This window comes from Copadichromis virginalis, linkage group LG19 (genome assembly GCF_057382275.1).
Source record: "Copadichromis virginalis isolate Kocher_CV1m ecotype Utaka linkage group LG19, C_Virginalis_male_GT1.1, whole genome shotgun sequence".
In the NCBI taxonomy this organism is placed as follows: domain Eukaryota; kingdom Metazoa; phylum Chordata; class Actinopteri; order Cichliformes; family Cichlidae; genus Copadichromis; species Copadichromis virginalis.
This window is the reverse complement of record NC_140636.1, coordinates 1,967,860-2,089,755: the sequence shown is the minus strand read 5'-3', so window position 1 is coordinate 2,089,755 and position 121,896 is coordinate 1,967,860. Positions and strand designations below refer to the sequence as shown.

The 121,896-nt window shown below is 42.2% G+C and overlaps 4 protein-coding genes and 1 non-coding gene across 8 annotated transcripts in view; 1 reads left to right on the top strand and 4 right to left on the bottom strand.

Annotated features, from left to right (window-relative positions):
* Nucleotides 1-281: 281 nt before the first annotated feature.
* Nucleotides 282-38,274, bottom strand: arid4a (AT-rich interactive domain 4A). Of its 3 annotated transcripts, XM_085440615.1 has the most exons (26): nucleotides 38,070-38,274; nucleotides 37,066-37,118; nucleotides 35,887-35,997; nucleotides 32,231-32,296; nucleotides 27,626-27,716; nucleotides 26,929-27,008; nucleotides 26,739-26,836; nucleotides 26,511-26,643; nucleotides 23,249-23,328; nucleotides 22,382-22,452; nucleotides 20,737-20,915; nucleotides 20,567-20,639; nucleotides 18,662-18,756; nucleotides 18,359-18,456; nucleotides 16,111-16,348; nucleotides 15,755-15,981; nucleotides 12,989-13,150; nucleotides 12,058-12,139; nucleotides 11,545-11,743; nucleotides 9,636-9,698; nucleotides 8,053-9,561; nucleotides 6,096-6,200; nucleotides 4,073-4,225; nucleotides 3,672-3,818; nucleotides 2,419-2,463; nucleotides 282-2,309 (listed from the first exon to the last, which is right to left on the bottom strand). In XM_085440615.1, the coding sequence occupies exons 2-26, from the start codon at nucleotides 37,069-37,071 to the stop codon at nucleotides 2,287-2,289; spliced, it is 4,134 nt and encodes a 1,377-aa protein (XP_085296741.1). In that variant the 5' UTR covers nucleotides 37,072-37,118; nucleotides 38,070-38,274; the 3' UTR covers nucleotides 282-2,286. The 3 variants fall into 3 exon arrangements, with proteins under 3 accessions (XP_085296741.1, XP_085296739.1, XP_085296740.1); XM_085440613.1 differs by having other exon boundaries at nucleotides 282-2,463; XM_085440614.1 differs by lacking the exon at nucleotides 38,070-38,274 and adding an exon at nucleotides 37,369-37,607 and having other exon boundaries at nucleotides 282-2,463.
* A 2,094-nt stretch (nucleotides 38,275-40,368) lies between these two features.
* Nucleotides 40,369-51,698, bottom strand: psma3 (proteasome 20S subunit alpha 3). Its single transcript, XM_085441196.1, has 11 exons — nucleotides 51,593-51,698; nucleotides 50,634-50,716; nucleotides 50,307-50,430; nucleotides 49,162-49,263; nucleotides 46,933-47,006; nucleotides 42,730-42,802; nucleotides 42,578-42,643; nucleotides 41,638-41,684; nucleotides 41,340-41,407; nucleotides 40,935-40,999; nucleotides 40,369-40,539 (listed from the first exon to the last, which is right to left on the bottom strand). The coding sequence occupies exons 1-11, from the start codon at nucleotides 51,611-51,613 to the stop codon at nucleotides 40,495-40,497; spliced, it is 768 nt and encodes a 255-aa protein (XP_085297322.1). The 5' UTR covers nucleotides 51,614-51,698; the 3' UTR covers nucleotides 40,369-40,494.
* Nucleotides 41,154-41,233, bottom strand: LOC146685337 (small nucleolar RNA SNORD53/SNORD92). The gene has a single exon (XR_014916984.1). It is a non-coding gene; the product is annotated as a small nucleolar RNA SNORD53/SNORD92 (small nucleolar RNA).
* A 1,837-nt stretch (nucleotides 51,699-53,535) lies between the features above and the next one.
* snx6 (sorting nexin 6) lies at nucleotides 53,536-60,992 on the bottom strand. The gene is made up of 14 exons (XM_085441392.1): nucleotides 60,913-60,992; nucleotides 60,718-60,768; nucleotides 58,640-58,744; nucleotides 58,429-58,539; nucleotides 57,094-57,215; nucleotides 56,879-57,002; nucleotides 56,592-56,687; nucleotides 56,398-56,503; nucleotides 56,142-56,217; nucleotides 55,950-55,989; nucleotides 55,772-55,858; nucleotides 55,529-55,688; nucleotides 55,351-55,436; nucleotides 53,536-55,139 (listed from the first exon to the last, which is right to left on the bottom strand). Exons 1-14 carry the CDS (start codon nucleotides 60,916-60,918, stop codon nucleotides 55,086-55,088), a joined length of 1,224 nt encoding a protein of 407 aa, XP_085297518.1. The 5' UTR covers nucleotides 60,919-60,992; the 3' UTR covers nucleotides 53,536-55,085.
* A 4,488-nt stretch (nucleotides 60,993-65,480) lies between these two features.
* The window catches only part of adck1 (aarF domain containing kinase 1), a 92,238-nt gene continuing 35,822 nt past the window's right edge, over nucleotides 65,481-121,896 (top strand). Inside the window, exons 1-5 of one of the 2 annotated variants that reach the window (XM_085441106.1) lie at nucleotides 65,481-65,634; nucleotides 65,807-65,924; nucleotides 66,885-67,022; nucleotides 75,595-75,678; nucleotides 110,403-110,606. In XM_085441106.1, the coding sequence (XP_085297232.1) occupies nucleotides 66,891-67,022; nucleotides 75,595-75,678; nucleotides 110,403-110,606 (420 nt within the window). In that variant the 5' untranslated portion in view covers nucleotides 65,481-65,634; nucleotides 65,807-65,924; nucleotides 66,885-66,890. Of the gene's footprint in view, nucleotides 65,925-66,268; nucleotides 66,333-66,884; nucleotides 67,023-75,594; nucleotides 75,679-110,402; nucleotides 110,607-121,896 lie in introns of both variants that reach the window. The other variant, XM_085441107.1, reaches the window with a different exon arrangement.

Genomic DNA, 121,896 nt, shown 5'->3' with positions numbered 1-121,896 from the left:
AGCATGCTGCCTACTGTAACCCATAATTTCCTTCGGGATTAATAAAGTGGCTACATTCACCTTTAGTGTTAAACAAGCAGAAGTCCAGTCTTCTCCCAGGTTCCCTCGAGAACGCTCTTCACAGCCACCTCACACAGGACACAATGTAGACATGTGTTACACGTTTTAAACAGCGATTTTGGAATCAACTTGTTTTTATGCTCCCATTTCTTCTGCTCAAGAGATTATTTTAGTATGGAGATAATTTCGGTTGGGGACTGAAATGACTGGGCCAGAGCAGAAACCTTTAAAAACTTTATTAGAAACAGAGAGCACTCATTGTGCACACAGTTCCAGCATGGCTTCTGTTCTTGGGAGGAAATGTGTTTTCGCCCCTCCCCCCAATCATTTACAGTCACTGCTCTCTTTAAAAGCCACTGGAAAACAGTTAAAAAACAAAAGAAAAAAAAGCTTCATAATATAACAGTACAAACAGTCTTCTCTTAAAAATATTAGAAATTATTCTTTACAGGCATGTAAAATGTAGTTCTGAAATACAGGGTGCGACTTTATTTTTCTTTACTCAGAGCTTTTTATGTACACGTGCACACGCTCACACACACGCACACACACACACACACACACACACACACACACACACACACACACACACGCGCACACACACACACGAAAGAGTCAAGGACTTGAAATCAGCCTGTCTGAGCTGAATGCAGACAGCAACTCAGAGAAGGAAGAGACCAGAGATGAAGTGCAACAGAACCCTCCAGAACAATGCCACCATCGAGCTTAGAGACCCAACACATGGAAGAACAAAAATTATAACCTAAAATTAATAATTTAATGAAGTAGTGAGGAGTAATCAGGGCTCAACCCCCCCCCCCAAAAAACCAAAATCATGTTCACCAGCATCATGTTTAGAATTTGCCCGGATACTTCACCATCAGATCATAAACATATTTTAAGACAACTGAAGTCAAAATTCTGAATCCATAAAATTGTCTGTAGGAAAACTTTGTGACAATAGTTTCAAAGGTAAGTACTTACATTTAAATCCCATTTAAACTTGTGTGCAAAAACATGACCAATAAGTCTTGATGCCAGCAGAATGATGGAGTCACCCTTTGGTGCAAACGTGTGACTAAGTAACTTGAGTGAATGTTTAAATTGGACAATTTTATTAAAGAATTCTGAGATCAGCTGGTTGAAGCTCAGATTTCAGAAGTCAACGTCACAACTACCCATAACGCCCACGTTCACTGCGCAAAGAAAGAAAATGTTCACTGAAATTAACTCCAACTTTTTACTGGTTGATGGAAAACGATTCAGCTGAATTTCAGACTTTTTTTTTTAAAGACTCTAAAGATGGATCACATTTAATGTTATTATTCAAATCAAAGCTACAATACTGAATCACAAATATGGCAGCAAAACAAAAGATCCAAATGTTAAAACAAAAAAACTGGTCTTTTAACATAAAAGGGAATTTATAACTTACAAGAATCTCAGCTGTGAGAAATCAAACCCAAAACTTTACATCATAATTTCACTTTAAATAAAAAGAACTGAACAATGTTTGTGAGTGGCATTTTCACTCATTTAAACAAAAATTAAATATTTTGAAAGAAACAAAGTGAAAATGTTTGAGATCTGCTGGCAAATATTTGGACTCCCTTCATCTATTTTCTTGGCAGTAATGATCTTCCATACAAATTCCAAACTGACCTGCTAAACTTCAAACTCAAAAATAACTGAAGGAGCTGAAGAGTTGAAGTATTTTACACACAAAAAAGCTTCTTCAACAAATATCTTTTTTTTCTTCTGCTGTAAAAATCAAACATTTTTCTGTGCTTAACCAAAATAAAAGCTCTAATTCCATTTAAAAGAGACCAAAAACACTCAGGGCAGAAAGTGAGGACAGTTTGTTTTCTAGAGAACATATGCAGTAGAGATGTGTGCATCAACAGCTTCACGAATCTGTTCCACCTTAAATAATTCCTACAAGCCCGTGACCTCTGACCCCTGCAACCAGACCAAACAGGGGAGGGGGGGAAAAGCACAAGAGCAAAGTGGAGGGAGGGAAATAAAATAAAAACAAACCAAAGAAGGAGCTCTGTGGTGGCTAACAGAAAGTTCCTCATGTTTCCTTAGACGGGAATCGAGTCCGTAGGTGTGGGGACGGCGCCCGTGGGCCATAACTGATGGAGCGATGAGATTCCAACAGTACGAGTCGACACTCACAGGAACAAAGTGGATGGAGTTTTGTAAAGTTTTTGTCTTATCGTGCCCTCAGAGCAGACACTGGGTGGAATCTGTGGTGAGAGGGAACAAGCTGGATGAGTAGGCCTGGGTGGGCGTGTCATCACCTGCACTCCACAACCACAGTGTTCTGAGTGGGCGAGGCCGATGACGGACTCATACCAGTGTCTGAGGAACCTGATGAGGTGGATGCCATTGTGTTGGACACTGAGACAGAAGGACAGAGACGGACAGAAAGACACCTTTTAGTAATATAACCCTGATAAGCACATCACAGCAAATGGATTCATCGATGAGAAGCAAAATTATTCAAGGATGGAAACTGAAATGCTTTTCTAAGAAACAACAGATTTGGGCTAAAAACAAAGTTCATCTTTGAACAGCTGTACGGGAAAATACTGGAGTGTCCAACACTAACCCTCAGCCTCCTAGTAAATCCAACACGTTACTGATTTCAAAATACGATGTCGCCTTGTTCTCAAGTTTATTGCATTCACCAGAGTTTCTGAAAACTTGACTTTAACTCAATTGAAAAGCTTCACCACAGGGATACGAACTCATCCGAGATCTTTAGTAGATGCACGTTTAGTATAAATGTGACAAAGGTGACTTTGTTTTTGAGTTACAGCATTTACAAGATCTGTACAACACGTGGCTGAGGTCAAACTCAGACTCGAACCATCCACCATTTTCAGCAGCTGAACCTACGGTTTCAATTTCAAACTACTACATCGCTTGGTTCTCAAGATATCTACTTCACAAACATGTGTGTCTGGCCTCCAGTGGGATGACAATACCCCACGAACACGGAGTAAAAATCTATCCAATCTCTTCCACTTATCCGTTTCAGGGTCGCTGGAGCCCATCCCAGCTAGCATAGGGCGGGAGGCAGGGTACATCCAGGTTGCCAGTCTGTCGCAAGCACGGGGAGGAAAACAAGATTACATTAGCCATATCGCTCCACTGAGTCACATTCAGTGATGACTCTATCAAGCGCACCCTGCTGTGCCCACCACTGAATTTCTGACTTCCGTAAAGGAGTCACTGGAAATGGAATGGTTCTCCTGGACTGGTCTAACAGACCTTTTCCACTTGGGTCGGCTCTATTTGGTGGAAGTACCTGGTACCAGGTTCTCTTTCTGGACCTACTCAGCTGGGATTCCAAGTGATCTGAGGTGATTCAAAAATGATGTCATGCCACCGATTGGCTAGTCGGTGGCATCACTCGATAAGTCACGAGAGCATCTCCTTCACAAAAACCAAAACTGCCATTTTTAAAGATCTGGCAATGAGAGAAATGGCTACAGATAAGAAGCAACACTGAGACCAAGTCAAGCAAAGTCGGTACTGGTGTAAAAGAGCTCTACGAAGAAAGCAAGCAGATGATGTCAGCGTTTGCCTGCAGGCCCTCCTACCTTCTCTTTCCTTCTTTTTTAGTCTTTTCCTGCGTCTGTCAATAGACGCAACCTCAGACTTCAGGGTCATGTAGTACTTTCTGATCTCTTGCAGCTTTTCCTGGAGGAACGAGATCCTTTCTGTGCTTGACATGCTGTCCAGCTCATCTGAGGAAAAGTGAAAGTGGACACAGATCAGATTAAATCTCAATTTTAAAAAGAAAGAGGTCCAACAATTTACAATTGTTTAAAATCTCTCAGAGCATCCTTCAGCATCAACATGAGGTTAAAGTTCAGGTGGAAGCACTTTGTTGTGTTTATGTTGTGCCGTGAAACACAAGTTTGCCCACAGTGGCCTATAGCTGTGTCATTTGACATGTTTGAATTGTCAGTTCAGTGTCAAACACTGTGTGTGTTCGTACCAAGTTGGAAGGTCCACTTGTAGGTGCGTTGAGGGGTGGAGAAGCTCTGTTTGTCTTGTTTGTGAGAAGACGGAGATGAAAAGCTGGGACGAGACTTCTGAGACTTTGACAGAGACGAGAGCCGAGACTGGTCCTCGCTGTCACTACTGTGACCTGGAAACAGTTTACAACACTTTGTAATGCAGTGGTTCTAATAATCTGCTGTGCATCTTCTCATAGGAGTCGTCTCTGCATTCACAGTGCTCTGTTAATCGGCTGGGTCACATTAACTCAGCAATGAAATGGCTCCAAAACAACGGCGTGCTCAGAGGGCAGGTATACCGCCGACTCACCTTTATTGCAGCGTTCGTGTTGCATGTAATTACGTCGCACTCGGACATGTTGCTATGACAGCGACCACGCACATCAGGAGGTACTAAATTGTAATGGAAAACCAGTCGATCTGAGCGGGCACTCATGGATCGAGGCCCACGTTTGAGTGGTTCACCGTGGATCTGATTGATTATGTATGGAGCTCCGAAAATTAGACTAGTGGAAGAGAAAGTCTGTTTTTTGTAACTTAAGGTAAAAGGTCAAATTTCATACACTATATTAAATATACAGCAAGTAAAATCTTTTTTATTTTCATGATGATTTAGAAGCTCATGAAAATCAGAAATCACAAAGTATTAAAACATTTCTTTGGTTAATCAAAAAGGATTAACCGTACGTAGTACTTGGTTGGAGCTTACTAATGAAGGACCACATAAATATGACGTGGAAACGTTCTGTGGTTTTAGTCAGCTGATGGCACTGCTGAGGTGTTCCTGCAGCACGGGTAGCACCAACACTACAACGGCCAACAGGCTCACTGCAGATAAACTTTGACAGTTGTACTTTTACAATAATAAATATGTGCATCTTACATTTTTGTGTCCAGCTCAAGTCAATTTAAGAAAAATAAAACTGGAAATTAGCAGTTTCACACCGAGTGTGAAGCACAGCTGGAGCCTAAAATGAGCCAAAATTCATTTCTACCTTTTCATAATGTTCCTCCTCTGTAATATTTCATTTATGCTATTTGTTACGTCATTTGTTATGCCCTTCATTAGTTTAATGTCTATTTTAACTTCATGACCTGTAAATGATTAGTGTTACATACTTGTTCACAAAATCTGACCTCTGACCTTAATATGAACATCAGTTCGATTTGATTTCAGTTCAGTCACAGATCTGAACTTGTCTGAGACTGTTGGTAGATGCACTGATGTATCATTTTGAAGGTGACATTTTTCTGAAGTTCTTGCGTTCACAGAGGCAGCGTGGGTGTCCACTGTGCCCCATCAGCCTTTCTTATAGTCTCCAAGCTTCACTTCATTGACAGACTGATTATCAACCAAAAGTCCAGAAAAGCTCATTAAAGTTATAAATTGATCGGCATGCAAGTGAGTGAAATAAGTATTTGATTACCAACAAAAACATGTCTGCAGACTGCCTGTGGTACTCCATGACCTTAATGTGCTTCTTTAGTTGTATTGGGATACTGATGCTGGAACTGAAACCATCCATGACCCATCTTCAGTGCTGTGGCTGAGGGAAAGAGGTTCTTGTATACGATCCACAGTTGTCCTGTTCCCTTAGCCAAAGCACACGTCCATGCCCAGTTTGCCCAGTGAAGAAGTGGATTCTGTGGACAGTCTTATACATATTACTAGCTCAGTATCAAATTGACTGATTGTGATCTGTGTGCCCATGTTCTGCAATTTGACTAGGTTGTAGTGGATTCAAATACTTATTTCACTCAACGACATGCTACTCAGGTTATAAATTATGTGACATGTTTTCTATTCTCTCTCTGCATTGAAATAAAACACACTGTTCACTTCTTTGGAAGTGAGCAAACTTACAAATTAAGCAGAGGATGAAACGATCATAATGCAACTTGAAGAGTTCAGAATAACAGCAAGATTGGACCCAAACGTCATCTGGTTCAACCTGCAGAACAAGTCTTCATCTGATATTTACAGTACAAGCTGCCACTGACCTGCTCCGTTCTTCTCCACCCTCCCAGGCGTTTGTGGTCGTTTCTGGTTCCGTTTCTGTTTCTTGGCTGACGGGCTGGAGTTACAGTCAGTCAGCCTCTTCTGACCTGAAGGGTCAAAGGTCATATCTTACTTGTGATACAATCCAACTCAGGGCTCGCAAAATCGCTAGCCCGACGTCCCGGGGCTAGTGATTTTTTCAGTCGGGCTACCAAAATCTATCTCTTCCCTGCCCGTCGGGCTATTGTAGGAAAAATATATGTCAATGCTTTTGCATTCTTTCAGAAATGTAGCTGGGTAATTATGTCATTGGCATCGGTGAGCCACTGTCAATATGTGACATATTGAAGTCGCGTTTGAATTTGCGCTTGTTTTTTTGCTTTCACTTTGCAATCGTGCGAACTGTGTGTAGAGAGCGACAGCACTGATCTGTGAGTGATGATAATTTGTGCACCAATTCCTCTGACATCGTCTTATTAATCGTTAGCTTACTATGCAAACATGACAAGTGAAATCTCCCGCAGCTTAAACATGTGAGAGGTTGATCGCGCAGAGAATCGCTGAGCATTATGTGAGTGCGTGTGTAAAAGCATTTCAGTTCTGCTGAGCCAAATAAGACAGGTCAGGGTGAAGAAGTGACAGCCAAAGAAAAGCTTACCACAAAACGGAGAAGTTATGACAAATCAGACTATAAGGCAAAAAGAAAGTGCAGCTTTATGGTTTCATGGACAAAAGAATTTCTGTGGCTGCAATATGACGAGCTAAATAACCAGGGCTGCACATAAGTGGTCCGCAGGTGCGCATTCGCTGTCAAAATAAAAAACAATATAAGAAGTTGCAACGCGTGCTTGCATACATAAGATTTTCTGGAGGAGGACAGACATTTGTTTAGAACTCTTAAAGATGTCGAAGAAGCTCCTTTAAGCAATTACTTTGGTTTTCCTCCACCTCCAAACAAATGTCAGAAGGAGTCCCAACCACAAAAGAAGCGCGTATTCTCGGAAAAGTGGTTGCAGGAGGTGGCTTCAAACAAATGATGAACGCACAGAGATGTGGTGCAGAATGTGCCGTGAAAATCCCAATGTAGTGGACAAAAACAGCCTTTTATATGGACGCAAACGCGCGTTGCAACTTCTTATCTGGTGCGCGTCTTTTATTTTGACAGGGAATGCGCACATGCGGACCACTTATGTGCACCCGTGTAAATAACATAATGTTCTGCCGGGTGTGTTGTTGGTTTTCTCTCGATTTCTGAGTCGACAAGCGCCTTTGTTACTGGGACCAGTCATTTTAAGAAAGGCCCCATTAGAACCCATGAGAAATGCAAGAAATGCATTATTGCTCAGTCTGCAATATCTTTCCCAGAACAAACACCAATTGCAAATAACATACTAAAAATAAACCTGAAAAATCTGTTTAGAACAGCTACTATGTTGCAAAGAGTGAACTACCACTGGCACAATGTAGCAGTCTTTGCAAACTTCAAAAAGCAAACGGCCTCGATCTTGGTTCCACTTGTCTCTTACCCGTGACTTCAGTGGAAATTTCAAATTCAGGATCTGACACAGACGGATTCATGTCCTACACAGTTCTTACAAGTTCATAGAAATTTCTGTTCAATTAGAACCAAGTATTTGAGTTGATGATTGTCATTTTTATACAATGTTGTAATTTGTTTTTCAACAATTTTTTGATTAATGTTTTGTTTCCTTTACAATATTATACTTTAATGTATAATATTGTAAAGGAAACAAAACAGGAAACAAAACATCAATCAAAAAATTGCTCTCTTTCTTTTTTTTTTTTTTTTTTTTTTATTTATTCGGGCTACTTATATTTATTTTGGGCTACCAAAAACTGAAGAGTCCCTGCCCGAAGGGCTACCAGGGACTTTGAAATTTTGCGAGCCCTGCAACTGATAAGGTCACATTTCTGTCTGTTGTACCATTGTGCTCTTACCTCTGTCTTTATTTTCCTGCAACGAGAGAGAGGTGGAGGACGAGGAAGCACTGCCGTCGAAACCAGGGCTCGAGTCTCTCTCCTGCTCGCCCTTCACCACACCCCCCTCCTCAGTGTCACACTTGCGTAGTTGGTGCGCCTCGATGGGAGTGACTTCTGGCAGAAAGGGCCTGGCCTGAGGCTGAGGGAAATGAGGCGTATGAGGGGAGGGGAGGGAGGAATGGATGAGGTGGGGGAGTGGAGGGGGGGCTTGTTGCGACTCATTGACTATAGGGAAGTGATGCTCCAAGGAGGGGATGGGCTTCTCCTTCTCATCTGTATCATCCAGGTCCACCTCATGGCAGACCAGTGATTCTGGATCCATCTGTGGTTCCAGCTCCTCTGTATACGCCGGCTCCTGGGTTTCCAGAACAAGCGAAGCTGTCCCAGAAGGCATGACCGGTACCTTTGTGGCTGCACCTGTAAGATGCTCCTTTGACACCTCTTTCTGTGGCTCTTCTGCTGGGTGGGGCTGTTCCTCTGCCATCACCACTGCCTCACTGCTCTTCTCTGAGTGGAGTGGTAAGGGGGAAGCTCCTGCAACCATTTTGGTGGTCTCCTCCTGCCTTCTGTCAGGACGGGGTTTCTTTTCTGCTGTCTTTTGGTCTCCTGCCTTACGCTTGAGTGCCACGCTGCTTCTTTCCTCTGTCTCCTCCTCTGCCTCCTCCTCCATCTCCTCCGCTTCCTCCTCTTCAGTGGCAGAGTCAGTGTCCGAGTCAGCAGGAGACGCCTCAGGCAGGAGGTGTGGGGTGGGGAGACAGTGGAGCACTACCATGGGCTCGTCTTGCCTCTTAAAGACGCTATGAGGAGAAGGTGATAACGCTGGTGCCTGAGAGCGGCTGGCAGTGGATGCAGGGCTGGGGTTGGAGAGGGGGACTCTAGGGGGTGTTTCAGAGCCTGCCTCCCTGATGTTGCTCCTACGACCTTTCACTCTTGGCGAGGATGCAGGAGTAGTACAGTTGTCCTCATCGGTGGAGGAAGGCAGAGAGGAGGGCACCTGCTGCTCCCTTTCAGGAGGAAGAGGAGGTGGGGTCCTACTCAGACACATCTCTGGAAGTAATTCTTGCCTTAGAGACGTTTTGTTTTCGTCTTGGACAGACGCCGTCTTTGTGACTGGTGACATTTGGTTGTCTTTGTCCAGATCAGCTGGCAGCACTGCAGCTTCCTTTGCAGGATTCTCCCCCTGCTCTGCCTCCTTCCTCTCTGATTGGTGTAATTCTTCATGAGTGTTCTCCTCAGGCATACTGGGACACAAGGCTAAGGCAGCATCCGGCAGCTGAACTGCTGCTGCACAAGTTGCTGTATTGCTGTGAGGAGATGCCATGACATTAGCTAACCCACTTGCTTGCTGCTCCTCTTCTGCTTCCTCTGCCTTGGAAGGTGAGACTTCAGCTCTGCCTTGCCATGGCGATATTTTTTTGTCAGAAGGGTCTTCTGATTCACTTTCATCTGAGGAGTTCCCAGAATCCTCTGCAGGATGGACATTGGTTGGTTAGTTAGTAATTACTGAATGGCTCAATTACTACAAACAGAGCTGTTCTCACCGTTGGACGCTCTGTCCGAGTCGTACATGCCGGAAGTCCTTCTGGTTCTTCTCCGGGGAGTGTCTGCAGAGAGAACGACACATTACTCACAGAGACACACCTCACTGTGATGGTCAATTCAAACTGGACAAATACAGCTTTTCCTGACAGGCATCTTGTGACGTGAACATACACTATTGCCAAATGTATTCACTCATCCACTGTACCACTATAGGCCTGTCTGTAAAGGCTCTCAGTCATTTTCTTTCAAAGCTCCTTAGACCACTATAACCCTACAAACCTGATGAGGCCTTCAGATTACTCAGAGACACTCCATGAATAGGTTTCTCCATATCACCAGGTGCAGTGGTGTATCTGATGCCACTGCATGATGAACTGGGCCTTCAGTTCCAGTCAAAGGAATTCTTGATACTTCGGCATACCAAGTCATTTTAGATCGGTTCATGCTCCCAGCTTTGTAAGAGCAGTTTGGGGATAGACAAAGCATGCTCATGAGGACATGCACGAGCAGGTTTGGTGTGGAAGAGCGTCACTGGCTGCAGAGTCCTGACCTCAACCTGCCAGAAGACCACTGGGATGAATTAAAGCGGAGACAGCGTGGCGAGCCTTCTTGTCCAACATCATTGCTCTACCTCAAATGTACACGACTGGTCAAAAGTTTTAGAACATGTTGTTGAAGTCAGATGAATATCTTCAAATGCTACAAAGGTAAGTGGTGAACTGCCACAGTTTAAGAAAAAAGGAAGTTTAAGTAACCCAAAACGGAAAAATAGTGTAATTTTCATAATTATACAAAAAGAACACAACGTGATTTAACAGTTTAAAGCTGTTCTGCAGCAAAGGAGGCTGATCAGCCTTGGAAGCTGGTGCTACTAATTCCTACAGGTGTTCCAACCTTTCTGGATTACTTACAGCCCCGTCTGTCTGCATAAAGCAGTGTTGGACACACTGTGGTACCCTCGTCAGCATCAGCTGAACAGTACTGTGCTGCAGAAAGCAGTGTGTTGGTACAAACAGGGTGAGAAAAAGGCAATTAACAATGGAAGAGAGACGGACCATCATAACTCTTATAAATGTAGGTCTGTCCTACAGAGAGACTGCAAAGAAAGTCAAGGTGTCAGTGAGTCCAGTTTCCTTCTGCACTATGAAACAAACTGTGACAGGAAGAGTCTGACAGACCCAGAGACACGACTGAATCAGGTCATGTGATGGCGGCTCACAGGACAACAGCTTCAAGCAGCTTAACAGTGCTCGTAGTAAGAAAGTCTGTTTCAGCTGTGAAGAGAAGACTTCAAGCTGCAGGTTTGACAGGATGAGTTGCAGCGAGAAAGCCAGGCAAGACAAAGAGGCTTGTCTGTGCCATGAAACACCAACACTGGACTGCTGAAGACTGGAAGAAGGTATTATGGACCGATGGATCAAATGTGAAATCTTCAGTTCATCACACAGGATCTTTGTCGTCGAGTAGGTGAAAGGATGGTTCCACAGTGTGTGTCATCACCTGTCAAACATGGAGGAGGAAGTGTGATGATCTGGGGCTGTTTGCTGGATCCAGGGTCGGCGACTTGTAGAGTGGGAGGCACCATGAACCAAAACAGCTACCACAGCATTCATGCAGCACCATGCAATGAGACTTTTCTTTTTCTAAGACTTTTGCCTGGTAATGTCCTTCTGGGAGGACGGTCAAAAACTCCCATAAACACATTCCTAAATACTGTAGAAAGCATTCCCAGAAGACTTGAAGCTGTTATAGCCGAGCATGGGCCAACATCACATTAGACCCTATGGGCCAAGAATTGGATGTCACTCAAGTTCATATGCTGGTGAAACCAGATGAGGGAACATTTTTGGCAATAAAGTGCACTACTGAGTGGATTTCTTTGGTATCGGCATGCTCTGTACAGCTTACTGTCTCCGTTGGCCATACTGGAAGTGTCAGTCCTGCTGCTTCTGCAATTGGATAGCCCTTCGCTACTTGAAGTTTTGCTACGCCCAGTGGAGCTGTTGGGTGTGGTCCTGATCTGAGGACGACCACGTTTCCCTACAGTTGGCCTGACAGCCGCCATCAGTGCTGGCTTCTCTTCGTCCTTATCGAGCTCGTCTTTGGTCTGTTGAGTGGAAAGAAAACAGTGAGATGACAATAAAAAGGATGTTTGACCTTAGGATGTCCGTTCATCTCAGAGTGAAGCTCAGCAGGTTTTGGTCAGACAGCCAAGGTAATTCGACATCACAGGACACCTGTCCACCAAACAACCTCTCCGCTTTAACACTAAGCAGTCACACAGAAACATTCCCAGTTACTCAACTTTTATTCATCACATGAACCAATGGTTACTTTTCACCTGTATTTAATGAAGAAAGCTTTTGATCACATTGAAACTCCATAATTATCCATCCTTCAATTTGTGACGTGGCATCTCACCTTCACCTTCTTCTTCTGCTTCCTCTTTGTTGCTTTTTCTGTAGGCCATATAATTCGGTCAGCCTTCACCCACTCATCATACCTGTGCATCAGATACACAAACACCACCAGGTCACACCATCACCTAACATCCCTAAGCACCTGTGACACCAACTTTAGTTTTTATTTTTTTCAGAGTTTAACTGTGGAGCATCTCTGCAAACATAAAATATTTTAAAAGTCTAAACAACAAAAAAATAAGAAGCAATTTCATGGCCACCACAAGATCATTCAGCAACTCCATGTAAACCACCCAAAAAAAACTATGTCAGCACGTGGCATTTGGTTGCTTGGGAAAAGGAGGAGAACGGAGCGACTGCAGCTGTGAGAGCAGCATCAGTGTGATGGGAGAGACTAGTGACATGGACACTGTGGTCAGTGTGCTTTCCTACTCTTCTTTCTATCACGTGTTAAAACAATGAGGTGACTGCTGAATGTCACAGGTACTGGCCAAAGAGGCAGAAAAGGCTCAACTGCAATGTCAACACTGTCTCCACGGAGACAACAGGAGGAGCGATACACCACCTGTTCCAGGTAAATATTTGTTAAAGTTGTACAAAAAACATCTGAAGCATTTCCTGGAATCTTAGGTAAATACTTTTATACGATTTTGTTTTTTGCAGCATTTTTACACAACTTTTTGAAATTTGCATTTCAAGTTATGAAAATGATTCATTAAACATGTTTGTGGTTTTCACTGTGAACAAAAAGCTTTTCCTACTCTGATTTTTGTTTGTGAGGGTGTGCTTAAAAAACAAAGAAACAAAACCATACGTGGCAAAGTAAAGAGCTTTTAAAGGTGAAACAAAGTCAAAAACCACTGTCCTGTATTCATATGCAGTACATATGTAGTATTCACTGTACACAGGCAGTGTGTGTCTGACAGACTGACCTGACATTCCAGCCGTAATAGTGAACCAGGTAGAACTGTTCACCATTGTCAATGTCAGTCTTCTTGATGTGGGCCTCATAAATCTTCTGAGTCTTTCCTCTTCCGTACTTCACCCTGACCTTCGTTCCAGTTACAGTGTCTCCGTCTTCTTCAGTCTCACTCCTGAGACACACACACACACACACACACACACACACACACACACACACACACACACACTCTATCAGCAGCCAACATCAGTACATGCCTGTATTGTATGATTAAGACTACTTTTAGCCCTTTTCCACCAGCACCTACTTGGCTTAGCTTGACTCAGTTTTTAGGGTTTTCCATTAGGTGGTGTTGCCTGATACTGGGTATTGTTTTAGTGTCTGTTAGGTCGGGGTTCCAAGTGAGGTGAGTCAATCCAAGAATGCTTTCCAACAGACTACATGTCACTGATTGGCCAGTCAATAGCATCACTTGATGAGTCGACGGCATCAGAAAAATCAAAACATTTTTGAAACCCAGAAACGAGGGAAAAAATAAATAACGCTGTGATCCCAGAGTCTGACAAAAACATACAAATGATGTCCGGGGCCGTGGTGCTGTAATGAGCCCACGCACACTGAGCTGACAGAGTCAGGTCGGCAGTGCAAAAGAGGCTTTTGTTACTGTGTAACATTATAATAAAAGAAAACTTAGTGTATGAGCTTGTACAGTGGTTGCAAAAGTATTCGGCCCCTTGAACTTTTCCACATTTTGTCACATTACAGCCACAAACATGAATCAATGTTATTGGACGTCCACGTGAAAGACCAACACAAAGTGGTGCACACGAGAGAAGTGGAAGGAAAATCATACATGATTCCAAACATTTTTTACAAATAAATAACTGCAAAGTGGTGTGTGTGTGTGTGTGTGTGTGTGTGTGTGTGTGTGTGTGTGTGTGTGTGTGTGTGTAATTATTCAGCCCCCTGAGTCAATACTTTGTAGAACCACCTTTTGCTGCAGTTCCAGCTGCCAGTCTTTCAGGGTCTGTCTCTACCAGCTTTGCACATCTACAGACTGAATCTTTGCTCATTCTTCTTTGAAACAGCTCCAGCTCAGTCAGATTAGATGGACAGCGTTTGTGAACAGCAGTTTTCAGATCTTGCCACAGATTCTCGATTGGATTTAGATCTGGACTTTGACTGGGCCGTTCTAACACATGGATATGTTTTGTTTTAAACCATCCCATTGTTTCCTGGCTTTATGTTTAGGGTCGTTGTCCTGCTGGAAGCTGAACCTCCGCCCCAGTCTCAAGTCTTTTGCAGACTCCAAGAGGTTTTCTTCCAAGACTGCCCTGTATTTGGTTCCATCCATTTTCCCATCAACTCTGACCAGCTTCCCTGTCCCTGCTGAAGAGAAGCCCCCCCAGAGCATGATGCTGCCACCACCATATCTGACAGTGGGGATGGTGTGTTCAGAGTGATGTGCAGTGTTAGTTTTCCTCCACACATAGCGTTTTGCATTTTGGTCTCATCTGACCAGAGCAGCTTCTTCCACATGTTTGCTGTGTCCCCCACATGGCTTGTGGCAAACTGCAAACTGGACTTCTTATGGTTTTCTGTTAACAATGGCTTTCTTCTTGCCACTCTTCCATAAAGGCCAACTTTGTGCAGTGCACGACTAATAGCTGTCCTATGGACAGATTCCCCCACCTGAGCTGTAGACCTCTGCAGCTCGTCCAGAGTCACCATGGGCCTCTTGGCTGCATTTCTGATCAGCGCTCTCCTTGTTCGGCCTGTGAGTTTAGGTGGACGGCCTTGTCTTGGTAGGTTTACAGTTGTGCCATACTCCTTCCATTTCTGAATGATGGCTTGAACAGTGCTCCGTGGGATGTTCAAGGCTTGGGAAATCTTTTTGTAGCCTAAGCCTGCTTTAAATTTCTCAGTAACTTTATCCCTGACCTGTCTGGTGTCTAAATCCAGTCGAGAATCTGTGGCAAGATCTGAAAACTGCTGTTCACAAACGCTGCCCATCTAATCTGACTGAGCTGGAGCTGTTTCAAAGAAGAATGAGCAAAGATTTCAGTCTGTAGATGTGCAAAGCTGGTAGAGACAGACCCTGAAAGACTGGCAGCTGGAACTGCAGCAAAAGCTGGTTCTACAAAGTGTTGACTCAGGGGGCTGAATAATTACACACACACCACTTTGCAGTTATTTATTTGTAAAAAAGGTTTGGAATCATGTATGATTTTCGTTCCACTTCTCACGTGTGCACCACTTTGTGTTGGTCTTTCACGTGGACGTCCAATAACATTGATTCATGTTTGTGGCTGTAATGTGACAAAATGTGGGAAAGTTCAAGGGGCCGAATACTTTTGCAACCACTGTATGCACATATCTTGAATACAGGAATAGAAACAATATAAGAATACTGTGATACCATAACGTACAACAGAAGTTTAGCTTCTGCTAATATAAAGACAGTCTGAACATGATCGCATATTTAAATCCTTTCACATTGATTTTTTTAAACCGAATAAAGAAAATAATATAACTTACTAAGAACAGTAATAATAAGCCATAGATGTAAACGTCCACCTCTGTAGTTTTCGGATTAAGCTTCTTGCTCATTTTGCATGTTTTTAACTTCACATTTCTGCATCAGTACAAACGATATTTTTCTTTACTTCAAGTGTAACTTTGTAATTATGTTTTTACACCGACTTCATTTTCACCTTCTCTTATTTACTCACACCCATGTTTTGGTTCCTATTATTCATTATTGTTTTGTGTTTACCTGTCTGCTCTCCTCCTCTCCCCCTCCTCCTCTTCTTCATCGTCCTCATCCTCCTCGTCATCGTCAGAGCCTCTCTCAGAGTCATCATTTCTTCTGTTGCTGCGTCTCCTCACCTCCCTCTGCTGCTCCTCGTGGTTCTCTCCTTCTCCTGGTCCTCCTCTCTTATCCAACTTGGAGGAGGTCTCTCTCTCTGCTTTCACCCGACTCCCCACGCACCTCCTCCTCCCCTGAGAAGAGACGGGGGCAGAAAACATTTCATGTGCTGAAATACTGCTTCGTTGGCTCAGTGTGAGCTTATGCAGCACACACTGGTTTGGGGTGTCAGCATTTCTGTTGGTGTCGAAGAAATCTCTCACTCTTGGGGATGACTGTCTCTCCTTCACGTCTTCCTTCTCACTTTCGCTCTCTGACTCCACCTCCTCCTGTTTGTCAACAACTGTCTCCACCGTCACCGTTGGTGTGGAGGACTCTGTTAACGCTGCTCCCGCTGCCTTTTGACTGGCTGGTGTGGCAGGAGGGCGGGGGTTGTTGTGATGGATGGTTCTGAAAGTAATGGCTGCAGAGCGGCAGTACTCCTCAAACCCATAAAGGTACCTGACGACACAAATAAAGGGTCAGTGGTCTGTGTGGCACGAGTTATTAAACAGCCTTCCTCTGTGATAAGACTTTGCTACGACCACCCACACAATAGAGCGTTAGCTGTCATACTTTTACTAGTGACAGAGCGAAAACCTCGTATCTGTGTGCTTATTGCTGTAAGAAAAACCACATTACCGATACAACGCCGTGTCGTACAGCAGCGAGGAGCTCAGTGTTTATCGCACAGCACAACTTCTGACCGACTTGCATTTGTGCTGATAAGAGAAGAAGACGCCGTCTTTCAGAATGCATGAACCTAGTTGGTTCATTCTCTGTCCAGTTGCCTGTAAAATTATCTTAAATCCAGCAGCAACACAGTAATGTGTCTCATACTGCATAAGGGGTCATCGACCCATTACTGGTTTTCACTAAAAGAAGCACTTTTCCACTTTTGGTCTTGTCCGCCCAAAGAACATCCACTCCAGCAAACCTTCTGGCTTTGTGTTTTGGTCCAGACCAGCAAACTGCTTTTATGGAGGTGATTAATCAAGTGCGTTTAATTAGCAGCACCTGGTTCATACTTACTCTTTTAACCTCTATGGAAGAGGTAACTTGGTTTTTCACAGGACTGCATCTCAACATGTCTGAAGGTTCTCAGACTGATGAGTTGGATGACTAAGGAAAGAGAAGCGTCTGGACTTCTTTAAGGCTACGTCCACACTAATGCGTTTTCAAACAAGACGGCGTTTTGGCTCAAGGAAAACGCAGCGTTTTGAAAACGCTCTCGGAAACGAAGAAGGTGCTTATGTGTCGCAGTGTGGACAGCGAAAACAGACTTTTTGAAAACGATGACGCGTGTTAGTCATATGATGCGCACCTTAGCTCGTGATTAGGTAGAGGATCAATAGGAGGTCCACGACCCTTCTAGGGACACTCTCATAGGGCTTAAAATCTGGGACTCTGAGAACGAGCTCCTTAGAGCAGCACTCGGGCTAATATCACTTCGATAAATCAGCCCATGGATTCCTAATCTTTTCAAGTTGTTTTGAAATGGCCTTATACCCCCTCCCTGATTCATGAGCAGCATCAATCAATCCTCTAGACCAGGGGCGTCGAACTCCAGGCCTTGAGGGCCGGTGTCCTGCAGGTTTTAGATATCACCGTGAGTCCACACACCTGAATCAAATGATTAGTTCATTACCAGGCCTCTGGAGAACTTCAAGACATGTTGAGGAGGTCATTTAGCCATTTAAATCAGCTGTGATGGATCAAGGACACATCTAGAACCTGCAGGATACCGGCCCTCGAGGCCTGGAGTTCGACACCTGTGCTCTAGACACTGATGCTTTTACCTCCTTGGCATTATATTAAAACATACCTGAAGGCTGCAGAGCAGCAAACTGCTGGTTTTACACATGGGTCACACTTACAGGGGATCAATTAACACGTTAGCAGCACTGCTACTTACCCTCTTAATTCTTAACACACTGTATATGTTGAACACCTTCTGCATATGATGATGTCATTTGTCACATGCTATTCATGTGGCCATATTCACCTAACTTTATGATCTGCTAAGGACCAGCTAATTGTTTCCATCATGTTCTGATATGATACTGTCAGCAAAGAGGTTATCACCTCAATAAATCAGCCCATGGATTCCTAATCTGATCCATCTTTACATGGTCAGATACAGAGTCAGCACAGCAGTACAATTTACAGAGAGGAAATATTAGAAAAACATCAAGAGGTTAAACACACAACACTGCCTGAAAGGCACACAGCTGCTGCAGGCATGTAAAAACCTTGATGTGAGAAAAAGGATTTTAAAGTCTTAAATAATCAGGCCCCATCTCTCACAGCACCGCATCACCTCGAGCCCTGGGTCAAACCTGAAGTTACCTTGTTAAGCGCCCAGTTCAGTGTAATGCTGATCAGTGCATCACATGCAGACCTCGACCCAGATCCAAACAGAATCAGAACCAAAAAGAGAAAATTGCTTTCTGAGCAACTTATTGTTCTTACTTTTTGTAGGCAGTCTTGACATTGTAGGACGCAGCAGAGTTGAGGACAGGGATGCCCAGATCTATGTAAACCTGCTTCCACACTGTACCAGACTCAATCTGAAACACACGAGGCAGAGTCACGTCACAGCTAGGCACGCACTCCTTCATGTTCATCAGCTGCACACACAGTGGAACCAATCAGGCACTAAGTCAGACAGCCAAGAGGACCATCAGGAGCTCAGTCCACTACTGGAACAGCACTCACATGACCCCACATTCACATCAGTCGTACGATCTGGTAGTACGTGTGTCACCTTCTCACCTTGTGGCAGCCTCCCAGGTGATAGACCAACCTGTAGAGCTTGAAGAGGTTAAGGTCTTTGTAACCCAACACCGGAGGCTTGTTGATGGGAGTCCCTGAAAGAACCAGAGACTGTTAGAGCCAAACATCACAGTTTTAGTATTTACAAGACTTCTTCCTCCTAGCGTTTTTCCCGCTCGGTTGCAGGGTCCGCTTTTCTGCAAAGTCGTCTCCACTTGGGTCGGTCAAGGGCGTCGGTCAGATCGGCTTCGATCTTCTTCACGTCGTCCTTGATTCGGTCCATCCATCTCCGCTTTGGTCTGCCTCTAGGTCGACGTCCTTGGGGGCTGAGCCGCAGTGCTGTTCTCACCACTGAGTTCTCATCGCTCCGTACCACATGTCCGTACCACTGCAGCCTCGCTTCTTGCATCTTATCTGTGATTGGCGCGATTCCCATCCTCTTTCTAAGGTCGGTGTTCATGACGTGGTCCCATCGTGTCAGGCCTAGGCACCATCGCAGCATCTGCATTTCCATCGTGTGAAGGGCTTGTTCGTGCTTTGCGGTGGCTGGCCAGCACTCGGATCCATAGAGGGCGACGGGGCGCACTACACTCTTGTAGATCTTTGACTTGAGGCGATTGGGCATTCTTCGGTCACACAGGATGCCGGTGACTTGGCGCCATTTCATCCACGCTGCGTTGATCCTGGCTCGTACATCTAGTAGGATATCGCCGTCATTGCTGATCATCGATCCGAGGTATTTGAAATGAGGTACTTTCACCAGATCTTCTCCATCGACGCTGATCGTGCCGTCGGTCTGGGGGCCAGCCTCTAAGTATTCGGTCTTGTTGGTGTTGAGCCTCAGGCCGAAGTCAGCTAGGCGAGTCTTCCACTGCTGCGTTTGGTATTGCAGTTCTATTCGCGATTCATCGGCCAGGAAGACATCGTCGGCGTAGAGAAGTGTCCAGGGATGGGGTGACTTGTTAGTATTTACAAGACTAAAGAGTCTTAAACCAAAACTGACAAAATGTTTAACAATTGAGCCAAAAAAACCCAAAAAATTATTTGAATTATTAGTTTGTTTTTTTAAAAGGAACCTTAAGATCACACCTGAGTAAGTGCAAAAGAAAGCACAAGGTTTGTTTTCAGATAAACAACGTTATTTAACAAAAATGAAGCCAAAATGGTGAAACAGTGCGTTTTAGTCAGTGAACAGGAGTCAGTAGGTCAGTGCCCTCACTGCTGGGTCAACCAAAGGCATTTCAGGGAGGTTTCAGGATGACGTGACAATAATCAGGCCTAGACAGAATAAATGCACCAACTAGTTTTTAAAGCATCATCTTGAGACAGGATGTTTCCAACTTTTAAGACATTTCTGCTTTAAGTGACAGCTTTTTAAGTAATGGTTTAATTACTGCCACCTTAAAGGCCTGTGGGATATGGCCCAATAGCAGGAAGACACTGCTCATATTTAACATTAATGGTTGGATTTCTTTGGGCAGTCGTGTAGGAACTGGCTCTAACAGACATGCTGGAAGTTTGGAAGAAGCAACCACTGAAGGCAAGTATATGGACTGGCTCTTACATAGTGCTGAGCACTCAAAGCACTTTATATTCATACAAGTGCTGTCTGTGTACATGTCACACTCCAGTGAATGTATCAGGACGTATCGAGGTTCAGCATCTCGTCCAAGGATATGCAGGCATGCAGACTGAGCAGTCAGGGATTGAACCACCAACTTTCCAATTAGCAGATTGCGAAGTTGTCTCCCGTTCAGACAGTTCATCTCTTGAGTTTGGTCCATGTTTTTATGCTTGACAGATTCATAGGTCAGTGTTAAGCAGCTCAACAAAATAAATGGGTACATGAATAGGCCAGCCAATAATAAAACAGTACTTTCAATATTGCTTCTTTCACTGTCTCACCTCTGTCCTCCATGAACTTGTAGAGCTGCTGCAGGAAGTGGTCTCTCTCTTCTGGATCTGGCTCCTCCTCTGGCTGGATGGACAGATGTAGACAGACATGCAGACTCAATAACAGCACATTAAGGTTTTGAATGAAACTACCCTCATCTGTGTGACAGCATCAAACTCACCTCTTCTTTTATACGTTTCCTTTTCTTCTCCTCTTCATCATCATGCTCCTCTTCACTTTCCTTCTCCTCTTCATTATCCTCATCTTCACTGGAGGACGAGTCCAGGATCTGGCTCATATCCATTTTCCACAAATCTGGAATCTCCTTGCTGCTCAGGAACATCTGGGCTCCTTCTACACCTGCAGAGAGGGAACAGGGGAAGACAAAGAAGAGGATGAGGAAAGGACAAGAGGAAGAGTACAAACAGCAAAAAAAAAAAAACAACAGAAGAAGATGACAAAAGGAAATTAATGTGGAAGAAATGTGGTTAAAGAGGTAGACGGGTGGGAAAAAGGGAGACAGAAAGAAGAGAGGAGGTGGAAATATATTACAAACTGTCAGAATGAATAATATTAATTATTATTAATTACAAAATTAAAAATGCTTGCAGCTGTCATTGCCACCTGTCAGCCTCCCAGTCCAAACACCTATGGTATCAATTTAAAAAATACTGTTGTCTCTTTCTCAAGAAGAGAATTCACAAACTTGTCAGAAACTTGACCTCTGACCTTGAGGTCAAGGTCACCAAGGCTCAACCTTAGCTGTGTCCAAATTCATGGGCTGCATCCTCCTGAGGCCGCATTTGTAGACCGATTACGTCACGCGACGCGCCGAAGGCTGTCCAAATTCGTAGACTCCTCCGAATGCAGCCGACAAATGCGTCCTCCTTTTCCCCGAATTTGAAGGATGGGTCGGGTCTGTCCTTCGTGGCCCACCATATCCCAGAATGCATAGCGCGGCCCAGCCAAACTCCAGTTTCCAACAATGGCGGTAGCTACTAAGTTTTAAAATTACTCTTACTAATCTTTCTGGGTCACAAAATAAACTTTTAACATATTTTCAGGTGAGAAAGTAGCTGTGTAAACATCAAATATCTGCTCGGTTTATCAAGATATCGCATATTTGCAAAAGTGCTCCGATGTTTTCGGAGACGTCTGCTACCCACCAGCTCGATAGCTAGCCGGGAGCTCGAGGGTTACTGGAGCCGCCGAGAACGGCACAACTCCCGGCGCATCATTTTCAGATCACCGCGGACTTTCCCTACTCAGGTTAAACGTAATATATACGTTTAGACAACCTACAAATGTTATTGTTGGGCTTTTTTCAGTGTTTTATTTGTACGTGAGTAAATCAGTTTGGCTGAGATTAAAGTTATTAGATTAGATAAAATAAAACTTTATTAATCCCCCGGGTGGTTTTCACACAGCTGAATAAACATCAAACAGAAAACTGATTAAACAGAAGTGTGAGACGGTCGAGAGTTTACACCAGTGTCCTGTTATATTTTAGATAGCAAGAAGCAGACGGCCGAGTTTGTTAAACTCCACCGAGACAGTGGAAGGTGAGACCGTCCCATTTCACAGCCGTTTACTTCCGGCCTACCCGACCTCCTGAGGACCCGGCCCACGTAGACTGCAAAGGCTGGGTCCTCAGGAGGATGCAGCCCATGAATTTGGACACAACTCTTGTCTGTTATCTATTTGAAGCTCCTATGTCACCTCGTTTGGACAACAGTACCCCACTGGCCTTTTACAGCTGAGGGGTGAAAAGCAGACGGAGATAAGGATGCAGATGAATCTGGTAGCTTCAAGCTGTAACTACTCACCTCTTCTGTGGGAGAACTCAGAGATGCTGATGGCACTAACGAGGTGGACGTGTCTCCTGGCCACAGTGTAACTTAAAGAATCAAAAAGAAGGGACAAGAAGAGACGAGTTGAGACAAAGTTCATGGTGAAAGAGTTTGAGTTCATGATTTCAAACACATTTTTAAAGATGTATTTGTGTGTATAAAATTATATGTGAATGGAGCTCAGGGCAGATTCATATTGGTTGCTAAGTATATAAAATAGGTCTAGACATGTCACATGCCTACTGATGTTACATCAGCAGAAATGTGAATGAAATTTTGTTATTCGGACCGAGTAGGCAATCTGAATAACAACATTTTCCCCTTCCTTGACTTTCCCTGCTCATTCGGACTGAGAAGGCAGGGCACCACTGAGGTGCTCTGGTTGGCACGCTTTCTTCACGAGGCCATCTGTGTGCTGTTTGCATGTTCTTCCTGTGTCTGCGTGGGTTCTCTCCACATACTCCAACTTTCTCTGACAGTCCAGACACATGCAGTTAGTGGGGTTAGGGTAACTGGTGAGTATAAGTCGCCCATAGATGTGAGTGTGAGTGCAAATGGTTTAGTTGTCTGGTTGTTGGCCCTGCAAGAGACTGGCAACCTACCCTGCCTCTTGCACTATGACAGCTGGGATAGGCTCCAGCCCCACACGACCCTAAAAATCGGATAAGTGGAAGAGGATGGATGGATGGATAGAAGGAAGAAGTCGTGGAAATGGAGTAACCAGACACAGCTTATATGGGATGCAGAACCAGATTTGTGTTCGGGAAGAATTACATGACCTCACAGACTTCATGTGAACCTTGACTTGTGACCATGACTCAATAAATATCAAAGTGGACTCACAACTTGCCGTTGCAGAATGACCTGACCAGACACTGATCCTTCTTCACCACCAGCTCATCATTACAGCTGGGAGACACCACCTGCAGGACAGACACACCTGATTGATGGCTTTGCATACAGATTCTACAGAAAGTTCATTTGTGTCGGTCCAAGTCCACACAGGAAGCAGCGAGGGATTCTGGGTCGTCTGTAACAAGAGTTTATTGTTGCTCATCAAACTGATTGTCCTATATTCTGTGTGTGTGATTACAGCCAGTAGAAAACTGCTGTGAGATTTGAAAATCTACATGGCAGCAACATGACTCTCACACACGCACACAAAAGTGACAGCCTCTGACAGACACACACATCCTTTCATGCAATCCGATTTGTTCCTCCCTTCACCTCCTCAGACCCGAACTCTTCCACAGCAGCATTTTTAATTTCTCTTTGATATTTGGTCACATTGGGGCCTGATGAATGTAAAAACAAAGAATTACCAGATTTTTTTTTTCCACCTGATTTTTGTTTATAGAAAAATAAGAGCCACATATGAGGATATTTGTTTTAAACAGTAGCAGTATAATGACCTCGCAAGTGGACATCAGGCCCTTGTAGAGCAAAATTTAGTATTTTGGTCTAAATAACCCAAAATGTGATGTCCACATATGCGGACGCAGGTCCTAGGAGGTTAAAGTGCAAATGAAACACTAAATGCATAAAAGGTAATAACCAAACAACAAAGGACCACTGACTGTGTAAGTGACACTAGATCCTTGATTTTAACATTAAACTCATTGCTGCAGCATAAAAGCAATCCCCTTAAACCGACTTCATTTCGGTCTCCTTATATTCCCCTGAGTCTCTGTTACTAGTCGGCTAACATAAACTAGTGTAAATCTACAGGGTCGGCCATTTATATGGATACACTGTAATAACATGGGAATGGTTGGTGATATTAAAGTCCTGTTTGTGGCACATTAGTATATGTGAGGGGCAAACTCCTCAAGATGGGTGGTGACCATGGTGGCCATTTAGAAGTCGGCCATCTTGGATACAACTTTTGTTTTTTCAATAGGAAGAGAGCCATGTGACACATTTAACTTATTGGTAATGTCACAAGAACAACAATGGTGTGCTTGGTTTCAACGTAACTTTATTCTTTCATGAGTTATTTACAAGTTTCTCTTTGCTCACAGCCATTGACATGTCGAAGAGGTTAACACGTGAGGAGCGGATCGAAACTGCTTGCTAAGTTTCGTGAAACTGGTTCAGTGTTGGATTTGCCAAAATGTGGACGCAAGAAAAGTGTCACTAATGAAGAAACATCAGTGGCTGTCCTAGCTTCATTCAGCAAGAGCCCACAGCGTAGCACTCGCCGCATGTCACTGGAGAGCGGCATTAGTCGAACATCCCTTCAGCGGATATTAGCTACTCACAAATGGCACCCTTACAAACTCCAGCTACTGCAGCATCTCAACGAGGATGACCCAGATCGGCGCACAGAATTTGCAGAATGGGCAAAACAAATTGGAACAGGACCCTCAGTTCACGCAGCAGATTTTGTTCAGTGATGAGGCAAACTTTTATGTGAACGGTGACGTTAACAAACAAAACCACCGCTATTGGTCTGACACTAACCCACATTGGATGGATCCCTCCAAGACTGTTGGAACAACAAAAGTGATGGTTTGGTGTGGTATATGGGGTACAACGATAGTGGGTCCATTCTTCATCAATGGAAACCTCAAGGCCACTGGATATTTGAAATGCTACATGATGATGTGTTTCCCTCTTTATGCACTGAAGCTGGCACGTTCCCTGAGTTTTTCCAGCAAGATGGTGCACCACCACATTATGGGTGCAGGTCCGAGCATTCCTAGATGAACAGTTTCCTGGAAAGTGGATTGGTCATCGTGGGCCAGTTGAATGGCCCCCAAGGTCTCCCGATCTGACCCCCTTAGACTTTTATCTTTGGGGTCATCTGAAGGCAATTGTCTATGGTGTGAAGATACGAGATGTGCAGCACCTGAAACTACGGATACTGGATGCCTGTGCTGGCATTTCTCCTGCAGTGTTGCTATCAGTGTGTGAAGAGTGGGAGAAGAGGGTTGCATTGACAGTCCAACACAATGGGCAGCACAAACACATTTTATAAGTGGTCAGAAACTTGTAAATAACTCATGAAAGAATAAAGTTACGTTGAAACCAAGCACACCATTGTTTTTCTTGTGGGTTACCAATAAGTTTGATGTGCCACATGGTCCTCTTCCTATTGGAAAAAAACCAAAGTTGTATCCAAGATGGCCGACTTCTAAATGGCCACCATGGTCACCACCCATCTTGAGGAGTTTGCCCCTCACATATACTAATGTGCCACAAACAGGACTTTATTACGGTGTATCCATATAAATGGCCCACCCTGTATAGACGGCAACCAACCAACCAATCCAGTGATGTCACGTTTCGTACTGACAGAAGATGGTGCTAAACATGTTTTAAAACTTTAAGCACTTCTTTCTTAAATCCAGCCACAGAGAAAGTGTTACAGCGCAGAGCTCCGTGGTTTAAGTTAGCCTTCACACAGTAAGTGTTTCACATCCACTTTAAAACAGGTTTGCCAGTATTTTCCAAGAACTGATATTTGTTTTATGTGAAAGACATGCAAAAGATTTAACAACAATCTATATTTCACATGTGGTGATGCTAATGTGTTGCAGTTTATTACACTTTAGACATAATAAACTTAAGAAATTATTTAGCCGATTGTGATTTGCTTTTTTCTTGTTTCTTGATTCTTTGTTCTGTTTATTATTAAGAGCACACTGATTTGTGGCTTTATATACGACTGTAATACATTTAACAATATTCCTAATATTTTGTCAGGGTTGGAAAAAAAGCATGACATTTCCAATAAAAATGAAGATGTGCTGAGAGGGCAAAAAAGCTCACTTTGTGGCCAAAGAGGAAGAAATAAGATTAAACGAGAACAATGAACATTTTAAATAACGGACAAAGTAATAAAACCTTCAGTCTAACTTACTGTGTGGACAGTCTAAATCTTCACAGTCCATCATGTAATCTACTCTATTCTTGTGCTGTTCGATAATCCTGTCTTTAAACACTTAATCACATCTCAGCTGACCTTCTGACAGCAACTAAACAGTCCTTTTCCCCACTTCAACAAGGTAACGTGGATGTTTCACCTGCAGTGGTTAGTCATCACATACATGAGGTAGTTATAGCACCACCCCCACTTTATACAGTAACTGTGTCAGTTTACCAGAGCCAAGAACCAGGTGCTCGACTCTTCTTCGTTTTCAATGCTGCAGACTTGTCCCAGCAGCTCGTCATTTAGCCGCCTCCTGTCCTCATCGTCATCTTCACTAGATGAAGACTCATTGTCTTCATCGGCCCTGAGACACAAACGCAAAAATCAGAACTTGCTCTGCAGCTGGTTTCATAAAAACCATTTAACATGTCCAGAGGGAGAAGGCACATCAACACTCACACAGCCTGAGAAGAACGCCGTCCACCGCGGTTTGACTTCTTGCCGATGACTGGAGTGCCAAAATGTTCTGGGTTCGTCAACGGCAGCTGATCCAGAGTCTGCGAGACAGTGTTGAGAGCATCAAATACATTCAGGTGTTTTTAGGGTTATCAAGACCTTGGCAAAGTGATCCTATCCTGGGAGGACTCACCTCACTCTCTGCAAAATGCCTCTCTCCCTTCAGACAGAGAGACGTTCGACGGAGAGTCTTCTCATCGCCGTCGTCAAACACTGAAAGAAACGCACACACACAGTTTGTAAACCTACTCGACACCACCACTTTCAATGTTCACACTAAGCTGATCCAGCCTCATTTCAACTTGGAATCCAGCGCTCGTTAACATCCACCCAGTCTGACAGAGGACAGGCAACAGGCATGTTTGACATGTAACGTCAAATGTCTACAGTTTGCATTCGATTCACAAGCAGCTGGGAGACTACAGATACCTGAGTGTTCAGCTCAACAGTACAACTGGTAAAGCTGCTGACAGAGCTTACTCTGTAGCTTTGTTGCTGTAATACTGCAGATACTAAGAATTATTATATGATGAATAAAGACAGATGTTCTCCTGTGCTCAGACTGGCAGTGAACTCACTCTGTTTATAAAAACCCTGTAACACTAGAAAACTTAAGTCACCATGGCAGCAGCACTTTGAAGTAACATAGCTGCTTATAAAGATTATAATCCCTGTGGATAAGATTAGAACTAGTTCTGAAATATAATCCAGACCTTAGATCACTGTGTGTCTGCACTGCTTTGATAACGTAACAGATTCATGTTGTGGCAACCTATGAACCCTTTGTTAAATGTTGATGTGTGAGAAACATGAGGAAGCACCAGACTCACCCACAGTGTAGAGGCTGGCATCGGTCAGCTTACTGATGACAGCTTCACTGCATATACCTTCACTGGTCTTCACCTCCACTGTGGAGCCCACCTGAAGCACAGAAAAACCAAATTCAGCCCTTAGACTACAACAACAACAACAACAGCTCCTTTATCAGCAGTTTGACTGTGTTTATTTCAAGTCATCAGGGCTCACAAGGACACTTTCTACACATGGCGGGATATTTTCATTTATTACGATGGTTGTTTCAGACAAACTGCGACAGGGCAGGCTATACATTTCTCCACAGGAAAAGAGGCACTCAGCTAGATTCCCCCAAAAATTTAATCAATGGCAACTGAAGACAAGATGATTTTCTTTAAAAACAAACAAACGTATTATTCATAAAGCACTCCAGAGCCACAGTCAGTTTAATGAAATCAGCATCCTCCACCTTCTGGACCAGTATACTGTCAGGATGCTTGAACACGACTGAACTAACACTTCAGGTCTACTGCTTCTTATAAACCAAGAAAATACACAAGAACTATAAAAACCTGTCACAGGCATGAATATCATAGTAATTTGGGGCTTTTCATGATTTCTTAAACTGGTTTCCAGGTTGGAATGACGGTACCATATACATCTTTATTTCAATTTAAATAGATCCAAATCACAACAGCAGTTGCCTCAAGACACTTTATTCTATAAGGTGGAGACTGCACAATAATACAGAGAAAACTCCAACAATCAAACGACTCCCTTTGAGTCAGCGATTGGCAACAGTGGGAAGGAAAACCTCTTAACAGGAAGAACCTTTTGTCAGAACTAGGTTCAGGTGAAGTGCAGCCATGTTGGAGGTGATAGGAGAGCCAGGACAAAACACTGTGGAACAGTATCGTGCACATCACCTTATTAAGATTTTTGGGACAAGTCAGGTTTGTCTGAATGTGGAAGCAGGAATTTAGAGATTATCTACATCTTTGTGTCCTTAACACATGAAAAAGACTCCCTATTCATGTGAACAAACTGAGTCTGAAATATTTGTTATTTTAGAAAAAACAAGAACTGGGTGCTCGAGTTTTATTTCAGTGAGCTGGATCTCCACCAGATGCTTTTGGTAGCCATGAAACCTCTGGGATAGTCTGGCTAATACTTGACCGCTGGCAGAAAGAGTTCGTTTCAGTTGGATATTTCCTGTAATGGACTCTGTGAGGAAACCAACTGGGTTTATTGTGTAGTTCGGAAATAGGGCTGATGTTGGGGCATGGAGAGGCCATTCCAGAAGCTCTGATGTGTATCTGAGACGGCTGCAGCTGCACATGTCGTGGCAGACTGGTTCTCAGTCAGTGGTGATGAAAAAGTCTCTCTGCTGTTCCAGCAGATTATAGTTCATGGCAGGCTTGAGATTTGCTTGTTCTTAAAAATCCTACCAATTTCCTATCGTCGTGGGTTTTCTTCGGGACCTTGTGAAAGTGGTGAAAAACGTGTACGTATGTGCAGCTGTTTGAGCGGATCATCTTGGAATCTGCAGTTGTTGAGAAATGGCTCCAAGACATCTTTCCAACTGGTGTTAATCACAATTCTCCTTAGAGCTGCACTGTGCTCCTTGGACATTTACCAGTTGGTAAATGGACTCATGCTTTTCTATTCTGAAAAGAGTACACAACCTGCCTCATTCACACCACTTTTTTCTGTGCCTTCTACGCAACATTTGCAAACATTCATACTCCGAAGTATGGGTATCTCGCCCAAGGATATACGGCATGCAGACTGCAGCAGACGGGTCGAACCACCAGCCTATCGATTGGTAGGCGACCTGCTCTACTACCCGAACTACTGCCACTCCTAGTAGTCATATTATTCATTTAACCCAAAAAGTTGATTCTGTTTCAACTTTGACGTTTTCACTGGGATACACGTCTCGTCACTCATCCGAGTGATGACTTCAGTCAGACTGAAATTTTAGCAAAAGGGGGAAGTTTTGGGAGTGACGGCGGCAAGAGAGCGCAAGCAAGCGAGAGAAAGAGTTTTGATGCGAGAGATTTGTGATGTTTATGGTGCTTGAACTGTATAGTTAGTGTGTAGTGTGGTTGTTTTGTGTGTCAGAAACAATGAGGACTCTGCCAAAGGCAGACTGCAGTGTAAACACAGCCTCCAGGTGGAAAACAGGAGCGACACACCTTCACGCCTGCAGGTATCAGGCTGTGATGTGCTCCTCTGTCTTATAGTGGACAGACATTTTTTGGAGCAGCACAAATCATTTGTGTGGTCTCCTATTTGATGCAGAACACCTGATTGTTCTGTAAATTGTATTAAATGGTTATTTAAAAAAAAAATGTGCACAGTTTTTTAAAACTAAATGCAAATAGAAAATGTAAAAGTTATGAAAGTGATTGGTTAACCATGTCTGTGGTTTTTACAGTGAAAGAAAATTACAACTTTTCACTCTTAGGTTTTTTTTCTGGTTTTAGATCAAGTGTGTTAATAATGTCAGAATGAAACAACTAAATTCAGACACGTGAGGCTGAAGAGTGATACCAAACAAGGCGAGGTAAACAGTTTTAACAGTCAAATAAAGAAGTAAAATCCAAAGTAGCCAAAAACAGCAGTTATACCCTGACGCCCAGAGGGTTAAGAGTTCAAGTGAATAAGTATCAGAATAAGTTAACAGTTCATCTGCATAATTTAATACTATTTCTGGAGGCTTACTACTGATTCTTTCGCTGTGTAATAAAAGGCTGGTGGATGGAGCAGGTTTCTTTCCTCTGCATGTCAGAGTTTGTTGATTAGGTGCTTTGATGAAGGACTGCCACTTTTGCCCAGATTTTAATAGTGATCACAGGAACAGTGCTGCTCTTTTGGACACTAGAGACATGTTTCCTTTCACTCAGCACCACAGTAACTGCACCTTTGCTCTTTACAGTGTGTGAAAACAACTCCGGCTCCATGTTAAACTTACGAGCGTAACCATCCCTGCTGCTGTGTGCTGTCAGTCTTCTTGTTGAAAAGCTGTTGTGAAACCTTTTACTCGCTGCTCCTAAATGCATTTCTATAGCAGATCTGTTTTTAGTTGCAAATGTGAGTGAAACCACTTCCATCGTTTAATATATCTGTGCGCTACAGGGCCGTGTGTTAAACCAAGCATCAAAGCAAAGAAGTTGCGTCGAGGACTTTTTATAATAGAATTACTCGATGAATCGTTGCAGCCCTAAATTAAACCATTACTTTACCAGGTTACCAATGTAGCTCTACACGGTTCCGTGCTAGGACCCTTTCTGTTTACATTATAGATGCTTCATGTAGACTGTATCATTTAAAGGCACAGGATGCACTTCATTGCTATGCATGACACCCAGCTTCAACTATCCATGGACCATCTATATCTATGATAGCCAGATCTCAGACTGGCACTTTGCTTTCAGACTGCAGGCTTGTTTGTGGTTCCTAGAGTATTTAAAAGTGGAAGGGTAGGCAGAGCCTTCGGGGCCCGCTTTGGTGGAACCACTTTGGATTTGACAGCCTTTTTACTTTTGAGATTAGGCTTAAAACTTTTTTTAATAAAGCATTTTTTGATTAAGGTGTCCTTGAATCCTCCCGTACACTGTAATCCACAGTTTTCATGAGAGCTATTGGGACACACCAACCTAGTGGGCAAAAACAGTACTGCAGTCCTTCTCGCTCCCGCCATCCTCTGACTGTGTTCGCGTTAGCCAAACTACCAGAAGGTTGCACTGCTATCTGATCCACTAAGCAATGTTTATTTACAGCTACAGGGCACAGAGTATGGCATTGACCTTTGAACCCTGCCTTACAGGCCAAACTGTACCAATCCCTGCTTCCTCACAGCAACTGCGGCTCTCAGTTACCACTCATTTAACCTGACATTAAAAAGATTTGGTCGACTTTATTGTTATGACCCATGAGCTTTTATGCTGAGGCAACAGTGCTAACCACTGCACCACCATTCAATCATGGGCTGAGATTTTCCACACACACACTAGTGTATTCTGTATTCTGACTTAGTCTTTGTTAAATATTGACACAGTATAAAATATCATGTTGTTAGTCATCTGAGGTTTCATTAGCATAATTTTAAGACCCATCAGGTCTAGATCAGGGGATTCAAACTTAAATGGCATGTGGGTCATCTCACCGGAGCATCACCTTAGTGCTCAAGTAGTACAAAAACAAACCAACAAGAAAACACCCACAAATATTTCTTAAAATGCAGTTTTAGGAAAAAGTCACTTCAAGAGCCAAAGTGCATTCGATTTCTCCACATCAATATACAGGCCGCAAGTGGCCCCCGGGCCGCGAGTTTGAGACCCCTGGTCTGATTGTTTTTCATTATGTCCTGACATCGAGGAATCTTTTTTTTCCCCTGGCTCACTGTTGATATCTGATCCATCTGATCCAGCTTTCTGGGTCAGTATTAGGCTAATATTGAATTAGATCATACTGCTGCCACCACACATTTTAGCCCATGGCCGTCTGCACGACAGTAATCAGGTAGCTTTACATTTAATCTGTGTGGTTTAATTGTGAACATTAAGTTAAAGAGGACTTAAGCAAATCTGAAAAGTCAAAATTACCAGTAGCAATAAAGATCATGATCATCTTACCCTCAGAGATCCTTTGACCTGGTCGTCTTGCACTACCTGGGAAGTACTTTCACCTTTAAGAGTCACCTGAAGACACAGAAAGACAAAGAATACTGATGATTTCTGAACAGAGATGAAGAAACAATGATGTCACAAGACTTTCCCCCTAAATGTTAAAAATAAATAAACCAGGATAAGATGAGCTGAAGCACCCTGTTCTTTATGTCCCTAACAAGAAATCTGAAACTGGAGCACGTGCACAGATGTTTGAATAACAGGAAGATTTAACAAATACACCAAAAACAAACAAACTGTCTATAGGCGTCACCACTCAGGCAATATCGTCAAGTCAGCATTGACATAGGAAGAGAACTGAAAACTTTGCTGAGTGTTTTTTAGCAAAGTTTTTTTCCACAGAGTCAAGTTTTCAAACTGGTGCAACTTCACATCTATACATCTTTTAACTTCTGTACTGGAACATCATTAAAGGGCAATAAAACTGACACGGTCACACACTCGTGTCCTCAACCGGGCTGTGGTGGTGGCGGTGCATGCACCAGGCTACAAAAGTCAAGAGGTGCACAACTAGCCAGCGGCTGCGACATGGTTTTTGGTGTGCAGTGAGTAAAAGTAAAGACTCCTTTATTGTTGCCGTCCTTGCATTTCAGCAGACCACAATGAATGCATTGTTACATGTTTTCACTCTACACAATAAACTAGCAAATATAATAATATCGCAAATGTAAGAAAATACAGAAAATAGTAAAGTAACAAATATAAAAATACAGTTCTGCTAAAAGGATAAAAGGATATTACATTTGTTGGTAGCCATGGACTGTGAGTGATACTGAATACTGAGCCACGATATGCTAGTGTTTTGCACTGTGATGTAATGTCACATACAGGAGCATTGTAAGGACATCATACTGGATGTCACACAGGGATTTTGCAGGTAGGGCCTGGTGAATGAAGCTCACCAGGTCCATTCACCTACGTTAGCCCTCAGTGTTCTGACGGCCTGGATGCACCTGATGCCAGAGGTCACGGCTTTGAACAGGTGCTGTCCAGGGTGAGACAGTCGGCAGCAACAGCGACTTTCTCAGCTCAAGGACGGGAACGGAGAACGGGTTCTTATAGGTGTACGTGGAACAAGTTCTTGTAGAGAACTCTGCTTCTAACTTTGCTACGATCAGCAGTTAGTACTTAGTTCATGTTAATAACTGACAAAGGTTTTTTGGGCAACATAACATTCTTGCCATTTCCCTAATATAGAGCATCACTTAATGATTTCTATTATTACATCAATGTGTTAACTGTTTAAGCTGGACATGTCCTCTGATGATAGGACACCCACAGCTGGCTGTCTTCTGCAAACTCAGATCTCTTAGGTGACAGTCACAGACGCATTATGGGATGTTTAACCTCCAGATGAAAGACTTGGCCTGCATGCAAAAAAGTGGGTCGATATAAGCCTAACGAGTAAAACATCTGCCACATTTGAATGAAATAGTTAAGCAGCGAGTTAATAAGACAACTTCCTAAATGAATGGCTGCAGCCTCGTTGTAAAGTAAATAAAAGCCCTGGTGTGCAGCCCCAACAGGCTGATGTTCAAGTAATACACTGCTAGAAATCCTGGTGTAATGTTAGAATAAACTCCAGGAGCTGCTGTCAATGATCATCCTGGCTCCAAAATAAAAACTAGCAGTTGCCATGTTACCTTTTAGGTTTAACAAATAAGCACATGTGAGTGAGTTGTGTGTGACATTCACAAACAGGGACGGGAATCGAGAACTGTTTTGTCAGTAATCACCCCTACACCGATCACAAAAACGAGGGGAAACGCCTCCAACAGTCAAACATTTGACCTCACAGCAGGCAGTTACTTTGCACAAATGAAAGGTTTATTTTTCAGACAACTTCTTACTTTCACTTCCTGCATTTTTAAACAAGTATCTGTACTTTCTACAGATATTTGTAGAACAGGCTCGTTACTTTAGGTTTAATGAATTTGCAGAGAGTTATTATTCACGTCACTGCATGCCATCAAGCTGATTTGAGCCTAAACAGTAACGCATGAAAGGCGGTCCCGTTCCCATACTAATCTCCAGGGGATGTCACATGAAACCTGATGATGTGTAACACAGTCAGGAAATCAAGTTGGCCGGTGTTTTTCTTTTTGGTTGGCAGAACCTGAGCAACTGCAGATGTCAGTGAGCACTTCAGCATCTCGCTATCGCTAAAGGTGCAGCTGCTGTACTTCACAGATATAGGTGTGTACATCCACAAAGAGCAGTAAACCCCAGAGCAGCAGTAGCCCAGATCAGCTGATCACAGCCTGCAGAACATCTACAGGAGATCTCAATAGAAATGACTGCGATTCCCACACTGAGCCACTACAGGCGAGTTTAGGGTTCCCCCACCTGCTGAATCCCACTTTAACAACTGACTGTGCTCATTTTCTTACACAGGAGCAAAGTCACCCTCTGCAATGTAGGACACAAAAATAAAAAAATATATCTATTTTTCTTCTTTTTCTTCTGATTGAAGCAGAGTAAAACCAGATTAAAAATGAGACTAACAGTTTGTATTCATCTTCTAATATTTTATCACTGCATTAAGGCACATAGCTCAGTTAGCTTTGCACAAAACGTCCTCCAGAGACCTACTCTTTACTTTCTTACCTTTCAGAGCCTGTACTTTTAATCAGTACTTCCACTTTTACTAGAATATTTTTTAACACTAGTATCTGTACTTCTACTCGAGTACAGAATGTCTGTACTTTTGCCACCTCGTCTATAAGCAATCAAAGCAATAACAGAATCTGAATTTCTTCTTATCAATCCCCATCCCTACCTACAAGACTTGTGGGTTTGTTGTGGCACAGTGTGCGAGAGACATACCAGCACACTGTTGCAGTATTTGCTATAGGGGAAGAGCAAAGTTACTTTAGTCAGCAGTAACTGTGCTGTATAAAAGACGTGGGCACAGCCACTGTGATGTCACCACAACTAAAGCGGATATAAATAAATTCTGCATTTGCTCCACTTTTATAAACTGCTGGTTATATCCACCGTCTACATTCAGTTTATGGCTTTAATGTGTTACATCTAAACAAACTTTACATCAGCAGGTGTCCAGGTATACTGAGACTCACACAGCTGGTGGCAACAGTCAGCCTGGTGACTGCTGTCAACCAGATGATGTTTAATACTGGAAGCTGTCGTACACTTCTTAAGCTCTGATTAATTACTTAAACGACACAATGACAGGGAAAAGGCCTTACAACAGAAACAAAACATTAAAAAGTTGTTTTGGTCGTTGGCCAAATCGGGGCATCCCCAATACTGAAAGGCTGCGATCTAATATCTTCACAGAGGTATGGGACACGTTGTTTACCATGAAGTAAGTAGTGGAACACATTCACAACACAGGACTAGATTCATATCCAGGTTTTGAAGGAACTGTGGTAAGTAGGCCACTGTTAAGCAGAATTGAAAGCTTAATTAATTAAAAACTATTCCTTTGAAAAATCAGTCCATCCCATTTGTGTCTGACATGTACTCAGGGTCAGAAATCACAGTGACCCAATGATATTAAGCGGGAAACACTGACAGACCAGACTGTGGTCCTCTGGAAATCCTGATGCTCATGAGGATGAAACTTCTGCTAATCTTACCTTGACTTTCACCATGCGCTTAACAGTCTTGATCTTGGCCTCACAGAAGGCTCCTCTGTACTTGGCACTGACATCAGTCCCCACTGTCAGGTAGGCAGGCTCGTCTGCTACCTGAAATGCCAATACAAACATACACATAAGCAGCAGCTCTCAAGACTGTTTTGAGTTGCATTTGTGAAGTTTGTGTGATGGTTTCACTTTGTCAGTCTGTCATTTGTCAAAAGCCTGGAGAGCACATCCACGAGTCCTTGGTCTAATTCCAGTTTTAGGGAAATGGATCCTTTAAAAACTGATTACTGACGTACCTGTTTACATGATCATCCTGTTTACTGACTATTTGTGTGAAGTGGTTTCTCATCTCGACCCTTACCAGCTTACCTTTTTCTAAACATCAGCTGCTGCCTACATGTTCATTTTGTCTCAGTTGTGTTGACACTCTTCATCTAACTCTTGATGTAATCAGTTTGGTTCAGAAATGTTTCTTCCAAGAACCCCAAACATCAGATAACTTTCCTACCAGATACATAATGTGAGTGAAAGTAATTAGCTTTTTATTAATGGCAATAACAGCTAATCAAGCTAATCAATCTAAAAACCAGAATAAGACATGTACTAATTAGGTGTTTCAGTCTGTCTAAACATGCAGCCGGTCACCAAACAGCTAATTATATAGTGCTACTTGTCATAGCTCCTGACCCTTTATCACGCAGTTTTACAGGAATAATAATGTTGTTGCATCTGATTTAAATCAATCATATGTTTAGGTTAAAAAAACCCCAAACAAATCCCCCACCAAAAAAAACTCAAAGGGATGAGTGGTCTTTGGAATATTAAAAAAGGGTCTTTAAATTATTTGCAAATCACTGTCTTCTGTTTTTATTTACATCTGACACACAGTCCTAACTTTAATTACAACACTGTCTCTAACAAATCAGTGGAAATGTGTTTACATTGTACAGCAATTGTCTGAAACCTGCTTAGGACTATAAACATTTGGCTCATCACTATAACAGCACAGATGTGCATGTAAAAACGATAAACCGACACATGAGTCGGAACTGGAAAAGCACAGTTTAAGTCATCTGTGTCTGGTTCCATCTGGGTCTCTGAGTAGGGTTCAGACATGGTGCTTAGACCGAGAACACCATCTTCAGTTTGTGTCGCAGGTCAAACACTCACCTTCATTTCTTCTCGGCTATTTGAGGGAGTCCAGCTCGAAAGATTTGGGATCGCTGAAAGATAATGAGCCGACAGATGAGGTTAAAGCTTGCGGTGGCACTGAGGACAAACAGGGCATAAAGAGTCAAACAGACCAGTCCAGTTTGAAAATCATGCTAAGCTAACCGACTAGCCACTCACTTGTGTTAGCTCAGGCATTCTTTTCTAGCTCGGTCAACCCACTCCCTCCCTCCCCTCAAATCTGCCTACTCGTATCAGTTCAAATATGTGGCCCAAACAGCTCGCAAAAATGTAGCTAGTAACCTTTACTTCCAGTGAACACCGGGTCCCCGGTTTGAAGAAGCGTCGGTGGTAGCTCGGTGATGGGCACGGTGCGTGAGCGGGGCCGGAGAGGGGCGCCTCTTCCCGCTCCGCTCCCAGCCCCTGTGAGTCACGTCGCCATCACAGCTTGCCATGTCAGCTAGCTGGGCTAACTGTATCACATCCACACCAAATCCGCTTGCTAGCGACCAGCTGCTACCACACAACCGAATGCCAAGGCGAACGAAGTCCAAACAGCGGGCGAACGGGACAAGCTGCTCTTCGCTTCGTAGCTACGTCTAGCTAGTTGGCTAACTAGCGACTCAACTAGCTAGTTACGGAGATTTAAACGGTCCGCTAGCAAATGAGCAGCATAGCTAGAGTCAACTCTAGGTCCCACTTGGTTACGAGGTCAAAGTAAGTTTTACTAAACAGTGTGAATCAGTGACACTAGACGTAACGAGAACTGCTGTAGATTTATTTATTTAATAAACGGTTGCTCCACAAAGGCGCCGGAGCTTCACATTTCTTCAGTGCAAAAACAACCCGACTGCCATTCAATTCAGACAGCTCCGACGAATAGCGAGCAAACGGACATCTCCCGGTCTCTCCGCTGACGTCCAGCTGCCCTCGGCCTACCGACAGTTTAAACTGTTCAAAGTTTTAGCTTTGTTCTAGGCAAAATATGAAGGTTTTATACTTACATTCACGGACACAGCAGCTTCCCCTCTCGCTCGGGCTGCAAAGCAATATACGAACAACAAGCTGTTGAGCCTCAAGCTCCGTTTCCTGAGAACACGATTGGCTGCGGTGACAGCAGTGGTCGCAACACAGAAATTTGATTGGTGGATCGATTTCTCATTTTCAATAGGACAGTCTTCACGCGGTATCGCTATGGGCTGATACAAACGCGGCGCCACTAGGGAAATGACGGCACCTGCTGGCCAGTGGTGTAATCAGAAGCGAGTTCAATAGAAAAAAATACGCACGGCGATCACAATTGGCCGTCCACGCTTTGCTCCTGGCTGTAGCGCGTCTCTATTGGCGGAGCGGTCTTCCTCGTCTGTAGCGATATAACAGGAAGCCTTCCCGTGCTGGATTTCTGAGCACCATATTCAATTCACAGTTCATACTACTTGTTTGTCGACTGGGCTGACCAGAAAAATAACACGCACGATTGTGTCAGATATAAAGTTTATACGGATTTTTACATAACCACAAGCAGCGGGCGCTGGTTTGTGACCGCTTTGTATTGCCGGTGACAGCGAATCGAAACAACCGGGAAAAGGCGCTTTATGACGTACTTACGTGCCCTGTTGTTATATGCAGTGTTTTCACATGTACGCGGAAATCAAAGAGGCCGTCTCCTGCCCCTTCCTAATTCGCTGGTAACTCATGACTTGAGAACATACAGTGCACACTTTATTAAATGTGATTTGGTTCGCTGTATGAACCACGCTCTACAGCTTTACCGGATAGATGAGCTGCAAAGACAAAACGGTAGGCGTTTGTTTGGCGTACCGACGCCACAGGAAGACAGCACGATCATGTCGTGGTGGTCACAGAGAAAGTGACGCTGTCATAGGTCCAACTACACCAAATCATAGGCCACCAAACAACAAACACGCATAAATACGAAACAGTTTGATATTATTTATTGTTAAAAACACCCCAAACACATTAAAACATCTCATTTGACCTGCTAATCGTATTTTGCATTAATTTTTCATTAGTTTAGAAAGTGAAATCTTTTTGTTCAAAATGACCTCACTTTGTGATGGAGGTCTGGTATAAACAGTAGCGGTTTTAGATACGTGCGACACGGGCGGTTGCCCGGGGCGGCATCACGGGCCTCGGCAAAAAAAAAATGCATGTACTCCTGCTGCCCCGACGTCAGCCAGCGCATACTGGGAATGGCACAGGCACCGATCGGTTTTCTATCGCCCATTTGCTGGGAGTAAGGGCGCCCTCCGTTTGCGGCACAGAGAGGAGAGGGCGGGGCGGCGGGGGATTCTCTGGCTGGAGCAGCAGCTAATAACCAACTCGCAAAATAAAACAAAATAAAAACAAAACAACAAACACGAAAACACCAGACATCATGATACAGACTTTATAACCTAACTTTATAATTTGCACCGATGTTTTTTCGAAATTCTGTACACGAAAAGTGAGCGCGAGAGCCCTCGGTGCGCCTGCTCGCTGCTGAAGTCAAAGTAAACTTTATTGTCATCTCCGCTACAGACAGTCCAGTATGTAGAGAGACGAGACGACGAGGCTGCAGTTACAGCAGTGCAAGTAAACAAACAATATATATAAGAAGAGTAAGAAAATAAATATACAGTTTAGGACCAGGAGTAAAGGATCAATAACAATTTAAAATTTACAGTTTGATGATTTAAAGTCTCACACAAGCCGTCGAAAGGGGAGGGGCCGGCTGCTTCCAAATAGAGCACATTTCATTTATAATGTTGTAAATCCAAGCCCATTATGTATTCATGATTTGAATCCTGGGTTGTGTGAAATCCCAGAAATGCGCCTTAGACAAAGAGAATCTGTGAACTAAGGTCTGTTAGGTTAAGTTGTGGTGATCCTCGAGTTGGGGGATTTCTAGAGGGAGTGTTCGCCCAGGGCGCCAAACAGGCTAGGACCGCCACTGTGTATAAACCTACTATAAAACCACTAGTTAGTAGTATTCATGTGGTTGGAGCTCTGCATGCAAACAAGTTTGTTTTCCATTGTTGTTGTGTTTATTTAACCAATCAGCTGACTGAAACACTGAAAACTGTTTGTTCCGCAGCAAAAAAGTATATTTGAAAGGTGGAATTAAAGTTTCAGTGCTTTTGAGATTGTTTGGATAAAATACTTTGACAAAGATCAGTTTTTAGTTTAAACAGTTTCTCATCCCTAATGTTTTTTTGCACATTGTACAAACCTCTGGGTTCTCTCCAAGTCACAACAGATTTATAATCACTGTTTATCAACACTCTCCCAAAAAAAGTAGTGTGAACTTTCATTCAACTTTTATTTTTAAAGCTGAAATTCAAACCAAATACAAGACAACAGATGTGAAAGTTTATGAACTATAAAACCAACAAAAGAAACAGATGCGCCCGTCAGCAGAGGATGAGTTTACATGTTGTCTTCATCCGAGTCGTCCTCTTCTTCCAGAGAATCCTGAAACACAAAAAGCAGTCACCTGAATGCACTGCCCACCACATGAAGTAGAACAACTATGGAAATACGTTCTCTACTCAAGGCAGACACAAATATCAAAGTCGTAAAAATGAAGGCTGGTTCCAAGAGTCGACCCTTACACATTCACACGTTATTAGGTACAAGCTCACGGCGTGTCTCTACCTCCGTCCAAAGAACTGTTTTGGTCTGTACTGTTAGATGTTCACAATGGTTAAAACGAAGCCCTCCACAGTCTGACATCTAATATCTGCTGTGAGATCCAGCCGTCCGAGACGTTTGTGGCCAGACGCCAACGGGTGACATCAGAGCAGCGTCACAGTGGTCACATCTGTTTGTGTTGGATCGTCTATCTGCTACAAAGGATTTTCACCCACCTTGGCATATTTTTCTGCTTCCTCTCTGACATCTTTGGGTACCAACTCGTGTCGTCCATTTGTGACTGTAAGAGAACACATGTCACCATGGCAACCACAGCACTAATGAAGAATTACTTGGAGTCTTTTTCCAGCTTGTCTTAAAGCTCAACATTATTCTGCATGTTATGCTTCTTTATTTGTCTCATTAGCTTAATGAGGCCGCGTGCAGCTCATGGATTGGTCAGACAGCCAAGAGGCAGTGACATCACAGGAACTCAGTCCAGTGAGCGAAACCTTCTGGATTGTCATCATCCCTACATGATGAAGGCGTCAGCTGACATCACTGTTAAATCTAGAAGCTTCACACTAAAAGTAGAGACAGACAAACGAGTGGACAAGAAGCAGAGCACTGATGGTTCTTACCTTCTCCAACCCAGCTGAGCTCCAGCTCAAAAGCCTTATCCTTAACCTCATCGTGAACAATGTAGATTCTGCAAACATCAAAATACAACACACTTTAGGAAGACAGGTACACCACGTGTGCAATGTACTTTAGACTTGCACTTTACACAGTTCACTTGCAATTTTTCTGCACTACAGGACATGGGAGTTTCAGTTCCCCTTTTCTGCACACGCACACACACACGCACACACACACCTCTCTTACAGGTGACACAGTTCAGCAGTTCAGAAAAAATGAGTTTGGAAGTTGCTCACTCACATTTTGGCGACCTCTTTAACCAGTTCTCTGCATGTCATGTCCTTCATCTGAGACACACACAGAGGGAACAAGCAAAGATAGTATCAGACACACTGATCTGGATTAGGAAACTAATTCATTAACTATTAATCTGATTTTTTCTTTTACAACACAAATGTCCCAGAAATATCAGAAACGTAACTGAAAATGTTTTTTTAACTAAACGTGTAAAAATGCCTTTAAACATTCCTAAAATGTCAGTGACGTATGTGCAGAGAATGTTTTACATTTTAAAAGAAAAAATAAGCAATCAAAATATGCAGATCTCAGAATTGTAAAGAAAAGGTTGAAAATAGACATTTCTTTAATAATTATGTTGGAAAATGTGTCAAAAAAAAAGATGCCAGAAAAACTTTTCTTTCTTTCTTTCTTTTTTAAATATACTGGTGGTGCCAGTGCTGCGCTTCAGCTCCCAGTAGATGCAGCTATGGAAGAAATGTGAAAATCCCAGGTGATTTCAGAAAAGCTGACCTCTGACCTTGCAGTGACAGTCACCGGGATTCAAACCTGTTTGAGATTTTGTTTGGCGTTCTCACCCTGACCTTGAGCTCGAGGTCACTCGACACATACCTCAACAGCCTTTTACGGCTGCGGTTAAAAAGGTCAATATCAAAATCACATCTTGAAACTACTCGAAACTGTTTTTACGTGAACCTCAAACATTATTAAATTGAACCTTTTGACTTTGTTTTAACCTGAGTCACAGTTGAGGTCAGGATCAGCTGCTTTACAGACACTGACGCCACCAGCTCACATGTGTTAAGGTGACACGTCTTCATTATCTTATTAAAGATTTGTTAGTGCGAAAGCTAAAGTCGTGGTTATTTGACAGATGAAGAACTGGATCTAGAATAAGAGTGCAAACAGAAAACTCATGTGAATGTTGCAGGTTCAGACTCACCTGCAGTTTTTCAATCTCAGTCTTGGCAGCTTGTTTTGCCTTTCCGATGGCACATCCCCAGTAACCCTGCGCACAAACACACACACAGTGTTGTTACTGCTGCTTTAACCAACCTGGGTTCCCACCATATACAGATGTGAGAGCAAACTCACGTATGAGATGCCGGACGGGTCGACCATGTAGAGCTGGGAACCGTCGTCTTTGTCGTATGAGCCAAGGATGAAACTGAAAGAGCAACAACCAGAACACACTCATGAAGGCATCGATTTATTACTGTGCTCCTAGAGTGAAGGAGGGACCGTGATTAATAATAATACTAATAAATAAGAAAAACTACAACATTTCATTTATTATGTTCCTGAACCTACAACTTCCTGTCCACTTCATTCAAACTCAAATTCAAGAGGTGACCTGAGATTTTTTTATTTTTTTAAATGTCAGAAAGTCTTTTCTTTTGGTTGGCTGATGTTTACAACAACGACAAAAATACCTCCCACATAAAACATGAATCCTTTATACATTTTGGGGTAACCCTGTGATTACCCTAACTGCATTAGAGTTTTTAAAATGGATATTTTGTTGCTTTAACCATTACAATGTGAACATCCACATATTCAAGAGAAGGCATCTCAATCGAACATACATCCAAACGTAGGTAAGACACCAGAACAACTGGGACCAGGGCTCTCAAAGTCGTGGCCCCGGGGCCACTTGCAGCCTGTATATTGACGTGAAGAAATCGAACACAGTTTGTCCCTTGAAGTGACAAACTGTGTTAGATTTGTTTGTTGTTGTGTGCAATGTTAAAATGTTAATGACAGAGTCGCACACTAACGTGTACACTTATGTCTGCACTTTGATTCTGTTACAGACAAACACAATGACAGCAGAGGTGCTGCCACGTGTCTGTCCAGAAGGAGACGACCAATCATTTAAGTTTGAGACCCCCGACTTAGATGAATAAACACCAAAGGAAAAAATAAGAAAATCCATTTCTGGAGCAAGTTGTGTTTAAATGACCTCCAACTGTTTGATAAAGGCTTGTGTGTCAACTATATGCTGCTCCGCCTATATGCTGCTCCGCCTATATGCTGCTCCGCCTATATGCTGCTCCGCCTATATGCTTCCTCACCCTGATGGCCTGGAGAAATTCTCTCGACTCTCAAAGATGCACTTAAGAATGAGAGAATCCTTCACATGAGGAAAACATACATTTCCACAAGGAGAGGCTCTCTCTGTCACAATCCTCGTCTTTTATTGACATGCACATCCACACAGGTAACCAACTAACTGTACGCAGCACAACACTAACATGACAACACTGATTGTTTACTCTGAACACAACACTGAGCTGTGGTCCTGAACACATCATGACTTTGATCTTTGACAATGAAAGGAACACAGAGCTGAACAATTACAACTTAGAATCTGTCAGGCCTAAATAAGTTTTTCCATTTAGCACATGAAAGTTGTGTATTTGTGGGCGTGTCCCTGAGTTTAAGGTAAATACAGCAAAGGGAGGCTGTGTCCCAATTCAGGGTCTGCACGCTTGAAGTACGCATTTTGAGTGCGATTACGTCACCGCCACACGACGACGGCTGTCCCAATTCAAAGTGTACTTCAAATGCGCCGTCGATTTCCCCAAATATCAAGCGTGGTCCGGTGCACGCTTCGTGGTCCCATATATCCCACAATTCATAGCGCGGCGGTGGGTGTGGATAATTTTGCCGCAAAATACGGCAGAAGCAGAGTGGCCGAAGAGTGAACTGTCAAAAGTAAGTACTGAATATGATGTCACTTATTTATGTGCAAATGTTTAATAATGAGGAACATTAAAACATTACTGTTGGCCACATGTCGGCAAAGTTATGTGACATTAGTGATGTTTGTACTTTCAGCGTTTACTTGGTTTTAAAGCCTTTAAATATACGCCGTTAGATAGTCGACCTTAATCTTACAGAGATTGTGATGATTTTGTGGATGATTAAAGTCAGTCATATATCCACAAACACAACAAGCTGAAAGTCAGTGATGCTGCTCGGTTTGCAGTCCTGAACATCACGGCACAAGCAGGATCCACTGCACTGTTAATGTGAGCTGTGTTATATTGCTGCCTCTGTTCGGTGGTGTCGAGCCAAACGGACTTTAACGTGTGTTTGAACGAGCTGACGGTTCACTCGTTAAGCTGAAAGAAAGATGCTTTAATCACAGCAGTCACACATGTGTCCACTGCACCATCTGGAACTCTTCTTGTTTACACTCGTAATAACACAAACACTAAATCCTGCTTCTCTGGTGCTGTTGTGTAGCAGTGTGTACACCTGAGACTGTCACCTGTCTGTCTGTCCTGCACTCGCTCTCTGTTTCTTTCTCTCTGATTGTGGAATAAAAGTATGAACATGTATTTATAAGTTACACTTGTGTTTGAATCCTGCAGCTTATCACACATTTGATTTCCATGTGTGACGACTGCAAGTGTCCAGAGTGAGGACAGACTGAGGGACCCACTGCTGCACATCATCTGTGAGGCTTTGCAGCCCTGATGATCCACCAGGACAAACTCAGCAGTGTGTGAGGAAGAGGAGGAGGAAGAGCCAGCAGCAGCTGACAGATGGAGAGAATAGACAGACTGTTCCCTGTTTGTGAAGGACTGCTAGAAAAGTTTAAAATAACTAATTGTCTGTCCTGAATCAGTTTTATTAGGTAATGTTCAAATAACGTTATCCTCCCAGTGTTTCCAGTGTGGGAGAAAGTACTCAGGGCCTTCAAGTTACACACTATGAAAGGCAGCAACAAGTTTAATGTTCAGAAACCTAAAGTCTGTATCAGCAGCAGAATGGAGCTAAAATAAATGTTGGTTTCAGTTCTATGAAGCTTTGAGTATTTTGGATCAGTAGCTGCTGTGTTTGTTGCATCATATTGCTGTAATTGTTTATATGCTTTATATATTCTGAGCTAAGTTGATCTATAGTGTTACATCATATTCTATAAGGATGTTATGTGTTTGTAGACTTTCTGCCCAGTTTGACCCATTTAGCAGACGTCAGCCTGTTTAAGGCTCTGATGTCTATTCTGTGTGACTTACAGCAGTTATGACATGGTCTGATTTTCTCACCCAATAAAGGAATTTTTCATATATCAGTCGACTCTTCATTCTATCAGAAACAGTTATCACAGCTCCTACATTTGCTTTTTACACATATATGTAAGCATTGAGCCAAATTTAGTAATGACAACATATTAAAAGAATAATATTTGCCTCTTATATATAACACATCTGTATACACACTGTCACAGATACTTGTCTTTGAGTGAAGATTTAAGGTGACAGGAAATATAAATAAATGCAACTTGAATCTTTGACACAGAGTTCAAGCTCACTGCTGTGATATATAAATAATGATAATCTGACAATACATATAATATTGGCCATATTATATTCCATTACCACAGTGAGATGACTTTAGTCTCATGAACAACATCAGCTAATTGTTGTTTACTAGCTCATCTTGAATGACTGTTCAGTACAGAAATGAAGCCCAACAATCATGTTTTACAGTCTCGTGGTCTCAGCCTCAGACACTCAACTAATCACAGTGATGTCATGACCAACAAAACATTTTTCTCCTTCATTTCTGTCACACAAAGCTGTATGAAACGTTTCCAGCTGTTAGTATCATGGTTGCTAGGCAACCTGAACAGCGCGACGAAGGCTAGTCCCATTTCACAAGCCTCTCACTTCTGCACTTCTCGTACTTACGGTATAGTACGCACCGTACGTAGTGCGCCGCGTACTTCAAGCGTGCAGACCCTGAATTGGGACACAGCCGGAGTCTGACAGTCAACAGGAAGTGATATCACAGAAGTTCTCCCCCCCCTCCCCCACCGGGTACGTACCTCAGTCAGTCATCGCTGTGATGTGTGTAGTACATTTGGATCATTTTCAAAATAATACATATGATAATTATTATTATAATATTTGTACAATACTTTATGTCACCTGAGCTGTAAATGAAGTTTGACTGATGACGGCTCTAACATTAGAAGGATCCAATATGAAAAGGAGCATCAGCGGTCTTTTCTAGTAAGAGGGTTTAATCAGGAGCCGTAGGATGACAGCAAAGCTCAGGAGCGAGTCGCGACATAAATGGTACCAAGCTCAACTTTAATGCTATCTGATGTGATTGTGTGAATGAGGAGACTGAAGCGTCTTTTAGACAAAATGACTCCGGCTCAACACGAAGGAGGAGTCAGACAGAAGCTCAGGGTTTATTTGAAAACGCTGAAGGAATAGAAAACGTGACGGCAGCTCTGCTTCATGTTTTCATAATGTTAACATAATTACTGAAACTCACCTGCAGCCAAACGGCCTCACAGCGCTGTACAACGTATAGGCATGGACATACATGGCCACTCTGTCTGAGAGGTGCTGCAAGGAGAGGAAATACTATTAGATTAAAACCATTCAGATCCCCCTTCTGTGGCCCCAGACACAAACAAGCACATGGTATTTGCTAAAATGATTTTATATGATCGATCAACTAATTGACCAGCTGTTTTAGACGAGAGGCATTATAAGAAATCCTGCTACTATACTAAGAACAAATGATACCATGTATGCAAAGGCAAAGTCCCTAATAGCAGCTTAAAAAGGAGGAAGTTAGACTTGTAGCACATTTGAATGGGCTCCTTCGTCTCACACACGTTCACTGGGTGAAAATACCTCGTTGATGCCAAAAGGTCATTTCAACCAAGCTACATTCAACTACAGCAGATGAGTTAAAGCAGCACAAGCCCACACCAGATGCCACTCCTGTCAGCTACGGACAGGAAGCTGGGGCTCCAATCAAATCAAAGTGGCTCACCTTATTAGCCAATAGGAGGGAAGTGTTGCCTGGTGAAGTGTGAACATATGTTTCACTTTAATTTATGCTTCTCTCATGTGCGCGCTTATTACTTGCTGTGATTCGATGCCTCAACACTGATTTCCTAGCTCAGCTGATCAGTAGCTATTAGGGGACAAAACTGTTTTTGCCCAACTGCAAAGTCCATGTCCTTGACAACAATCTGGAGGCAGAGCATTTATAAGTTTGATTCTGTGTTTCCTCAGGTGGTTGCTATAATACAGAACAAGAACATTAGAATACAGAAGAACTGACAAAGACTTTTTAAGCTTCCAGGGACGGCCGTTTAACCCTTTAAGACCTACCATAGAACCAAGTCCGCCAGAGCTTATATTATATTTTTACATGCTGTGGAGCCATTTTTGGGAGCATTTCAAGTTGCTATACATCAATACAACCATTACAGCCCAGATTTTAATAATATGTATTCATTAAGTGCATAGTAATTACATAAATTGCAAAAAAGTGCAATAAACTACAAAAAAATTGAAAATCGTTTTTGATTTTTTAACATATATTTGTAGTTAGAGAAATTTAAGAGACTTATCCCTCAAAACTGTAAATACAAAAAAGTTGCACAAAATAGTTTCCCACCACAGGAAATTTATTTTGAGTGTCTTCATAGTTTTATTTTTGAAATACACCAATTTTTATATATTGCAGGAAAAACGAAAATAAATATTATACTGCAAATTTGCAAAAAAGCAGCATATGCATCAAAATAAACTATTTCCAGCAGTGCAATATGAGTCCTCAGCATCCCAGAAACGACACAGAAAGTCATAAAGTCAAAGATAACTTTTAAAAAGAGCAGTATAGGCCCTGAGGCCCTGATCGCAAAAAAGACTACATTTCCGCGAAAATGACGTCACTTCCGGTTTCGGCCAGGTAATGGCGGAAATGCAAAAGTTCGCGCTGACGTCTATTCCAACGTAGGAAGTGTTATGAACAGCTGATCGGACCGGCAAAGCGTGTTTCTGGAATATTATGTTTTTGTTCCTGCAAGCGCTTTTTATGCAGTTTTTGCAAAGCTATATGTGGAAGAAAACCGTGACCGAGGACAAGCTGATGGCATCAGATGTAAGTACAACTCCTCCGGTTTCATATGCAAAAAAAATTTTTTCGCTAGCTTACGTGGTTGCAGTGCTACCGAGATTTAAAAATAGTTACGCATAACAGAGCGTGCCCGCTCCGATCGGCTCTAAAGGGTTAACACATCGATCCATGGAAAATACACTGTTCCTCCAAGCATCCATGCTAGTAACATAGCTGCATGTCACATGATACAGCAGAGGAGCAGTTTTTAACTTTTTTCTTGTACAACCTGGAGTTTCAGACATTTGGCTGCAGAGCCACATGTGACTCTTTGCCCATCTTCAGTGGCTCCCTGTGGCTTTACCAAAATAACTAGACAAATATGAATACGGCTTATTGTGTAACATTTGAAATGTTTATCCATCGCTGTTGTGACCTTTTACATTTTCTTACTTTCAAACTGAATAAGCTACGATTCCAAAGATCCTGTTTTATTAGTAACATATAATTACTGTTTATTTTACAGCTGGAATTTCATGAATAACACTTTATTTTACTATTATTATAATGACAATACAAAATTAAAATACCCGATCATAGAGAAAAAAAATGGTAACAAAAGACAACAGGAAGCTGATGCGTTACCTTCAGGGGAATGTCGTGTCCATAGTTTGATCTGAAGTTAGAAGCTTCTTCTCTGGCAACTTCAGCGAGTGAGCGAGCATCAGCTAATAGGCCAGCTACTGCCTGTTGAGAGAGAAGCTTTACTTACACATATTCATGTCACAATAAGTCTGTGAACACACAAAATAAAATGTTTCACAAACAGAACGTGGTGACCATTTCAGAAAGTGATATCCTGCAATTTCCAGGTACAAACATCTCTAAGTGAGACGGTGAGCTGCGGATGGAGCGGGCCAGAAGAAACAGCGTTTCGGTCTCATCGAAAGCTTCAGTATGTTCAGCATCTTCAACATCCAAGAGATCATTTGGATCGCAGACTGGAGCAGCTAGGGATCGAACCACCTTCAGATTAGTAGATGACCTGCTCCACCATTTATCCATCTATCACAACTGGTCCAAGGAAGTTGGACCAGTTGTGATAGAGCGAGCTATTGTAGCTCAAACTGCAGAAACAGTTCATGCTGGTTCTGATACATGCTGAGCACATCCCCTGCTCAAAGTGCCGGCCATGGGCATGTGAGCATCAGAACCGGACCACGGTTCTTTTACACCACGTGGCTGGCTGGGATAGTCTGCATGGTTTCCCTGGGAACACCTGGCACCAGCATACACTACGGGAAAAAGGGAAGCTGGCAGAGGCAGTGTGACGCTTTGGGCGAACTTTGGGTCCTACCCTCTACAGCACCTTTTCCACTACTAACTACTCAAATCAACTCACCATGGCTTGCCACGATTCAGATCAACGGGTTTTCCATTACAATCAATTACCACCTAATGTGCATGGTCGTTGTCATAGCAACGCATGTCCCGTGATATAATTAACGCTACAACAAAGGTTGATATCGAGGCAAGAATATAGCTGCTGCTCGCTCACACAGCAAAAACCATCAAGCTGGTGCTGCAGACACCAAGTTAGCCAAGACAGCTGACAGCTTATCACTTTGTGTCAAAGGTTGTCTTTTTAGTCTGGTCTATGAGGCAATGTCGCTTTTGACACTATCCAAAAAAAAGATGAGCATGAAGACAGTTTTCTTTGCGCACCGATGCACACATTTATGTAGCACACTGAATAGACCTGAAATGTTTTTGACGGCTTGTGTGGTTACCATGCCAATGTGTCTGTCGATGTTAAAGATGCGTTTGTTGGAGCCCTCCTCGTACAGTTTAGACAGGACTAGCTTCTCCACCCCGAACACCACCCCATCCTTACAGCGGATTCCAATGGCTGTGCTGAACATCACAACATGGAGACATACTTGAAAATTTGATCATGACATGTCTGGAAACTATTCAGAATTATTAGCACCATTAGCACTCTGGGTTAGGAAGTCAGTTGGTTATCAACACTGTAGAAAAACAATTTTTTCTTCATATTTACCCACCACATCACATTCAGCGGGGTCTGGTTTTAGTTTAAAAACATAGAGACTGACCTGCTGTTCTCTACAGCCTTCATGGCATACTCCACCTGAAACACTCGACCATCTGGAGAGAAGGTTGAGGCCGACAGGTCATACTGCAAGACAAAACAGAAATAGCAGCTTCCAATATTAAACTAACTACTGATATTAGTAGCTGGAAAGGACAGGTATATAATCAAACTCACACTTTCATGTGGCCTTAAAGTTGTAATTAATTAAAAAAGAGGGATGACTGACTTGTAGTCTAAAATCATTTGCCCAACTGCCAAAACATGTGCAAAATATATTCAGGGACTGTATACCTGAACCCTCTGAGGAATACACCCAGACTTAGCTTGGTGTGTTGGTAGAATTCAGGAAACTAAAGTATATTTCATTCTTTGTGTGAACTGGACTACTTATATTCACTTTCACCTCAGGTGCACCAAACACCTCATTGGTACCCTGTTATCTGACAGTAGCAAGGTAAATGTTTATGTTTTTAAAAAGATAAAGTTTTTTGGTTTTTTTAGAAAGCCTTTGTTAAATAAAATGAACCCCAGTGATAAAAAGTTACTCTTCTCATAGAGAGAATTTAGCTGGCACGCAATTCTGAGTCATTCTGAATCCAGTTTGATGGAGGCTAACATCTAAACACATAAATATCGTGAATTCCTGTAATTACAGTGATAAAACGGATAATTAACGCCACAGTAGAAAGCTTTTTTAATTCTTATAAATTGATAAATTGACAAAAAAATCCTGAATCGGGACTAAATTAAACTACTTTCAATTTCAGTTTAGCTTCTGTTAGCAGGCCTCATTGTGACTCAGCAGGCTAACACTCTAGCTAGCTGCAGACTGAACTGAATGAACATAATTTGAACTATAAAAGCAGAATATTTTCCGGAAAACAGGACTAAAGACAGACTGATAAACGTACGAGTGTACGTAAGTTAAAGCTTCTTCTCAAAAAGTACTGAAACACTCACCCCAGTCCCGATAGAGCTCATTTTAATACCGACTGTAAATTCTATGCATAGGTCCCATAAAGCGCTCTCAAACCACTCTTCCGGTGCCTCCTCACGCGTTTCACACAAACTTCCGGTGACAGCCTTTTACAATAAAAGCTTAAGTTACATTAAATATAGTTTTTAAAGCACCACGGTTAGGTGTATTTAAAAAATAAATGTCTGACAGATGATAGCTAGATATGGCATGGCGCTGTAGTGATTCATAGACTCAAGATGAAATAGTGAAAATAAATAAGTAAGCATTTCTGGAGGATTTTAAATACATTTAAGTAAATTGTACGTGGTTTTAAATATTTTTTTTTAGCAAAAGATTATCTTATATTACAACAAACTCAGATGAAGATTTTTATTTACCATCTAATCTTTGTAAACCATAAGATAAGATAAGATGCTGTGAAGGGGATTTTCTTATTCAAAGAAACAACTCTACAATCATCCATCCATTCATTCTAGTCTTCTCTGGTCTTTTTTTAATCCTTTTTAAGAATTGTTTGGGAATTTGCCCATTCCTAAAGTTCTTTCTATCGCTCTGATAAGTTTCTTTTGGTTTTTGTCAACCAAATCTCTTTGACTTTGGACCTCATATTAAGAGTTTCAGTGAAAAATTATCAAATGCAAGTTCAGCAGTTGGACTAAATTCCAAGTCTGTATTTTTCGGCTTGTATTGGGCTGAAGCAATAACAGCTGAGTTCATGTAACACTGATTTCTATGACAAGCTGGTGCAGTCTACATGTGGTTTGTGGACTTGGAGAAGGCATTCGACCGTGTCCTGTGGGAGGTGCTTCGGGAGTATGGGGCGGTAACCCTATCCTGGGCAGGGTGAACTATTCCCTTTTTGTTCTACTGATAGGGCTCTTTTGAATTACTTTTTGTCTGGTCCCTCACCAGGCAAGATAGACCCTGGATTTTGATTGTTTGAGCCGGGGTTTTTAGGTGCCTGCTCTCAAAAGCAGTAAATTGTTTTATTTGACTGGATCATTATTTTCATTAAGTTGAAGCTCCAAGAATTTAATTTGTTTTTATAAAATTTCAGTTTGATTTTTGTAACAGGCTTTAAATCTTATGCTGGCACTAGCTTGGCCAATATTCAGACTAGACATTTGTTTTCGTTTCAACATATCTGAAAAATTCAGCATCTGCCATGATTAGTGCCTCTGTTCTGCCTTTCAGTCCAGGTTTCTCCAGTAGGATTTCTTGATATCGACCACTTCATCTATCTGACGACATGTACAGGAGGATGCACTGGTGCGCCTGTACATGTCGTGCAGGGACCTGTCCTTCCGTATTGCTTCCTCTTCTTGCTCCCCTCTTTCCTGGGTTTCTGCTGCCTGAGATGTTCACCTACAGTAATAGGTCAATACAGTAATCTGATGTATTCATTGGTCTGCTTCATGGATTCTGCCCACTTCCGTCCACTTAGCGTAAGGGTGCTGGATTTGGGTTGAAACCCTCCAAGCATGGTAAGGAGCCTTCTTGTCTTGATGTGAGTGACTTCTATCGCCTCCTTTGGCCAGCTTATTCTCCCAGCAGGGTACCTGACGATCGGCAGGGTGCAGATGATTGCTCAGATCTTGTTCTTCCCATTAAGACGTGTCTGACTTCCAGAAATCCTACCAGTGACTGGACAAAGCTGGACTGAAAGACAGGCCAGAGACACTGATCATGGCAGCACAGGATCCATACCGGCTGGGGTCTGCCACACCAGGTAAGACGACAGGTGCAGGGTGTGCAAAGGTACCTCTCAGACAATCCAGCAGGAGGGTGCAAGACGGGCATACATGGAACGCCATAAACGTGAGCATAGAAGTCCCAAGGTCAAAATGGGACACGCCCTATTTATTTCGTTTATATTATGATGGATACAAATATGTCTAACCAATAAAAACAAATTGTTCAGAGATTATTTGTAAGAAAACTGTAAAGTTTTATTGAGTCTCAGTACGATCAGGGTGGATTACAGACCTGCTGAAGTTTAAACAACTAAAATGTTGTGAATTTCATAATCATCTTTTATTATTTTTGTTTCCTTCTTGAATCAGCAGAAGCAGCTTTGGTCACACAAGATTGAAAAACATTCGTATACAGTTCATTAAAAAATAGGGATAAGAACAGAAACTGTTTTCATTTGGTGACTTAACTTTTTCTTTTCAATGACCCATGAGGAGCCACCGATCAGCGTTAAGGCAAACAGAAGCTCCGCTTTCGATTAGAGTGACAAACGTCTGATAAGTGAACAAAGAATCTACAATGAGTGATGAAGATCGTTAGCGTTCATTAGTCAACTAATACAAACATGTACAAGTTTGTGTTTGTTTTTTCTATAGTGAATTTACACTTTAACAGGAACAGAGAACTGGACTCAAAACGCCGTCACACAGCAGTAGCAGCGCCACAGGAAGTCGATACACATTAAGATCCCCCCTGGACACACAAGCGCCACCAAAATAAACAGAACCGAAGAGGCAGAAAATGCAAAACAACAGGTGAGGCCATGTGTGGCACAAAAATAAAACAGCACACACACACTTGTCTTTTACTGACTACTTTTGTCTGTTTTTGAGTCTTTAAACTTTCAAAGTCAAAACATGAATCTTGTTTCCAGGTTCGTTAAAACACTGATAGAAGTTCAATGAACAGCTACTAACCAGACACTGTGGTCGACTGAGGGTTTTTTAGAGCACAAAAAATTAAAACCCCCACACTAATAGGAGTGCAATGCATCACAATAGAAGCCAACAGTAATACAGTTCGATACAATCAGCAACTGTCTGATTTTTCCTTCTCTGGTTAAAGCAGTAAGCTTGTTGAGCTAAAGTTATGCTGCTGTGCACTAAATAAGGTCACCAGCAGAGACAAACTTGGACCCGTGAGTACAGATGCAGCAGACCGGGTCAGTATCCCCTCCTAGGAGTCACATTCACTTGTTTCTCTTTTGACCTAAAATCTTTATTTACGTTTTGAAAAGGTGACAATTTTAGACTGAATCTGGTTTATTTAACTTCACAAATTTACAAAAAGTACAGAATGTCCAATCATATCCAGTTATAGCAGAATCAGACTGAAACCACAGAAACAGCTAATTTACTAGGACCTCTGAGGGAGCAGTCTTACTCTGCTGGTTATGGTGGCTCAGTAGGGCCAGTACAGGCGCTGCAAATCAGGCAAAAGAACAGTAGGACCAATACTTATGCTGCTTGAGAAAGAGGAAGATGATGAACAGGACTCAGGGCATTAAACAAAAACAAAAAAAAGACTGTCTTGTTAGTGATGATGACAACAGACTTCCTGTCTTTTTTATTTCAGACTCTTTCTATTTGTCTCCAGGTCCAGTTATCTTGGCGTCGGTTTTCTGTCCTTGCAGGTTTCACCCATGTGACGGGATTGTCCAGCTGGAAATGGGCGGGACAGAAGCCAGGGGGCATCCAGCTGGATGTATGCAGTATCAAACAGTTAAGTGTTTCCTTTCAGGATGCCCAGACAGCCCTGCAGCAGCTGGAGGTTCCCCTGCAGGTGAGACACGGTAATAGGTAAATGGACTGGTTCTTATGAAGTGCTTAATACTACAAGGATGCAGACTGGAGAGGCCAGCCAACCTTTCAATTAAGAAGGCAGCCTGCTCCTCTCCTACACTACAGCCACCTCACATAATGAGATCAGACACTCCTGAACAGCTGAAATGCTCTTTTAACGGCTGGTTTCTCTGTATACTCAGTACCTTGGCGTGTTTGAGCTCAAGCTCGGCCAGCTCCACCAGGTTCTTCCTGAAGGCTGCCACTCGCCTTGTCTTAAAGTCTATGAGCTCTGTTTGGAGAAGAATGCACTGTGAAAGCAGACCGCACACACATCCAACACTCCTTCACCTGTACGCTGACATAGGAAGAACAAAAAATGACCTTGCTTGGCAGACTCTGAGATTTTCTCAAACTTGTGGCAGCAAAGCTGCTGACTGGTCTCAGCCTGCAGAACATCTCTGTTTTTGGCCCGAGCCTTATCTAGAGCCTTGTTAGCGTTCTCATAGTCGACCAAAGCCCGACTCCTCCGGTACAAGAGATCCTGCGAGGGGAGACATCATCACATAAACTGCAATATTTAACAAAGCCAGTTTTTTAACTGGTGACTTCAACTGTCAATCAGACCTTTGCAGCCTGTGACTCCCTCAAATAATATTTCAGCAGGTCGGCCAGCTTCAGGTCTTCATCTGCTGCAATGCGAGCTTCAATTTTCTGTTTAAAAAACCCCCCAAACATGGTCCCAACATTAGAGTTACTGGGGTAATAAGATAACAAGGCAAACTCCAAATTTGATCAGACATACCCGAGTTTTCTCGAACAACTCTGACACTTTGAGGAAGAACCTTAAGGAAGAAAAAGGGAACAAAAGAACAAGACAGATGTGATGCAGGTATGTTTACAACCTGGCTCTGCTCAGGACCAAATACAAGTGTTAGCAAAAATCATCACATGAAGGCAGCTCCAGGTCAAGTTCAAAGACAACATTTGTTCATACTTGCAGAGGTCTGTGGAGTCCTGTGTTCCTAATGTGTAGAGAGATGAGGCAATTCTGTTGATGTCATCAGCAGCATCTAAACAGAAAACAAATACGTGGACATCAGCGTCACACAGTTTTCCTTTATATAAAACTCCAAGTCTCTGTTCAATGAATTACTCGAGACTCTAACACAAGCCCTGAACCTGACCTTTCAGCTCATGCCACAGACACAAACATCACTTACAAAAGAAAAACGGATTTAAAAGATTCTTACTTTTGTGTGACCGGATCATTCTGTCAGACTTGGCTGAAGCATCCTTGACTCTGTTGTGATATTCCAACAGAAACGTCTTCTCGTGCTCAAAGAAATCATCCACATCCTACAGGCGCAAAAACAGCAACTATCAATAAAGAGAAAACATGGAAACCACATTTGATTGAGGTGGAAACTAGTTCCTGGGTCTTCACCTTGACTCCAGCCACCAAGACACCATCTGCCGACTTCACCACATTTTTAAAGAAATCTTCCAGTTTCTCCTTCTTGTTCTTCCCTCGTACACTCAGCTTTTGGCAACAAGACATGAAAAAGAAAAGAAAGATGAACAACACAGAGTTAGCAGGTATAGAACACCTCCGTTTTCTGTCGACCTGCTTGTTATTCCTAGGAGCACCACGAGGTCCTGTGCTGACTGACCACTGGCTCTTCGAGCTGCTCAGAAATCCTAAAAATGAAATGAATCCGGTGTGATACTTACATCCTGGTTATACTCCAGGAAGACATGGAAATTGAGGTCTTTCCTGAGCACAGGATGAGCCGCCACACGACATAAGAAGACCTCATGCATGGCTACGGTTTTCTTAAAGATGGCAAGGTACTCTCTGTGCAACAACACAAAAAGGGGCGATGTGGTGATTAATCCAGCACGTCAAACAACTATGGGGACAACAACTGCTGTCTGTGCTCACTCACGCCTCGAGCTCCTGCTTCATCTTTGTGAACTCCTCTTTAGTCATGGATCCCTCGCCCTCGCCCAGCTTCTGCAGCTTCTCTCTGGATGCATCAAAGTCTGGTCTTGGAGGTGCTGGGGGGATCTGCAACAACAACACGCATACGGCTCTACACTGAAGCCAGCTCACACTCTTTCTGGCCTCTGATGCAGGTTTGATAACTCGGTTGCACGTGCCTGTCTGCTCTTTTGCTAGTGGTGATGTAAGCTGGTCCATCAGTTTCCAGATACTGAAATATGTCGTTCAGATACTTGTACAGGCAGATGTTAAATCTGTCACTGTCAGATAACTAAATTTAACAGAATTTGGCAGGTTAAGACTAGGAACCCTCTTACTAACGTCCTGGGCCTTTTCTCTTTTGCTCTGCCTACAAATAGAAACCTTTCTTGGGTAAGAACTATTGTGCGTCTTGCCTGTGTCTGTTTACTTGTTCTTTTCAAACTTGAGCCTCATTTATTTATATTCTGATAGAAATATTGGAAGCAAGCAGAGCGATTCGAACACGTGGAAACAGAAATTAAAATATAATAAATAAGAAAAAAAACAGCCTGTGCAATTCAACAAGCTTGGTATGACGGCCTTTATTCAACACAGCCTGGAATGTCTTAGGCAAACGTTCCTTCCTTTAAGTAGCCGTCAGGAATAGCTCTCTGGGCAACTTGAAGGCATTCCTGTTCTTTTCTGGATGTTTCTGTTTCGCTGTATGTCCAGATGCTGCCACACTGCTTCAATTATTTCAGCAATACTCAGTAATCCTCCTTTTCTGACAATATTGTATTTTATTCTGTTGTATATATATTTATTCTATTGTGTGCAGTATCTTATTCATATTCTTATTATCTAATCCTACTACAGTATGTTTTTTCTTAACTTTGCACTGTAACAAAACTAATTTCCCACATGTGGGACTAATAAAGGTTATCTTAGCTTGTCTTATCTTAATTTGAAAGTCCAGGCTCTGGAAGTGCCAGCCTATAAGTGAGTGTGTTTCAGTGTGTGTGTCTCTGTTTCTGTGTAATTGTGGTGCCTTTTTATACTTGAATGCTCGATAGAGGTTAAGGTCAAGTGGCTTGACCATAAAAACCCCAAAACACAAGAACCTCCCCCAAAAGAGAGAGAGAGAGTGTGTGTGTGTGTGTGTAATGGCTCAAGACTAAAGCTGTCTTTCTACATCTCATTAATGAGACACAGGATAAAACGTGGGCTTATTTAAAGTGACGACTTAGCTTAACGTTATTCTACGTCTTAGAATGGTGACTATGGGTGAAGTGAAGTCCTCTGTGCATGCTGCTCTTACGATGTATCCTGCGTATTCTTCATTTTCCACAAAGGAGTCATGCAGCCAGATGAACTCTTCATGCTGTCGGACCACCGAGAACTCGTTCTGCTTAAAGTTGGGAAGCGTGCTCTGTGCAAAAAGGAAGCACATCAGCAGTGTGCAGGTTCAGGTCTGTTACGTGTTATCGAAGTTCAGGTCTGTCAGCGTATCTGACAGCAGTCAGTCTCACCTTGGTGTGAACGGTAAATTTGACCTTGTCTCGCTCACTCAGGGCATCAGAGATGTCAACCTGCAGCATGGCGTCTGTTTGAAGGTCCACGTTGACTGCACGTGGCTGCAGGAGGACAGAGACCGTGTGTCCAACAACGCAGTGAGCAGTACAGACACACAATGAAAGCCAGCTGTCAGTTACAGTGTACTCTTCACCTACATCGTACTGTGTCACAGTACAGAACTTTGTTTGTTCAGAAGTTAGTTCTACTGATTACTTTGCATGCATATGCCATGGTCTCAGCACACAGCTGGAGCAGAGAGGATCTACCTACCAGATGTTTGAAAAGTAGTCTCACCCAAAAGGGGCAAGAGCTAAAACCAATGAACCGAGGCGCAGCATCGAGGCCCAGTTTAAAGTAAAGAAACGGAATCACTAAAGAAAAACAACAACAACTATGCAGCGTGAAAAAGAGGCCTCATATGGAGAAGGAACAAAAAATACAGCTGTGTCGCCATCCCAGTTCAACAAACGTCCTGGGACACTGCATTAAAGAACATGTAACTGCACATCCATCCGATCGTGTGCTATTGGACTGACACCTCAATTTCACTTGGCAACAATAAATGAATGACATAATTAGACAGTGACAAGTATCACACACTCGAGCTACAAAAACTACAGCACACACCTTTCTGACAGGTGTGACAGCTGCCACGGTTTTAACAAGGACCACAAGTACACAGTATAGAAGTCCAGCTATAACACCAGTGTCTTAATAATATATCTCTGTTCTATTTCTTATCCACAAACCAGAATGTAGGTCTGAGACACTTGGATCTCCTGACTGTGTGAACCTTACTGCCCTCACAGAACAGCTACATCATAAATATACTGAAGGGGCTCAGATGGGAGTAAATTCACAACTTTTCTTGCTTTTTGTTTGTTCTTGTACAACAGAAATCGTCTGTTGACTGAGGCCAGGTTCAAGACTCATTTTACTTTGTCCCATCTTTCAGAGGGGATCCTGAATTTCCTCTTTCTAAAGTCCATAAAGCACAACATACTGAAAAGCCTGCATGCACACCATGTTCTTAGGAATAAATCTATAAATCAAGCTGTGACTGATACATGAATCAGACACTTCTGTAAAAGACTTCTATAATATCATTTAGTGTATGTAACTGTATACATGTGCTTCAGAGTAAAACAACCTGTAAAAATTATTTTCCAGCTTTACTAAACGATATTACCATAAAACCACAGCTCTTTACTCAACAAGCAGCAACAATAAACCTCTGGATGTGTATTTTGGACATCTGGGTACTTTCAGCTCTGTACACACGTCAGGATGAAAGAAAAGATGGAACACAAAGCACCTCAATTATTTACAAGATAATATTTAGATTCGGGGGACAGCAGTGGTAGTTCAACCTGAACCACAAGCAAAGTGCTCGGTTACCAAGTCAGGTCAAGAGCACTGAGTAAACTATATTTAAGGTTGACTTTGGGGTTTTGTTTGTCCATCTGTCTGGATTTTAGATTGCTGGTCCCTGTGATGATGAAAGCCGTGTCGTGTTTCCTAGAATTACAGAAACATGGACACCTTTATCCAACATTGTGGAATTTTGGACTGAATTGCCCTCGTCGAGCTTCGTTGACAATAACAGGGATTATCCAATTAGAATCGGAGCAGCGTTTCAGTCATGTGACAGCTGATGGTAAAACAGCAGCGCTAGCAGCACGTACCATCAACATGAACTTCACTAAGTCAGTGGTTCGTTAGCTGCCATTTAAACTTTCACTGTAACCGTTAGCCTCGTTAGCTCTCGGTTAAGCCCAAAGACTGCAGCCGGGTCATCATCTGTACTCGCGGCTTGGAGAACCAGTCTGACCACAGCTGACAGGCTAACTGCCCATTAGCAATAAGCTAAAGTTAGCCTGGACAGCTAACTTCCCTAGAAAAATGAGCGAGCTAATGCTACCCAGCTGATTTAGCTGAATCAAACACAGAAGAGCGTCAAACTCCAACACACAGGCACACAGGTGAAAAGACACAAGGTGAACAAACAGACAGGCAGACGGACAGCACTCACTCCCCGGTCCTCCTCGGAGAGGAAGTCGGGTCCGTCGTCCAACCCTTCCTGCTGCGAAGACAAAGAGCACAGGGTTGTTTGTTTAGTTGCACACCGACCGTAACACAAACGCAAACACAACACAACAGCCGGTGGAACCTCTCGAGCTCACCGAGCAGACAACACAAGAAAAACAGAAGAGACAGAGAAACCTACCATCATGGCTGCAAATGGGTGGAGACAGGAAGTGGAGTGACGTCAGAACAGTCAGGCGTCGTCGGGCGGATTTCATGAATTTAATTCAAAACAAAATACCTGTAAAGAAAACCTACTTTTAAACAAACTAAACGAATATTAGAAAACTTAAATTAAAATAAAAGCTATAAAAATGAAATAAAAAAGGTAGAGCCAGCTTCTTCAGAACACGTTCCCTCACATGTGGAAAGTTCCTTTTTTGGAAGAACTTTGCCTCCAGAACCAAGTGACGACGGAATTTGGTGGCTTCATAATCATCTCTGCTTTTGCAGATGATGTTGTTGGTGTCATCAGGTGGTAGCCTCCAGCTCACACCAGTGAGTGGCCAAGTGTGAAGTGGTGGGAATGAGAATTAGCACCTCCAGGTCTGAAGGCCATGCCCCTTAGCCCGGAGCATGGAGTGCACACACAGATAAGTTGCTGGAGGAGTTTAAGTATCTGGGATCATGTTCATGAGTAAAGGGAGTAGGAGATTGACAGGCAGACTGGGGCCATGGTTGCAGTGATGCAGATGCTGCGACCTTCTGTAGTGGTGAAGAGAGAGCTAAATGTAAAAGCAAAGCTGTCAGTTTACGAGTCGATCCAAGTCCCCACCCTCACGTAGGATTGTGAGCTTGGGTAGTTGAGATCATTGATACAAGCAGCAGAAATTAGCTTTCACTGAAGGGCGGCTAGTCTCTCCCTTAGTTAGGCAGAGGCCAGGAGTTAAGCTATTTGAGAGGAGCTCATAGTAAAGCTGCTACACCTCAAATCAAATTCCCATTGAAATTGTATTTGTCACATACACAATCAAGCCATACCATAGCCCTGGGACAGACTGGCAACCTGTCCAGGGTGTACCCAGCCTCTCACCCTGAGAGGGCTGGGATAGGCTCCCCCCCCCCCCCCCCCCCCGACTCTGACAAGGATAGATAAATAACCTAAACATCAAAAGGAGCACACCATTGAAACACATAAAAGTAAGAAAAATGAGATAAAATGAAGATTTTCGCCTTCATTTCTGCCAGACAATGCTGAAACGTTTCTAGCGGCTAGTGTCTGTCTCTGTGTCTTCCCTGTGTTTCTCGTGTCTGCGTGTTTCATGCTGCCTCTCCGTCTCTCCACACAGTAATGTCCCTGTGCTAGTTTCTCCCCTGTTCTCAGTGTTAAGCTTGTGTGTCTTCATCTACGTCTTCGTCGTGCTTCCTGTCTTATTTTGATAGTCCTTGTCCTGCACTCACTGTATTCAGTTTTGCTTCCTCTTTGTCTTGTTATGTCAGAGGATGAGGCTGGGGAACAGCTGTCTTCTCAGCTGTTCCCCAGCCTCATCGTTATCCTGCCTGTATTTAAGTCCTCAGTGTCCCTCTATTTGGTGTTGTGTTCTCCGTGTTAGTTGTCAGGTCAGGTCTAGTCTGTGTATGATTGTAGTTCTAGATCGCCTTTTATTTCTTTAGTGTTCATGTATTTTACTTTTAGCTTGTTTCTCCAGCAATAAAGCTGCTGCTGTACGTTTTCCGTCTCTGAGTCCTACATTTGGGTCCTAGCCTGACACACAGCTGACAATTAGCAAAGCAGTGTGAAAGAATTCCAGATCAGACGTTTTTAGTTCAACATACAAGTGAAGATGTTTGACCTTCCATCTGGTTTTATCTCTTGTGCTCTTCATGCAGCTGAGTACACTCAGTGTTAAAAGCAGAATCTGTGCAGGTCTGAGATCAGCAGCTTACTGAAACACCAAACTGAATTCATGTTTCTGCTGATATACAGTGACACAGTTATATGGATGATTAATCCCTTTGGCTTTTTGTCTTTGACTTTATCAGGAAAACAGCTGCAGCTTTCGCTGACAGCACATCATGTGGTACTTAAGTGTTTGTACTTTTGGTCCGCTTGCCTCCACCCCAGAGAGAAGGGTTACATCTCCTGGGTCTAGGTGCGGTTTGCCCCTCTGAGGGCGGGGGTACCTGGACCTGGGATATAGAGTATGTTTGGGGAGTGAGACTGTCTGTACAGTGTCTATTTGTGTCTGTCTACACGTTGGGTGAGTGTCGAGTATTTGGTGGTGCATATGGGGTGGGAATGCACGTTTGTGTCCGCGTGCGCCTGTTCGTCTGTGTCGATTGGCGGGGCCTGGGGTCTGTGGCCCGGCTGGGCTCCTTCGGGGGGTGGGATGCCCTCAGACCTCCGGCCTCTGGGCCTGAAGCTCGGTCCTCTCTGGCACAGCTGGCTGCCGGCAGAGCCCGCGGGCACGCCACTGCAACCCCCTCTGACCTCTGCTCCGTAGCTGCTGGGTGACCTCTCCTTTGGGGCTCTACTCAGCTCTTCCCAGGAGGGTGGCACGGTTCCCCCCCCCCCTTTGGTGGTCCTCCTCGGGTCCTCGTACTCTGGGGCCTCTGGATGTCGGGGGCTTGGATCTCCTCCATACCTGCTTCATACCCTGGGGGACAGGGCTGTGGCCCCCCCACACTCCCTAGCAGATCGTTACATGGAGAAACCTTTGGAATGCAAGCATGCTGATCCACACAGGTATGCACACAGGTGTACACACGGGTGTTCACAGACGCGGACTACAGCTTTCTTGGCTGCTGCCTCAAAGCACATTGTGCGCTGTCTATCTTGCATGCTGCACAATATCGTTTATTATTTAGTATCTACTGTTATCTACTGCTAGCTAGTTTATTGTGATGGTGCCGTTTTTTTTATTATGTTGCTCTTTGTTGTTTGCTTTCTCTTCTGTTTTTTTCTCCATACAGGTGACCCAGGTGTTTTGTTTGTTTTTCTTTCTTCCCCTCCTTCTCACCGTCTCTTCTCCCCTTTGGTTTTCTTTCTCTCCCTCTCTTTCTTTCATTCTTTCTCCCTGTCCTATCCCCCAGTCATGTCTGTCCCGTTTGTAGCAAAATAAAATAAATACATAATTATAATAAAGGTCAATCAAATGGACCAATATGGCAAGGCCATGATGATCCACTTGGTAAAATAAATCTGCTTGGCATCTTTCTTGGCCTTAAGACAACAATTCTGATGCTAAAGATCCAAACTGGGGGGGGGGGGAGTGTTTGTACTTTTTTCATCAGTTAGTTATTACAAAAAGTGAACATATAAGATGATCTGTCTTTGTCACTGGGTGGTGCTGAGGTCTGAATCCTTGGGCAGCTCCTGTAATCACAAACAGGATCATCACAAATGTAAAGTTTACCCCTTAGGTCTGAAACATCCTTCCCTGTTTCACACACTGCAGGATCTGAAGTTCTGCTCCTACATGTTTTCAGCACTGCTGACATATGAACTGTTTATTCGTCGATAGTTTTAGTGAACCTTAATGTCTCACTGGAGCATATATTCAACTGAATCATTCGCTTGTCTTTATTTATTTTTTTGATGTTCATATGTGTCATACTTGGTTTAAACTTTCATTTTGATTTAAAACTAACAGTAAAAAGGCATTTTCACTGGGATAAGCATCTGAACCAGCATGTTAAAGATGTTTGTGTATACTGAACATAAGGATAATTTAAATCCCGAGAATCTGCTGACTTTTCAGTTTTATTTATATTGCGCCAAATCACAACCACAGTTGCCTCAAGGAGCTTCATACTGTCAGGTAACGACAATACAACAGGACTTCTGGGGCTAATGGTTGGGTAAGATCGGAGCAGTACCATCATAACGCTACGTCTCAGCACAGATGTGTGATTACCTTAAGGATGAAGCTATGTTGTATTTATTGTGTTTGAACATATTTCACAGTAAATAGCCACAGTTCATTTTAACCTGAACGGCAGGTTGTTTTTCCTCAGCTTGTTAGCCAGCTCAAGACAAACTGTAAACATAATTAATAACCGAGTAACCTATTTGATTGTACTTACCAATTTTTGTGTGTGTATGTGTGCATTTTTTTTTTTTTTTGTTGTTGTTTTGCAACTTGGAGTTAGCATTTCATTTCGAACAAATTAAATAGAATGTAGCCGCAGTAATTTTCACCTGGCAAACAGCAGCTAAAACGTAACAATTCTATTTAGTTTAGCTAATGTGTTTTTTATTAGAACAAGCTTTACTTGCTGTTTGCTTCTCAAATTAAGTAAAACTGCAATGTCATTTATAATAGCTAGCTTTTTTGGTTACAAAGAACCTGATGTTTTCTCACAATATTGGAAATAATTATAAGTGGTGTTTTAATTTACTTTATCTTAACACAAACTCGATGAAAGGTCTAAACTGCCCCCAATTCTTCCATGTTAAATATTAACTTTCTAGCTATGTGTCATTGCATCCTTTAGATCATATTTTGACATATTAATATTATTGGATAATTTGCACAAGTTGAAAACAAATTCATTTGTTGTGTGGTTACACATGTACACATGTAATTTCTCCCACCCTACATTTAAAAGAATGAAGTGTGTTCATCTTCATCTAGTTATGAGCAGTCAATCTTTTGGGGCTATTTATGAAATCTCCTTTAGGGCCACCAAAATTCTAGGGCCGGCCCTGTGGGCCACACAGGAGGCGGGGTTTATGAGCCATACTGGAGCCAGACGCCAGGGGGCAGTAGAGACTTTCGGGGAGCTGTTACGTCGTCCATGTTTTCTACAGGCTCCATATCAGGCCGTACTACATTAACCAGAATCCTTTGGCTCTGCGTCGAAATTTTGCGAAGAGGTCAAATCAAACGGATAAATGGCAGTCAGTCAGCGCGCGTTGTAGGTAAAGCTGCTCGTAGTTCTTTCATTGAGACGTTTAGTTTCGCCGGTCAGCACTGAGTGCTGCTGGGTGGTGCAGCCATACATCGCCTGTTACAAAACCCAGCCGGTTGTTGCATAACACAACAACACAAGTGATGATAAGCTCACAGTCGCCGTATCCTGTTCTTTATTAGCGTCTTTTAGAAACGAGACACCAGCGAAATCCGGTCTGAGGCAAAGACACTACTTGGAGCTGTCTCGGCAGGAACTGCTTTGTGATTCATTGAGCTGACCTGCCGCTAGCTGCTCAGGGTGAGTGTCATAACACGCCGAGCCGGCTTAGGTGCACCAACACAAAGATGCTTAAGAAAAGCAGGAGACTAGTGCTTTCACTGTGTAATATTTTAATCAAGTGGCAAACTAGGTAGCTGATATTATTGCGACAACATTGCATGTATATTGTTGTTTTATTTTTAGACAAATCAGATAAACTCCAGTGATCTCCAGGCCAGGTGATTGACATATAACTGACATTTTCTATTTAAAAACAGTCCCAGTTTCTGACCGTAAATAAAGGACAGTCTGCCCTCTACGCGCAGGTGATGCTTTCAGGATCACTTACAAATGTTTTTTTTCCCTCTTTTTTGGTGCTTAAGCCGTATCAGCTGAAGTTGAACTGGGGCTAGACTATACTCCTGTTCAGTGCCAGTTTATATCACAGTAAGTCGGTATAACCTTATTTAAACAAGTGAATCATTAACATTCATTTCTTTTAAATTGCAACCTGATAAAAGGGGAGTGCTTAAAAGATCCAAAGTTACACAGTAACAGCAATAACTCGACACCCCTACTGGTGAAATGCTTCCCCCTTTAATGAGTAAGTAAGTTTTAATTCTGCAGATAGGAATTACAAAACATAAAAAATGACCTATTTTCCACATTTCTAGCTCCACGTTTTTATTCTTGGGCATTTATAGAGCTCTGGGCAGTTCAAAATAGTCCATATTTGTCTTATTCTTAGTCTTGTTGGGGTCCTTGGTAATGCACAAACTGTCTGAAGCCTGAACCCTCACCAAACTAAGATGCAACCTTCTGCCGTGATCAGATCTCAAATGTAGATTCATATTAAGAGGCACTTTTCTTTTTGTGTCAATTCAAAGTGCCTGATGTGAATCAGCCACAGTGAATCAACACAGCATTATTCCGAGTTATCAATGAATGAAACACTTCTTTAGCACTTTGTTGATCTCCTCCCTCGTCTTCCTCTTGCAGTGACTCATGGCTAATCGGCTCCTCAAAGTCTCCTCTCTAGCCACAGCAGTACTTGCCTCATCTGGATTTTACCTTTATAGCAGTCACCTGGACCTCAGTGACTTAAGTGTGATCCGCTTTGGACGAGCTGTGGCGACTGTGAGTTACTGCACAACACTACTTGGAAATTTCATATTCTAAAATGCCTTTAATGATAATAGCATTAAGTCCTTACAAGTCCTTCTACTAGGCAGCTATACTGGTAACACTTCTGTGAACTTGCTTATGTTGAAGCATCTTTGTATCTTTACTTCATTTGTATTTATTCAGCACCCAAGTTGCTAAACAGTGAAAGTACATTTTGAAAATAAAAATTCGAAATTTAAAACTACCTTAAGTAGAATTTAAAACAGTTTCAAATTTCAAAACCAGTACACATACAATCTGACACTAAAACAGGTAGTCTAAGGAGCTTGGAAAGAAAGTTTAAGTTTCTTGAAGATGTTTCAGCTCTCATCCCAGGAACGTCTTCAGTTCTAAGACCGAATGATGGAGAATCCCAGGTGGGAGCTGTCCTTTAAGAGGGTCGTTGGCCCACTATTGATCATGTGCCTGACCACATGGCCCAGGCGTAGGTCCGCAGAGGTTTTGGTGAAACCATTGTGAGACCATGCCTCACACTGTTATGTGACCCATTCAGATCACCTGATGAAACGTCTTGAGGAAACTCCAGTTGTTTTTTCTTTCCAAGCTCCTTAGACTACCATGACCTGGATAAACAAGAACCTACACAGACAAAGGTAAAAGTTTCATCAGGACGTTAGTGGCTTAGAAAAGCAGAAAGATTAAAAATAAGCTTTACCAAGAAATTTAAACGATTTTACAGAGTGACTGAAGAAATCACTCTACAGTCTAAACTGTAAAAGCCCAATCACCTTTAGGGACCATGCAAGTCTTTAACAAAGTCATGCTGTAAAATGTGTTCATGAGTCAGCAACTTGCAGCTGTAGGCAGGAGCCTGACTGTGTAGGGCTTAAACACAAGCAAACTACAGGGAGTGCAGAATTATTAGGCAAGTTGTATTTTTGAGGAATAATGTTATTATTGAACAACAACCATGTTCTCAATGAACACAAAAAACTCATTAATATCAAAGCTGAATGTTTTTGGAAGTAGTTTTTAGTTTGTTTTTAGTTTTAGCTATTTTAGGGGGATATCTGTGTGTGCAGGTGACTATTACTGTGCATAATTATTAGGCAACTTAACAAAAAACAAATATATACCCATTTCAATTATTTCTTTTTACCAGTGACACCAATAACTCGGGCAGGGATAGCTCAGTAGGTAAAGTGGTCGCCCCATGATCGGAAGGTCGGCGGTTCGAATCCACTTAACGGCTACCCTGAGGTACCCCTGAGCAAGGTACCGTCCCTACACACTGCTCCCCGGGCGCCTGCTTAGTGGGCTGCCCACTGCTTCACTGAGTGAATGGGTCAAATGCAGAGAAAAACAAGTAATTTCCCCATGGGGATCAATAAAGTATCCATTATTATTATTATTATTATTATTATTATAACATCTCCACATTCACAAATATACATTTCTGACATTCAAAAACAAAACAAAAACAAATCAGCGACCACAAATTGCTACTGTATGAAGTAAATAAAATTTACTGAACCAATATGTACTTATAAAAAAGGCACCTAATTCAAGAGATGAAACATAGTTTGTACATAAATGAGAATCAATTATATCTTTAGGCACCTGTCACAAAAATACATGATTGGTTCCCATTTCATGAGCTGAATCTACAAAAAAGCCAAATATGAAGGTGTTCACTAACAAGCTGATACCCAAGAGCTTTTAGCCAAAAACTTGCCATACCTCTGCATGGAGTGCAGTGTGTCTTTTAAAAGTCTGAGGAAACTACAGGGAGTGCAGAATTATTAGGCAAGTTGTATTTTTGAGGAATAATGTTATTATTGAACAACAACCATGTTCTCAATGAACCCAAAAAACTCATTAATATCAAAGCTGAATGTTTTTGGAAGTAGTTTTTAGTTTGTTTTTAGTTTGAGCTATTTTAGGGGGATATCTGTGTGTGCAGGTGACTATTACTGTGCAGAATTATTAGGCAACCTAACAAAAAACAAATATATACCCATTTCAATGATTTATTTTTACCAGTGAAACCAATATAACATCTCCACATTCACAAATATACATTTCTGACATTCAAAAACAAATCAGCGACCAATATAGCCACCTTTCTTTGCAAGGACACTCAAAAGCCTGCCATCCATGGATTCTGTCAGTGTTTTGATCTGTTCACCATCAACATTGCGTGCAGCAGCAACCACAGCCTCCCAGACACTGTTCAGAGAGGTGTACTGTTTTCCCTCCTTGTAAATCTCACATTTGATGATGGATCACAGGTTCTCAATGGGGTTCAGATCAGGTGAACAAGGAGGCCATGTCATTAGTTTTTCTTCTTTTATACCCTTTCTTGCCAGCCATGCTGTGGAGTACTTGGACGCGTGTGATGGAGCATTGTCCTGCATGAAAATCATGTTTTTCTTGAAGGATGCAGACTTCTTCCTGTACCACTGCTTGAAGAAGGTGTCTTCCAGAAACTGGCAGTAGGACTGGGAGTTGAGCTTGACTCCATCCTCAACCCGAAAAGGCCCCACAAGCTCATCTTTGATGATACCAGCCCAAACCAGTACTCCACCTCCACCTTGCTGGCGTCTGAGTGGGACTGGAGCTCTCTGCCCTTTACCAATCCAGCCACGGGCCCATCCATCTGGCCCATCAAGACTCACTCTCATTTCATCAGTCCATAAAACCTTAGAAAAACCAGTCTTGAGATATTTCTTGGCCCAGTCTTGACGTTTCAGCTTGTGTGTCTTGTTCAGTGGTGGTCGTCTTTCAGCCTTTCTTACCTTGGCCATGTCTCTGAGTATTGCACACCTTGTGCTTTTGGGCACTCCAGTGATGTTGCAGCTCTGAAATATGGCCAAACTGGTGGCAAGTGGCATCTTGGCAGCTGCACGCTTGACTTTTCTCAGTTCATGGGCAGTTATTTTGCGCCTTGGTTTTTCCACACGCTTCTTGCGACCCTGTTGACTATTTTGAATGAAACGCTTGATTGTTCGATGATCACGCTTCAGAAGCTTTGCAATTTTGAGACTGCTGCATCCCTCTGCAAGATATCTCACTATTTTTGACTTTTCTGAGCCTGTCAAGTCCTTCTTTTGACCCATTTTGCCAAAGGAAAGGACGTTGCCTAATAATTATGCACACCTGATATAGGGTGTTGATGTCATTAGACCACACCCCTTCTCATTACAGAGATGCACATCACCTAATATGCTTAATTGGTAGTAGGCTTTCCAGCCTATACAGCTTGGAGTAAGACAACATGCATGAAGAGGATGATGTGGACAAAATACTCATTTGCCTAATAATTCTGCACTCCCTGTAATCTTAAAAATGGTTGTAAAACTAACAGGTAACAATGAAGAGTTACAATAACCGATGTGGTTAAAAGCTTGGCGGGAGCATTTTGGATTAACTGTTGTCTGTGTATCTGGAGGTGAAAACCCCAGATGACAGAAAGGAGTTTATAATTGTTCCAGTCTCTAAACCAACTGGAAAAGTATCTTTTAAAAACTGAGTAGCGATCCAGTCTGACAGGTAGGCGGAAGAATTGGACGGTACCACTGTGTGTTTCAGGCTTCCAGAGAGATCTGTGGCTGAATTCAGTGTAGCACTGTTTTATTAAAATAATCAAGAAATTCAAGAAAATCAATTCACACTTTTCTATTGAGGATTTAACAGGTGGGATAGGCAGTGATGGTTTTTAACTCTTTATCCCATAAAGACAACATTTGATGACCTCCCTGTGCCTTTAGTGTATGTCAATAAAAATGTTCTGTGTTGAGCATTAGAATTTTTTCTGGGTTTTTCTAGTGGTTACTGCATAAGCAGAGATCACGCTCACTAATATCTGATTCCAACCCAGTGATTTTGTTCTTTGAGCAGGCCTGAAATATGACAGGAACTCCTCAGTTCACAAAAGAGCTTCAAAGGTTGCTCCTAGTAGGCCTTCAAAGGGTTAAAAAGAATTTTAGCTGGGAAGTTGTGGAAGATGGTTGTTCCAAGCTTCCTTGAATTTCAAACTAGCATTTGAAGCTAAGGTTTTAACAACAACGATGGAAGCTTTTAGCTTGTTCTTTCTGTATTACCTCATAGCCTTTCTGTGTTACCTCTTTACTTTTCTTAGTTTCTCATTCAAGCCATCAAGTCAGATTTATTCAACACTGTTGGTAAGTGATTTGAGAATTCCTGCATAAATCCCCAAATCATTTTAGGGCAGGTCTACAGTGCATCCAGGAAATATTCACAGTTTGCCTGAAATTCTTGAAAATTTGTTAAGAAAACTAAAGTACAACATGCATATAAGTATTCACAGCCTTTGCTCAGTACTTCATTGAAGCATCTTTGGCAGCAGTTACAGCCTCCCATGTTTTTGAGTACGATGTTACAGGCTTTCACATCTGTTTTTGGCCAGTTTCTCCTCGTCTTTGCAGAGCCTCTCAGGCTCCATCGGGTTGGATGGGGAGTGTTGGTCCAGAGATGTTTAATCGAGTTCAAGTCTGGGCTCCGGCTGCACCACCCAAGGACATTCACAGATTGGTCCCCAAGCCACTTCTTTGTTGTCTTGGCTGCGTGCTTGCGGTCATTGTCCTGTTGAAAGATGAACTCTGCTCCAGCCTGAATTCCTAAGGTGATCTGAAGGCTGCATGAAGTTTAGAGGTCTCTAGTGACTGCAGCAAATTAACATAATCAACCATAAAACAATAACTATAAGAATAGATCACAGAAGTCATGTTGAATCAACACAAATTCAATCTTATGTGAATACTTTGGATTTACTGGGGAAAATTAAGTGAGGATGAAAAGAAGAAATCACATGAGCTCACCACGTGTCACTGATGAACTCATTAAAATCAAGTAAATTCAAAGAACAGTGTGGGCTTTGATGGAAAATGTCGTGCTGCTGAAAACAAGCTGTTATAATGTGTAGCTGTTAATAATTAATGTTAACAAAAGAATTAATGTTACTAATGATTCGGTGTCCAGCCTAACAGACCCAAGTCAGTGTTTCTGGCCCGTGTACATTTGCACTGGGATTCTGATATTTTAAATATTCATACAGTTTTATTAAAACCTGCTTAATTCATACGGTTTTGGGTGATTTCACTTTGAATCTGAAAAATAATGTTAGGAAAACCTTGATAAAGATAATAAAATAAAGATCATCTAGCACAGAGGTCTCCAACCTTTCTTGCGCCACGGACCGGTTTATGCCCGACAATATTTTCACGGACCGGCCTTTAAGGTGTCGCGGATAAATACAACAAAATAAAACTAGTACTGGTACCGAAAAAAAGATTTATTCATAACCAGTGTTGGTCAAGTTACTTGAAAAAAGTAATCAGTAACTAATTACTGATTACTTCCCCCAAAAAGTAATCCCGTTACTTTACTGATTACTTATTTTCAAAAGTAATTAATTACTTAGTTACTTTTTAAAAACACGATTTACAACCTGAATAGGTAATAAAGCGATAGATCTTTCAGCCCAATTCTACTTTTTCTGCATAATCCATCATACAAAATGTAATCAAATGGAAAAGTCTCTTTTTAAAACTTGTTTTATTAGTTTTAATCTTTTAACTTTATGCATCAAGCAAAAATTTAATTATATGCAACATTCTGACTGGAAGAAATGAGTTTAACATTTAAACCTATTTTCTGCACATTCCAGCTCATGAAATAAAATATTTTTTGTGTTTACACTCAGTCTTTCAAATAGATGCAAGTAAAACACAGCAGAAAATAAATAAAGTCAAAGACTCAGCGGTCCTGTTGCTCTATTTTCACCTGTAAAGCAGGAGTGGGGCAGGCGGAGGTTTACCCTGGTGCAGGTGTGCCGCGGTCAGTGGAAGAATCCGTGAGTTTCTCTGTGAGTTTCCCATTACGTCGTAGCTACTCGGTGCTTGTTGGAAGTTTAGGGGTTTTTCGCTGTAAAAAGAAGTTTTCTTCCCACGCACAGCGGACACTAATGTTTTTGTCACTTTTTATGGAATCAAACTCAAAGTAAAGTCAGTACTTCCACGCTTTAAACGCTGCACGCTCATACTCTCTCCCACAATCGATATGTGATCCATTGTTGATCTGCACACAGCTGTTGTCATGAACGGCGCACTCGCTTACGTCACTGTCGTGAGACATTCTCGCAAAAAATCATGGTTTTAGTAACGCAGTAACGCAGCGTTCCTACGGGAAAGTAACGGTAATCTAATTACCGTTTTTGCAATAGTAATCCCTTACTTTACGCGTTACTTGAAAAAAGTAATCAGATTACAGTAACGCGTTACTGCCCATCTCTGTTCATAACACACGTGAAAAGACCCAGGAAAACCGATTTAACGATAAAAACGATAACAAAATAACGCTGAAAACCCATAAAAACCCTGAAAACCATACATTTCATACCTGAGTCTCAACTCTCGCGGCCCGGTACCAAACGACTCATGGACCGGTACCGGCCCGGGGGTTGGGGACCGCTGATGTAATACACCCTCCTTCAGATTCAAGTGGGACAGCAGACATGCGCCTTCAGCGACCTGCCTGATTGAAACATTGTATCAGACTAAGTTAACAGTCAACAGCTACAAAGTTACTTTCTTCACATTGGAGTTTGTCAATCAGGTGCTTGGATGAAGGACTCCCACCAGCTTTTTCCTCTTTGTGCTGTCTGCAGACTGACTCCATGTTAAACTATGACAGCGCCATCGTCACTGCTGTTGTGTCATCAGTGTTTTTGTTTAAAAATCATACTTTTTATTCACACGGATGCTCCAACATCCTCCTGTGTTACTTCCAGCTGACCTTTCTTTACCTGGATGATCCTGATGAAATCTTTGGCCTCAGCAGAGCTGTTACAGATATGTGGCCTCTCCTTATTGTCATGAATGCGATGTTATGCCATGAGCTCCCGAGCTCGTCTCATCTTGTTACTCCAGGAGCCACGTCCTGATAGAACATCACTGGCTGCTTCCAGGAGAAAATCTCCTTTTTTTTCTCCAGCCTGGCTGCTTTCATCATTGCTTCTTTGTCCTTATAGTTAAAAACCTTCATTGTGAGTGCTGTGTTGTTGTTCACTGTGTACACCTCTCAGTGATATGACATATCACATCAGCCACATGTGCTGACGGTGAACCTGCTCTCATCCGTGAACACCACAGAACGTCAGTAGTTGTGAAAGACTTGGAGCCACACAGCGTTCCCTAACTGTTTCTTTCTTCCTTTAACGTTATGGCACACACAACGCTTGCAGCTCGGCACCTTTGGTTTCTCCGTGGCCAGCTTTCTGGTTGGCTCCACACTTCACTGCCTGTCCCCGGTGTCACTAAAGAGGGAACAGAGCTCATCAGTGTGATTCCTTCCAGCTTGTCCTCAGCCTCCGTGGCGCTGCCCCTCGAGCACACCCCTGCCACAACGGTATTTTATGGAAAATTCCAATCAGGCTTCACGGTGCCAGGCGGTGATCACAGGACCCACTAGAGGAATTTGGGCCCTCAGGCCACGCTCACAAAGTCTTTCTGTTTGTTTGGTCAGAAACTGGAGGTAATTTTGTACGGCTCTGGCAGTGCTCATCCTGTTCCTCTTCACACAACTCGCTGTCTGTCTGCTGGAATCTCTTAATGGTCTTGAGACACTTTTGGGAGATACAATAAATGGCAATGGAATGGTTTAATGTGCTGTCCTTGAGCAGCTGGGCTACTTGTGTAACCTCTATAGCAGGTGTGTTGACCTCAAGGCCTCAAGGGCCGGTCCTGCAGGTTTTAGATCTCACCCTGGGTCAACACACCTGAATCACATGATTAGGTCATCACCAGGCCTCTGGAGAACTACAAGACATGTTGAGGAGGTCATTTAGCCATTTAAATCAGCAGTGTGGGATCAAGGACACATCTAAAATATGTAAAAATTGTGTATGTTTCTGTTCTGTGTCTTGTGTACTGTTTGTTTGTATATGTGTCTTTCTTGCTGCTGTTACACCCAAATGTCCCCTTGTGGGACAATTAAAGGATTATTCTATTGTAAAACCTGCAGGACACCGGACCCGGAGTTCCCCCACCCCTGCTAGGATCAGGTGTCGTCTATCCTTTATTGTTCCTCATTGGGGAAACTCAGGTGTTCTAGCAGCAAAGTGACAGGCAGATGGAGCGTGCAGATTCACACAAAACTAAAGAGTAAATAAAAAAACAAGAAGTAAGAGGCTAGATCATCAGGAGCTTCATCAAAGGTGTCCACTTGATTTTATTGACTGTTTAAGACATAAAAGTTCTACACCACAAAAAAAAATCGAATAGAATGAAGCCAGGAAAATACATGTTTATATTGACTATTATCTTAAGTTGTGAACATGTCTTATTTAGTTTTTGGATGTTAAACTGTTAAACTATGTAAAATCATATATACAGAAGCAAGAATGTTCTGATTCCCATTCACAGAGTTATTCACAGCATTCTCCTCCTACCACAATACAATGTAGGGTTAGCACATACGATGACTTAGACCTCAGAAGGTTAGTAACTATTCTTCCACTTTGCAGTTGAAAATCTCTTCATGTCATTTGTTTGTTCGTCTGCAGACAGCAGTCATCAGCTACGACTATCTCACAGCTTTCAGACACGTGGAAAATGGCACAGACGAATACTGGCACCTCAAGTCAAAGGTAGAGAACCACTTTGTTTCTTTAGAATTGGGGTGGGTGAAATGTTGTTGTTGTTGTTGTTGTTGGTGATGAGCTGAAGGTGAACCAGACTGCCCACTGTTCTCATCACACTTCTTTCTCCTGTTTGTGAAACTTGTTCCTCGACAAACTAAAGAAGGCATATTTAACTATTCAGGGACATCATCATCATCACTGTTTTGGAAATGTGGTTTTCAGTACCTATTTAAGACTATTTTCTAATTTTGTCTGTCCAGAGATGCAGAGAAAATACTATGTAATGTTTTTAATCCTCTGAGCTTGAACCCATGGCAAGATTAGGGTTGGGCTTTAATGTAACCCTGCAGGCTTTTTAGAATAATAAAATGACTTTCTGGGGGTTAAAACGAAAGAAGGTTTTGATGTGTGTCTGTTTGAATTGTCATTTATTGTCCTTTGATTTCAAAGACTTGTAAGAATCATGTTCAAAACCAGGAAACACATATTCTGACAGGAACAGGATTTGGTTTTAAAGTTTCAGAAACAGAAAATCAAAGCAATTCGCAAGAATCTTAACCAAACCTTTTCACTTATTCATTATTGGTATCCGGTCGTTCAGGGATGACGTGACGAATCCTACTTCCGGGCCTAAAGTAGTCTGCGTTTAATATGGCTTTTGTGTTGTTAACATGTTTAATGTTTTGTATTTTCTTCTATTTAATCTCAAAAAGCTCCTAAAACAGTCAGTGATCACTGTTGACCTCCCTCGGCTTTTATTACCGCTAATCATTTATTTAAGCTCAGTTTTTAAAACCTTAGGATGTAACTACAGCCCAGCCCATGCAGCAGTATATGAATGACTAACCTCGTATTGTGGATGGATTATCTCAGTTGTTCTCCTGGCTGAAGTTTGGTCCTTTTACAGCATCCTGCCATGCGATTACATTTGTTCCTGACCACCGAGAACACTCACGTTAACTTTTATCCAGTGGAAAAAAAGTTAGCTTGTTTATATTATGCTAACATAGCTGTGTCGCTAGCGGTCACGTAGCAAATCATTATATACCAGCTAGCCCAACTTCAGTAACCCTACAAACGTCACTGCTGTTTAGTTTCTGTCTTCATTTATGTTGGAAGTGATAACAGAGCTGTACGTTTTAATTTGTTTCCAAAACCCCGCAGTCAGGACATGCTATATTGTATTTAGATAGAAGCTAGCGAGCTAACTCCCTGCTAACTTCTAACTCCGTTAAATGTCATAAATTCCGTTTTCATGGATGCCTGGATGTTAAACTCAATTGTTACACCTGGTAGAGCAGAACGCTGATCATTTTATTAAAGATGAAAGACTTTAGACAGTTTTCAACTCTCAGTAATGCCACAGTGATCGTTTGATATATGGACCTGCAGCGGAGTTTAGACCCAGACACGGCTAGTGACGTCAGACTGAACAACCGGATTAATGAATTCAGTCCATTTTGGAACAAGTGAAGCTCTGTGAATACTTGTGCATACACTGTAAATCACAGTTAAATGTTCAGTCAGTGCTTAAAGTTTAAACAGTGGAGTAGGGCACACTCTGCTGGACAAACTATGTGACGAGCCCATTTCTAAAATACCTCAAAGATTACTTTCTGTAATCTATTACCCATTACTAGACATGATCCAGACAAATGGGTTAAATGACAACGTTACAAATGAATCCAGATCAGTGGGGCACAGTGACCAGTGTTTGTTTTGTTCACTGCATACAGACCTTGTTTCATGTTTATAAGGTGACTTTAATCATGACACTGTTTTTTTTAAATTTGACATGTTCAAATTCCTTTGAATTGTTAGTCTGCTGCGTTCACATTTGTGCTACAATGAGCAGGGTTTGTGTAGCTTCGGAGGAAAACGGTGCCACACATGGACAATACTTTTATTGTACAAAAGGGCGAGAGTGCAGTGGTAATTTGCAGACTGCACCCAGGACAGAAACATCTGCATTATACTGCTAACAGAACGTTAGCTCTTTGCTAGCACCTGCACAGACAGCAAGCTAACGATAAGCTAGCAAAGAACCCAGAGTGAGGTTAAAGCTGAGTGAATGAGGACCTCAGAACAGATAATAAACAGGGGGAGGAGTCAGACTGAAGCCTTGATTTCTAACTGTTCACTGTGGATAGTGTCTTTGTGCTTCTAGCATTTTTGTTCAGATGTAATCACTAAGAGACAGATCACGTGTGTGCATATTACATTACTTTTAAGAAAAGTGCTTTGTGTAATATGTGTTTGCATTCGCTAACAGTATTTCCCACACTGAGCCCAACAAAGAGGGGAAGTACCTCCATCATGCACAAACATTTGACCACACAACATGCAGTTAATCTGCACGTATATATTTACTTTGATATGCTGTTTAGCAATGGTGGCAACTTTCAAAGCGGAGCCAGTGAGAACTGATAAGAGGACCTAAAAGGAAATGAATCCATGAGTGATATCGATAATGGAATCGGAGTCGCGAAATTTTTTACTTTTTTTTAAAGACTAGGCTTAAAAAAGTTTTGGCCAGTTGATGTGGCCATAGTCTCAGACGGCACTGAGCATTTTGTCACTCGCTTCTTTTCTCTCTCCTTGTTTTCATCCACAATGATCGCACTTAAACTTTAGTAACTGCTAAACTCTACCCTTTTTCGCCCTCTTTCCTTCCTGTCACTGGCTGAGCCTTATTAGGCGTCTGGTCTGATCCATCTGATCAGTTTGTTGGTGGGATTTTCTCTGTTTTTGAGTGAATTCCTCTGTCAGAAGCAGTGAAAAATCTCAAAAGTCCCTTTGGGATTTTTGATGGGCTTAAGGTCCATCAAATTGGTGCAGTTTCAATTTAGATTATTTGCTTGAAAAAAACAGTTCAGACCTGTGTGGATTGGGTAGGTGTGAGCCACAGTTTAAACCTCTGTACTTTATAGTGTCGACAGAACCATTACCACTGAAAGACAGAGACTGTTACAGTTACATTTGTTGCAACACAAACATTTCTTCAAATACACTGCTCAAAAAATTAATGTAACATTTTTAAATATATTTAGTATAGCATGACGTGAGTTAAGTAGCAGAGGGGTTGTTTGTTTGGTTCTTTGGTGTTAATTAAATTAACAACACTTAGAGGGGTAACAAGCATTTGTTTTGGATCAGTGTCACCACTGAGGTGATACATGGACCCCACAGAGGTAGTCCAGCTCCTCCAGGTTTGCACTTGAAAATGTGTCATTTCCTGAAGGTTTGCTGTGTCTCTCAGAGGAAGCCTAATTGCACGACTACGGAAACAGCTCCTTTCACTTCTGAGCGTCTTCCTTACCAGCGCGAGGTCGATCTCCCACAGAATCGACAGACTGAAGCTACTAACTGTGGAGCTATGCTACACTCTCTCTGGACTTGGCTGCTCAGCTAGCTGACCACATCATAACAAAGAGGTGCATGAACAGTAGGATCACACTCATGCTTCCTGGACTGGGAAATGCATGTGCAGACCCTTCTACATGCCCAGAGTGATCATCACTGCAGTGAACATACCACCTGATGTTAATGTTAACACGGTGCTCTTCCAGCTGTACAATATAATACACAAACAGCTGCAGGCCCATCCTGAGGGAGCTTTTTGGGGACTTCAACAAGGCTTGTCTTCAGTCTGTACTCCCTAACTTTGTACAGTACATACAGTGCTTCATCAGAAGGACGAATAAATGAGATCACTGTATTTAAGCAAGTCTTCAGGACTCTACCCCTCTCTAATCTGGAACTGTCAGATCACTTATCAATACTTCTGATACCAGCATACATGTGCAGGTATCAGGAAAAGATCCAAACCTCCCATTAAAGACATTAAAACCTGTCCTGAGGGAGTTCTCTTCTGACTGTAAGATTTCTTAGACAGCAGTGAGTGGAGCGTTTTCATCATGACCTTCAGGAGTACACAGAGACAGAGCTGCACTGACAATGTAACAGTGGGCAAAAGTACTCGGGTCAATACAAACCAAAAACCTTGAATGACCTCCGATGACGAAATGGAACTCAGGCTGCAAGTCAGGGGACAAAGCTCAATACAGTGTAGCAAGGGCAGAGCAGTGGAGAGCCATCAAGGGTGCAAAAGAGGCTCACAAAACGAAACTGGAAGGGTTGTGGATGCTCTGTAGTGGGAGGGACTACAGACTATCACCAACTACAGAGGGTCCACACCCGTCACCACCCCGCTGACACCACGCTGGCAGAAGAATTACGCCCCGTTTCCATTAGTACCTACTTGGGTCGGCGTGCCATAGTTCTCAGCGTTTTCCATTAGGATATAGTAGCTGGTACTTTTTTCGTATCTGCTCGCCCGGGTTCCAAGTGATCCGAGGCGAATCTGAAAATGTGACATCAACAGACTTCATCCTAGTGATTGGATAGTTAGTGGCATCACTCGGTGAGTCATGAGAACGTCTCCTTCACGAAAATCAAAAGTGCCAGTTTTGAAACCCGGTAATGAGGGAACTGGCTATAAAACACAACGCCGTGGTGACACAGAGTCACAGACCGGGCAGCAGCCATATTGTGGCTCGATGTCCACCTTTGTTGTGGCATTCGTGTTGCATCATACTGTTTCTGTAATTCAATTGTAATGGAAAACGAGGTGAGTTGTGCCACGTCGAGCCGATCCGAGTAGATAGTAATACTAAAAGTGCTTTAACTTCTCTTGCTGAAGAGCCCGGACACAGCTGAGCTGCCTCCTGATTCCACCAGCGCTGCTCTTGTCTTCCAGGAACACCCGGTGAGATAGGTGGTGAAAGCTGTGAACATCAGGAAAACTCCTGGCCCACATAGAGTACTTGATAAAGTACTTTGTGCCTGACCAGGAGTTTCAACCTCACTGTCACAATGAGGTTGCCTGAAGACAGCAACCATCACTCTTGTGGCAAAGTTATCTGCCCCAAAGTGTTTCAACAACTACAATCCTGTTGCCTTAATGTCAGCAGTCGTGAGATGCTTCGAGAGGCATATCCTGCAGCGCATAAAGGCCCGACTCCCACAGTCGCCTGCAGGGCACGCAGATGTCCAGAGGACCGCACTGCCACAGCATTCTGTCACCTCGAGCAACCTGAAAACTATCAGGATGCTGTTCATAGATTACAGACGACAGTGTTCAGTACCATCATTCCTGGAGTACGGGTTGAGATGCTCATTAAGACTGGTTTATCCCTCTCCCTATCCCTATCTGTGTGCCTGGATCAGGGATTATTTGTCCTAGTGGCCTCAGGCAGTTGAAATGGGCACTGCCTGCTCCTCCTCCCTGACCCTCAGCACGAGCTCCCCCCAATCACTGAATAAACTAATCACACTACAGTCACTCCTGCCTGTACGGGAACTGTGTACAGGGAGGAGGATAAAACACTGACAGGATGGTTACCTGAACACAACCTTTGGCTCAGCACCATCAAAACTAAGAGGAGATGAGTCCACTGTCAGAGGCCATAAGAAGATCATTTGTAACCTTCACTAAAGCTGTTTCTGTGCTGTGCTGAGCTCTGAAACCTGACTGAAACTCTTCAAATAAGCCTCTGCAGATGATCTGTTAGCTGTTTGACAACTACTCTTTCAAGGATGATATGAAAGGAAGGAGACTGGTGATGCTTTTTGAGTAAAGGTTTAACTACAGCCAGCTTGAAGGCCTGTGGTACATAGCCGATCATTAGAGATAGGTTGATCATATTTAAGATCGAAGCATTAATTAATGGCAGGACTTCTTTGAGCAGTTTTGTAGGAATGGGGTCTAAAAGACACGTTGATGGTTTGGAGGAAGTAATTATTGAAGTTAACTCAGAAAGATCAATTGGAGAAAAAGAGTCTAACTTAACATCAATGGTACTAAGAGTAGCTGTAGATAATATTACATCTGTTGTGAAATACTGTTAATAAATTAATAAATACTGTTGTGAGTTGCTGCAACCAACTTTTGGCTGAATGGACTAACCTGGCACATCATTTTTTCACATTGCTTTTCAGGGTGCCTTTGAATTGAGTAGTTATCTGTAGGTTGGTAATTAAATCAAATAAACTTCACCCAGTTCATATCAGTGTATATATCAACCATTATTCTTTATTTTTGAGCAGTGTGTTTACACTTTCTGCTTAGAAATGACATGTAAGTTAAATAAAATACACATTTAATGGTGAGAAAAACACGGAACAACAGTTCTGTTTCCAAAGTTTAATACCAGGGGTTAATAGATCTCTCTTACTGTCCATTTCATGTTATTCAGCCTACTTGGTGTCTCTGCCTTTCTCTTCATGTTGAAAAGTGGCAACTACAGACTGTAAAGGGGATCAAAAGCTTTTATCCTTGCTCTAATGAAGCAGGACCACCTGTGAAGCTCAATGTTACTGGAATCCTCCAATAAGAGATCCATGTCCAAAAAAAATGCAATGTTTTTCTTGTTAAAATATAAAGAAACCAATCAACAGTGCTTTAAGAAAAATGCAAAAAGTCCAAAAGGTGCACTGTAGTTGCATTTGAGTGGTTGTGATTTACAAACTGTGGAGCTGTGTAACCCTCTGACCTTCAGCTGGACATTTGTTTCTTGTGACATGTTTGAGCACACAGTCGATGAGCTTTGATTTCTTCCTCAGTCCTGCTGACACTGTCACACCCTGTGTTCGGTTGTGAGCAGAGAAACCGAGCTATATTCAGTCTCTCATGGAGAGCTTGACTTAAAAAGCTACTTAAGCAGCCAGTCGTCCAAGCTTATCAAAGGCTTCCCTGAGTGAACTGAGTGGCCATTTATTGTCAATTAGAGTCTATCACAGAACAAGGAGGGGAGGTCTCTCAAGTCTGCCAGACGAGAGGTGAAACATGCCCTGCAGTGAGAGAACAGATGAACTGCTTTTGTCCTCTGCAACCAGCTTTTTATTCAGCTGTTAATTTCTCACCCTAAGGAAATGTCACTTGTCGCTTGCACTTGGGTTTTGCTGACCTATAGATGCACCTGTTTGGATGCAATTTGACTCATTTAACTTACATTGTTATAGCAGGACTGCTCTAAAAATCAGTGCAGGTCTGTGTCTGTCCCCAGGCCCACTGTAGCTTTACATATAACACATAAAGTGATGAGCACCTCTTTTTGCTGAATTTTGAGTGTTTTAAACAACTTTGTTACATCTGTGGTGTTCCCGGTCAGAAGAGACCTCCATAGGAAATGAATGGGAATCCACCCCACAACGCCCCCTTTGGCCTCTGACCCCCTGAATGGCCCACTGAACGACCCATTGACTCACCCACTAAACTGAATTTGGTGGTAAAAATGTTTTTTATGTTGATTTACAGCGGGGAAAATAAGTATTTGACACATCAGCATTTTTATCAGTAAGGGGATTTCCAAGTGGACTATTGACACAACATTTCCACCAGATGTTGCCATCAAGCCAAATATTGAAGTCATACAATCAAATCAGAACATATAAGTATACAAGTTAAACCATAATAAATAAAGTGAAATGACACAGGGAATAAGTATTGAACACACTTTATTCAATACTTTGTAGAAAAGCCTTTGTTGGTGATTACAGCCTCTAGACGCCTCTTGTATGGATAGACCAGTCGTCTGCATTGCTCAGGAGTGATTCTGGCCCATTCTTCCACACAAACGGTCTTTAAATCTTGAAGGTTCCTTGGGCCTCTTTTATGAACTTTAATCTTCAGTTCTCTCCATAGATTTTCTATGGGATTTAGGTCAGGTGATTGACTGGGCCATTCAAGCAACTTGATTTTCTTTCTTTGAAACCACTTCATTGTTTCCTTGGCCTTGTGTTTGGGATCATTGTCTTGCTGAAATGTCCACCCTCTTTTCATTTTTAGCTTCCTGGTAGATGGCAGCAGATTTTTATCCAGAATGTCCCGGTACATCTCTCCATTCATCCTGCCTTCAATAATATGAAGTCTGCCAGTACCCCTTGCTGAAAAGCAGCCCCAAACCATGATGCTTCCACCCCCAAACTTGACTGTTGGTATGGTGTTCTTGGGGTGGTGAGCAGTGCCATTTCTTCTCCAAACATGGTGTGTAGAATGACTGCCAAAAAGTTCAATTTTGCTTTCATCTGACCATACTATAGTCGTCCAATAATCCACAGGCTTCTCCAAATGCTGTTGCGCAAATTTTAACCGAGCCTTGACATGCTTTTTGTTCAGCAATGGGGTCTTGCGTGGTGAGCGTGCATGGATGCCATGGCGGTTCAGTGCATTGCTTATAGTTTTCTTTGAAACAACAGTACCTGCTGATGCAAGGTCTTCCTGAAGTTCTGTCCGAGTGGTTCTTGGCTCTTGGAGAACCCTCCTGATTATTCTTTGGACTCCTCGGACAGGGATCTTGCGTGGAGCACCTGATCGTGGCAGGTTTATGGTGAACTGATGCACTTTCCATTTCCGGATAATGGCCCCCACAGTGCTCACAGGAACATTCAGCATTCTGGAAATGCACCTATAACCATTCCCATCAAAATGCTTTTCAACGATAAGATTACGAAGATCTTGAGAGAGTTCTTTGCTTTTACCCATCATGAAGTCTTTCCTGTGTGCCTTCTGGGTAATGAGGAGCCTTTATAGGCCATCAATTAGGACTAAAGCAGCTGATATCAATTAGTACTGATAGGGGACAGGATTTCTCTATCAATACTGACAGATTTCAGGTGATCTCCTGGCTTTCTATGTCATTTTGCCCCTTGTTATCTCCATGTATTCAATACTTATTCCCTGTGTCATTTCACTTTATTTATTGTGGTTTAACTTGTATACTTATATGTTCTGATTTGTTTGTATGACGTCAATATTTGGCTTGATGGCAACATCTGGTGGAAATGTTGTGTCAATGGTCCACTTGGAAATCCCCTTACTGATAAAAATGCTGATGTGTCAAATACTTATTTTCCCCGCTGTAAGAGCTGTTAAAACCAACTGGTTACTTGTGACTGGAACAGTACGTTCAGGGGGGTGGGAGTGCACATAACCAGAGGGCCAAAAGGGTAAATGAATTATGCTATTAACCATCAGGAGAGTCAGTATTGAGAGGAGAGCTATAATTTACTGCACCCTTTTTCGTCACTGTGCTAATCATATTACGACATAGATTTTCTTTTCTTTTGTTGATTAGAATAAGCTTTACCTATGAAATTGCATATTTTTGCATTTCACTGTTTCTTCCTGTTAAAAGGGAGTTTTTCCTTCCCACTGTCACCAAAGTGCTTGCTCATAGGGGCATTTTTCTCTGTATGTATTATTGTAGGATCTACCTTACAATATAAAGCACCTTGAGGCGACTGTTGTTGTGATTTGGCGCTGTATAAATAAAGCTAAATTGAACGACTGCAGCATTGTTATGGAAATAATGCATTTTAATATTATTTTCTGACATTGACTTCTAATGTTATATTTTGCCAACTCGTCTGCTGAACACAGTGCAGGTTAGAATGAAGGTTTTATCTCATGTCCTGATGTTACAGTGCACCTACAGAAAAGCACCGTGTGCTTGAGCAGCAGGCTTGTTTTGCGGTGACAGAAAACAGACTTTACGCTTGGAGAGAGACCACACCCCACCACATACCTCCACCACCTGACGTAGGGCTGGGGACTCCAGCCCAAAACGGTCCCGAGCTCTCTGTTCAAGCCGTCAATCTGCAGTATAATTATAATTATTCACATGTGCCATGATTTGTGTTGAGTTGTACATTGTCTAGAAAAAAGCTGTACTCTTTTGCCTTGTTATGGTTCAGGAGGTAGAGGAGGTCCTCTGCTAACTGGAAAGTTAGTGGTTTGATCGCTGGCTGCTCAAGTTTCCATGGCAAATTATTCTTGGGCAAGATACTGAACCTGCAGTCGCTTCTCAGTTAGTGTAGAAAAACACTATATGAGCATCAGTCCTTTACTTTTCTCATTCGCCTTTCCCAGTGCTCTCTTCTGTTCTTGATTTAAAGACAAAAGACTGAGAGAAATGAAGATGCACATCAATAAAGAGAAAAGCAGAAACACTAGAGTTTGCTGGTTGATGGAGATAGGTCCTTATCTCTGGACTGATTATGCAATCCTAAGTGCTACTCTGTCCCTTTGTCTGTTTTCCTTCTCTCCCTGTCTCAGGGAGTTCAGGCATCTTAGCATCTCATTACAAGCCATGCAAACAGATGAAAATGATTGGAAATTAAATGAAGGTTCTTTAACCCACATGAATAATTCATGGCCATTGGTACAGGCCTGTGGGCAAGGTTGGGAGGGATTGGCTGTTTCAAATATAGAGCTTTAAAGCGGATTAAAATGCAGTATTTAAACATGTAAAAATGTAAATCTCACGAAGAGATTGCCTTCATCTCTTACATCGAAATGTCCAAATAACTAGTATGGTGTTAGAGATGGAGTTTAGACCGAATCAACTCCATCCATGAACATACAAAAAGATCCTTGAAGTTAGCAGCAGTCCTTCAAATGCTTATTTTGCAGGTCACTGGACAAATGTGTGTAAAATGATTTTTATGCAAGTTCCACAACGTCTTATTTAGCTAAAGATGATGGTTTCTGCTGGTTTACTTATTTTAATTTAAAAAAAAAAACTCTTGAAAACATTTCAATCCACTGGTTATGTGGTTGTTTTTTTTTTTTTTAAAAGGCAAAAAATAGATCGACTTTTGTTTTTCTTTTAGATTACCATCACTGGGGGTTGAATGGCAGAAATGGGGAGCTTTATTTCTCAGTGTGGTAACTAAGCTACACCAGCTAGAACGCACCAAATTACTGTTGAAGTTATTCATGTCCAAACATGAAAGATTGCTGTTTTGAAGATGTTGGATCTGCCAGAATCAACCCAAAGGCTCTAAATTGATTCCAAAGGATCTTCCCCAACAGGTAATGCAGAAGCTAGATCAAGCCTGTATAAGGACATTTGCCGGGCTCTCAAATATTTTCCTGAGTAGCCATGTGGAACAAGTACAATTTGTCAGCCACACTTATTATTGGCAGCTCTCTTCTATGATTTGTGCACTCGGTAATTTGGCTGGTTTAAAATTAAGTGGCCAGGAAAAAAAATTGTGCTTTTCTGTTTCAAAAACATTTTAAATGGGAATTTCCAAATCTTGAGACCTGATGCAGGATATTTTATTTACACAATTTAGCTAGGGCAAAGCAGAAGCTTAATCAAATAGTAACAGTCACTTTATGCTATCATCTGAATTTATGATAGCATAGTTCTATATCCTGAACTAATACCACTTTTAATGAAAGAGAGTGAGAACAGTAGGATTTCCATTGTTCTGCTCCACTAAATGCCCCGAAGTGCTCATTATATGTAACTTACTGGCAGTGGTCCGACACCCAAATGTATAGTCAGGGCGCATTAGGAACACCTGGCAGAGGCTCCGGCCCAGTTCATCTTCAACTCGCACTTCTGCCAGAACACCAACATTCCAAGTGAGTCTAACTGGACAATGTTCTGCACCTCTGTTGCTGAGGCTGCTGCAAGGAACTATGGTCACAAGGTGGTTGGTGCCTGTGGTGGTGGTAATCCCACTAGAGGGCGGACATGGGAGGTGCACGGAGCCATCAAGCTGAAGGAGGAATCCTATTGGACATGGTTAGCCTGTGGGAGGCAGCTGATCTAGTGATGGAAGGAGTACTTTGACGATCTCCTTAACCCTACTCACCTTCTGTAGAGGAAGCTATGGAGGTGTGAGTCGACGACTCACCCATCACTGGGAGTCGATAAACAATTCCTTGGATGCCAGGCCCCTGGGATGAATGAGGTTTCTCCTGAGTTCCTAAAGGCTCTGAATGTTGTAGGGATGTCTTGGTTGACACGCCTCTACAACATGGCGTGGAGTCTCTGGATTGGCAGACTGGGCTTGTGGCTCCCATCTTTGAGAAGGGGGCCAGAAGATCTGTTTCATCTATAGGGGGATCACACTCCTCAGCCTTCCTGGGAAGCTCTACAATGGGGTACTGGAAAGGAACGTTCATCCGTTCGTTGAATTTCGGATACAGTAGGAACAGTGCAGTTTTCGTACTGTCATGGAACGCTGGACCAGGTCTTTATCCTCTCAAGGATAATTGAAAGTGTGTTGGCGTTTAGCCTAACCTTAATTCGACCATGGATAGGTGAAAGACAATGGCTAGATGTCTGTAAAATGACTTGTAATGATAAACATTATTGTAGATGGGATACACTTGCGTTCTGTCCGTGAAGTACTACTAGCTACGCTAGGCTCCAGCCACCCCATGACCATGAACATGGATAAGCAGCTAAGGAAATGGAACAATGGATGCTTATTGTTTATTAGGTTAGAATTGTACAGCTTCAGGGTTTCTGCTGTTTTGCCAGATTGAATTTGTTGTTGTGAAATTTCTTCTAGTAAATGAACCAGTGATCATATTTATAGTAATACTGGTATGTCCAATTTCAGTTTAAAGGCTGAACATCAACATGGCTTCAGTAGTTTGGCTAAATGTTGTGATAGTATATACGGAGACAGACTGAGGGTGTGATTGTGAGGCAAACTAAGACTGGCCTCATCAGGAAACGGGAGTGGACTTTGTGAGGTTATTTTAGGAGATGGAGTGAAATGAGAATTAGAGGGAGGAGGGGAAATGAGGACCTGGTGACAGCGAGGACTAACGGATAATGATGACTAATGATTTCATTGTTTCCATTGCTGCATTAAAGGACGGCAGGAGCACAGAGGTGATTTGGTGAAACAGCCATTTGAAGGTGGATTTTCATGGACACCCCCTGCCCCCCCAGAACAAAATGCTGATTAACTCAACACATCTCCATAGTATTATGGAAATTCTTTCATCACCATCCCATTGTCAAAGAGCTGTCTTTTTTAGCCTTATTACAGTGAATACTTGTAAGGTTGTAATTTTTAGGCACTGTGGGAGACTGCATCATCAGCTACTTTGTCAATGACTTCTTCCATATTTCTACTTCGCATATTCATCATTTAGCTGACTCGTGACTAACTTATGTTTGGAGTTCGTGAATGGTTTACAGGGTTCATTTCTTATACATAGCACACAATAGGAAATAGGTTTATGATGGTTACTGACTAATGGTGAATACACCAGGATATTAGATGCACTATGGCATGGCTGTAACTCAGGAGGTAGAACAGGTAATGTGTGATCTGATCCTTGGCTTCTCCAGTCTGGATCCCCGAGGCACGATCTGATATCCTCGTGTTGGTGTTGTTCCCAGATCATCATACTAAATGTTGTTCCAGGATCAACATTGCAAGTGACCAATCAGAATGTTGTGACGTCATACTTTTGCGACTTCGGAAAAAAACGGCGTAAAACAAAAAACTGTGCTTAAGCTGCGTGAAACCGCCTCTGTCCGCCGATCAACGGACCCTGACCCTAACCCTAACCGTAACCCTTTAATAAACGGTAAGCAGAACTGATATTGTCCTTGCAACATTGGAATTTCATAAATACACGACTGGCTTGGCGCGCAAAAGAATAACGTCACAACAATGTGATTGGTCACTTGCAATGTTGAACCTGGAACAACATTTTCATCATGGTCTGGGAACAACACCAACACGAGGATATCAGATCATCCATCCCTGAGTATCCTTGGGCAAGATACTGAACCCCAACTTGCTCTTCGATGTGTTCTTCAGAGTATAATTGTGTGTGAATGTTAGATAGAAAACACCTGGCTGTGAATGAGCGAATAAAACGCTTTGAGTGCTCAAACAGAGTAGAAAAGCGCTATATAAAAATCAGTCCATTTACCATTTGCCACTCATACATAGGATCAATCCAACGTCACAGTGACTATGCATCTGTGGTGCTTGCTAGTTAATGAGCAGCTAGTATCTGATGTGACTATTTGAAAATTTGTGTTCTAACATGCTGAACAACCACAGCTCATTGAGAACAGAAGACTTCTTCTACACAGAGATTATCTTTGCTTGCCACCTGGTCTATCTGCCAGATTAGTGCCCTTGTGAGTTTGTCACCATCGTAAAAATAAAGATCACTGTTTTGACACACCCGAGGACCCAACATATATCACAAAGGCACTGACAGATTAACAAGTATGCTGTTTTGTTGGTTTTGTACCAATCAGCTCCCAGAAAGAACTCCAATCGGATGGCTCTAACTCCAACATATTGATTTTGAACTGGAGGGTCACTATAATCATAACTTTAATAGGTAGAGGCCTAGTTCATGTAACCTTGTAAACTCAGAGACAGTGGCGCTAGCATCTGTTCAGAGGACTGAGTGGAGTGGCAGGTAATATGTGTCCTTTTTTATTCATCATAAAGTGGGACCCAACATCTTTTTATTAAATTTTTCAAGCAATTATTTAAAGAATTTGTTAGGATTTCAGAAGAGTTGTAAATGTGAACATTGGTATATCTTGCATGATAACGAGTTACAGTGTTACAATGCACTTCTTGTTGGGGCTGTAGTACAGCTCATAGACCTAATGTGTGAAACCTTCCTAAAATATAAGATGGTTCTTATGCATTACGTTTCCCAGAGATTGCTCCGGTTATAGATGTGGCCTACAATATCTAGGAAATGTAATGCAAATGTCTGTCTAATTGTTTTTTCTTTGATCACAATCTGACGATTTGGTAAATACTAATGAGGATTATCAAAATTGAAATAAAAAAAAATATTACAATACAACTTTATTTATGTAGCACATTTAAAACCGAAGGTACACCAAAGTGCTTCACGACAAGGTTAAAACATAAGATGTAAGATAAAAGGCTGTAACAGAGTACGAAACCCCCCAAAAGTACAGACAAAATAAGAAATAAAACATTAGAGCACAGTTTGCTTTTGTGACCTCTAGATTAGACTACTGTAATTCCCTTTACTTTGGTCTCCACTCCACCCTTCTTCATAGATTGCAGGTTATCCAGAATGCTGCGGCACGCCTTCTGACTGGAACCGCAAGGTTGGCCTCGATCACCCCAGTCCTTGCTGACCTGCATTGGCTCCCTGTCAAATACCGAATGGAGTTTAAAATTCTGTTGCTTACCTTTAAAATCATAAACAATACTGCACTGTGTTACCTCACTGAACTCCTTAGTCCATATACCCCTAGGAGAGCCCTAAGGTCATCAGGACAATTACTCTTAGTGCAGCGTACCCTTATGTTATTTATCTTCTACGAATGTTCCACACTATAAATACCCCCACCTTATATTTATGAATAAAAAAATTGCACTATAGTAGTAATAGTACAATAGTTGTAGTAGTTAAAAAAATAGTTATTTGCACATATGCATGCCTATAAACTAGACTGGCATTTAACATGGAGCAAACATGAACTGACTTTGATGTTAGACCTGGGTGCACGTCACCATCTTACCAGCAGATGTCAGCAGTGATCTCAGCCTTCTGAATGTCAGCGCTGCTGCTTCATGGGAAAGAAAAGAGAGTGCTCTGTTCACATAAATCTGGCCTCTCCTTAAGCTCTGGCCCTTCTGAGGGACACACTGTAAATACTGGGGGTGTGTCCTGATAACTGCTGACCTTGACAAGCACATGATGGCAGCTTATCAGCCAAACAAGTCTGAAGCAGGAGAATCCTTGAGGGATATGGACAGGAGGGAGTGTTTAACATTTGCTTCCCAGCTGCCTGCTTTAGTTAGATCACAGCTGACAGGCTGATCTTCAGCAGCAGCAGCAGCAGCAGTAATACTGCATTTCCTTGTCACTGCTGCTTTCCTTGTGTCACCCAGGCCAGAGGGCTCTAACAGCAGCTGGTATGGCGCTTCAGAGCACAAAGCTGTCAACTTTATTGGAATTGTAATGTATTTACGTAATTTAGTACAGTAAGGCTTACTGCATTGTTGAAAAGTGTAATGTGATTATGCATTACTGTAATCACATTGCATTACTTCTGCAAATGTGGCTCACAAATATTGTATGTACAACATTGGGAATGGCCTCCTCAGAGCCTGGACCTCAGCGTTACTGATGATTTATTTAAACATCACAATGAAAAATGGCTTTGTGACATTTCTCTGCAGCAGTTGTTGAGTTTTCCAAATGACTGTAGGAGATAAAAATCTGATGGGCTGGGTGAGCCCCATCCTGTTGTTTGGGTAGAGAATCAAAAGGTTTTCAGATCATTGGTTTAAATAGCTGATAAATACAGCATCTTGGTGTTTAATTTAAAAGGTTACTAAGACACCACATTTACATTACATAGGTTGGCCTACTTTTTTGATAAAAAGCCTGATCTGCATTGGAAGAAGCCGATTTTCAGATTGTTAGACTGTTGACTGAAAATGTAATAGATTTCACTGAGCATTAAATGGTCAGTTACTCAGTGAAAAGGGCGTTTCCTGCTTCCAGTGTGAGAATTGGTTTGCTGTGTTTCATTTCTTTGATGACTCAATATACCATTGCATTGTGTGATGGGGGGGATGGAGCACTTGGTGGTCTGAGATTTGATGACTCTGCTTCCTCCTCATGAGACTTTTGCACAAACTGTAAATTAAGACACAGTCGTGTTTCCTACTAGAATGAATTAGTCTCTGATTTTCTGTTGTGTATATCTGGATATCTGGTCTCTTAACAAAAGCTGCTGTGCAGTGAGAGATAAGAATCCAGTGAAGTGAATAAAGTGCAAAAAGCAACAATGACTGAGGTGGAGGGAGTATGCAGACCAATGCAGGGAGAGAAGGCTAATAATTTAGGTAATTTGGAGGATGATTACATCACAAAGGCTGTATTTGAAGGCTTCTCTAAATACAGGCCAAAGTGTGTCTTTCTTTCTCCAGGGTTTGAAGGATGCTTTGTGGCCTCCCCTATCCTAAGAGTCATTGTGCCCTGGTGATGGATACCCCCCCCCAAAAAATGGTGGATAGACTAACTGAAGCGGACAAAGAGTAAAATTTAGGCCTGATTTAGATTTCTGTGAGGAAACTTTATAAAGCTTTAACCTACATAAATGGCCAGCGTTGTTGTTGTATTTGTACTTGTGTGTGGTGCATTATAAGATAAGATAAGATAAGATAAGATAACCTTTATTAGTCCCACACGTGGGAAATTTGTTTTGTCACAGCAGGAAGTGGACAGTGCAAAAGTTATGACGCAAAAATTAGAATACAATAAGAATAAATACAGTACACAGCTGTACAGAATAGAATAAAATAATATACTATATACAGTAGAATAAAATAGAATAAAAATATACAATAAGATAAAAATAGAATACGAATGCTATATACAACTGAGTAAAAATACAACGATGACAGAAAGGATTATTGCACTTAGTATTATTGCATATGTGTGGATGTGTGTGTTTGTTCAGTTAAAGTCTTTGTTGTGGAGTCTGACAGCAGTGGGGAGGAAAGACCTGTGAAATCTCTCCGTCCCACACCGTGGGTGCCGCAGTCTCCCACTGAAGGAGCTGCTCAGTGCTGTCACAGTCTGCTGCATGGGGTGGGAGACGTTGTCCAACAGGGATGACAGCTTAGCCGCCGTTCTCCTGTCACTCACCACCTCCACTGGGTCCAGAGGGCATCCTAGAACAGAGCTGGCCCTTCGGATCACCCTGTTCAGTCTCTTCCTGTCCCCAGCAGAGATGCTGCCGCCCCAGCAGACCACGCCATAAAAGATAGCAGAAGCCACCACAGAGTCATAGGTCTTCAGGAGTGGGCCCTCCACTCCAAACGACCTGAGTCTCCGCAGCAGGTACAACCTGCTCTGCCCTTTCCTGTAGAGGGCGTCTGAGTTATGAGTCCAGTCCAGTCTGTTGTTCAGATGAACACCAAGGTACCTGTAGCTGTCCACAGCCTCAATGTCCATACCCTGGATGTTCAGTGGTTGCAGTGGAGAATGCTTGTGCCTGCGGAAGTCTACCACCAGCTCCTTGGTTTTACTGGCGTTGATCTGGAGGTAGTTCAGCTGGCACCAGTCCACAAAGTCTTGAGTCAGTCCTCTGTACTCCTTGTCGTCCCCATCAGTGATGAGGCCGACTATTGCAGAGTCATCAGAGAACTTCTGCAGGAAGCACTGGGTGGAATTGTGGGAGAAGTCTGCAGTGTAGATGGTGAAGAGGAACGGAGCCAGAACCGTTCCCTGTGGGGCCCCCGTACTGCAGACGACCCTGTCCGACACACAGCCCTGAGTCCTCACATACTGTGGTCGGTCGGTGAGGTAGTCCAGGATCCAGGTAGTGAGGTGATGGTCCACTCCAGAGTTCACCAGCTTGTCCTTCAGAACCGAGGGAAGAATGGTGTTGAAGGCACTGGAGAAATCAAAGAACATGATTCTCACAGTGCTTCCAGCGGTCTCCAGGTGAGCGAGGGAACGATGTAGGAGGTGAATGACGGCATCATCCGCTCCAATGCCAGGCTGGTAGGCAAACTGAAGTGGGTCCAGTGATGAGCTTGTTAGGCGCCGAAGCTGAGCCAGGACCAACCGCTCCAGGGTCTTCATCAGGTGGGATGTCAGAGCCACCGGCCTGTAGCTGTTGAGGTCCTTGGGGCGTGAAGTCTTTGGCACTGGTACAACATTATGTGTTAAATACTGTGTCCTGCTGTCTTATATGCAGTGCCAGTCAATAGAAACACAGAAACTGCTGTGGCTTTTCCTCACCTAGGTCCCCAGTAATTATTGTGGTCCGTTTATGTTTAGCAGTTAGCAGTTCAGGTGTGTCGTACTTCAGGACACAGTGTTCATTACGCCGTAGGGTTTCAGAGGGGTTTGCAGCTACGATGTAGTTACTAGGGCTGGGCCATATCATACCTTTTATAGTAACACCGGTGTAATGTTGGGCAATGATAAGAAAATGAAGTATTGCGATAGAATATGGGTAACACGCGCAGTGCCTTTGTTTTCATACGCACATGGTGGACAAAGCATGGCGGCGACGGAGAATGAGAAGGGTGAAAGTGGAACGTTGAATGAAACAGATGAACCTGAACTGGTTTGTAAAAATGCTGCAGCTTCAGTGGTGTGGAACTGGTTTAGCTTTCGTCCATCAGATACACAACAAAGCACTATTTTTGGTAGAGCATGCTAGTGGGCCGTGTTATTACCGTGTTTTCGGCACTATAAGTCGCACTTAAAATCCTTTGATTTTCTGAAGACTCGGCAGTGCCCCTTATAATCTGGTGCGTCTTATGTATGAATTCTAGTTGTGCTTACTGACCTCGAAACGATTTGATGTCGTACACGGCGCTCGAAAATCTGTCAAAAAATGTTTTAGTACGACTTTGCTAAGCTATGAAGACGCACCGCTCGATGGATTGTCGGAGCATTACGGCTATCGTAGGCAGGAGCCTCGCGGAGTGATACGTACTGCGCCTCAACATTATATTACCGTATTGTGTGTGTATGGCCTCTTTTTAAGTTATGCTGAGGATATGTCGGATATATGTTTTATATAACTTTAATGCACAAAAAACAGCTGCTTGTTTAAGTGAAAATACATTGATGGGGTTTTTTGCACTAATAAAGTTGTGGAGTTGTGTTTTGTCTCGTGTATATCGTCAGTTATATGGTTATTGCAAATTTTCAAATAGGGCTGTTCGATATAACGATATGTATCGGATGACGATATAAAAACATCTATCGTTTCATTTTATGCTATCGTTTGTTTCGTGGTGTCGCAAAATAAACTGTTTACGGCAATATTTGTTCATCATTTTGATGGTCACTGTGGTGGCTATATTACTTAAAGTTCTCTCTTTCTCTTATATTCAATATCACCCCACTACGGACAGACAAGCGCCTGTTTTTATGGGTTGTCGTTAGCAACAACGACGGTAAAACCATCGCATGTCCGTTTGTTTATTTTCCACATAAACCTTTCACAATAAAGCTCAAGATCCTGTTGAGACTTTTCAAAATAAACGGAATCACGTGAAAAAGTATTATTGAGTTGTCAGGTGCTAAAAAATAAACCTTAGACTCAAACGTTATAACAGGCTTTTCCTCGCAGCACGCCGTGTAATAAAAAAACGGCGGCCATTACAACTTATGTCTAAAAATGTATCGTTTAAATCGGTTAAAACACAAGACTCCAGGTACACGACACGCAGCTGGAAACACTTCAGCTACCCGAGATTCACAGAACTGACAGAAAATATAAAATTTTTGTGATTTATATGGTTATCGGACGATAGATGTTTTATATCGGGATATGAGATTTTGGTCATATCGCACAGCCCTATTTTCAAATATGATAAATAGTTTTGGCCGTATTGCCCTGCCCTAGTAGTTACCATGCAGATTTCGAGCAGAAGTGTAAATCCCCAGTACTGTGTTTCCATGTTACTCGGTTATCTAGGAGTATAAATGTTATCAAATGAGCTGTGGCTCTCACTGAAATCCCTCCCCCATCATTTCTTCTTCTTTTGGCCCTTCTTCATTTTCTCCCATATTCTTGTGGCTCTTCTCATATTGCAGTGAAAGAAAGCAGCACCACTGCAGAAATATAGTGAGTGCTTTTTGCCTACACTTGGCTGGGAGAGATAACAAATAGCTTGTATTTTCCACCTTGTTGTACTGTTGTGTACTGTGTTCAGATAAGTGGCATTTTAATAAATGGAGCAGCGCCCAGGTCCACACTCAGTCTATTTAGGAACTGTATATTTTGCCTTATTGTATTAACTGTTGCAGGATTTCTTGTGAATGGCTTTGCTAACGCCTTGGGCTTTGTAACTATAATACTTGTAGACAAGGCCTATTGACCGTCCGGGCTTAAATGTAAGCACAAACACACATATCACCCCCTCCCCCGTGACAGGCAGCGAGATGAACCTCAGTGAACTGAGTAACGAGCTAATCACGAGTGTCCCAGTAATAAATAGGCCTTGTTCATAGTCCACTAATCCCAGTCATTTAGCCCTGGTGTGACAGCAGAAATCAATTACTGCAGCTGCTCTATGCTGCTGTCCAGCTGCAAATAACACACTGTCACCTCACTGTTCACAGTAGGACATTATGCATTTGTAATGTCAGTTATCTAAAGTAGTCAGATAATCTTCACCACCCTCGTTCAAACTTTAAATGCTCATTATATAAATCATATGTTGTGTCTGGAGAAAGAATAAAGACTGTAGTCTAGCTTCAGAACCTCGTCCCTAACGTGCACCACGGCGGTGTTAGTGTTATGGTTTGAGGCTGTTAGACCTTGGCCAGGATGCCTCACCAGCAGGACGGGAAAGAATTAATTTTTTGTATCACATTTGGTCAAGCAGCATGACAGCAGCCATAATTACCAAAGTACAACATAATGTTTTACAATATCTAAATCAATTTCCAGATCTTCATCTAGAGCTGGGCGATAGAACGATAACGATATGTATCGCGATATAACTTTTACTCAATAGAGAAATTAAGCTATCGCGATAGACCTCGCCGCTCTTGTCCTCTTTAAAAAAAAAAAAAAAAAAAAAGGTCAGCCAATCCAAATTAAGTAGCGCAGAGCTGAACCAATCACAGCCGCAGCGTCACGTCGCGTGCCTTGTTACGTACAGCACAAGTGCCAAGCCGCACGTGTGTTTGTTTGGGAAGCAGCCAGCGGGTAATGGAGCCAGCGCATAATGGAGGAAATGAGTGTGCCGACTAGAAAAATCAACCGAGCGTGACCGAAGAGAAAACAGATGATGGTTCCAATGCCGGAGAGATTGTCAAACGGAAGAGCCATAGAAGCTCCGTAGTGTGAAGGTATTTCTGCTATTTCAAGTCTGACAAAAAACAGAGTAGCGTGCACTGTAAATTGTGCCGAAAGCAAGTCTGGAAATACAATAAACTGGTGCATGCGTCACACTGTGCGCCACGTTATTGTTTCGGTGAAATGAATTTCTACAATACTGTTAATTCTACTCTCTGCAGTGTTTAAATGCTTACATATACACACAGTTACTGTCCCTCCACACATACGACTCGGTTCTGCTTCTATGCCCCAGCTTTGTTTACTTTTTCCCACCGAGGCTTCTAGACTTCTGATTGGCCAACATTTCTGCACGGTTAGGAATCTAGCGCCACCTGCTGCTTTGGCATGTTCATAGCAGCGTTTTCCTTCATTTCTGCCTTTATGTGTGGACGGGATTATTTTTTAAAACGAAAACGGAAAATCTCCGTTTTCAAAAATACCCGTGTACGTGTGGACGTAGCCTCAGTCTCTGACTGGAAGCGCTAATTCGTCATTCGGCTTTTGTCAGACTAAAGTAACTGTTAAAACTGTTTGAAAAGCTCAGCTATACAACAAGGAGAGATTGAGAATTTCCTTTTAGTTCTCAGTTTATTTGATATTGACAAAAGTTAGTCAGTTTTGTCTGTTCTTCTGTAAAACAAACTAAGATTTATTTTTAGAATTAATATTTTGTTTCTAAGTGGAATTGACAGTTTAGTCTGTTTCGTTTGTTCTGTTTTGAAACTTAAACGCTTTAGCGGCTGCCTTTTGTGTAGTTTGCAATATTTGCCTTTATTTATCTGAAAAAGTCTCATGTTCCTTAAGTACATCTACCCTGTTGAACTTATTATGGGAAATAAATATTTAAATCAAGACAAGCTGCTGATTATTTCACATTTTACTTGTGAGCAACGGCACATTTAAATCTTACAAATATAGTTATTTGGCTTATATCGTGATAGATATCGTTATCGCCTGAAATGAAAAAAACATATCGTGATATGAAAAAATCTCATATCGCCCAGCTCTATCTTCATCCAACTGAAATTTACTGAAAGGACTTTAATTAAGTAGTTTTTGTGAAGAAAAACTCCTAAATACCAAGTTGATTCTGTCATGAAGGTTGTAATGAGCAAAACTTCAAAGCCAATGTGCAGAAATGATGAACAGATAGTGGAAATGTTTAGATGCAGTAACTGAAAGAAAGGCTTTGATTGTATTATTTCAATTTATACAAATATATTGTGTATAATAGCTCACACAACAGTCAATGCAAGACACTTTATGTTGTAAAGACCCAACTTTTCAATTTCAATTCAATTTGATTTATACAGCGCCAAATCACAACAACAGTCGCCTCAAGGTGCTTTATATTGGAAGGCAGAATCTACAATAATACATACAGAGAAAAACCCAACAATCATATGACCCCCTATGAGCAAGCACTTTGGCGACAGTGGGAAGGAAAAACTCCCTTTTAACAGGAAGAAACCTCCGGCAGAACCAGGCTCAGGGAGGGGCGGGGCCTGCTGTGATTGGTTGGGGTGAGAGAAGGAAGACAGGATAAAGACATGCTGTGGAAGAGAGACAGAGGTTAATAACATGATTCGATGCAGAGAGGTCTGTTAATACATAGTGAGTGAGAAAGGTGACTGGAAAGGAAAAACTCAGTGCATCATGGGAATCCCCCGGCAGCCTACGTCTATTGCAGCTTAACTAAGGGAGGATTCAGGGTCACCTGGTCCAGCCCTAACTATATGCTTTAGCAAAGACCCCCAACAATCAGACGACCCCATATAAGAAAACAATTTCTCAGGAAGGTGTAGGCATGTGCCATGAGAGAGTGAAAACAGGAGAAAGCTGAACGCTCTTCTTCTCTTTCTACGTTTGAATGCCGTAGGAACCACAAATAAGCCAGCAGTCCAAGAGTGAATTTTTCTATCTGGGTATACAGCACCATGAGACAGGACATGGTTTGGACCTTGTATATGTGGAGAAGAATTTTAAGTTAGTCTGGATTTAGCAGGAAGCCACTGAAGAGAAGCTAGTATGGGAGAAATATGGTCTCTGGCCTCTTTCAGTACTTGTGCTGCAGCATTTTGGAACACTTGGGGTTTTTCAGCAAGCTTCTGAGAACCTGATGATAATAATGAAATACAGTAGTCAAGCCTGGAAGTAATAAATGCATAAACTAGTTTTTATCATCACTGCCAGACATGATGTTTCTATGTATGTTGTGCAAATAATTTTGTCGAAATGCAGGAAAGCAGTCCTACACATTTGTTTAATATGTGCACTCAAGGATGTACCATGGTCAAAAAGACACCAAGGTTCCTCACAGTGTTTCTGGAGGCCAAGGTAACCACAATGTCTGTGTGAAGAAAAGAACTGGAATCACAGAGGAGCTTAAAGGTGCTGACTCTTTCAGCGTTAGCACCAGTGATATGGATGGGTCAGTGTTCCATGTTGCAATCTTGCAGTCCACTATCATTCCCTTTAGTGACGCTGACACAGATTGTCCTGTGCTTTCATCTTCTCTCTGTAGGCTGGCTGATCATTGTTTGTGATTGAGCCCACAACGGTCGTGTCATTTGGCAATAAAGTGATGACATTGGAGCTGTGCTTAGAAACACAGTTATGAGTAAAGAGCACAGTCCTGTAGCGTTCCTGTGTTTGTCATAAACAAGGAGGATGTGCATTTACCAGCTCTCACCACCTGGGTCCTTTTCATGAAGTTGGAAATCCATCTGCAGATAGACATCTTTCACTTTCTCACATATGTGTTCCCTTTTTCTAAGTCGAGGAGGCGAGGGCGTCGTCTGTGGCAAACTGAAGAGGATCCAGGATCTCAGGGAGGAGTAGAGGTGACACTCTGAGACTTTCAATCTGGAAGGATGTCTGGTCTTGGAGACCACTTTCTAATATTCCATTTGAAAGTGTTTCTGGAAACTAGGCTTTCCTGTTCAGGTTTCTGCCTGTATGCAGAAAATAGCAGTATGGAGCTGTGGTGTGTCGTCTGAAGTGCAGGGTAGGGGTGGAGTTTGTAACAGTGTTTGGATGGGATGTAACAATGATCCAGTGTCTGATCGCCTGTTGTAGAAAAAGAAATATGCTGATAGAATTTTGGGAGAACTGTCTCCATACCGGCTCTATTAAAGTCTCCCTAAACAATGAATGCTGCCTCTGGTTTAGAATTCTCTGAATCACTAATAACGTTGCACATTGCATTCAGAGCCAATATATCACCTCGTGTAAACAGCTCAGGAGGCACACTGGGCTCCAGCCATGTCTCTGTGAATGCAAAATCACAGCAGTTCTTGATGAGCTTTTGATGCTTAATCTGTGCGCGCAGCTTGTCCAGTTTGTTGTTAAGGACCTGAACATTAGCGAGCCCGATGTTAAGGGGAGAAGGCTGGTTTCTCTGCTGGATCCAGAACTCCATCATAGTGGCATCTGTAATATTGACAGCTGTTATGTATGATGTCCATATTGAATCTGTGAAAGCACTGTATGCATACAAAAAAATATTATTTTAAAAGTAGATTCTAAGTCTTTTGGTTCTTGTTGGTGCATCCACCAATATTCATTCCATAGACTGAATATTATAAAATTAAAGAACACTTAATGTTTTCATAGCAGTTTGGCTGAGGTGATGGAGTGACTGGCCAAGAACTTGTGACTTTGTCTTTATCACTTGCACATATTCAGAGAGCACAAAGGGTGGGTAGGAGTTATTCCTTGAAAATAATTTACCATCTGTGCTTAACGGCATCTGAAGACTGTCCATCAACCTGCACAGCGAGGACCCAGCTCAGAGGCTTTAATTACATGTGCAAACAGACACAGAGTTAAAGAGAAAGAAAATAATACGTTTCTAATCAAAGGGTACTCCTCTGTAAAAACATATTTAAGGGTTTAACCTGCTACTAACACAGAATTCGTTTAACATTAGCAACAGGCAACCAGATATAGACAGAACCTCATACAGTATTGTGAAGGCAGTTTACTTTTGTTTTTATTTTTCCAAAAACTGTTGTATGATCATTATAAAATAACACATCTATATATAAAAATTACTAAATAATTAATTTTAGACCCTCCGCAAATCGCTACCTTATCATGGTGGAGGGGTTTGTGTGTTCCAGGGACCCCAGGGGCTATGTTCTCCAGAGGCTCTGTCCCTTGGTAGGGTCTCCCATGGTAAATTGGTCCTGGGTGATGGACCAGACAAAGAGCAATCCAGAAGACCCCTACAAGTAGAACACCAAGGGAACAGTTCATCCTGCCCGGGATAGGGTTACCGGGCTTTGTCCTCAAGCCAGGCCCAGGGAGGATGCCCTAGGGCGAGCATCTGGTAGCCGGGTCTTAGTCCATGGGGCCCGGCACGCACAGCCCGAAAAAAGGACATGGGCACATCCTCCTACAGGCCCACCACCCACAGGAGGCTCTGTAGGGGTTGGGTGCATTGTGTGCCAGGCGGCGGCCAGAAGTGGAGGCCCTGGCGGACTAATCCCCGGCTACCAAGATGGCTACCAAGCCACAGGTCGATGATCGATTTTGTAATCGTATCACCAGACCTGCGGCCATATCTTCTGGACACTCGGGTAAAAAGTGTCCAACCTGATTTCTCCAACCTTTCCACCTGGAACACTCTATTGACCTGGATTGAGTACGTACACAATTCCCTTACCTCCTCTGCCACCGGCCTCTCACCCTTAAAGGCATCCTTGGGTTATCAGCTGCCATTGTTTACATCAGTTGAAGGTGAGTGCACTGTTCTATCCATCCAGCACCACCGTCACAGTGTTTTCGACTCTAGAAAGCAGCGTGGTCAGTCAAGCTGCCACCAAGGAGCAGAATAAGCACCTTGCCAACAGACGCATCAAGTGACCCCATTAATGACGAGGTTGGAAGGGTTGGCGTTCCACTAAGCACATGAAGAACTCAATCAGGAAAATGTTGTCCAAATTTATCAGCCCTTTTGAAGACATGCCATTATCAACCCTGTGTCTGAACGTCTCAAGTTTCTGCACAATATGCAAATCCATAACGTTTTCTGTCTCTCATTTGAAACCCTGTCTCGAGTCCTCTGTGCCCTGCGTCTGAACCTTCCCCCACCTGCCCAGCTCATCAATGGCTTACCAACATATTTGGTAAGGCGGCTCATGGAAGTTAGACGTGGGAGAAGGCTTCAGCGTTTCGTGAACTGGGAGGGGTACATGCTGGAGGAACCTTCCTGGGTTCCTCAATCAGCCATATTGGATAAAACCATGCTTAGAGACAACCATCCTGATAAACCTGGCGGGTCGCCGGAAGGCTCTTGTTTGGGTGCTACTCTAACGGTCCTCAAGTCCTTCTGTGCGTCTCTCTCTCTCTGTGAAGTGTGTGGTGTGTTTGTGTGTGTGCTTACCTCCTCTCCATCACACCTGAAGTAATCAAGATCACCTGTTTGCCGTCTGCTGATCAGTCTGCCACTACTTATGCTGGGAGCAAACTTTCGGTCTTCACCAGAGCATTGAACCGACCACACTGTGAAACCGTCTCTGATCAGTAAGTCTGTTTCCAGTTTGCACAACGACTACGTACGTGTCCCCTCCTCTGTGCAGAAGCCCCGGTGTTTTTCCCCAGTGAGAGCGATTTATGTGTGAGAGCGCTGTGGAGACGATTCTGTTCCTGTTCGGTTTCCTTTCCAAGGAACTTGAAAAGAGAGACTGTGGATTTATCCCTGCCTGAAGATGTTGTAAATAGTTTTCCTTTCACGAGCACTGTAAATAAACTCACCATATCTGATCTCCTGAGTCCTGTGTTTGAGTCTGGCCTGTCTCGTTGGTTATTTGCATTTTGTTTAGAGCACTCAGTTTAATCTTCCTCCTAGTGAAAGCTTTTCTATCCTCAGAAATCTTCAGGGTCAATGCTGTTATCCTCAAACAGTGACAATTCTACTGGATCTGATGGCTTCCTCTGTAGTGGCAATACAACTGGGACACCTGTATGTGGAAGGGTTTGGTGCCACGTGGCCTTACTGGGCAGTAAGGGTCTCCACAAAATCCCTATGTACTTGTTACCAGTGAAAGTTCCTTGATTCAGGGCATTACCTTGATGACAGAGTCAGTCAGGAAAGTAGTCTCTGTAGATTTCTGTCTTATGGTCTGGGCTGAGAGATGGGGCCCACAGATGTGCTCTAACCACATAAACTGTCTGGAAATGCTGGCAGTTCATCTGTTGCTAAAACATTTCCTCCCTTGGCTGAAAGGTAATCATGTATTAGTCAGGTAAGAAAATTCTACAGTTGTTGCATACATCAGCAGACAAGCAGGAGGTCCCCTAGGTTACACACACTAGCATACAGTGACCATTGACAGTAGGCAGAGACCTCCTTTGTTTGGTACAGCGGTAAATACAGTGGGTAAAATACGTATTTTTTCTAACTATGTATATATATAACATTAAAAAAAAGTGCTATTGATAAATCTCACCAGATGTCAGTAACAACCCGTCCAATCCATACATGCAAAGAAATCAAACCGTAGATGTCCAACATTGCTCATCAGAACCTTTAGTAGTGTCAGCAGTGGTTTTCCCAACATTAAGGTTGTGAAGGTCTTATTCTATCCATCATAAGATGTTTCTTGTGCGACACCTTGGCAATGACACACCTTTTTATAGGTCGCCATTTGGGACTGAACTAGCTGATATGAATTTGCATGAAGTTGCAGGATTGTTTTCTAATTACTAAAGGATTTCAGCTGGTGTCGTGACTTCCCCTTTTTACACCTCCACTTCGTCATGTGTTCAATACGTTTTCCCTGCGTCATTTCTCATTATTACACTTAATTTGTGGAAATCTATGATTTGATGTCTTTGCACGTGTAGGTTAGATGGATTGTTAGCAACATCTGGTGAGAACTGCATTTCAGTCCTCTGTTGTAGTGATTATATCATTTCTGCAGTTTCTGGTTGAAATGGATGAGGCCTTCTCACCGATCAAGGTGCATCTGGCAGATATTTCTGGGTAATATTTTCTGGACATCTGGAAAAGGAAAGGAAGACTGTCGGCTGCCTTTTATTGTCTGCCTTTCGCCCCTGAAGAGCAAAACCGGCTCCATACCTTATGTTGAGTCTTTGCGCTGCAGATTGACATGGACAGAGCTCAGGGTATTTAGACAGAATGACCACTTACCTTTATCCATTATGGCACCTGGCCTGCTGGTGCCATAATGGTGTTTGTGGTTCTGATAAGGCCACGCTGGAGGTCTCGTTATAATGAGACAACTACTTGTGCTAATTGGACAACCAGGGTTGTAGCCATAGCATAAGTGTTTATTTTAGTTAATTATAATAAATTTGCAGAGCAGACATGCTTAGGATAAATTAAGCAGTTTTTATATTTCTCACTCCAAATACCTCTGTCTCCTCTTGGAGATTTTTTTTTTTTTTTGGTGTATACAGTGGATTATTATACTATGAATATTTCCTGAACCACTAGTTCAGTGCCACTCCAGTGGACAGGTATAGGTAAATATACATGTTTAACAGACTTTGAACTCGTCACAGATACAAAGATGCCGCTGCTGTTAGTTCAACATCTTCCCGGGCCTCCTTTTTATCACCTTCCTTTACTCCCGTTTCACTTCTGCTTATCCCTCCATTCTTCCCTCATTGTCTAATCCTTTTATCCATGAACACACCGCCCTCTGAAGCTCACACAAACACACATGGTTTTCCAGCCTTTATTTTCTGTCCTCACCAACTGTGTGAAGAGGATGAACATAGAGATACGCAAATGCATTCTACACTCAGCTCCTGTGGCTCTGGTCTGTACCACAGATGAACTAATGCATCTAATTTGCTAACTGGTCCATTTGGTGGGACTGCACATTTGTGTAGATCGTGGGCGGTGGTGAGCATCAGCCTATCCCAGAGCAGCATTTCCCTCAGGCTGTCAGAGGCGCATTACCATGATGATGTCATCCTCAAGCTGTGAGTTTGCCAGCATCCCACAAGGCTCCCGATTACTGGAAGGGAGGCGAGTGAGAGGAGAGAAGATCGATCTGATAATTAGGCAATAAGTGACAAACTGACGCCACGGTTTCGTTCTGAGGAACCTCAAAATTAGCTTCCAAACATATTTTGCGAGAACCGTCTAGGCAGTTTGAAGACTGTTGACCAGACGGAGATAAAAGAGCAGTATGTCATCTCTGTTTTGTTGTAGCAATGATATGAAGATTATGAATAATGCACGTTGGATATTTTTGTTCTCTTTCTTCAGTCCATCCATTTTCTTAACAGCTAAATCAGCTTCGGGTCATGGAGGTCAGCAACCTATTCAAGCTGTGAAAAAGAATTTACCCCGTCCTGCTTCCACCTTAAATGTTTTAGACCATCAAACAAATTCTACTATTAGACAAAGACAACCTGGGTAAATACAAAATACAGCTTTAAAATGATGATTTCATTTATTAAGCTATTTACACCTGAGTAGATGTGGACGTTGTCTTTTTTTAAACAGTTATCTGTATTTTCTTCAGTAGTACTTAAACACCAAACTACACACAGGTGACAACGTTTTTCAGTGCTCTTTGTCTCGGAGCTCTTCTTGATAATATCTTCTATTGATAACTGTAGCCTGCGATTCATTAAATCAGCTAAGTGCCTCGTGTCCTGTGGATGGCGCTATTGTAACCCTAGAGCAGAAATGTTTTGTCACAGGATAAAGGCGATCACTGTTGATCTGCTGTGACCTTTCTCTGTCAGAGGGCAACAGATGCCCCTGAGGATAACAGAGGAACTGGATTCACTCACTGTACGAGTCAAAGGCCAAGGATTTGTTCAGACACAGATTTATTTACACAGCTTTTTCTTCAGGTTAAGTTAAAGGTTGTTTTCTTTTGTTACAATATCTTCATCTACACAGAAATGATCTTTATAACCAAGCAAACCTGGATGTTCTGTACCACAAATACAAATTAATTTGAAAACATAATAAAAGTAAACTTTGAGTGGTCGTGTTACACTGAGTCTGAACTGTTAACTAACCTGATTTCTGTTGTTGCTTGTTTTTCCCTGGCTCAAAATGGGCCTTCGGTTTAAGCATAATCGCTCGTTGTATGGCCGAGGCCGTCTGTGTTACTTAAGATTATTCCTGATTATTTGATGAACAAAAATAATTGATTATTCCATCGTTTAGCCGTGTAATTGGACAAAAGTCTTCTGCCTTATTAATAGAGCATTAATAAATATTCAAATGAGAGGTATTTTAAAATGAACTGCTCTTTGGTTTACAATTTAGAAATGCAATGTTTTAAAAACTGTGTACAATCTCTGTCAAGCAAAAAAAACCTAGCGTGGCTTTTACACGATATATTAAAATTAAATTGAAATAAATGATCTCAAGTACGATAATTTCAAATAAAACAATCTAAACTAAAGCATAAAGTAAAATTACCTATACTCTGTCTTCTTGGAAGGCTTTCTTACATTAATAGGTGGCAAAAATCATCTGCTGGATGACATAGATTTGTGTGTGTGTGTGTGTTTAATGAGTGTGTGTTGGTAGCCTTTTAAAGAGGTGGTGACTGTAATGAAGAAAAGTGGGCATGTCAACATTAGAATTTCTGTGCTTTGATGCAAAAACAGATGTTATAATGGTGTAGATCAGGGGTGTCGAACTCCAGGCCTCGAGGGCCGGTCCTGCAGGGTTTAGATCTCACCCTGGGTCAACACACCTGAATCAGATGATTAGTTCATCACCAGGCCTCTGGAGAACGTCAGGACATGTTGAGGTCATTTATCCATTTAAATCAGCTGTGTTGGATCAAGGACACATCTAAAACCTGCAGGACACCGGCCCTCGAGGCCTGGAGTTCGACAGCTGTGGTGTAGATGTTAATAATTAATGTTAATAATAATTCAGTGGCCCAGGTCAGTAGCCCGTGTACATTTTTATTGGCCTGTAGGGGAAAAAAAGCTTGTATTTTTATATTTTTAAGATTTTAATACAACTTTATTCAGATAATATTTTCTCTTAAAATCTGAAAAATATTGTACAAAAGTAAAATAACAAAAGCCAGACATAAATATGGTCTAGTACACCCATGCCCCCCTTTAGACTCACCCCTGTTTGTTGCAGGTCACTGCCTCAGCCTTCAGCAGGCGGCCCAACTTCACCATCGTCCCAAACTTTCATTACTGATGGAGCAGCTACAACGTTCGCTTCTCTTCATGTCAGTTTGTTGATCAGGTGTTTTTTCCACTGGGTCCTGTGGTTGGGGGTTTGTTGTGTTGATGTGAGTACGGCTGGCAGCGGGACTGTGTAAATAGTGAGCCTCAGTAAAGCGTGCTGCAAAGCACGAAAATGTCTCCGTGTCTGCCGTGGCGTTTCACAGGTGCGTCAGCATCTAAGGAAACAATTCGCATCGAGGATTTCTGATAATATAATCCAGTTATTCCAATAACTCCAGGAGTCGTTGCAGCCTTATTAAAACAAAAGAAATCATTTCTCACTGAAGCCATAGGACAAAGGTCAAAATTTAGAAATTGCATTTTTTTAAACTTCTGATGTTCAATATCAGTTTTTCATTTAAAATAATTTTTAAAATAATTTAATGGCACGAGGCTTTCTGTTTTACATTTTTCGTTTTTCAACCTCTCTACATGTGAAAGCAGCATTTATTACTTATCTCCAAATATTAGAACTAAAAGCTTTTTACTGCGTATAGTCTTGGATATGAATTTACATTCAGAGACTCATATTGTGTAAGTGCTGCTGTTGTGCTATCTTGATAGAATTTGTGCTGATTTCAGTATGAAAGCCATGCAGAATAAGTAATGTATATGAATAAAATGTATAAATGCAAACTTAGTATTTTTGAAACACCGCATTAACAGTGTGGCTCTGGTGATGGCGCTTGTTACAAAAAGGCGTCCTGGTGCATGGCTAAGCAGAAAGACTCATCTGGTAATCTCTGGTGACTTGTTCCTGTCATTGCTTTGTCATCATCGTCCAGATGACACTCATGTCAAACGGTCCTATGGGAGCATGCTGCGTGGCTGTATGTGTGTGCGCCCTGGAGTGTTTTCATGTGTGTCTGCTGGAGGTTAGAGAGGTTAAGGGGAGCTAATTTCACGCCTCTTTATTTGCACTGGCCTCAGGAGACGAGCTCTATAAGCATTATCACTTCCAGCTGGTTCAAATGGGACAGACGGGACAGGACTGCCAGCACAGACATGCAGACACGTAGAGACCAGAGCACAGAAGATGCTTTCTAGAGGCTTAGGGTGTCATTTGTTTTTATTGATGTTTTTCATTTAGATTTTATAGACATGTGTATTGTATTCTGTTTGTTCGTAACTGTTTTGTTATATTTTAGCTGCAGTTTGAAGATACATTGTATTAATATGATTCCTGTTATTTTTGCAGGACCTTTGTGTTGACATTGGTTCATTTTTCTTTCAGAAGTAAAACCAAAACAGGAATCTCTGACTCTGAAGCTCTGTAAACAGGAATTAAATGCACTATGTGGCCAGAAATGTTTGTGCATCTGCCTTCACAAGTATACGAACATGAGTGACATCCTGTTATTTATTCCTAAGGTTTTAACTGGCAGCTGTAATAGCTTCAAGCCTTCTGGTTTGGTTGTAAGTTAATGGGAATTTCTGACCATCCTTCCAGAAGCGCATTCGTGCTGCAGCATTGCGTGTTCCTTTCACTGGAACTGAGGGGCAGAGCCCATCTCCTGAGAAACACCACATCTGGCAACCTCCAAACTCTGACTGGTCCATCGCCAGACAGAGAACCATCAATCATCACTTGAGGGAACATGTTTACACTAGAGTCTAGTTGTGGCGTGCTTTACACTGCATTGCCTTGTACAGCTTGGATGCAGCTACTCAGCCATGAAAGCTCAGCTCATGAAGCTGTCTGTGCACCGTTGTAGAGCTAATCTCAAGACCTCATGAAGTTTGCAGCTCTGTAGTGAATGACTCTGCACACTATGCATCCGCTGACCTGCTCTGTGATTTCACGTGGACAGTTGGTATGACATCACGGTACCACACAGTGGTGCCAGTCACAGCTGCTCCTTGTACCATGCAGTTTGAAGTTTCCTAGACGTCTAAATGAGTTACATGACATTAAAAGACACTCAACACTGCTGAAATCCATCCAGTAACAAATCAGACCGTGTGACACAAGGAGCAAAAACAGACGCTGTGACAAGGGTTGAGAGGAAGATGCCCTATATGCACACTAGAGGGCAACGAGGGAGCTCGGGAAAAGGAGGCACAGGTGAAAAGAAACTGGGTAACGAACAATGAAGAAAAAAAACGAGTGATAAATAGCAGAAGTCAAAACCTGGCAGACAGAGACTTAATGTTCACACCTGACTGAAGTCCTACGGTGGGACCTTAGACAGCTGTGAGTAAACAAATACCCACAAAGCTCAGTGAACTAAAGTAGTAATGTAGTCCATCCCAGGCGCAGCCCTCTGACCCGTATCCTAAATTTGATTTGTTGCATTTTCAGCAAAGAGATCATCAGTAGATTTATTTCTATTGCAGTAGATTCTCTCTGTGGTTGTTTGTGCTTTTTGTAAGTAGAAATTTGTAAAGGATTGATAGAAATAAGTCATACTCTATGCTGAACACCATTGTCATATAAATTAATGGTTGAACAGCTGAATGTTTTAATATATTTTTGCAAATAGCAGTATTTTATGTAAACACTTCATGTCATGATTCAAATTACCAGTAAAACCAAAATGTACTCGATAGCTTTTTGCTCCTGTTTCAACATAACAATGACAACATGAACAAAAGGAATAGTTTGTCTGCTCTGCTGTGCCACAGTTGTCAACTTGCCATGATCTCCAGTGTGTCAGTGCTCCCAAAGACACGCTTCAAGCTTTTACCTCGTCTCTTTAGCAAGTTTACTGGTACAGTAACATTTTAAAGCACTGGGACGAAGTGCCATGCCACACATCGAACAGTGTTTAGCCTTTCATTGTCCCTGAAAGTCTTCATTTCTGCAACAACCTTGATACATTTTAATCAACTGTCATGATTGTTTTCCGTCACCTCCTGCAGGTGCACAGGCGATCGGCAGAGCGTCTTCGAGACTTGTGCTGTGCCAACCGGGGCACTTTTATCAAAGTGGGCCAGCACCTTGGTGCTCTGGACTACCTGCTGCCCGAGGAGTACACATCTACGCTAAAGGTGCTCCACAGCCGAGCTCCTGAGAGCAGCATGGAGGAGATCCAGCAGGTTATCAGAGAAGACCTTGGCAAGGAAGTAAGAGCAGATAAACTTGATCTACTGTAAGACCAAATGTTGTAGGCATGAACCTTTGTGATTTTTCACATGAGCCTGTCTTAATTGTGTGCGTATGTGTGAGTTTTAACATTACGTTGTGTGCTTCACCTCTCATGATAAGGCATCCTAACAACAGTGATTTCACCCTAATTTCCAATCTAGACATAAATGTAAAAACAGACGTATTAACAGTGGAACATTTGAAAACATCTGAACAACAGCCATCCTCACTTATGTCAAATTTTATTTCATTAGAGTGAGCAGAAAGATGGGTGACAACGGTCCCCGCAGTGACTATACATGACACAGGAGTGAAAGATGATGGCTGATCTACATTTATGGGTGTCTCTCACTCTTAGAGAGAAACTTGGGTACTTTTTTGAAAAAGATTAAAAGTCTGAGACGGAATTTTATATGAAAGACGGATGCAGCCTCAGTGACCTCGCCACTGTCTCTATAAAGTGTTTTGTTCTTGCCGTCTTGGTGTTTTGAAGCCACACAGTATCTACCCGAGGCATTTCAGAGAGGAGCTGTGGCAGTTGTTTGGCTTGAAGCAACATTTCCACATTTCAACTTTCCCCCCCTCAAAACAGTATTTCCACTTTTTCTCCACATGGACACACATTTTCCTTTTTCTTAATGGGCCCATATCACATATCTCTGTCGTGTGGATGTGACGAGTAAGGGCTGAATCTGCACAATAGGCTGACAGCTCGTCAGTTTCTTGATGTTTTATCTGTTTTTTTTCTTTTTTTTAAAACAAAATGAAGTCTTTAAACAAGTGAAAGTGTTTAGTGAGGTTTTACGTGACGAGAGCTGAGGGTTGTTTTCTCAGAGACCTGTGGACAACTGCATGTCTTCCACTGGTGATTGGAGAGAATGACACAACATATGTGAAAATTCCAACATTAGGAAACAGAGTCATAGTACAGAATCAGGGAGTCCAGCTGTCAGATAAGAGGACTCTGTCAGCATCGTAGCAGATTTATTCCAGTAAAGAATGACTTTTACCAAACACCTTTATGTTTGCCTTTCATTCGGTCTGTAGTTTAATCATTTTTATTTGGAGTTTCTTTCACTGTAATAGTCGGAGCATCTCTGTGCACGTGTTCTCGTAGCAAGCTGAGAAGTGGGGACGAATAAATCAGTTTAAAACTGCTAAATGACAACCGAGAAGCTGTTAATGCTGCTGTTAGTGTGGAGCACAACATTCAAACTGCTGGTGATGGCAGCCTTTTAGAACTGCAGGAGGAAAGCAATTATTCTGTTATTTTTAGACACAGTGTGTCGCTCTTCCCCTTCTCCTGTGTGTGCATGTGCTACAAGAACGGGTTTGGTAGGTGAACGCGGTGTTCCTACGACTGTTTAGGCAACCACGTTAGGGTTGGATTATGCTGACACAGCATTAATGAATCATTGTTGAGACCTTCATGATAAAATTCACAGTGCAATAATGGTAGATACCAAAATAATGCATATCAGTGATTTACAACCATGGGTAATGCTAGCCATTATTTGAGAACTAGTGTAATATTCATAGTAAACTGTGCAGAAACAAGGAGAATCGACCTTTTCTCTAATTGCTCTCAGATACATCAGTCTTCTCTTGTTCATGTTTTTAATTAGGTCCACATTCAGTTTGATGTCTTCCAGAGTAGGGCATCATTAACGCTGAAAAGATAGTAATATAATTTGTGTGTCTACAAAGAAGGTAGCAGAATGAATCAGCCCCCCTCGCTTCTGGAGTGGCAGGAGAAGAAGTGACGCTGATGAGCAGCTCTGGAGGCAGCAGCGAAGCTTCGCCATCATTTCCGATCGACTACACATTTATCTTTTTAAATATGTGTGCATTCTAACGTCAGATGGATTTTCTCATGTATAAGTGGTTTGTCACGAGCAGTATGTGGTCTGCTGCTGTTTTCAGCGCCATATGTGGTGAGATGTGCATCGGCGCTGTGCATGCATGTGAGGAACGTTGCCTTGTTTCTGGTTCTCATTTCCCTCTAGAGTAAACCTGCTAAACATGCACAATATGTTCTTTTACTCTGCATGTACTACTACAACTACAACAAACACAACAACTACATCTTGAACAACAACAACCGGAGCTTCCATGGCAGCTGATAATAACTGTAACGACTAAGATTTGCAAAATACCCAAGAACACCATATTCTACAGCAGAGGTCGTGTTATCATCTGGGTTCTGCCAGTAGGTGGCAGACTGCTGCCTACTGGGAATCTGCACTTTCTGTTTTCCCCATGGATAAAGACAAAGAAGTAGGGCTCCAGCTGCCAGCTTTAGCCACCTTTCGGCTTGCCTCGCGATCCATGTTGGCTTAGAACAGCTGATTATAATAGCGTGTTTGGATTTAAAGCCACATACTAGCAGCTGCTGTAGTTATATTTACCGTCATCTATTTGTAGTTATTAATTTATACCATATACGATTAACTTAGTGACTAATGTTACTTACAGTAGTATTAAAAACTGAGATTACAGAAAAGTACGTTGGTCTTGATCATTTTTATTTTTTTTAATAAACACTATATTTGGTATTTGTATGAATAAGCTTTAGTAAGCTGATACTTTATTAATGTGGTATTAAAATGGATATAAAACACACGTATAAATAAAAGTTGAGATTTTTCAAAATAAACTGACTCACGTGAAATAGTATACAGAGTGTTTACAGACGAGAAGCTAAAAAGAGCCGTCGGGTGCTAAAAAATGAACCTTAGAACAGGCCGTGTGGTAAATACTCACAAAGAAAGCTGCAGACTAATGAGAGTCTGTTGATCACAACCGACCAACCAACCCGATGATGTCACGCTCTATACTGGGACAGGATGTTTTAAAACTAACTTTAAGAATCCAGCTTCACACACACTGTTACATCTATGTCGGTTTTTAAGAGCACGTGAGCCTTTATATGTTTTGCAGCTTTAGTTCCTGCTTATTACACAGAAACTACCACAAATGTAATTATTACCTGAACCACATGCTATGAACTTACACCACTGAGGGAGTAGCTAACTGTAGCTAATGTTACTGGAGGCTAAGGTTGCAAAAAAACAAGGTTGTGTTGAAATAAGATGACATTATTATAATAAATATGGATAAACAACCAGATGTCGTTAATATGACTGTCAGATAACACTGATATAATTAAGCACCCTATGTTCAACAGTTCATTCAGACTGTAGCTATGTGAGTGAATGTTATCATGGTTTATTTCTAATGATAGACATGAAATATTCCAAAAGAAAATTGAAAAAGATGAATTAATTAATTTACTTCATGCAAAGTTATAATGATGTGAAACTGTTGCTCAAACAACTTCAATCATTCTTGGTTTAATTTCAAAAATCTAATTTTCCAGTATGGAAGAACCCTGGGCTGGAGAAGTAGGAGAACATGGATGGGATCTTACTTTTGTGTACTGGACATTTTAAATATCTGTTCCATAACTACTTTCTGTCCAAGCTGAAATATTTTTCCCGCACTGTGTTGTCATCCATATATAAGGTGTGGTGTGAAAGGGGGTCCTCTGCAATCCCATCAAAGTCTGAGGTATTCGTATAAATTATTCCTTTAAAATTTGGAAAAAACGATGTTAAATAGACCTTTATATTCTGTGATCCATGATAAAACAATAATTATTGTTTTCTTATTCTTCCTGTCTTTGAAACATGTGGATTTGGATCAGTGTTTCCAGCTCAGTCCAGACTTCCTGATGCTTGTAATCATTTGTTAGTGTTAGCTCCTGTGTAATAAGCAGGAATTTATCACAGGTATTTTGGGTAACAATCACACTTTAATAACCTATTAAAGCAAACTTAATGTGCTATTGAATAGAAACAGACAGGTTTGTATTTTGCATTTGTTTCCTGATATTAAGCAAAATCTACCAGAGAGATGTAAACATTTACTCAACCAGAGCATTAAACATAATATTGACATCATTGCTTCTAAGCAAGGCAGACTTCTGGGAACCTAAGGTAGGATTAATTCAAACATTATAATATAGTAATACTACCCAAATGTGCTAAAACAGCAGCCAGTATTACAGTGTTATTATGAGGTTATTACAGTTTATCTCTGTATAAAAATGGTAAAATCCAAACTCGCAGACATTACTTCTTGTAGCTGGCAGGTTATCATGTTGTTACTAAGGTATTATGTTACTGTCATTAATAAGTTTTGCCTCATGGACATGCCTTGACATTTTGACATTTCCACATTATTCCTCTGTTTTTGGGCCCCTATTTTCCAATTACATACAGTTTAGTACTATTACACTCTTTAACTGCTGTTGCTGCTTGAGAATACTTGTATATTAACTGGTTATTACTTTGATAACTAAGTGGTAATAACTTGTGTTGGCCTTGTTACCTGACTATTATCGCTTTATTACCGAGCTGTAATAGAAAGTGCTGCTATTAAAAAGACATTAAAGCACTACAGTCACTGAGCTCAAACAGGCAAATCTGAATTAAACGGACTTACTCTAAGTCCTGCTTAGAGCTTGATAGAAGCCAGCTGTCTTCCTCACAGATCTTTAGGGCCAGGTGGCTTCTTTACAACTTCTCAGGACTACCATGACCTGGATGACTGAGGACCCACACAGACATCTTGTCACAGTGTAATGAAATGCGTCAACGATACAGAGGCCCATTCTTTCAGTTTCACATGTTTGTGTCCGTCTGCTGCTCAAAGTAAAGCGTTAGCTGCAGTTGTGACCTTGTAGTGATCACAGATGCACTCCAACATCTTAATAACTGAAACAAGGCTTCGTCATTTTTCACCCAGCGAGGAAATAAAAGCCTCACATTTACCAGCCATCGCTACGGCGTACGTTATGCAGTAGTGTCCATAAAGACAAACTCAGTGGTCCAAGCTGTCAAACTGTACGTGTAGCTGCTGCTTTACACAATGGTGGGATAAAAAGTGAAAGGACAGTGTGTATACGTCGTATTGTTCGTATGTTACATCTGCATTGCATTAAGACGGGGAGGAGGATATTGGAGTTTTCAGAGCTGAGCCTTTCACTTCTTTTCCTCTGCTAAGTAATCTGTTTTTATTTCTTCTCTTCTGCACTGTAATGATTCATGTCACCTCCTCCAGCTGGGCCCGTGGCGCGCCGCCATGGAGAAAAATGACCACCTTACTGCAGATACAGACACCAGTGTGTTGCCATTTAACTGGGAGACCTCAGGGGCCATTTTATTTGTGCCACAACTCATTTCAGGGAACGTATGTCACTGTGGGTCTGCCCTGTGGGAGCAGGCCCCACATGCACACATTACCATGTTTATTAACAACACAGCTGAGATTAAGTAGTGAGTGTGTAGGAGAGTACATGAATCAGAGGCTGCAAACAGGGCGCTGATTACAGAAGCTGTACAGTGATAAAGAGTTGGACTGTTGCTGTCAAGCCTTTTTTTCAACATCGTTTTTACAATAATGTAAATTTTAAGATTCGCAGATGTTTAAATTTCACTGGGATTCCTCCGATTTTTCACAGCTCCCTAAAGTGACAGGTTCATCTAGAAATTACACGTTTACTTAACCCATGAAGGCTCTCTTTGCATGTCAGATCCCACTGGATGCTCCTTCTCACAGTGGGCAGACATTGGTAAGCAAAGACAATTTCATTCCATTTAGCATATTTGCATAATGAATAACTCTGTTGTTCCCACACAGTCTCATGCTGCATGCATAATTCATTGTCCTATGGCATCTTCCACATGCCTCCCGGTCAGCCTGCGCCCGATGGGCCGACATCGTGTTCAAATTAGTCTCTTTTCATGTTTCACTAGGAAAAAAAAGCAGGGCAATTGTCCCAGTGATGACGTGAAAATATCAGTGCGAGCCTGCCGAACACGATGCTGTGGTAGATGAGGGTGGTAACACTTATACAGTCCCAGCCTGCACTCTTCACCCATTCATACATTTCTAATATTCACACACCTGCAGGACTCACCGACCTTGTATCAGTTCTTAGTTGGGCCACGCTGAACAGGCAGTTACTGATTACTGACAATCGGCAGGCATTGATCAGTCAGAATGCCAATCACACTTTGAGTCTGATCATAGACAGAGTGGAGATTTGTGTGGAAACGGGTTAAATTTGCTTTTGTTCCCACTGCAGAGACGCGTCTCTGAATGATAAACGTTAATGTACTGCATTTATCGATTGCTCTTCCAGCCTTAAAGCCCCTGTCCCCCTCTGTCCCTAAAGACAAATACATGTAGACACCAGTAGGACCTTCTGTTCAGGGTGAGTCCCTTTGTGTGCTAAAACATGAGAACTTCACTGATTTTAAAGTAAATTAAATGTCTGTATTAAAAAAATTTCCTCACAGGTTTTATTTTTTGCGTCCCTAGAAAATATTTCCGACTGTATTTGTGTGATCTGTGTGAGTTTGTGTTTTTGTTTTGCTGTGTATGTACAGTGGGGCAAAAAAGTATTTAGTCAGCCACCGATTGTGCAAGTTCCCCCACCTAAAATGATGACAGAGGTCAGTAATTTGCACCAGAGGTACACTTCAACTGTGAGAGACAGAATGTGAAAAAAATATCCATGAATCCACATGGTAGGATTTGTAAAGAATTTATTGGTAAATCAGGGTGGAAAATAAGTATTTGGTCAATAACAAAAATACAACTCAATACTTTGTAACATAACCTTTGTTGGCAATAACAGAGGTCAAACGTTTACTATAGGTCTTTACCAGGTTTGCACACACAGTAGCTGGTATTTTGGCCCATTCCTCCATGCAGATCTTCTCGAGAGCAGTGATGTTTTGGGGCTGTCGCCGAGCAACACGGACTTTCAACTCCCGCCACAGATTTTCTATGGGGTTGAGGTCTGGAGACTGGCTAGGCCACTCCAGGACTTTCAAATGCTTCTTACGGAGCCACTCCTTTGTTGCCCGGGCGGTGTGTTTTGGATCATTGTCATGTTGGAAGACCCAGCCTCGTTTCATCTTCAAAGTTCTCACTGATGGAAGGAGGTTTTGGCTCAAAATCTCACGATACATGGCCCCATTCATTCTGTCCTTAACACGGATCAGTCGTCCTGTCCCCTTGGCAGAAAAACAGCCCCATAGCATGATGTTTCCACCCCCATGCTTCACAGTAGGTATGGTGTTCTTGGGATGCAACTCAGTATTCTTCTTCCTCCAAACACGACGAGTTGAGTTTATACCAAAAAGTTCTACTTTGGTTTCATCTGACCACATGACATTCTCCCAATCCTCTGCTGTATCATCCATGTGCTCTCTGGCAAACTTCAGACGGGCCTGGACATGCACTGGCTTCAGCAGCGGAACACGTCTGGCACTGCGGGATTTGATTCCCTGCCGTTGTAGTGTGTTACTGATGGTGACCTTTGTTACTTTGGTCCCAGCTCTCTGCAGGTCATTCACCAGGTCCTCCCGTGTGGTTCTGGGATCTTTGCTCACCGTTCTCATGATCATTTTGACCCCACGGGATGAGATCTTGCGTGGAGCCCCAGATCGAGGGAGATTATCAGTGGTCTTGTATGTCTTCCATTTTCTGATGATTGCTCCCACAGTTGATTTTTTCACACCAAGCTGCTTGCCTATTGTAGATTCACTCTTCCCAGTCTGGTGCAGGTCTACAATACTTTTCCTGGTGTCCTTCGAAAGCTCTTTGGTCTTGGCCATGGCGGAGTTTGGAGTCTGACTGTTTGAGGCTGTGGACAGGTGTCTTTTATACAGATGATGAGTTCAAACAGGTGCCATTCATACAGGTAACGAGTGGGGGACAGAAAAGCTTCTTACAGAAGACGTTACAGGTCTGTGAGAGCCAGAGATTTTCCTTGTTTGAGGTGACCAAATACTTATTTTCCACCCTGATTTACGAATAAATTCTTTACAAATCCTACCATGTGGATTCATGGATTTTTTTTTTCACATTCTGTCTCTCACAGTTGAAGTGTACCTCTGGTGCAAATTACTGACCTCTGTCATCATTTTAAGTGGGGGAACTTGCACAATCGGTGGCTGACTAAATACTTTTTTGCCCCACTGTATTTAAAATGTCTCTTAATCTAATTGTTTCATATGTTGGAGTATGATGACCTCTCTTGGCTGCTGTAGATTTTATTCAGCTGGAAAGTGACTAACAGTCGGTTAACAAATATGTTCTCATATGTAATGATCTTCCTATAACGATTGTAACGTCTGTGTGTACCCAGTGAAACTTTGCACAAACATCGTCACACATACAGCAAATATTAACATCTGATATGAAAAAAACAGATATCATGAATCATACATTAAACATACAAGTCTCAGTTCTGGTTTTTAAATTTCCCTTTCACCTGTGAATGCAGTGTCATGTTGAGCGCATGTGACCAGCACTAAACTTAACAGTCAGTAGGATATGAATCTGTGTGAATCACAACTCAATACAGAAGAATTTGAAAAAGCGCCACTGGTTTTTGCAACTTTATTTTACATAATTTTAAAAATTATTTGCAAAACAAAGTGATGATGCAGTTTTATTCCCCAGTGTTCAGTTTCAGCTCAAGGCCTAATTGATTCCAAGTTTTAATGAAAACCTCAGTATTGCTCCTGCTAAATGCTACAAACACCTTGTAAAACAGTGTGACAGACTAACCCTGTGCTACAGTATGTTTGACTTTTGAAATTTGCTCTCCCAAAGCTGACAATCAGATGATTAAGATAGGTTTTTAACATCACACATCATGTTTTTTCTTCAGAAAAATCCTTTTCAGCACCTCCCAAATTACAGGTTAATGAAGCGAACCCTGAATCACTCATGACTGAACCTCATATATCTCATCCAAGTCAGATTTTAATTCAGTTTGACTTAATATAGCACCAAATCACAGCAACAGTCGTCTGTCAGATCCAGGCTCAGGGAGGGGCAGCCGTGACCAGTTGGGGGTGAGGGGAGGGAAACAAAAGACACAATGCTGAAGAAACCAGAGATGAATAATAGTTTAAATGCAGAGTGGTGTAAAAACACAGAGAGTAAAAAGAGGGGATTGAAGAAGAAACACTCATGCATCATGGGAAGCCCCTAGGCCAGTGGTCTGCAACCTTTAACACCAAAGAGCCACTTGGACCCGGTTTCCCCGCAAAAGAAAACACTGGGAGCCACAAATACTTTTTGACATCTAAAATGAAGATAACACTGTATATATGGTTTTTTACTTTTATGCTTTGTGGCAGTCACAAAGCGCTGTACACAAATATTAAAATAAACAATACAATCAATAGACATTATACACAATGTAAAAGATCAAATGTAAAGAATGTAAAGAATATAAAATACGTAGATCAACAAAAGGCTTGTTTGAACAGAAAAGTTTTTAACTGCTTTTTAAAAGAATCCACAGAGCAACTAAGGTGTGTTGCTTATGAAATCCATGAAGTGCTACAGAGAAAGTTACGTTTTATTTATGTAATTAACACATTTTGAACTCTTAAAGAAATATAACAAAAGGAAAGGCACCCAGCTGAACTAAAATGATCCAGCAAACAAAAACTGTTGTGAGCCGCCCCCTTATATCGCCTTTGGGCTTTTGGAGCCTTGACCTGACTTTTAAAAAGTAATTGGAAAAAAAACTCTATGCTGCTAAAAAAGGAAAAATAGATATTTGCAAAATTCTGCCTAAATATGTATTTTACCTGGTTAATGTGTGTGGCGGGGCGTGGTCTGCAGCGCCGCTGCAGGGGAGGCGGACGCACCTGAGCGGCACCCGCAATCACGCCTCGCCGCCTTAACGTCTGTGCTCTCTCTGCTGTTGTGTTGTCGGGCTGTGAGCTGAAAAGCTACAGCCGGCTGTGTGCGTATAGCAACCGTGTGTGAAAAGTGGTCAGTAAAGAGATGCTGAAAAGCGTGTTCATGGAAACATCGTCGGGTCTGCCGTGATATGTTTACAATAAGACTTATGGTCCCGAACCTCTGCGCACAGCGTCTGCAAATCGGGGCTGTACGAAGTCACTTTCATCTTTACGCAGGACTGTAAGCTGTCATCTGTGAGGCGTGAGCGGTGTTTGTTTTAACATAGTTCACGGTGGAGCTGCTGACATAAAGTGGATCCGAAGATCCATAACTGGCCTAACTGGGGTCGAAAGTCTCGATAAATGCACGGCGTTTCGGCGAGTATACCGGCTTCCGCGAGTGTGACGCTTATTTTGAGCAATGAAAAAAAATAACCACCCGGATCCGCGGGTTGCTGACCCCTGCCCTAGGCCTAATGCAGTGTAAGGCTGTGCCTCCCACTCTGCTTTCAAACGCCCGAGGAACCACAAGAAGACCAGCAGCCGAAGAAGACAGACCTGAGGTCTTTAAGATAAGATGGGCCTGATTATGTAAGACCCCAGGGAAAAGGATTTGAAATTTAATACTGGTTTTATCTGGGGGGACAATAATGAGCCAGTGTGAGGGGAAACGTCCTGCTAGTCCCTTTCAGTAGGACACTGCAGCAACTGAAGGTGTTTCAGGGAGTTTTTAGGATAACCTGACAATAATAAACTACAATTGTCAAACTAAGTAATAAATATATTGACTAATTTGTCACTGTGACACAGGATGATTCTAATAATAATAATCTGGTTGGATACATTGTTTCTAATATACAATAACCACAGTTTGATCTGAATTTGGAAGCAGGATGTTAGCGCTCATCCAGGTCTTTATGTCTTTAAGGCATTCATGTGATGTAAAAAGGTGTGTGTCACCTGGTGTCATGGGTAGATAAAGCTGGGTATCATCTGCATAGCAATGAAAATGTATGTTATGGATTCTAATAATACTGCCTGTATAAACATGTGCAGAACTCTTTGATAGTTTGGACTTTTATTACCAACTGCTTTTTGTATTCTTCAACTGTTCATTGTCTTACTGACTAATTTAGTAAACTTTTAATAATCATAACCCCCATTTGCATTTTTATCTGACAAAACTGTTCAAAAATATATAATTTTCATAGCATGGACATATTTAATAGAAACATTTAAACATAAAAGGCAACCCAAGGACTTGAAGATAGTGTGTTACTGTAAGAGCAGCTGTGATTTTGATGTGTTTTACCTGCTGTAGACCGTCATCACAAAGTATTTATTTTAAAAACAGAAGTATTTTACTTCCCCACTCAGCTGTCTTATGTTCTTACTTTACAGTCGGTTATGGAGTTAACTGTGCCAATTTCAGACTCAATTATGGTTTCCGTTGCTTTTTGATTTTGCGAGGGAAACTTCTCAGCAG

Excerpts from the sequence above, each read along its gene's own strand:
- arid4a (XM_085440613.1), bottom strand. Across the intron at positions 22,453-23,248 it reads TCATTCTGCAACGGCAAGTT|TTACACTGTGGCCAGGAGAC; the intron begins GTGAGTCCACTT and ends TGATTCTTTAAG. Across the intron at positions 16,349-18,358 it reads GTCAAGACTGCCTACAAAAA|GTACCTTTATGGGTTTGAGG; the intron begins GTAAGAACAATA and ends TTGTGTCGTCAG.
- psma3 (XM_085441196.1), bottom strand. The coding sequence starts at position 51,613 with ATGAGCTCTATCGGGACTGGG. Across the intron at positions 41,408-41,637 it reads GTTAAAGAGGTCGCCAAAAT|AATCTACATTGTTCACGATG; the intron begins GTGAGTGAGCAA and ends TGATGTTTGCAG. Across the intron at positions 40,540-40,934 it reads AAGCAGAAAAATATGCCAAG|GATTCTCTGGAAGAAGAGGA; the intron begins GTGGGTGAAAAT and ends TTTGTGTTTCAG.
- snx6 (XM_085441392.1), bottom strand. Across the intron at positions 55,689-55,771 it reads GGGAGTCACAGGCTGCAAAG|GATCTCTTGTACCGGAGGAG; the intron begins GTCTGATTGACA and ends CTCCCCTCGCAG. Across the intron at positions 55,437-55,528 it reads CTCAGAGTCTGCCAAGCAAG|AGCTCATAGACTTTAAGACA; the intron begins GTCATTTTTTGT and ends TTCTCCAAACAG.